The sequence below is a fragment of the Cuculus canorus genome, chromosome 13, assembly GCF_017976375.1.
Source record: "Cuculus canorus isolate bCucCan1 chromosome 13, bCucCan1.pri, whole genome shotgun sequence".
Taxonomy (NCBI): domain Eukaryota; kingdom Metazoa; phylum Chordata; class Aves; order Cuculiformes; family Cuculidae; genus Cuculus; species Cuculus canorus.
Genome location: NC_071413.1, coordinates 17,075,532 through 17,218,969, shown reverse-complemented (window position 1 = coordinate 17,218,969; position 143,438 = coordinate 17,075,532). Strand labels below are relative to the sequence as shown.

Below are 143,438 nucleotides of genomic sequence, written 5' to 3'. Positions count from 1 at the left end.
CATAGTCTGAAACCAGCAGCTCCAGCTGACGAGTAAAGAGCAGAACAGTAGCCATCACACCAGAGCACCTTCCCAGTGAGGGGACATGGTTACACATGCCCTAAGCAGGACAGCAGGTAAGTCCTGTGATCTGCAGAGCTCACGTGTTCAGAAACCACTTCCAAATCATGTACGCTGCTCCCACAGCCTCAGTCCCGGTGGAAAGGCCGGTGGCTGCCCTGTTCTCGGCTGCCTCAGCAGGCTGAGGGAACGCTGCTGAAGCGACTGCAGTGCTCCCTGTTTGGGTTGGCAGGGAGTGCGACCAGCCCACAGCTGGGTCTGCCTCCACTTTTGTGGTGTTTTTGCATGAATTTCACTTTGTGTTTCTTCTCTAAATGGTAGAATGAAGACTCAGCATAAGCTTGTCTCCTCTAGCATTGCTTATTCTGAGCAAAGAAGAGCTCTATTTCTGTACTGTCTGCACAGATTCAGGCTTAAGAGTGATTTATCCCATGGAACTGCTACGACCCACGTCTAAACCGAGCCATTAGGCTCAAGGATAACCATGTAGTGAATGTTGACGCGCTGTTGTTTGCAATGACATCAAATTTTGATGAATGCTGCAATGCCAATTCACTCCCGAATGCTAAGGACAAATGCTCAAAGCACACATGCTGCTGTTGCAATTTGACATTTACATGGACTGGTTAAGCCTCAGTTCCACTGGAGTCAAGCAGCCTTGCCACTGATTTCAGCAGAACCAGATTTTTATGCATAACTATGGTAGTTCTTATTATCCTAACACAGACACTTTATTTGCTGTAGGAAATAAAACCATCCTGTAAAAATGCAGCTGAACATTTATTGTAATGCTGCAGATGAAAGTAAGACCACTCTCTATAAAGAACTGTGTGTTTTTCATCCCTAACATTGACATTAGAGATTCTCATCCCGTTGCAGTGGCTTGGCTGCTCACCATCTGCTGCGGAACCATGGTTAAGAGCTCGAGGGGTCTGACACTCCAGGGAAGAAAACGCTTCCAATGAAGACATTTTTATCCCATTACTCGTTCCTCCAAACGAGTCAAACATTTTATGCCGACAATACAATGACCTTTGGGGCATAGAGACCAGCATAAATGCCGCACTACAAGCCCAGTTTGTAGTTAATTTTATTGGAAGAATGATAAAATTGTATTGTTTTACATTAATTATGGCAATGAGTTCCTCAGTGGTGGAATCTACAGACTAGACATCTTGTACTGGGGCTTGTCACACAGCCAGCAAAAGCATTAGCATCTACTTAACCAGACTTCATTACCAACATTATTTTAGGATATTTTTTTCCCTGTGCTAACTAACTTAATTCACAGTTATACCACTACAAAATACTGCTTAATTTATACTGCTTATTTTTCTTCTTCTCTAAGCATTGCAAACAAGAAAAAAGTAGTATATGCACAAAGGAGCTTCCATACTTTTTCCTGATAGTTAGACAATAATTTTTTTTTGCTTTTGAGTTGTAGCTTTTGTGGGACTTTTATCATCAGCTGTTTGCATTGTGACATTAGATCACCTTACATTAAGGTCATCTACTCACTAGCCAAAGACTGTACCCATCCTGAGAAGTTCACTGACATGTGAGAAGAGGGAAAAGTAGTTTTCAATAACGAGTAAAGCACAAGAAGATAAATTCAGAAATGTCAGTCTTGTACCAGCTGACCCAAAAGCTGTCAGCCTACTGTCCCTAGACTGAGTCTATCTCTTCTGCCTCTCTTCGTGCTGGGATTTAGTAAGTCAGCCATCACCTGTTTTGATGTCATTGTGCTGCCTTATTGCTGGCTTTTCTGAAGCAGTTTGAGAGGACAGAAAATGAGACGTTGACCTCCTGCCCAACAATATGAAGCTCTTTCTAAATTTGAGCCTCGGGCAATGCAGAGCGTGCAGTCTAGGTATGTAGAGGAGGAACAGAACAAACTGGGAAAGGAGTAGAAATGTCACTGTATGCTAAGAAGCCGAGCTTCCTGGGCCCATAGGGAAAAGCAAACATCCGAAAGTTGATCAAAAAAATACTTGCTTCCTTTTGCTTTTGGAACATGAGGAGAACTTGCTCTGCCTTTGGCACACATCTAACACTATTGTGCAGTCACAGATTGCTCCTCAGATAGGATTCTCAGTCTATCTTACAAGATCAGACATTGAGCCAGCATATAAACATCACTACACAGGCAGACTGACTCCTTATTTAGTGAGAGACATGTTAAGAAAGCTGTAGCTACCCGTAGTGTCAGTTAAATAAAGATACTGGAACATGGCCCAAAGGCATCACTATCTATGACTAAGAGGGATCAGGACAGTCCCTGTATTACAGCACAGGTCTGTCAGAGACAGTCTGTAGCACCCGGAGCCTTCTCTTTGGACAGCAGTAAGGCCGTTTGTCCAGAGCTGTTCAATACAACACACAGCATCTGTGCACAAAACCTGAGAACCAGACACATGATTCTAAAATAAAGAAAAATCTTTTATTACCTTCAAATCACCACTGATTTCAAAAGGAAGCACCAATGGAAAGGAAATAAAAACTTAATGCCATACAATGTGACAAGTTACATTTAGAACAAATAGAAAAATTGGTCACCATATAAATTATTTGCTGGATATTCTTTTTTATTCCTGTTACTTAGTTACCAGTTTGGAAATTCTACATAATCTCACATTTCTCAGAAGTTGCTACACACAGTTTCTCTCACGGGACTGTTTCAATTCTGAACGCTGCGCTGTTGTCACAGGAGCCACTGGAAAGCTGCCCACCTGCCAGCCCCCAGCTGCAGGGCTTCCCATAACTGGGCATTTTCCTGCATGGCTGTGTCTGGGCTGGCAATACAGCACATGGGAAAGGATTGTCTGTATGTTTCTGGACTCTGGGTCTGAGCTAGTAAGAGCCTTCAGAAGTGGGGATACACTGGGTGAAGGCTCCCCAAGAGGCTGCGTGTAGCCTGTTCCTAACAGGGTCCCTGCTGAGCTGCACCAAAACTGAACTGAATGCACAGAGTTCCTGGGAAAGCTCACATCTCACAGTACCTGCAGGATGTCTGTTTTCCATTACCCGACCTATCCCAGTTGGCCATTATTCTGAATAATACACCTGACTGCGCATATATGACAGATTACTCCATCACACAAATAAAAATGGAAAAGTAAATTATTCCCCCTAAATTCTTCATAAGGGTTGTTGCACCCAGATGCAAGAATTCATATAAGAGACTGTCATACTCAAAGTTCAGACTACAGCAGGGAAAATCTATATTAATGAATGTTTAAACTGATCTTTTTAATATTCTTTCTAAATAATGATAAAAGAAAAACAAGGGGATAGGAATATAAATGACATCTCTGAGAATGCTTGGGAGGTACGTGGTTCACTAGATACTTGAGTTATATATATAGTTGAGTTCTCTTAACCTTATGATGATGGACTGCCTGAGCAGCAAGAATTCTTTTCTCCCTTCCCCTGAAGATGAATCCCTGTGGAAGCATTTGATGGAAAAAAATTAGATCCTTGTTAACCAATTCAAAGCCTCAGACCCGGACAGTTTATGTCATGTGTGAGTTTTTGGAAATGACTCTTTCCTCTCTGATTTGAACAGATTTAGTGTAATCTCATAACTCTCTTGCTAGATTTAATAAAAATTCTTTTTTGCTCTTCTTTTGCAGTCTTTCAGATACCTATTTAAAACATGCACGGGTAGCATACCAAAAACTACCGAAGGTAGGTTTTATTTGTGGTTTTCTCTTCTGGCTAACTCTAAGCATGGCTTTTCTGGGCTTCTTTTTTTAAAGAGAAAACCTCCCACAGTTCGGGCTCCACTGACATGCGGCCCTGTGTACACCATTGGCCAATCTCACCTGGGGCCTCACAAACACCCATTGGCCATGAGCCCAGGGCTACACTGAAGCTCAGAACTAGGCTTCCAGTGCTTGTCAGTGCTATATCATAGGTGTACCTATCTCCAGTTGGCTGGATCTGGTTTGTTGCTGTGGACTTGCCTGTTTTTTACTGGACATGATGCATAGATTGACATTCCAACGTGGTCATGGATCTGCTGTGTGGCCACAATCTTCTCTGGTGATCTGGACTCCTAGTTGACCCCATCCCCATCCCTGTCTTGTTCACTTCAGGCAGGTTTGTGGGACTAAGTCCTGAGCTGCCTGCTATGTCGCCATGCTTGGCTCCTTGTCCTTCAGGCAGCAGTTGGCCCTTGCTGCTCCCTGGCAGCCTATTCCTCAACCCCTCAACCTTTTCTAGCTTCCAGACAGAGAACACAGCTTGAGATGATGGATTTTTAAAAAATACACCTAAGCATAATAACATACTGTGTGTTTTATTTCAACACAGAAGCCTTTGCTTCAAGCCCACAGCCCAGCATGAGAGCACTATTATACCCTGCCCCAAACTTATTTTTCTTTTAAGAGCTTGTCATGTTTTCCCTGGGTGGACTCACTGTTCACACCATGTTATCCATACCAAACCTTTGCTATTATAGCCTCTTACTGACAGTGACTTTGTGGAATTTTTCTAACTGAAAACAAGAAGATGTTAATGTCTTGGTTTCTGCCTCTGACATCTCTACAACTCTCCCTTTTGCCACTCCATGATATGATGAAGATGAGGGGCTGCAAAGCTGCGTATGAGAGTTTTCTTCAGTTCCTTTTTACTCTGTGCCTAAATCACTTTAACTTCTTTGGTTCCATAACTGGACCCAGATGGAAGCCTTAGGACATGCCTGAAGAGAAGAATGATTTTAGCCATTGCCTTCTATAAGGACAGTCCTTAATGCAAACTTTTTTGCTTTCCTAAATTAGATCCCTACTCATCAAACTGAATTTTTGAAAGGCCAGTCCTGGTGGGTAATGTTTTACAACAGAAGGTGTTTAAGAAGATAATTAAAAGAATAATTGCTATAATGAAAATTTAACATGTCTGGAAATGACCGAAATTATCACAGCTGTCTTCCATGAAACTAACTTTTTTTCTGTTTTCTACTGCATTTCTAGAGTTGTGATGAGACTGAGTGATCTTCCGCCAGCATATGAGACCACAGTCTCACATTCTGGTTTCTCTTCATCACCACTGCTTCCTATCTTCTACAAAGTCATCTTTTTTCAGTCAGTGCTGGATGGCACTTTTTGAAATGCATGTTAGCGGCAACAAAGCAAAAAAAAAAGTAATTTGTCATGTCAGGCGAGGGCATCACACAATGCGACACGAGATGGCTCCCTCTTGGTTATCAGTTGTGTGTCAGCTTTGGCATATGCTCAAAGGAAACACCAGCTAAGGTGTGAAGAATGTATGCTGTTTGCTTTCATTGATATTCAGCCGTGGCTTTCAGATTCATCATGACATAGTCTTGTGAATGGCTGAATAGAGCAAAAAACAGATGCTCTGTCCACCACGCCACAAAAATTTGCCTGCTCCTCCTTATCACTAGGCTTGGAAGACCCTTCTGATGACATACAAGCTTCCTGCTCTGAGCCACGGTGCTTCTAGGAGGGCTGAAATCAAACCTGACTTGCTCTTATTGAATAAGAGTTCCCTGTCATTATGAGAACGAATAGGGAATTAACTTCCCTGAGTTTCAGGCACATAAGAGCAGTGCCAGGCTGGCAATATGCCAGACCTGGATCAAGAGTTTTAGATTAAACAAGACTGTTCATAAATGAAAAATTCGGATTTTATCAATTGCTTTCAATCAAAACAATTTGATACAAATAAGCACAAGCCTTAACTGTTACATTTTAAATATCAGTACAATTTGAGGGTTAAACTTCAGGTAACATTAATTCCACTCTTCAGACTATGGCATAGGTTTAATTATCAGTGAATACATATGTTAAAATAGATGTAAATTAACTACAGTAGTACTGCATTCATTTTTAACAATTTGGATTCTGGTTTTCTTACTTTTCTCACAGACCAAAGCCATTATAATAACATTAGGAAACTGTGAAGCAATGTGTTTCATTAAAAATCTTCTGTATATCATACTAATTTCTGCGTAGTCATATAACTCCATTCTCATTTTCCAAAGTCTGGTCAGAGTAAAGGTGACACACAAGTAATTCAAATAGCTTGGCTTGAAAACCTGAGGCATAAGGAACTGGGAATAGCAGCTGGCTGTCAGTGGAGGGATAGTATTTTCAGTATATCTAACTTGCTTAAATCCCTTACAAACCTCTCTGATTGCAATGAGATGCCTTCTACCAAATATTCTAGATTTGGTCTTACGTAAAATGTATGGTTTTACATAGAATAAATCAATATTTCACTTTGTATGACAGGAGATGTAACCTGTAACTCTTCACACATAAACATAACTTGGCCTTGCACGTGGTTAGAATGATAGCTTCAAAAGGAAAGCAGAGATGAAGACACTCCTCACAATGATGATTGTTTTCTTCCACCCATTCTAAATACTAGCAAAAGATTTTTGAAAAGGCAAATAAATCAATTTCAGAAATATCAGTGCTGACAACTTATCCTTTTTTTCAGAATTGCTGTTTTTAAAAACAATTACTTAAGGGGACTTCATGAGAAATCTGAATTACTTTATTAACACTGAAGGATTTACTTGAGAGTGATCCAAAACTAAGCATAAGAAGCCTGCAGCAGAACATCTTTCCAGCTTCCTGTCTTGTTTCAGCAGCAATTTTCAAGTGCCACAAATCAGTCACATCTAGTTTTAGCCTGGCAAAATATATGTATTCAATAAATATAAAATCTGGGATATAGGTTGTACAAGACTGAAGAAAAAGCGATTACCTGAATTAGTGCATATGTGCAGGACAGAGATGTGGTGAACTACTCTGAATCTCTGGAGGCTTTTCCTGCAGAGGACTCTGGTAGAAATAACTGAACAGAATCATTACAACAACAGAATAATTCACACCATCCATTGAGCACCAAATAAAAAACCTGAAAAGTAATATATCAAATTATATAAACTCAGTGTGATGTGCATTGAGGGCATAATCCATTCATTTGAACTAAGGAAGGATGTTTTATTATCTCTGATGTGGATAAAAGTAAATTATGTTGAATCTTGTTTATTTTTGTGTTATAGCTTACCCTCATAAAAGAGAACATGAGCAAAATAAACTATGCTAGATGACATCAGAGACTGTTGAGTGGAAGAAGAGAAAAAGATCAAAGGCAAAACAAAGGAAAGCATTCAAGGAAGAAGACGTTAACCAGGTCAAATGCTTCCATGAGTGCAGAATTAATAAATGAGAGACCTAACATTTGCCCATGCAGATAATGGAGAGAAACCAGAGGTTATGTACGATAGGAGAATAGAATGATGGTACCTGATTATGAGAGTGAGATTATGAGAGTGAGATTATGCAGGTGGGAAAGAGTTCAGTGAATAAGATGACAGGACGTCAGGGCAAGGACAGTTCCTCTCTCATTGCCAGAATAAAAGGAAACCTGCAAGGAGAGTGAAGGCATGGAACCCAAGTGCTGGAAGTAGAATATCAAGCTGTATGAAAAAAACATAACAGACTGGAGAAGGTCCAAAGGAGGGCCAGGAAGATGATCCAAGGGCTGCAGAACTTGCCCTGTGAGGAAAGATTTAAGGAGTTAAGGCCATTCTCCCTGGAGAAGCTCAGGGAGGACCTCATCACAGTATTCCAGTATTTAAACTGGCTACACAGAGGATGGAGGCTCTCTCTTCACAAGGTGCTCTTCACATGGAGAAAAAAAAGAGGAAATGGATAGAGGAGAGGTTTCATAAGAAAGAAATTTTTTACATGGAGAAAAATCAATCACTGGAACAACTTCCCCAGGGATGTGGCAGAGTTCCCATCACTAGATGTTTTCAAGATGCATTTGGATGGGGTGCTAGACAATCTCATCCAGTTTTACCTTCCTACAAAAGGTTGGACCAGATGATCTTTAATGGTCTCTCCCAAGCTGGGCTGTTCTAGGATTCTATGAACATCTTTACTAGCGTAAATTCCCTGTGGAATTCAGATGCTCAACTGTGTAAACAGATTCCAGAAAGTCACCTATGGCAGCAGATGCAGCTGGCAGTAACTGGAGTGCTTTGAATGAGACCTGATGAACTGAAAATAAGCTTCCTATTGGTTCCTTCCATTATCTTACAGAACTGTACTGACCAGCTCTGAATCCCCTTTTCCGACTGTGGGCAGTCTGCACAGCTAACGCACACGGGCAGTGGGTTTCACCACAAGCTGCCAACCCCTGGCATTGCCTGTAAGTAATCACAAGTAGCAGCAGAAAAATCTTTCTAAGCAAGCTCAGACAAAAGTGTCATCTTCATTATTGAAGTTCTCAACAAAACATGCTGGCAACAGCAGAATAGCTGGTTTTACGGAACTGAGATTTATTAATAAACTGTCTTTATCCGAATGCAGTAATTGCCTGGTCCTTTAAAGAGCGGTTTTTTTTCATTTTACCAAAATGCAGTCCACATTTTTCTTATGCACTGTTATGCAAAGATGGCACTTGGCTTTTCTAAGAGACAGACATGGTTCTGCAGAACAGAACATCATTAACAACAAAAATGGTGATTAGAAAAAAATGGAGGGAATAACATTAGAATATTTTAAAATGTGGCCTCTCCATGGTATGTATTTTTATACAATGTTTTAAGGGGTCAAGTAATAGGAAAATCACACAAAGGTAATACAAGCAATCTGAAATCTACTACATGAAGTTCTATTTTAACTCAGCAATTCACACCAAATTCTTTCACCACACTAAGAATGAATTCAGGAAAATAAATATCCAAGGAGGAATATGGATTTAATTGTTATTGCTGTTACATTGCTAAAATAAAACAGCTGTGATCACACAATCAGATACAGCCATTGTTCAACAAATATTTTTATTAAACATCTCTGTAGAGAAGATGAGCCCAGCTCCCCAAGAGCAGAGCCGACCGCTTCCCAGACCACCCATTGCTCCCTAGGTAAAACAACTCATCCAGCTGCTGGGGGTGGGTGGAACTTGATCGGACACACTGGACACTACAGCTGTTAGAGAGCAACTTGTGTTTGCTTGCTGACAAACCTTAACAACTGTATCTTAACAGTCAAGCAAACAGACCACAATCTTTTTTTCCAAATCATTAATTTGAGCAATAGTTAATGACAGCAATTGTGTTTTTTTGAATGGCACCTTCCCAAAACTAACAATGACCTGCGTAGCCAACTGGAGAGAAGCCTCAGAAACTAAGGTCGGCTGATTACAACAGGCATTGGGCTGCAGGCACACAGGAAAGCAGGCACACAGGGAAGGTCAGAGGTACAACAGGAGCAGTCAGGAAAATAAATTGGCCATGGCCATACAGCAAATAAACTGTGTCAGAGCTGGGAATAAAATCCAGAAGCCCTAACTCCTTGTCTCTCTTCTCTACTGGCCTAGTCCTAACCAGATCCTCTCCCAACATGACTTTCAAATATAGACTTCCAGGAGACCCAAACATTTTTCCTATCTACAAAACAAATACAGCAAAAGGAACATAAAGGTTTCCTTCACACAGTCACTCCACCACTTACAGTATGGTCAGAAAGATTTGGTTAATTAACAGTGTACATTTCCTCCAGGTCAGCAATCAGAATGTCTGATTCTGAGCTGTCATTTGACCAGTTAAGAACAGAGGTCAGGGTATTCTCAAGAGTTATTCAAACCTAAACCTGAGTCACCTTTTACAGGGGTGTTTTCCAGTTCTGCCATCACTGTTTGCCAGGTGCTGGGACTACCAGAGGAGCTGGAAAAGCAGGAGACCTTTTCAAGCACAAAATTTTTATATTTCAGTAAAAGAATAGAAATCTCACATTCAGACCAGAGAGAAAATAGCCAGGGAAGGTACAAAGGCTCATACACATGAAATTTTCTACAAAAGAGCTATTTAATCTACCAGAGTAGATATGATAAAGGCTTAAAATTGTGAGATTGTTTCTCATTGTAAACATGCACTGTTTACTATGGGATGCGTGATCAGCTTATTCCAAACAGCTTTTTAGCAAACCAGTTAAGCACATGGTCTCATCTAAGGCTCAGAAGTACCAAACAAAAAGCAGATTTAAGGTGGGCTCCAAATTACTGAAGTCAAGCCATGTGACAGTGTTTTATAATCAGGTTTCCTAAAAAACGCATTAGTTGCTGAATAAAAGTGCTCAGTTTTAATTTAAGGCTTTGGACCATGGTGCCCATGGGTCAAGCCTTCAGTGGTGCAAATCAGAGCGGTTTTCCTATAATCCACAATTACAGAAGTTCAGAACTGCTCTACATATTTAAGATGCCTGATTCAAATTACCTGATCCCATTTTTACTACAGTGAGATAGCTCTATACTTATTAATTGAACACTGTGTTTCTCAGTCTAGAAAGTTAGCTCCATAAACTCTTCCACGGTGGAGGCTTCCCTCTAGTGGACACTGCCTCTGATGTGTTAGTTGTGAGGTTATCGTGATTTAATGGATCAGTTGTACTGTGTACAGTGTAATGGATCACCCAGTATCCTGCATTTGCTTTCTGATTTAAAATAATTAAAAGGAAATGCAGAACTTCATTAGTGCCTATGCAATGTTTCTTGATGAGCTTTAAAATTAATGCAGCAGTCTCAAGATCAGTTACGGCAATACAACGTAAAACTGTTTAACAAACTTAGGTGTGAAAACAGGTACACAAACAGAAATGTCATGGCCTGAAAATGCTGATTAGAGGTTCAGTGGTTCAGGGAAGAGATGCAAAGACAGGAGCAGTGTTGTTCTGTACCGACTGGCTGCTGTTTTGCCCAGCTATCAGTGTGGATTGCCTCCAGTCTGTAAGGGCGACACTTACTGCCCTTCCAGTATCCTTCTTTAGAGGAAACCACTGATACCCGACTTGCTGGGTGCACTGGTTTCCTCAAAACACTTCACTTCAAAAAGATACTCTTGGGGTTCTTATATGGAACAAATACATACACACTTAAACGTTTGTTCTTTCCTGTGGGAGTATGATCACAAAATTTACAACTAAGAAACCATCTGAGGATTCTCTACTGGCTGCATTCTGTTTCCACTATTCAGCAATGGCAAAGGGCTGTCTTAGCATGAACCTTTCACCTGTGAATTTCTCTGTCTTGAGAATGTGACAGTACAAACACTCCTGCAGCAGTAACTTCCATAAGGCAAACCTCAGCCCACCAGTGACAGAGACCACTAACACATCTATTGGGTTTTCAGGCACTTGCCAGGTGACAGCAGTGTGTAGCTACTACTACAGATCTATGGAATCTCCGGAGAATCCTAAATCCATTCAAACAAATATGATCCAGGCAGTAGTTTTCTGAGTTTCAGATGGAGTAAGCAGAGGCATCTTGAACCAGCTTAAAGTTTAATGAGAGTGGATGTTTTTCCCAACCTCAAACTTTTCTTCCCAAGTCTTCCAGAGTTACAAAATCTACTTTTTTTGCCCATGTGGGCTCTCTACCTATGACTATTTCTCATGAATCCTTTCAGAAAATCTTGGAGGCCACATGAAAGCCTGCCTGACATTTTTTATCTCTGGGGATTTTAGTACAATACACCTATTTCCCAGTTCAATTAGAGGAATCTCATTCCAGTTGAACAGATGCCCACATCACGAAGCCATGTCACAACACTCCTTTTTGCTGTCAGTTTCTCTAGAAAGAAACCAGTACTTGTTAAGAAAATATAATAATCATACATGCATAAATAAGCATGTGCCTCTTCTGCTCTTTCGTGGACTCTAGTCAAAAAGTCACTGCTTATTTGTAGCTCAGATAATCCTCCAAATGCATTAAAAACTCAGAAATAAAGTCAGTGGGAGGGATTGTCTGCAATTACTTTCTGAAAGAGAATTTAGCAGGACTTTAGAACTGGGCCCAGTTCATACCGGATTAAATGGAATGGTGCTTAAAGGAGACACAAAGATCTGCAAGGTCCAGTGTATAACTGATAAAAACGTTAGTCATGTGGAACCAAATTTGCATCGAGTAATGACTTCAGGGACTGCTAAAAGTAATTTACATAACAGAGGAGGTCTTCTATAGACAGAACCACAGTGTATGAGAAAATATTTGAGAATATTTTAAGGTGGCCCATTCAGAGGGAAGGCTGCCTCGTAGGTACGAGCTGCAGTCAAGGTTTCCTTGTACAGAAATTAACGACATAATATAAAGAAGAACTGAGCATTTACAAAAGGAGCAGAACTAAGCTGAGTGCTACAAATCATATCAGATATACACACAATATTTATTTCCTCACTGTAATTTGTATAAGTATGCTCGGTGACACTACTGGAAATTGTAAACAGAGATAGTGTCAGTAATTAGTCCCCTCATTTGAATGAGGTTTAAAAGAAGTAGTCTCAGCCATACTGTTGACTTTAAGAAAACAAGACTAAATTCTGTTTCAATGTGGAAACAAGCAAGGCTTTTGACAAGACAGGGAGCTCAAATACATAAGGTAGGGAATGCGATAGGGAATCACAGAATCACAGAATCACAGAATCACAAGGTTGGAAAGGACCCATTGGATCATCGAGTCCAACCGTTCCTAACACTCCCTAAACCATGTCCCTAAGTACTTCATCCACCCGTTCCTTAAACACCTCCAGGGAAGGCGACTCGACCACCTCCCTGGGCAGCCTGTTCCAGTAGCCAATGACTCTTACTGTGAAGAATTTTTTTCTGATATCCAACCTGAACCTCCCCTGACGGAGCTTCAGGCCATTCCCTCTAGTCCTGTCCCCTGTCACTTGGGAGAAGAGGCCACCTCCCTCCTCTCCACAACCTCCTTTCAGGTAGTTGTAGAGAGTAATAAGGTCTCCCCTCAGCCTCCTCTTCTCAAGGCTAAACAACCCCAGCTCTCTCAGCCGCTCCTCATAAGACTTGTTCTCCAGCCCCCTCACCAGCTTTGTTGCTCTTCTCTGGACACGCTCCAGAGCCTCAACATCCTTCTTGTGGTGAGGGGCCCAGAACTGAACACAGTATTCGAGGTGCGGTCTCACCAGTGCCGAGTACAGAGGGAGAATAACCTCCCTGGACCTGCTGGTGACCCCATTTCTGATACAAGCCAAGATGCCATTGGCCTTCTTGGCCACCTGGGCACACTGCTGGCTCATGTTCAGCATGAATTCATAGAGAGAAGGTACTGCTAACTGCATAAAGTAGGGGCCAAGTAGCCTCAGGCATTAATAATTCCCAAACAGCGCTACTATTTAACATATCACTGAAAGTTGTGGATATGCTCATTAATCTACTTCGAAGATCATTTCTGCACTATCCCAAGTGTCACCAGCCACATCTGAAAAGCATCTGTAAAGTTACAAAGAAACAAGAACACTCTTCCTTCCTTTATGTGCCCTCTCCACAGGAGAACAGTAAACTGGTTGAATTAATAGAATGCACTGGATCTGGTGAGAACACTCTGTAACATGTTGTGTGGGAGACGGCTTTAGCTCATTTTGTTAGTAGGATTAATTTTCAGAAATCTAAGTCTTTCATGTTAATCCCAGATAATAGTGCAGTTTGGTACACTAAAATAATCAGATTACAGTGAATGTCAATGCGATTTGATTTTAAATGATGCGGAGCATATTACTGGAACTGCCACCCCCTCCTTTTACGAAAAGATGACCTGGAAGCATGTCAGGCAGAGTTCACCACGGCTCCACAGTTGCAGACCTCTGCTTCCAGTCATCTTTACAAACACGGCTCTGTTTATTTGAATGCTGATTTGTTACAGCAGCTTAGCACAAGAATTTTAAAAGGATGTGGACTTTCTCACAATGGATGTGCAGATATTGTTTAAGAAACTGGTATAAAAACTTACCTTCTACACATGTAGCACTGAATTACCACCTGCTAAAACCAAATACCTGGATGTGTTTTCCATAAAATCCCACTACTCTACCCAGTCCTTCCCACTAATTTGACTGATGTGCTTCCTTTTTGCATCTCCCTCGTTCCCCATATCTTCACTCCGATTGGCTGCAGCAGGCTAATGCCTGTTTTATTTCTGGTTGATCTGATTAAGTAAGAACCTGGGATTGTGATGTCAGTGCATTAGTAGAAGGAAGTAATGCTTCCTGTAGGAAGGATGGCAATTTTGACCTTTTAGAAGCAGGTCACTATCTGACTGCAAGATGAAAATAGAGCAAGACAACCTGCAGTAATAATACCAACTCTTTCTCTGCTAGCATAGTCCAAAGGAAGATCATGGCTCATGGACTGCAGGTAGGAAAGCACAATGCACTTATGTTTGATTATTTGACTGAGGGGAGCTTTGGCTATGGGAGAGGTTAGCGTCATCAAATCTGGTAGAACGTTAGAAATACTGACTAATGAAAGGCCCTGTTTCTTGTGCTGAGGAGAAAAACTGGCTTCCAAAACAGCAGAATCAAAATAGGCTCCTCTTTTTATGAAGTTATGATATTATTATTATTATTGTTATTATTTTATTGGACTTTAATATACCTGTATTCACTTTCTTTCACTCTATGTGGATGAAACAATACTTATATATGAATCTCATCATCGTACATAATTGCTGTAGTTAATATTGTTGGTTTTCCCTCTTAAACCCAAAAACCTAGGCCAGGAAATGAACAACAGATGAGACCGAATCTAAACTAAACAGCAAATTCCTCAAGTTATAAGCTCATGATTTTAAAATGCAATGACTGTGTGATGTTTTAGTAGATTGCTTTATTCTAATGGGATGCTGCTGTATTATTTAGCATGTGCCACAATACAAATGCTTTTACGAGCCTGTAAGGTACACACAGCATGTTGCTATGGTGATGTTCTCAAACTGATGTAATCAGTCAAGGTTCTGCTCATGAACCTTTCAGCAGACCTTATAAAATGCTTCACATGTAGCAACAATCAAGATATTAATGTAGTAGGTATTGTTTGCACGAAACAGTCTCCATGCACATGGTTGTTAACCAAATACAAGGTATTAAACAACACCGTTGGAGTGCCTATAAGCTGTAATCACCATGCACACCTGTATGCTTCCAGATTATCTTTATACAGTAGTTCCAGGAACATGGACAGAGCTCATCCCTCACCTGAGCTGAACTAGTTGTGACGCCTCTCATCAACTGCAGCAGGAAGATAACTTCATTGGCAACAGGGCTGAACTTTAACTCGCTGTGCAGATGAAAGCCCCAATTCTGACTGCAAAGCAAACTGTAATGCTGAGCCCATTAAAAACGGCAGCCGGTTTGGTGACAGGGCAGAAGGGACGCTGCTCAAGTTGCAGGTAGCATAGTCATTGCAGTTAAGGTGCAGTTGTGCAGAACACGATAGAGATGGAAATTTTGGGGGATGTGGGGAGGAAAGAATCAAACGAAAAAACAAACAAGCTACCCTACAGCACTTTGTAAACTGTTTATCGTGTCGGTGACTCTCCTTAGAAGCGCTTTTTCTGTACTCTGAACGCAAATGATTCTTCTATGTTCTGGTAGTCTCAACGAAACCCTGTCTTTTAACTTTAGCCAATGCTTGCAATCATGTCCTATCGTCACTGCTTCTTTGCTGACAGAATCCCAGATCCTGTACATACATTCGGTCTGCCACCACTAGCAACCTCTTACAGGCAGAAATCAGCCGATTTCAAACCAGCCAGCCAGGTTAATTGAGCACTCCAACAATAAGCAGCTCTGCACTGCATTGCAGTCTGCTCAGAGATGTCACCGTCTGGCCTCATTACAGCTGATACCAGGGCAGTCACCAGCCAACTCTTCCAAGATTAATAAATCACAAACAAACTTAATTTGAAAACAGTCTCCACCTCAGCTTTCATTTTTACCTCAGCCATGAGGAAAACAGCAACTAACCAGGCAAACAGGACTGCTGACACGCCAACCAATGCTCAACCCCCGGCTGTTCTGGAAGTCTAACTTGGAACATCAATGCCTATCAATGCTGAGAACTTGCAGAACATAGTTAGTTCAGCCAGGATGAGATTCCATGCACATTGCCCTGAACTACGATGATCTGTTCTTTCAAATTCGTGTTAACACCGGTCTCACTAGTTTTGCCTTTAAATTAAGGGGGGCTTTGTGGCCAATTTAAAATAAACGGCAGGAATTGGTTATCTCATTTCTGTGGCTGCTATGAGTTTTTCGAGTAATCTTCTGGTCCCTACAGTCCATTTTCTTTCTCCCTAAGCACTCATCATCATGCCAAAAAAGAAGAATTAAACCAAATTCCTCTGAAGAGTCTGCAGGTGTTGACTTGTTATCAATGCTTTATGCTGTATTGCTTAGTTCATAGCTCCATGCAAGCTATCAAATCCTTGGGTTTGAGGCCTGCTTAGTAAAATCAAAGGATGTCTCATAGCTGGTACAGGGATCTGAGGGGGGGAAAATATAGAATCTCAACAAGAGTACTGAGTAAAACCAGTCCTTTAAAACCTTGCCCTCTGCTGAAATAGCTGGTTAATTTGTTCCTCGATGAACAAGCTATTTGCTATTAGAAACACGTGCCACACCAAAGAAATGCCCACAAGGCAGCAATCTATTTTGAGTTATACTGCACCGAGTTCTGTTGAATGGCACTGGTGTGCAGTGAACCTAGTTTGCACTAGTGAAGCTTTGAGCCAGATTTACATTTTTCCTTCAATGAGTTCTGTATTTTTAACAATAACTGGGCAACATTAGAGGTGACAATTTCACTAATTTGAGTTTTTTCTTATTTCTCCTACTTACATACGAGCCCACAACTGTTTCTATCTCATACTTTTCTCTTGCCTGCTTTTGCGCCTCCACTTCATAAGTGAACAAAGACCAAAGCATCCATTTTGGTCTTGAAGGGTGGTAGAACCCAATTGCACTGATCTGTCTGGGGTCAAGAGACTAGTCAGAAGAGAAGCCCAAATGGAGTATATGTAACTTCCAGATACCTCTGGGTGCAACTGTCTGGAGCCAACACATTGAAAAAAAGAGCTGTGAATCTAAAGCCTGATGGCAAAAGGGTGAAGGAAGCAGCTAGGGCCTCTCCCAAGCCATGCTGAGGAGAAACCTGCTAGCAGGGCAAACAGCACGAGAAGCTGAGCCACAGCAGATCTATGGCTCCACCTTGGGCACCCTCTGCAGCTTCTCCTCACTACCATCTCAAAGCTTCTCCTTTGGGGTAAGTCACCTCCTCTGTCCTCTGAGGCTGCTGATGGCTGGTGTGTGCATAACCTTTGCCTAATGTTGTTATGATACGCACTGAGGAGACAGCTTGCTTTCTTACACAATGGAAAATGATGGCCAAGGTAGTTCAGCATCCTAAAGTCACCTGCTGACTGGAGTTCAACCTGTAATCACAACCTATTTGCCTTTAATTTTACTTTTTTCTTGTCTACCACATGAGCAAGCTCCTGTGCTCTGCAGAGGGGGAAATGGAGAATGCAACTGGTTTTTTATCATTGTTTTGGGCCGGGGGGGACGGGGGGAAGGCTGAGTTGATGGCTGAGAATTTTTCTTGTAACGACTAGGACGAAGTAGTCACCTACCCATTCACATCTCAGACAAGCATACTAGTTCCTGAATTATCAGACAAATTGTGAAATGATCTATTAGAAGATTCCAAAACTCTCAGATATACATTTATTTTGCCACATTATTGGGGTGTGTGGGTGTAGAGAGAGGATGCTTTCTCTGCATCATCTGAGATGGGAAGGTTTCTTCCCATGTGGATCTGTCTTAACTCTTACAGCAATTTCCCTTCCACTTGCAGATAAGAGATGAAGAAAGTGGCTACAATAAAAATCTATTTTGCATTCCTAAGCATTATGAAGAAGATTTAGAAACAGTCTTCATTCCCCATGGACTCATCCTGGACAGGTATGAGACTAAACAACTAAGAGTAGCAATAAGGATGCCAATAACCACTTTCCCTCTCAAATGACACCCTACCCTGCACAGCCCATGAGAAACATGGAAACTCTACAGCTATAACACTTGTGCTCTGGAGTTTGATACAAGAGGAGTTTTACGCAGAGGATTCCTCTACAAGCTCAGTTAAATTTCCATGTTATCTCAACTATATCTTTAAGCTTTCCTACCTGGCATTGTTCAGGTACACAGATGAAACCATCAGTGTGTCAAGTGGAGTGGGCATCACTTTGTGAACTGGAAATATGTAACTGTCCTATGTCTGAACGTGGTCGCAATTTGCTAGTTAAAAAAAATTAACAGCAAGATCAGAATTGTAATACTTAAAATATGGACAACTAAATATGATGAGCTTAAAAAGACTTCTTGTTTTCCTTCCAGGACAGAACGTCTGGCTAAAGATATCATGCAAGATATGGGAAGCCATCACATTGTTGCGCTCTGTGTCCTTAAAGGAGGCTATAAATTCTTTGCTGATTTGCTGGACCATATAAAAGCACTAAATCAAAACGGTGACAGATCTGTGCCTATTACTGTGGATTTTGTTAGAATAAAAAGCTACAGTGTAAGCAGCTTTCTTTTCCTTGGAAAACTGGCTCTCCTCACAGACCCACATTCTGAATACGGGTAGTTTAGATGAAAACTCAAAAGAAAAAAACCAGCCTTTATGCATACACCCTGTTCAGGTTCAGAGCAACTTGATTTAGTACACACTGAAAAGCAACTGCTGTACCAATCTGTCCCAACGATAAGATAGATATTGCATGTGCGCTGGAATGAATGTATGGCAGAACTCTTAACATGGCAAAGCCAGGGCCAGGTCTCCAATGTCCTCCACTCCAGCCCAAAGCTCCCATAAAGGTCCTACTCTGTCCTTACCATGGCACCCTTTGGTGGGAAGGAGTATGGAGAGGAGCTCAGCATCACAGACCTGGCTATTGTCTACCTCTGCAGTGTTTTTGTTATTCTGACAGGTAACACTGGAGACACCTGTTTTCACAATGTGTGTTGTGGAACAGGTATCACTTGCCTGAACCACTCATAGCTGGCCTCAGCCAACTGCTGTAAAGAATGACTTAGGCGATTTCTTCTGTTTCACCTTCTCCCCTTTGAAGGCTCAAGCTCTGTGCAATGATCAAAACTTACTCCACAACAAAAACAACAGTTTGCACTATCCTATAAATGTTTCATGGAACTCTAAAATATATCTGCAGTAATGAAATAGCTAAAAGCAATGATGGCTGTGTATGAATATGGATGTACTCTGGTTCCCTGCACACATCCTCACTTTATCCTCTTGCTCTCAGCTGCTTAAAAGCTGTTTCACTGAAGGCACGCTGTGTAAAGATTGCAAGTGTCCTTTGGCAGGCAAGAAGTGAGAGCAGCACATCATTCATACACATAATACTTCTGAGCACATTTTATGTGACTTCCCCCTTCTTTCTCCTTCTAGAATGATTCACCTACAGAAAAAATCAGTGTTGTTGGAGAGGAACTGTCTACACTAAGAGGGAAGGTATGGATTGGCATCTTTAGCTTTTAAAGGGAAAGAACAGTTGTTCTGTATCTTCCAGAAAGCCCATCTTTATTAAGGTTTTGATGCCGCATATTTACAGCTGCTTAATACTGGCTTAAAGTGCTGTGCTTTGAAACAGTGAGTAATTATCCCTGATCTCAGTGGAAACTTAAAGTGATCAGAACTGACTGCTTCTAAAAATCCTGCTCCATTTTTTATCTCACATCCCCCAGAAATGAACCATCTTAAACTGACTCATGCAGTATGCTTTTAGAGTGTACTGCTTTATACGGAATAATATATAAAACCTGACACAGGTGGTTTCCTCACAGTATTTTATGTTCCTATAAATACTTACAGACAGGCTCTTGAGACAGCACTAAAATAATGTAAGTAGTTAAGTGACAAGCTCCTTTGAAAATCAGCTGCAATGTAGTTGTAAGTGAAGTTTGTGGTACAAACTCTTCCTGGCTGAATGGCTCACTGAATGCTGCCATGTTAACATGTTCTTTTCTTTCTTTCTTTCCCTACATGATCTTTTCCAGAACGTGTTAGTAGTGGAGGTAAGTAAAGATTAGGGGCCAGGAGAGGAATTATATGGACTTTTTTCTCCCCATATTGCAAGTTAATACCTATTGCATAGGTGTTATTAATTACACCACTGCGCTGCCAAGGGTTCTGACTGGTTTTACACTTTAAATTAATCCAATAGCAATTGTTTTTTTCTTTCAGACTCGAAGAATAACTTACTTTTTTTATCTCTTTCAGGACATTATTGAGACTGGAAGAACAATGAAAGCACTACTTTCCAAACTAAAAGATAACGAACCAAAGATGGTAAAAGTTGTAAGGTACAACGATATGGCCGTTTACTAATGTGTTGTAACAAGATGATATCACAGGAATATTTAGGTGAATAGTCACTGCATGCCTGTGGGTGTTTGGTTTTGTCTGGTTTGAAGTTTGGGGAAAGAGGAATTAAAAGCAGGAAGTAATCCTCATCCAGCCAGTGAATTACTAAGTATTTACTAAACAGGGAAATTTATTACAACCTTCACTGTTAAAACGAATAAAAAAGATTCCCTTTTGCATAGCCCATGAGGTCTCATGAATTCCCCGTTTCTCACCTTCATCTCACCTGAGGGAAAGTCAGTTCTTTCCATAGGTTTCCTAACACCTCCTCAGTTGCCTCAATACTAGAATGACAACACTCCAAGTCCATCTTAACATCCTCAGTCAGACAGGTTTTCAGAACCTTGGGGTTCATCAGCACTTGCAAGACGATTCCAAGTGCCATTCCACATGATCTCTAAAAGGAATTTTTGGGGAATGTCTCTATCAAGTGATCATGATGCTTTGAAGAAACACTTCCTGGTTTATGTACCAGTTGCGCTCCTCCTAGTGAATTTCCGGGAGGTTCTCTGTTTCTTCAGAAGTGCACCAGGAAAGCAACAATGGATATGACTTTGTGGAAGAAATCATAGTGACACATTGCACAGCTTGTCCTCTTCTCCCTCCGCCCCAGCTAAAATCTTTGCACGCTGCTTGAACTTGCTTACCTGCCTGTGCTGTTCTAGTTTGCTTATGCGTCGCTACATGACAAAATAATTATTTGGGGGACAGAACTAGTGAGAACTAAACATCAAACGATGACATCATTTGGACCTCCATAATGAACCTAGATAAGAGCTATAGCTTCCTCCTCAATTACAAGGCTTCCTTCTGTTACAAAAATCTAGTTTTAATTTAACTGCATGACCATAGAATCATAGAATAGTTTGGGTTGGAAGGGACCTTAACGATCATGTAGTTCTAACCCCTCTGCCATGGGCAGGGACACCTCCCACTAGACCCGGCTGCCCAAGGCCCATCCAACCTGGCCTTGAATACCTCCAGGGATGGGGCAGCCACAAGTTCCCTGCACAACCTGTTTCCAGTGCCTCACCACCCTCACAGTGAAGAAATTCTCCCTTATGCCCAATCTAAATCTGCACCTCTCCAGTTTATACCCATGTCCCTAGTCCTATCACTGCAACCCTTTGTGAACACTCCCTTTCCAGCTTTCTTGTAGCCCTTTCAGGTACTGGAAGGTCGCTATAAGGTCTCCTCTGAGCCTTCTCTTCTCCAGGGTGAACAAGCCCAACTCTCTCAGCCTGTCCTTGTGTGGGAGGTGCTCCAGCCCTCTGGTGCTCCAACCTCATCCATGTAGCCTTCCTCCGGACCTGTTCCAACAGCTCCATATCCTTCTTATGTTGAGGATTCCAGAACTGCACACAGTATTCCAGATGAGGTCTCACAAGAGGGGAATAGAGGGGCAGTATCACTTCCCTTGACCTGCTGGCCATGCTTCTTTTGATGCAGCCCAGGATATGGTTGGCCTTCTGGGCTGAAGAAGCTTATGGAGAAGGATGGGAGAAGCGAAGTTTACAACTTAGAGCAAGACATGCTTTAAAAAACATAACCCCCTCTGCTCTGCCTTGCAGCCTGCTCGTTAAAAGGGCACACCGAAGTCCAGGTTACAGACCAGACTGTAAGTATTGCATTCTTCTGGTTGTCTGTGATGTTTCACTTCATGCACTAAGTCTGAAAACTGGCACATGAGTTTCAGGAAGGCCAAGAGAAATTGGGAGAAAACACACCAAAATTTGCACACTGACGACAAGCTACCCCAGCTGAAACCTCAGGACCTTTTTAATCTCCCTTGGTCTGAGTGCAAGTTTGGCTACTTGCTACCAGATAGCAGAAACAGAACCAAACTGTAACCTTATACTGTTTCAATCCCAAAAGGCATTTGTTTTCATTCTGCATTAAACTTGCCTTGTTTTCCAACTGAAAATCCTTACTGAGTTGCAGTGCATCTGCTTTTACACAAGTAAAATCTTGCTCCTTATCTCCCTCTCCCAGGACTACCTCATAAGTAAGGTTTTAAATAATTATTTTGTTCTTAAAATGCATTTTCTTAACATTTCAATTGCTAACTGACAGGGATGTCACAGATTCTGACCTCTGCCATCAATTTATGGCTCTGACTCTTAAAGAAGGAGGCAGAGTACCTCGGAAGCAAGAGGATGTATTTGTAGCTACTACTGTTAAACAGCTGAAGCACGTGCTGGATACAAACTGTGCACTTCAAAGCTATTTACACTGCCCTAGTATAACAAGAATTGTATTTTGTTACAGATATAGGCTTTGAAATTCCAGATAAATTTGTGGTTGGATATGCTCTTGATTATAATGAATACTTCAGAGATCTAAATGTAAGTATGCACATGCGTGCCTTGACTGTTGCATATGATTGAACACATTGACCAGCATGAGTATTGTCTTACACTGCGCGCTTCTCAACAACTAACAAAACTTTGAATCTCACTAGAAACTTGTATTACAAGGGCAAAACTATTATTAACGTTCCAAGCTGATAATTCAGTATAAACGCGTAAGAACGTATTTATGCCTCATCTTGTCATGAATCTCCTCGAGTCTCACGGCCCAGTCACAGTACGCCGAATCCTCCAGGGTGGCTGGCAGCTACATCCGCTGCCCCATCTGAAAAGAAAGTAACATGTAATTTGGCTTTGATTTCATGTTTGTCTGCCTAAGTGAAATCCTGCATTGCTCTTTTCTAGCCACGTCTTCAGGGTGGCTGTGTGTGCACTGCGTGTTAAGTTTTTTCCTACACTCTATATAACATGTCCATTAAGATCTCTTTTTCCTTTGCTCCATTACAGCCTCTTTGGGGTGCACTGAGTAGTAGACTTAGAAAGAGCATAACGGATAGAAAGAGATATCTCCCCCCCTGCCCCCCAGTTTTCAAAAGCACTTTCTTAAATCTGGTTAAGTGGAAAATATTTTCCCTTAAAACAAACAGACAAAACAGTTCTGTTGAAGACACATAATGTATCTATGCTACTACAAAGCAATACAAAGGATAAAATAACTGAACAAACCTGGCCTCTTCAGAATATACAAATCTATAAATTACAGATGACCTTGGAGCAATATTAACATCTCAGTTTTACTGCAAGCAGTAAACTTGCAGCCAGACTCACAAAGATTACTGTTCTGGTGTGTTTTCCTTTCAATGTTAGGAATACAGCTGAGAATGATTCTTGCATCTTTTTTGAAGGTAAAGACTGGCTAAAGTTGTACTACTTTTTTTTTTTTCTTTTTTTTTTTAGCATATCTGCATTCTGAAAGAGAAAGCCAAAGAGAAATACAGGACCTGATAGCATCAATCTGCTGGAGCAGCAGTTCAGGGGCACGTACAGCTGGACGAACAAGTAGTAATCTAGTACTAATTGTACTCTTCACTGAAGAACTGCAACATTTTCTAAAGATATTCTTCTATATATTCTCCTATAATGATTATGTAAAGCAGCTTAAAGGTGAATGAGTCCTGTTCAAGTTTCAGTGAAATCTGGAGGGAACCCTAGCTGTAAAATGGGTATTCTGTCCTGCTGGAGTCTCGGGAGCACAGCCAGGTGTAGGCAACACACATACAGGTGTATGTAATGGTGTCTGGGTTTCAATTTACTACATGAAATAACACATTTGGTTGTACATAAACTGCAGTTATTCTTACATGTGAGCTTGTGTAAATACATACATGTGTACTTTATGTAACAAACAAACTGATTAAGCAGTTAAGGACTTGAGCTTAATTCAGTAACCTGTACAAAGTGCACACCACATGGAAAGTGCATTTGGTTCTTTGGCTTAATGCAATGAAAAGTAAACAGTAACGTAACTACACTAAGGCCAGTTCTTACACGTTCCGCGTAACGTGAGTAATGTGTCTTGTTTCCTGAGGGAAGGGAGTGCATGCTCTTCATGTGGTGTTAGTGGAAATGCAGGTAACACAGATTATTGGCTAGCAAGAGCGGGTGATAAACCGCTGCAGGAGGGAATTCCTTCTGCAAGCTCTCTGTCCCTGATGCCAGCTGGAATCTACGTGCTACTGCCCAGAAATTGCACCAAGCTTGAAACACCCCTTTTCTACCTGTACTGAATCACTAAAATGACAGAATGGTTTGGGTCAGAAGGGACCTCAAAGTCCATGCAGTCCTACCCCCTGCCATGGGCAGGGACACCTCCCACTGGATCCGGCTGCTCTAAGCCCCATCCAACCTGGCCTTGAATACCTCCAGGGATGAGGCAGCCACCACTGCTCTGGGCAACCTCCTCCCCTCCCCATTCCACCCCATCCTACCCTCCACCCCTGCACAAAGCCCCTCCCCACCTTCACAGAATCATAGAATCACCAGGTTGGAAAAGACCTCTTGGATCACTGAGTCCAAACATTCCTATCTGCCACTAAACCATGTCCCTGAGCACTTTGTCTACCCGTCTTTTAAATACTTCCAGGGATGGGGACTCCACCCCCTCCCTGGGCAGCCTCTGCCACTGCCCAATGACCCTTTCTGTGAATTTTTTTTCCTGATATCCAGCCTGAACCTCCCCTGTCGCAGTTTGAGGCCATTCGCCCTTGTCCTGTCCCCTGTCACTTGGGAAAAGAGCCCAGCTCCCTCCTCTCCACAACCTCCTTTCAGGTAGTTGTAGAGAGCAATAAGGTCTCCCCTCAGCCTCCTCTTCTCCAGACTAAACAACCCCAGCTCTCTCAGCTGCTCCTCCTAAACTTGTTCTCCAACCCCCTCACCAGCTTTGTTGCTCTCCTCTGGACACGCTCCAGAGCCTCAATATCCTTCTTGGAGCGAGGGGCCAGAACTGAACACAGGATTTGAGGTGTGGTCTCACCAGTGCCAAAAACAGGGGCAGAATCACCTCCCTGGACCTGCTTCCCAGCAGCTCCTCCCTGCACTGGAGCCGCTGTCATGTCTGCCTGGGGCCATCAAGCTCGGGGAGCTTGTTTCCCATAGCATCATAGAATAGTTTGGGTTGGAAGGGACATTAAAATTCATCTAGTTCCACCCCCCTGCCATGGGCAGGGACACCTCCCACTGGCTTAGGCTGCCCAAGGCCCATCCAACCTGGCCTTGAAGACCACCAGAGATGGGGCAGCCACAGCTTCCCTGGGAAACCTGGGCCAGGGCCTCACCACTCTCACGGTGAAGAAATTCCTCCTAATGTCTAGTCTAAATCTGCCCCTCTCCATATACCCATATATTATACCCATTCCCGCTCATCCTGTCACTGCAAACCTTTGTGAACAGCCCCCCTCCAGCTTTCCTGTAGCCCCTTCAGGTACTGGAAGGTCACTATAAGGTCTCCTCAGAGCCTTCTCCAGGCTGAACAACCCCCACTCTCTCAGCCTGTCCTCACATGAGAGGTGCTCCACATCTCTGATCGTCATTGCAGCCTCCTCTGGACCCGTTCCAAGACCTCCATATCCTCCTTATGCAGAGGATTCCACAGCTGTACACAATACTCCAGATGAGGTCTCACAAGAGAGGAAGAGAGGGGCGGAATCCCCTCCCTCGCACCGCCGGTGACGCCGCTTTTGGCCTCCTGTGCTGCGAGCGCACACTGCCGGCTCCTGTCGAGCTCCTCATCGAGCAGCACCCCGAGCCCTTCTCCTCAGGGCTGCTCTCAATCACATCATCCCCCACCGTGTGCTGAAATCGGGGATGGCCCCGTTTCCCCACCCCGCCGCCTCGCTGCCCCCCCGCTCGCAGCTCCCCGGGGCTGCGGGGCCCGGACGGCACCGGCGGCTGCGCAGAGCGCGGGGCGCAGCCCGCACCGCCCCCACCCGCCTCCCGGGGCGGGACGGGACATGGCGGAGAGGGGGACGGCGGGGACGGCGGGCGGCAGGGCTGAGGCTGTCGCGCTTTGCCCCCCCGGGGATGGCGTCAAGGAGCGGGCGCGGCGGCGGCTACGGGCGTTCGACGTTGGAGCGCGTTTCTCGCGGCTGCCGCCGCCCCGGGCCGCCGTGCTGCTGCCGCTGCTGCTGCGGGGCGGCGCGCTGCACCTGCTGCTCACCGTGCGCTCCCCGCAGGTGCGCACCCCGACACCCGCCCCGGGATCCCGGGATCCCTCCCGCATCCCCGAACGCCATGGTCCCATCCCTCCTGCCCACCCCCCCACCCCCCCCCCCCCGAACCCCACGATCCCCATCCCTCCCGCGGTTCTTGTCCCCCCCCCCGCACGCTTGGTCCCGTCCCTCCCCATCCATCCCCCACCCCGCAGTCCCATCCCTCCCGCACCCTGTGGTCCCTGTCCTTCTCGCACCCCATGGTCCCATTTCTCCCACGCCCCGCAGTCCCTGTACCCCCAGCACCCCACAATCCCCATCCCTCCCACACCCCCAGTCCTGTGGTCCCTGTCCCTCCCACACCCCCTATCCCCATCTCCCCCAGTGCCCACGATCCCTTTCCTCCTGCACCATCTCTGTACCCCCACACCCCACAATCCTTGTCCCTTCTGCACCCCCATTCCCCGTGATCCCTGTCATGCCTGCACCCCACAATCCCATCCCTCCCGCACCTCGCAGTCCCTGTCCCTCTCACACCCCACCGTCCCTGTACCCCCGCACCCTGCAATCCCCATTCCTCCCATCCCCCCCGCACCTCCGGTCCCCATCCCTCCCACACCCCGCGGTGCCTTTAACCCCAAGTCCTGCAATTCCGCTCTCCACCCCAGGTCCCCGCGATCCCTGTCACTCCTGCACCCCACAATCCCATCCCTCCCCTACCCCTGCACCCTGCGGTCCCTGTCCCCCCCATACCCCTGCACCCTGTGGTCCCTGTATCCCTGCACCCCACAATCCACATCCCTCCTGCAGTTCCTGTTGCCCCTGCAATCCCATCCCTCCTGCACCCCTGGTCCCCGCGGTCCCTCTCCCCCCCTGCACCTCCTGATCCCATCTCTCCCACACTCCGCAGTCCCATTCCCTCTGCAATCCCTGCCCCCCCCCCCAACACCCCACAGTCCCTCTCCCCCTCGCACCCCACAGTCCCGTCCCTCCTACACCCCACAATCCCAGTACCCCCGCTCCCTGTGGTCCCAGTCCCTGCCACAGCACCATCCCAATCCCTCCGCCCCCCCGGAGCCTGGGGTCCCAAGGGAATGCCGGCAGGTCCCGCTGTGCCCCAGGGACCCTGGTGCTCCCAGCTGGGAAAATGGGGGATTCCCAGAAACCTGTGACAGGAAGAGATGCTGGGATCACAACAGGGAATGCTGACTGTTTGCTGTGGCTTGAATAAGAAACCGACAACGCAGTGCAGCATCTGTCAGCGTGACCCTTCAGTCTGTCTGATAGCACTGTCCCCCCCGTTACTGTACTTGGCCCCACCCCAGGCCCCCAGAACGCTTCTGCCACCACTGTGTCTTCTTTCACAACTCATTTTCCATCTCTCCCCACCTCGATCAGTGCCTGTATGCAGAGATTATCTACTCGTCTGTTTTTCTGTTGCTGAAAAATCAAAGTTTTTTTGGTGTCTTTCTTAGAAATTTTAAGAGCCTGATAACTCCAGTGATGTAGCTGATAAACTGATTGCAAAGGGGTTTCCTACTGATCTTAGATGTGCGAGCCTGTAACTGTCACTAAGTAAGTTACTTAGATGTTTGCACATCTAAGATCAGTAACTTAAAAGTATGTTATTTCAATGCATGCTTTAGAAGTTCTTGCTCGTACCTTGAGTATTTTAACCTCAGTACTCAGGTTCTCTGTCTGGGCTCGTCTTTCAGTTTCTTAGGCAAACAAGATGATTTAAAAAGTAAATTTTGAAGTATCGGAACAGAATATCTAGTCTGAATTGCACAGTGCTGTACCAGTGATGTGTTTGTTCCTGATAGTGAGGGTTTATGGACTAGTCAGGTATAGGCCCAGCTTTTTGGCATGTAGCTCTTGATAAGGTACATTTCTTCTGATCCACAAATACCTCTTAGCCACCAGTTCGAGCTTTGACTGGAAAGATAAATCAAAATGATTCTGCAACTGAACGAATGTCTGTGTGTATCCAAAGAGAAGCATAAAACATGTATTTAACAGCAGCACTCCTTTAAATCCTAGCTGAGAAGGTCACCAGGGGAAGTGTGTTTTCCAGGAGGTAAAAGTGAAGAAACTGATAAAGATGAAATCGATACTGCGCTCCGAGAAGCTAAAGAAGAAGTGGGACTCGAGCCAGAGAAGGTGGAAGTCATCTGTAGACTTATGCCTGGAATTGATAAAGTAAGCAATAAACAGAGTAAGTCAGTGTATTGTTAGAAAACAGGCATGGGACATGTTCTTTTCAAGTTGGTAATGACCTTTTCAAACCTGTAACTCTGAATAAGCACCGCTTCATAAGGTGTGCAGCCTGTGCTGCCAGCAGAGCGAAGGGAAGAGGTTCTTGTTCTGCATTTGGTACGCGTGAGACCACGTCGGATGTACCCTGTCCAGTTACGAACACTGCAGTACCAGGGAAACGGTGCTAGACTGGCAGGAGTTTAGCAGAGAGCCACAAAAATTGTTAAGGAGGCTGGAGCACATGAATTAGAAGAAGAGAGTGAGAAGGGCGGTTTGCTCCCCTGAAGATAGCAAAGCTTGCAGCAGGTTTAGTTGCTTTCTTCAGGTACCTGCTGGGTGGTTATAGAGGAGGTAATACCAGATTCTTCTTGAGGCAATGGACACAAGCAGCAACAAATGAAATTTAATGAGACGCAAAGAAAATTCTCTTTACGGTGAGGTTAGCCAAGCAGTGGAACTGATTTTCCTGACAGGCTGTGTAATCTCCACCCTTGGAGATACTCAGAGCTCATCCAGACAAGGCTCCCGGCAGCCTCATGTAACCTCAGACATTTTCTCATTCTGTATCCCACTGAAAGCTGGGCTAATTCAGGCCCACAGGTGTCTCTGGAGGTTGTGTGGGTGGTGATTCCATATGGAACTCTAGCGAGGAGGCTTCTCTTCTGGAGGTGTCTTTAGAGTGTAAGTCACTGTGAATTAACAGGCTGACAACTTCAATAACAATATTCAGTGTTACGTAGGATTGGTTTTCCCAGAGTACAGAGGGATTACTCTTTCAAAAGACTTTGGTTTTGTTGTTCGGGTCACACTTCTCTTTATGAATACCCCTGCTGTTGGGATTTGTATCTGTTAGCCACTTAGTGTTAGCAGTACCCTTCCCCATTAAAAGAACAAAAGTACTAGTTTTAAAACTGTATTCCAGAATGCTTGATTTAACTTCTTAGAGTTCCTGTTCAGAGAACGTCAAAGCCACAGAGTTCAGAGGCTGTGTGTAAAAAAGATCAGGTTAGGTTTTGTAACTCTTCACTGTTTTCCGGCAAGTTGCCTCAGTCAGTAGAAAAGCTCATGTCGGTTTGGACCACAAAGGTTTTACTTGTTGGGTTCTGCTTTGCCTTCTCTGTGTGTACGTTCAGGTGATGCTAACTTGGATGGAGTCTCTCCAGACTTGCATTAAATAGCACAAACATTGAGTTTTGCTTTCTGTTGACAATGGTGCTTTGTAGGTAGAGACACAGAAGCAGCAATCTATCCAAAGATATGTGCTCTTTATGCAAGCTGCTATTTCAACAGATTTTGCCTCCCTATGAAAGAAGGGATTATATTTAAAACAGAAATGTCCGTAAATGAGCAGTTCCTAAAAGTGTATCTATGTTATAGATAAATATACTTCTATCATATTTCTGTATCTGTAGGAAAATATTTTGGTATCCTTGGAAAATAGATACAGAGGTGTGATAAAGCATAAATGATTTGGGAAACTTAATTAAAATCAGAACTCACCTAAGTAAATAAAGGAAGACTTGCGTGAGAGCGTGCATGGGGTTTATGTGTGTAGTGCATTGACAGATCTCTTAACTGCTCTATGAGTAGATGGATGAGCAGAATATTAGTTAAACCATAACAAATATAAAAAGAAAAAGTAAAATTGATTAAAATATATGTAAAATCAAATATAAGTGAACTGCCATTAGAGAGACTAAATTGCAGTAAAATAAGGAATATTTTGTAGGTTTCTTGTACTCATTTTGTAACAACTGAAATGTTTTGTAAAATAAAGAACATTATTTTATTTGATACAAACTTAGTGATTAGAGTCTTGTTGTTTTTGGTTTTTTTTTCCCTTTTAGATGAATTACTTGGTTACACCGGTCGTAGGATTTATAGAGGATACATTCCAGGCCGTTCCTAATCCAGACGAAGTGAGCACTGTTTTTCTGGTGCCATTGGAGTACTTTGTCAAGCCCTTAAATCACAGCACCTTGCCGTACACGACCTCATCTGGCCACTCCAGCTGGATGCACTGCTTTATTTACGATGACCAGGAACATAAAACATCATTCAAGATCTGGGGGCTTACTGCCCACTTTGCTTTATTTCTTGCTCTTGCAGTTTTTGGAGAGAAACCTTCCTTTGAAGTGGATTATGATCTTGAAAACTTAGCTTCATCCTCTGAGAATAACTTCATGAATTTATATGCATCTATATTTGAAAGAAAGAAGAGTAATCTGTGACAAACTGGTCTGGTAATTAAGTTATTTAGAAAGAGGAAAAATGTTTCTGTTTATTGCCTTTGTGCCTATTATTTGTTTGAATGTCACTATTGAAATTCTTCTGAAGTGGGAACTTACTAAAATATATTTTTAAATGATAAGTATATATATTTTATCTTTTTAACAATATTTTTAAGAGTGCAAGACTGAACTAGATTAGTAGAATTTTTAATCTGTTTTAGAGTTGCCAAAAGCACGTGGTATTTTTGATGGATTTAATATACAAATTTGGAAGATTTATTTCAGTTTCTGCCATTGTTTTGTGTGATTTAATACACTTTCTGTGGTTTGGTTTCTGTATAACGAGGTAACACTATTTTATCTATTTTTTGTCTGTTTGAATTAGAACATGAAATTTTGGGGATGCATCCATCTGTGTGGCGAACTACATACGCACAACGTGATCCATATGGTTTGGGGTGGTATCTTCAAGCACTTACGAAATGCACAATAAAATGATGAAAGGTGGCAAGTACTTTCAGAATCTTGTTTTGTTTTGGTTGGGCTTGTGGAGGGAAGAGGGAGGAATGGGTTTGATTACTTTTGCTCAAGTTGACGTTTCTCACAAGGGAATTCTTTAGGCTATGGAAAATGTGTGTAGGGAACAGTACTGAACTTTGCACCTCAACATCTCGGTAGCGTCACTCAGCTCCTAGAGGGAGTCATCTTAAGGAAGAAAAAAGGGGAGTTGAGAGTTCACAAGGATTAAGATGCTCATCAGCAGTTGAACATTTACCAGTAGACCTGGTGATGTCATATCCAAGGTGTCTGTGCTGCGAGTTTGTGTTTCCTCACTGCTCGTAACCCAGAAGCTTCTTCATAGCAGTCATTATCTCAAGGCCACATGGAGAAGCTGTTAAAAGCACAGTCTGAGGTGTATCTGGCGAGTAAGCAAGGTACCAGTCCTTAAAGAGCTGGTGTCTGAGTAACAAGTATGTGCTGAAAGCATCCAGAGTCCCTCAGGATCCCGTGCCCCAGTGCTAGGCTGGAATGAGGTGAAGGAATACGCTGGGGTGTCCTGGGTGTTGGGAGTTAACTCCATTGACCACCACTCTCTGGGCCCGGCCATCCAACCAGTTTTCAACCCAGAAGAGTGTGCACCTGTCCAGGCCAGAGGCTGACAGTTTCTGAAGCAGAATGCTGTGAGAAACTGTGTCAAAGGCTTTACTGAAGTCCAAGAAGACTACATCCACAGTCTTTCCCCCATCCAGTAGTGGAGTCACTTTGTCATAGAAGGTGATCAGGTTAGTTTGGCAAGATCTGCCTTTCTTAAACCCATGTTGACTGGGCCTGATCACCCGGTTCTCTTGCATGTGCTTCATGATAGCACTCAAGATCACCTGTTCCATCACTTTCCCCAGCACTGAGGTCAGACTGACAGGCCTGTGGTTCCCTGGATCCTCCCTCCGACCCTTTTTGTAGATGGTATAACATAAGCCTGCCTTCAGTCATGTGGAATGTCCTCAGTTAGCCAGGACTGTTGGAAGATGATGGAAAGAGGTTTGGTAAGGCAGTCACATTTTCTGTACATCTCTTGTCATTTTTGTTCATTCCAGAATATTCAGTGATCCTTCCTTGCCCATTTCCCCACCCCTATTCAAATCGATGGTAATCCAACCTGGCCACAGCATTCCAGTTACCCAGTTGTTTCAGTCAGGCAGGACAGGATTACTTCGCAGCTGCTTTTTGTATGTCCCCTTGTGACTGCTGTTTGTCAAGCAACATTCTAATACTGACTCATATTCCACTTTTTCCACTGAAATTGCCTCATCCGCTTCTGAAAGCGCTGCCAGTTGTTCCTGTATTTGTATTTACTGCATTCTGTATTGGAACAGTTAATTATTCCTACCAAATATAGTGTTTTGCATTTGTCTTTGTTGTACTACATCCTGATTTTTCTAAAACAAATTGTAACGATCTACTACTCCATTTTTCATACATTTACATTTTGCTGTTATCCTCATGTTTAATGAATTTTCTGTTTCATTTACACCTCAGGGTAAGCGTGCTCAGACCAAGCCTCTGTGGGACCCCAGTAATTGCTGCTGTGACAACGAACTACTAACTTCTGCGTGGGGTTTCCTGCCCAGCTGGGTCGCACACTACTACTGGTTTCATGTGGATTTAACCCTCCTTAGGTTGCACACACAAATATTAGGCGGGGCTAAATCCACAACTCGAGGACTGAGAGTTCTCCCTACACACCAAGCCCATTATTAGCCCTGCAGCAGAAGTAAAAACATTGGTCAAAAACGGTTCGTAGGAAAAAGAAAGCGGTTGCTACAACATCCTTATTACTTGAAGTACCTACATAAAGGTTATTTGTTCTGACGTCTTTCCAGGAATTGGAACAACTGGTATGATTCCTCCTGTTCCTGCACAGGGCGCTGTTTGCCTTTTCCCTGCTTCTGTTAGGGAAGAAGATAAAGATCCCTGACTTCCAAAGATAATTGCTAATCTTGTTCAGACTGGTTTGTTAGAGAATGGCTGTCGCACTGGGACGTTTCAGAAGATTCAGCCAGCTTGAACATTTTAGCATATCTAAATATTATCAAACCCTGCATATTCCGACACGAGCTCTTTTGGCACTGTATTATGTAGAGTTGATATCACTTGACTTTTTAAGTTAAAAGAAAAAAGGACTCTCTTTGGCTAGGATTAAATCCTTGGAGAACTGCTGGCCACTTTCATGGAGAACAGCTTCATTTTTCATTATTAAACTCTTGTGAAACTGTTAAAACGTTTTTAAAAGCTTAACTTTAAACTCTTCATTGTATTATTCATATCCTCAGTGGTTTTTCTCAATGCTAACGGATGCAGTTAAAGTAACTAATTAAAATAAGAACATTGTTAATTAAAATAGAGCAAAGCAATTAGACCTTTGATTAGTAAACAAAGCAGGTACCAAGAGACATAATTACTACCTTGCCATCCTCTGTTCCCAGCAGACTTCTTCATCTCCCAATCAGATCTGGCACAGAAATTGTACAAATTGTACAAATTCAAACATTATTTTGTTTTTATTTCTCTTTTTGAACATTATTGTGTGGACCTGTAAGGACAGCAACAACTGTTACAGCTGTGGCTCCCTCCAGCAAGTGCAAATCCTGTAGAGTTTTGAATCAAACCAATCATTTGAACAAAACTTATGGCAGTCCAACTAACAATCCTTGAGTGATTTGCAGTAAAAACTGGGGCTTCGTGCTTCACAGTATCCATCCTACATAATTTAGGGACATTAGTTTTGAAATTAGAGAAATACTTTCTTAACTGAGAAGACTCATTCTTTATTTAGATATCCATCTGGGAGCCCAAAAAACTCCTTTGAGCAAAAAACGAATAGAAGGAAATTTAAGTGCTTGTTACTAAAACTGCAGATCTGCAAGTCCCACATTTACTAATGGGAAACGGTTGCCTTGGGCACAACAAACTCGCAACAAGCTGGATCCTCCAAAGAGATGAGTTTTCCTCTGGGCCATCCTCTGTGGCAAAGCGGTGTAAGCTTCAAAGTGAAAGGATCGAGCAAATGTGCTGTTGGGAGAATTTCCTATTGGAAAATCATAGTATCATAGAATCACCAGGTTGGAAAAGACCTCTTGGATCACCGAGTCCAAACATTCTTATCTGCCACTAAACCATGTCCCTGAGCACCTCTTCTACCCGTCTTTTAAATACCTCCAGGGATGGGGACTCCACCCCTTCCCTGGGCAGCCTCTGCCACTGCCCAATGACCCTTTCTGTGAAGAATTTTTTTCCTGATGTCCAGCCTGAACCTCCCCTGTCGCAGCTTGAGGCCATTCCCCCTTGTCCTGTCCCCTGTCACCTGGGAGAAGAGGGCAGCTCCCTCCTCTCTACCACCTCTTTTCAGGTAGTTGTAGAGAGCAGTAACATCTCCCCTCAGCCTCCTCTTCCCCAGGCTAAACTGCCCCAGGTCCCTCAGCCGCTCCTCTTAAGACTTGTTCTCCAGCCACCAGCTTCGTTGCTCTTCTCTGGACACACTCCAGAGCCTCAACATCCTTCTTGGAGCGAGGGGCCCAGAACTGGGCATAGGATTTGAGGTGTGGTCTCACCAGTGCTGAGTCCAGGGGCAGAATCACATCCCTGGACCTGCTGGTCACGCTGTTTCTGATACAAGCCAAGATGCCATTGGCCTTCTTGGCCACCTGGGCCACTGCTGGCTCATGTTCAGTCAGTTATCAATCAACACCCCCAGGTCCTTCTCCTCCGTGCAGCTCTCCAGCCACTCTTCCCCTGGTCTGTAGCACTGCATCAGGTTGTTGTGCCCCAAGTGCAGGACGCTGCATTTGGCCTTATTAAACCTCATGCCATTGGTCTCAGCCCACTGGTCCAGGCTGCTTGGATCCCTTTGAAGAGCCTCCCTACCCTCCAGCAGATCAACATTTCCACCCAGCTTAGTGTCATCCGCAAACTTACTTCGGGTGCATTTGATCCCCTCATCCAGGTCATTGATAAAGACATCAAACAGGGCTGGACCCAGTACTGAGCCCTGGGGGACACCACTTGTGACTGGCCTCCAGCTGGAGTTAACTCCATTGACCACAACGCTTCGGGCCCGGCCACCCAACCGGTTTTCCACCCAGGAGAGTGTGTGCCTGCCCAGGCCAGAGGCAGACAGTTTCCTAAGCAGAAATGCCATCTTTGGTCCTAAGCTCAGGGTGTAGGACAACTGGCCCTCCCGAGTGTCATACAGAACAGTTTAAACACCTAGAAAAGGCTCTAGTTTTTGTTCCATGGGCACTTTGCAGGGTGACACCATGGTGTTATGACGCCTCAGTTCCCTTTCACATCTGTCCTTACAGTCCTGTAACAAAGCACTTGTCCAGACCCAGTTCTCTCTACTGGTGCTGTGCTACACCTGATGATGTTTAAAATAGGTTCGTACCTGCTCTTATGTCGAATAGGGTGATTTAAAAGGACTTCTTTACTTTGAATTATCAATTGCAAATGCATTTATGCCCTGTTTTAGGTATGGTATGTTAATACCGCTTCCAATCTAAAAAGGTTTTCTGCAAAGACATATTTTCTCTCTGCACTTTTTCATGCAAGAAAATCACCAAGGCCAGTGCTCAATTGAAAAAAGGTATTAAAAATATGTTCCAGATTAAATGACAGTAAAATGAGTGCAAAGGCTTGTTTCAGATCAAGACAATTACTAATGTGAAATAAAATTAACTAAAAATAAGTGGCATACAGTTTAATGTGAGTTGTTAGTCATTCTTTTAGTTAACGTGCAGTGATTCAGCATTTAACATTTCTATATTTTTGAGTGCTCGAATAATCCGGCTTTTGATATTCAACATCTATGTGAACATTTAACATTTCTATATATTTGATATGTAAATTGGGATTTAACAATTATAACCAGATTGGAAAAAAATAATGAAAATTCCTTTTGAAAGAGTATAGTACCTATACGAGTTTACAGCACTTCTTTGCAGGGAAAAATATAACAAGTTGGTTTCTTTTCAAGAAGTTCAGTGCTCAGTGCCTGTCACTCACATAGTGAGAGTCCGTGCAGGGTTAGGGCAGTTATAGCTAGATGAGGATGCAAACATTCAAGAGAGATGATTTATATTCAGCCTATGCCTAAATCATATAGAAAAAAATAGAAAATCTGGAGGTGTTTTTGTCTTTCAAGAAAAACCTCACGTGCGTGTGTCCATGTCAATCTGTGTGTGAGGGACCTGCAGGGATCCTCTTCTTTTCAGTAGGTTGCCATAGCAATGCAGCTTTCACAACAGTACATGTTAAACCATCCTCAGTTAAAAAAAGAAATCATTATAGTAACAGGGGCCATTCTGCCACCCCTCTGCCCCTCTACCCCTCTAACTTGCTCTCTTCCCAAAATATAATCACAGAAATCAGGAAGACAGGAAAAGGAATTGCATTAGTTTCCAATTCCTTGCAGAAGCTGTAATTCTGCAGGTGGAACACTCACTCGGTGCATGGAATTCCGTGTTTCACCATACATTTCATTATGGTTTATGATGTTAATTAAATTTGCTGTACAGGATGGTTGCCTGTTCCTTAGTGCTTCAGATTTGGGGTAGGATTTGTTTGGGTTTTTTTCCCAATGAGAAGTGCCCGCACTAGGAAGGAAAACAGCCAGTTAACAATGAAATGTTCATGAAGAAGCAGCATCCTGTTTGTCGGGACATGATGCAGGGGAAAGGTTGGTCACTGCTTACCAACAGACTCACTATTTTGGGCACATTGACCTCTTCTCATTCTGAATTCTTTAATCCTTCAGACAGTCCAGTTGTGACCATTTATTGACCTGTGTCTGTCTTGATCTCCACTGTTATAAATGGTGTTTAGACACATATCGCACAAAAGGTATACCCCTATCATTCACCCTGCAGCTGCTGGAGCCCCTGACCGCTGGCACAGCTGCTTTAAAAGGCTGTTCTCCCTGAAGCGCTGCCATCCCCTTCTATGCCCATAGTAAAATCCAGAACTACCAACAACAAAGAGGACCTGCTCCCCACAGGAAAGACAAACCTGTCTTTGAGCCCTGGGGTAGATTGTTACACTCCTTCTGATCATAACACTCCTTCTGAGCCCCAGCAAGAGTCAGTTGTGGAAATAAATAGGAACAATTCCAGGCCAAGAGCTCTATATAAGTTTAAAGGATTAAGGACGTAACAACGTCAATCTGTATTCAGATCGATCTGTACGTCAAAACAAACACCTGTAGAAAAGAGGCTGACAAACAGGACATTTAAATAGTGTTTATTTTATTGTCTATTTTAGGGAAAATTAATGAAACTTTTATTTTTCTAATAATTTAATTGCTGCAGATCTGTAGTTGGCATAAATCATAATTTCATTGACCTAACAGCACATGCTCTGAGGCTGTAGTTTATGCCACATGCTTACATGCGCACTTTAACTCATATATTATCCCAATTATATTTTATCTTATATCTTTCAATTCATTATTTTATTTCTTAGCATTTGCATAACAGATGCTACCAGTGGTTCTACTTAATAAATGAGTACTTTTAAAGGAGCCTAGGTTTGTTTAGAATATATTGTTACTTGGTTTTTAAATATTAGTGCAATTCTAAATCTAAAAGCAACACCTTTTTAGATCATCTGCAGAACCAATTGGGAGATATTTATGGGAAACAAACGGAATGAAATAGAGTGCTATAGTTCACTGCCAGGCTTCATCGCTAAAAATGGAAGTCATACAGAATGCGTTATTTGTGGATTTCAGCTATTAACTATTAAATTAGAAATGCAGAAACTGATGAATTAATAACAGATGTAAATAAAGGCCCAGCAATGCTTTGGAAACTTGGAATACTGTAAACAGAAAGGAAGCTGATGTTATTGCACACCTAGCATGGATTTGTTCTTCATCGGAGAAAAAGAGCAAAGGTGCGTGCAGAGGATGGAGCACTATCATCCAGCTGTAAAGGGCTAAAAGGCAGTGGGCTGATTGACAGCTTTGTGTCTGAGAGTCTGTTAACTGGGACAGAGCTCTAGAAGGCTGCAAAAAAAAAGAGAGATGGTTTGGCTGTAAGAGCACACGAGCACTGTGATCAAGAAACAACTCTTATCTGGTGAAGGGCAATAGCGAGGGGCTGTTCTAGCGGAGGCTGTGGTTAGATCTCCCTGAACAGGAGAAAAGAATTACAAAAGAGACTAACGCCAAGGAAGGGATGTGTGTCTAAAGAAGGGATCAGCAGCCAGCATCCTGCCACGAGAGGGGGCCTGCTCCCAGGTGTTCCCGAGCAAGCCTGGGCTCTGAGCCTGCACAGGCAACCCGCAGGTGGAGCCTGGTTAGAAACAGCCTGGCTGTGTCCTGGGGCAGGCAGGCGTGCAGGTAGGCAAACAGCGGCATTTGTCACTACCGAGAATGGGACTCTCTTTGTATCTCTCCCCACCATCACATGACTGACCACATCCAACTTTCTGGTTTGATCACATCAGGACGTCTGGAATGGTAGGTTTACTAAATAATTCTCCTGGAATTTGTTCTAGCATTCTAGAAATAATGATATTCTTCGTGGTCATTCAGATTGGCTGTACATCAACGGCTGAGCGACACAAAGATCACTATAGGCCTGTACTCATGCTTTTCTTCAAGGCCAAATGAATAGAAGATCCATAGCCTGCCCTGTTCCCTCTGATGTGTCCATCCTGGCTGTTCATGAAGCCACACAAATCAATGGATGCTTTTCTTAAGCCCTAGAAACAAACAAGAAAGAGCACTCTGCTAGGAAAAATATTTCTCTCAAAGGAGAGTAATCTTGGTCTGAGAATTGTCTTCTGAATACATCTCTGCAATTTAAACTATAATACTGATTTTAATCATTAGAATTTGCTGTACTACTTGCTCTAGCTTTGACCAAAGATAACTGATTACCACACTAATTTACATACTACATAAAACATTGCCCTGAGTTTAAGAGCGTCAGTCAAAATAAAAGCTCTAGTAAAATGTTAGTGAACAGTGTTGTTAGTTAGATACTTCCCAGAGAGCTAAGATGGGGGCTGGTATCCAATATTGCTAATATCCCGTATTTAGATACATCCTTGGATCTTCACTGTCAGTAAGGAAGCTCTTTTGCCATCCTCCAGGTTGTATCTTCTATGACTGAACTTCTTATTCATAGATGTCCATGCTGAAAAGTTTAAGGTGAGTATTTTTACCAGTTTATGTCATGAATGTAACATGAAGAAAAAGAATTTAATTTAGAATTCAAAGAGAGAAGCAAGGAAGGATGCAGGATGGCAAATGGGAAAAAAAAAAAAAGCAAGAAGGAAAAACGTTCTTAGTTGCTTGAAGCATTGATTCTATTTATTAATACCTGCATTTGTGTCCAGAGGCCCTGCTTAAGATGTGTGTCCTTCTGCTGAACAAACACATCAGAAAATCTTCTGCTCTGAAAGTTGCTCATTAAGGAAATGTTGATTTCAGAGACTGTCTGGCATTGGAGGATTTCCTCAGCTCCATTCACAGAGGCAGAAATGCAGCTGTGTACATGCTGTTGGCCATTTTGCACTTGGCAGCTGCGCACCTTGCAGCCTGCTTTGTGTAAATATTAAATATTGCATTTACTTATTAAACATTAAGGCTTATTAAGCAGGACAGACAGATGGTTCACAGTTCCATGTGGTGGGCAGTCATATGGCTCCTGGAGATGTATTGCAGAGCTCGGGCTACGAAGACATTTCAGTCGCATTTAGGCACTGTGAGTCAGCTGCAGCTGGTGGAAATTAGTGCAGTTCCAGAGATGCTGATGAGTCGTCTGCTATGTGGAGTTGCCCCTTAGAAAATTAGGCATGGTAAATTGTAGCTTTACTCAGTACGAAAAAAACCATGCTTTGTTCAAAAGCTTGAAGAAGTTTTCCTTGCTTTCAGTGAGACAGGTCAGATCAGTAAGATCTGAGCTCTTACTGAACTGGAAATCCCAATTTTCTCTCAGGTGCACATCAGCATGAGTCCTTTTACACCCATATGGGAGTAAGTGTCTTCCAGCCCTCAGGGACTTGGAGTCCTGGGCTATCCTGCACAGGTAGGCAAAGCAGAGCAACACCCAGAGCCCTCACACCAGCCTGGGCAGCAAAACCAATCCTTTTCACAATTGGTCATAACATTTCTGAAATTCCTCAGAATAATCATTAGTCTTTTATTTCCACTTTATGCAATTCATCCTTCTCTGGACCCAATTCTTTCAGTTTGGCACTTTCTATTGACTTTCAGGTATATGTGCCTGAGAACAACAGACTGAATTCTCAGGCTTCAAGCTTTCACAGTAGTACAATGGGACGATGCACCTCAAAAATAGATATAACACGTGTCTGTTCTCCTAAAGTGAGTGGTGTATCTTAAGTAAATGCTGCCTTAGTTCATCCATCATTCTCTGTTTGAGTCTGACAGCCCAGAAATGTGATACTGAAATGTTATCTTCGGAGAATATACTATTTAAGCTTGATGGGGGGTTTTGGAGATGATTGTTGCTGGGGTTTTGAAGAAGAAGTTGGCACTGATTCTCTATCTATGTGTTTTTAAAGCAGGAAAAATATTAAAGGTAGAATTACTTCCTTTTTCTAATTGCTTTAAAAATTACAACTAAAACGATGCCAGGTAAACTAACAGAGTCAGCCTGACCAAAACTTTACTGGTTGAATCAATAGGGACTTGAGAGAAAAAATATTTCTATGGAAAAAAATACTGCTTCATTTTAGGCATGAACTTCTGTCCCATTAGAGAAACACCAACACCAAGAATGACAAAAGTAAGTGGCTTAAATGCCTTCCTGAATGAGATCCTATATTATATTTCCACTACGCTATCCGTATTGTCAGGACTGGATAAAATTCACCTCAGTGTGAACTGCTCTGTACAGAATAATGCAAAATTCAAATGTGGTTTCACTGAACATTTCCCTGGGCTAAGTAGGACTTTTTCATAGATGTGATTCTTCTTTTGGGATCAGAAATCAGTCTGGGCAGTCCCAGGATGTGACAGGTATGAAAATTATGATAGTGCTAGCAGTTAAAGTCTATCAGATGCTCCGTTCAGACTATGGCATCTCCCTTGGAGCTTTGTTTTGTTATTTCTCATCCATTTTCCTTCTAGTTTATGCCTTACTTACCTTGGCTCTGTTTACGGTTATTGTTAAGTCTCTCCCAATAATATTTCCTGACAGATAAATATACAGTAGATAGACAATGGAACATGAAAATAGATGTTCTCAAACATAATGAAAGCCACTGGTGTTAGATGATTGCAGGTGGATATTATCTGTTCTTTTTATTGCATTTACGGCCTCAACCTGATGTAACCTCAACAGCTTCCTAATAAGGAACCTTTCTTTTTTTATCTATTCTTTTCATTGGTCATTTGTGTTTTGAAGGAGATATTGGAACAGCTATTCCTTTTGTAGTGCAGGCAATTAAACTTTAGTTGTGACCTGAGCATTCACGTAGATATGTCAGTTATTGAGGATCTTCAGTGAGTGGAGCTACCTCAGTACTTTAAGTTGCTATGCTATGTATTTCTGAAAGAGCATGCACTACCAAACCCTGCTGATCCACAGACAACCTCAGGCTGGCAGTGCCAGTTCTTTATATAAAACCAGGTTTTATCGGCAAGCAGGTAGTTTATTGTGTATTTATCCACAAACTGCCCTTTTCACCCCCTTTAATTATAGTTGAACTAGCAGTCAGTTCTCTAAAGATGACCTAATTAGCCAACTTCAAAGGAAGAATGGAAAGAGGTGGGAGGAAGAGGAAGGGGTCTAGGACAACTATCTGTGGCCAACTCTCCACGGGACAACTTGACACAGAGAAAAGTCAATGCAGGGCACGTAAGCCTGACCCTAACTCTAACCCTGATGGCTCCCCATGGACGGTTGTCCCCATGGAAAGTTGTCCCCATGGAAAGTTGTCCCCACAGAGAGTTGTCCCCACAGAGAGTTGTAGTGTGAAGAGTTGGCCACGGAGAGTTGTCCCTTCCTGAAGTGGAAGATAGCAATGAATTGATGTGGATTTCTGGCCTGTCAGAAGCAGCTACACTGGTGTAACTGTTCCGGTTGAGGTGCTCAGGAGCAGTAAGCAGTGCTGCGTGGTGCCTTGTTTTCATCATTGCCTGGCTGGGAGGGGAGGAGGACAGGCAAAGGGGCTGGGATAGATTCATTTGCACAGATAGTCATAATGCTTTGTGCTAAGGTGAGGATGATGCAGAGGACATCATAAACTGCTGCTGCATACAGATATGTTTGTTTAGTTAATTGAGTTGTCATGACAACTGCTTCATCTGAACTGCTACAGTGTACAGGTTGTCATTAGCACCTTATGACTCTATACAAATGATTATACTTTCCAACAAAACTGGCAACTTTGGTTCAATCTGCATAAAACTAGTGCTAAAGAATGTAAAGAATGGCAAAAAAAAAAAAAAAAGATAAAAATAGGAGGACTTACTTCTTCAGAGTAGATCACTGCAGCTTATTTTTAGCAAGTGCAGCTTAAGGCTGGAAGCTCTTTTCTAGCTCGTCCAGAAGAGCTGGCATTTCATCTTGTACCCTACAGAATGTGAAACAATAGAGAGTTGTTCACAATCTACAAAATAAGACAATAAAGAATTGTAAGAGACTGATGGTGCTTAGAAGAGCCTGAGTAGATAATGCAGATGGCTGACTGCTCAGTGTTAAATATGCTGTAACCTGAAGAAAAGACAGAACGGTTTAAATTTGAGTCAAGATATAAAATACTATCATTTTTCACATGGAGTGAGTGTTGTTTCATTTACAGGGAGCTAGGATTCGTTGTGATAGTGCTTAGAACTGAACAAAGTGCAACTGGAATATCCCTGCCCTAGTACAATCTGGCAAGCACTCACAGCTAGAAGCCCCTGTACCTTGGCACAGCTTGCACATCTGCAGTCAGAGCTCAGAGCATGCAAAAATGGATGCTTGTGGGGATGCTCCTCTTGTTACGCTCAGAAGCAAAGTGGCACAAGTTAGGGCAGTGATTTTTTCACTTTATAGTATCTTTGCCTTCGGGAGTGCATATCTCTGAGGCTTCTCTCCTCAAGTTTGAAATCTTGGTATTGATGGATGGGCGTCTGGCAGGCAGCGGAAGAGCTGCAGCATCAGGCCTGAACTTGGCTGAAGGGCACCTTTGTAACTGCAGGAACCCCATGCCTTTGCTTGTCCTCAGCTTGGTACATAATAAATATTTTATGGAAGAGGGACTGTGGTACTGCATTGGAATGAAAAGGTCTGTGAAAGAGTCCATCAAGTGAGAAAGTATGGAAACTGTTCCTCTAAGCTCTTGTTGCACAGACGTTTATTTTCCCATAGCTGACCCTCTGGGACATTTTAAGCCCCAGCAGTTCCCTGGCGTGGCCATGTAAGTGACTGAGCCAGCGCAGCTGAGGAGACACCACATTGCAGCAGGCTGTGGGAATGAGCAGCAAGCAGCTGAGCAAGGACTCCTAAACTGCTGGAACCTTTGTCTTCATGAACTGCAGCTTGATTTATAGCTAGTTCCTGAGAGCTAATCTTCTGTAACTCTTTGTGGACTAATAATATGCTCTTTTTCAACCCAGCTGTCAGGTACGATGCGTCAGGGTGAAAAAGAGACCTCACGGGCCAGGCAGTCTCTGGATGTGCAAAACCCATTACAGCAGCTCAGATGATAGGAAGTAACTCAGCAAGGCACAATATCGATCACAGGTGTAAATCAATCAGAGGAGGTCTGGAAGTTGTGACTTAGGGCTTGTTTTAAGTGCTGCCAGTGTTTGGCAGCATATGGATTTCATATAGGTTGTGATACTGGTGTCTTGAACACGCTGGATGGTGTATTACAAGATCTACTGCACAAGCACTTCCTTCTTAGATGGCACAATTCAAAGGAGAGATCAAGGATAAAGAGGAGTTCCTATCAGGATACAACACTAAGCATATCCTTTCGTCTGTCAGGGAGCACGCACATTCAGGATGAAGATATGCTCCCATTCAACTGGACTAATCCTTGCAGAATGGCTTTTTCCTGATGAAGCAATGTCCTGCTCTCTATTCTCACAAAGAAACCCAGCTCCCGGCTGAGGTGCTCTAGCAGAAAGATCAGAGCCTTTCAGGAACCTACTCCTTCTGGGGCCATTCTGCTTTTTGTGCAGTGATACTGTACGATGGGGCTAAGGTACTGTTCCTGTTTGTGACACTGTGTATGTCCCAGTTCCCCAATTAAAGGCCTCTTAATTTCCTTTTATTTAAATGATTAAAATGGTCTCTTCCCTTTTATCTTCAAATGTTCAATTTTTGCTGCTGCTTACCAGCAGCATTGGCTGTGATCACTGTAACCACCAGTCAGAATCTTCGCTAAAACTCCGTGTGGTTCCCTCTGAAATCTAACAAGACTCAGCTCCAGACTTTCGTTTGAGGATGGCTTTGGTCACAAAACCCACAGCTGCCTGCTCATGCAGGAAAATTGCTGATGTTTCTGTCCAGTTGTTTCTGTACAGCTTTCGAAGCCTCCTGCAGAGGTCAGCCTTGGTAGCTGTGATGCTGGAGCATCGCTAAGGGAAGTGGTGTTCTGTGTCCCTGAGGATTCTCCTCGCAGTGCTTCAGCCCTCTCTGAACACTCAGCCTGGTGTTGAAAACATTTCTTGCCTGTTGTAAAGGAATGCTTTATTTGTATGGAGCATGAATTTTCAAAAGTTGATGCTCTTGCTTCCCATGAAACACCACCAGATTCCTTTGCCTAGGTGTGTCTGTAGGGCACTCCCTTCTCTCCTCATTCCTTCATGCTCCTACCCACACTTCTCTATCAAAATATAGCAAGTTCGCGTCCCCTCCCTCCTTGTTAAAATTTATTGCAGTAAGAGAAAAATCCTATGATGTTGACTTTCTGGAGAACTTTTCATCTTTTCTGAACATAGCTAATAATTCTGGGTGTGTTCTTGCTCCTCTTATAACTTGAGTAACTCAACAGTAGCTTTATTTTTGCTAAACTGGAGAAATTAAACCCTTCACTTAGAGACTTGAAAGCAGTTCAGGCCTTTTCCATCTTCCTGCTAAGAAGGTGACTACAAGGTGACCAGAGGTCCGGACTCTTATTGGAAAAATTCCCGTTTTCATAGTCTTTTGGGACTACTTGTGTCTGACAACCCTGCTGATTTCAAGGTCTCTGAGGAAACTTGGGTGACATTCAGCAGCAATAACTCTGATGCTGCAGCTGAACCGGGATAATATTGGGATTTGGATCTGATTTAGTAACGTGATGCCCCTTCTCCTCTACCAGAGGAGGATTCCAGATACTAGTCAGCATCTCCACATTTAAAGACAGATGCTGGCTGGTTACCTACCATGAAAGGACATTGCTTAGCTCATGGGTAAAATACCAAGCAAAACAGTTTCTGTTTGTTTTTCTTAAGTAACAAAAAGAATTAAGAAGTTTTTTATTTGTTTAGTGCAGAGTGCCCATTTCCCTAGAAATCTTTCTTTCCTTTTTCCTGACTTTACTCTCCATGTTAGCCCTTCCTGACTTTTAACTGTATATGTAGGCTTAATTTTGAATTATTGCTTTTAAGACTGCAGAAAATGCCAGCACTTGCGCTGTCCAGTTTGTACTGTGATTTCACAGAGTGACTCTTGGCTGCATCCCTAACTCTTGCCTAAAACGGATTCCATTTTTTAATTTAAATCAACTGATAAATCAATCAGCTGGACTGTAGATATAAAATTATCTCAAAGTGAAGGGGAATCACACTGCATGCTCAGGAAGTAGTTGTGGCCCTTCCATTTTACTCTGAAAGAAAAAGATTTATCCAGAGCACCTAGTTTTTCTTGCAGTATTTCTTAGACTGGACAAAAGATCAAACAAATGACTGTTTACATGGATATCTAAATGTGTTAGGTCATAGGAGGAGGAAGGTAGTATAGTCTAAAGCTTCAATATAAAAGATCATTTTGTCAGGACTTTGAAGCCCTTTCACAATGTCTCAAAAAATTTTTGAAATGCACAGTGATCACAATCATGCAATGCAATTATATCGTAGTAGTACGCAGTCCCCACTTTGACCTCTTATTTGGGACTGCAAGGTCTGATGTCCACTGCAGCCAAGTTCTACGACTCATGTTTAAACACCTTCTCTGAATACTTATTCCTGATAGCTCACAAGCTGTCAACATTAGAATCCACCTGCACAGTTTCTAGAGAGCACAAAATGTGAATGCTTGCCTCGGGCAACAAGACACGTTGTCTACCTAGAGTCTACAATCACGTACTACCCTGATGCTAAGATGTCTCTTACCACACAGACTTAGTGTCACTGAAAGAACTGTGAGAAACCTGCCTGGGCTCTCGACTCCAGATTTGGAGTCCCCCAGAAGCTGACTTCCCCCAGAAGTCCTAAATGCAGTTATAAACCATGGTGTCATTTGGACTAGATCTGACTTCTCAAAAGGATGGAGCGCTGAAGAATCATTCATCTTGGTTGCAATGATAAAGGTTTGCTTCAAAAAGTTTGCATTAATTTTTCCTCCAGAAATCACTTTTATCTAACATTTAGCTGATTATTATTGAAAAGCACATTGGAAATGAGGCCGGTACTTCTTCAAAGCCCCTAGGAAACAGAATGGCACAGTCAGTCTATTTTCTGTAGTAATCCTGATGTCAGCAAATGGGCCCTGTTTCAGACCACAATACTTGTTTTTCAGTTATTTTCCAGTACTGTGAAATACAGCTACAGATGCAATAAACTCATAAAACCAGAACACTTATTCTAGTGCTATTATAAATATCAGGTGTCATGCTGTTATCGATAGCATCATCTCACTTAAAGTACTTTTGCTACTAGGCTTAACTGCAGTCCAGGGCACTACTTATCCAGGCAGAAGAAGCATTGAGATTTTTCAGGCCTGTTTCCTACCTAATTTATCTGCTTCCCTGATAAAATGTCTATAAAAAGAAGACAGCTGTCTTTCTGGTTGTGTTGTAGCTTAACTCTGACAAGCAGATAAGCCCCACTCAGCTGCAGTGGGACAGGGGAAGAGAATCAGAAGGACAAACGTGAGAAAACATGTTGGTCAAGATAAAGAGAGATTAAGAAGCGAAGCAAAGCTTCACATGCGAGCAAAGCAAAACAGAACATTTATTCATTCCTTCCCAGGCAAGAGGATGTTTAACCATTCCCAAGAAAGTAGGGCCTCGGGAATAATCTCCTATGTCTCCCTTCCCTCCTTCATTAACCCAGCTTTTATTGTTCAGCACTGTATCATACAGCATAGGATTCCCCTTCCATCATCTGGGGTCAGCTCTCCAGCAGAGTCCCCTCGCTGCTGGGGTCAGCTCTCTGGCTATGATTCCTCCCAACACCTCATGCACCCCTGGACCACTTGCTGCTGGGGTCAGCTCTCTGTTTGTGTCCCCTCCCAATGCCTCATGCACTCCAGGACCACAGGCTGCTGGGATCAGCCCTCCAGCTGTGTTTCCTTCCAATGCCTCCTGCACTCCTGGACCACTTGCTGCTGGGGTCAGCTCTCTGTTTGTATCCCCTGCCAGCTCCTCCTGCACTCGAAGCTCGCTCGCTGCTGCAGCAGTATGAGAAACAGGCAGCCTTGACGCTGTGTAAGCACCGCTCAGCAATAGCTGTAACATTGGGGTGTTATCAGCATAGTTGTGGTCACAAATACAAAACAGCATCACATGAGCTGCTGTGAAGAAACTTAACTCCATCCGAGCAAGAAACAATGCAGCTTCTAAACTTTACCTGCCAACTCCTCTGCTTTTATTCAGTGAAAATGCTTGTTTCTGCCAGCTCAGGTGAGATCTCACCCAGCACCTTTGTAAAGAACAGTTCCATTAGCATCTTCAGAGCACTCGGAGTAAACCAATCTCTTCATAAGCTGGCAGTTATGATTTTTGTTATGGGTTGGGTTTTTTCCGTTGGAGGGAGAGAAGAGAATACAGCAGCATACTCAGTTGGTTTATTAAAATCAACGCGTTAGAAAGCAGTAACTAGCTATAGAACCAAGCAAAAGGCCATTAACTGGCCATAATAAAGCACTCCACAGAAAACACAATTATGCTGAAGAGCATCCTGTTTCTTTCTTCAAAAGGCCCATAACAGAAGGCACAACCGAAGCGGTACCGAGATCTGCTGTAGAGAAAAAGGAGAGTTCTTTGTATTGTAAACCCTATCAAAATTCTGTGCTGTGAAAGAGCTCTCACAAGGGCTGTGCATCAGTATAACGCCTTTGAGTTTAAATTCAAGGTAGAACCAGCATTGCTCCTTGGACTGCAGCTTCAGAAACAGGTAAAACAGAGCTCATCTTGGTAACCCAAAATGCTCACTTTCATTTTCTTAAGCAAATTCAGGAGCTACCTGTATTATATGCATAAATACTTAACAGGAAAAAAACAAGGTCCACTCAAGATAAAATAGCTTAGTAATGTAGACAGTGACATTGATAAAAAATGCAGCACATTATTGGATGTAATCAGTCAAGAGGATAACATTCATGGACGCATGTTGTGCACTGCATTGGATAACAACTGGATATAACCACTATAACTGGACATATCCAGTACAACAACTGGAGATGCCTTTCTAACTTATTCTCGGTATTGGCTGAATTCTCCTGCTCAGCTGTAAAGTTCAGAGACATTTTTTCACAAGCTTCTAACAAGTTACTCTGGATCCGTAATTACTGAGACCAAATTGAGTCAAAATGCCAAGTGGGATTAGTGCCTGGAGTCACACAGAATGAATAAGTACATAAAGCATTGTGTGCATCTCCAAGTATAGAACAGCCCACTTACTGACCACGGTACTTTCAGCAGGAAATTTAGTGAGTGAGGTTTTTTACTTCTGCTATGAATGACCTTAAAGAACAAGGTATGAGTAAAGCCTCAAACCTGTTGGAATTCAGGGGTAGCACCGTAATAGCCTAAACAAGTCTAAGAGTGCTTAGCACTTGCACAGCACTGCCAGTGAACTGTGTTTTACCAGTTATTGTTCACACGAGGTAAACACAATTCACCTCAGCTTTACAAAGAGAAAAACAAGTCATAAAGAATTGAAATTATTGAATCAAGACAGTATAGCCAGTCTGCCTGTCTTGAGTGATGCTTTTAAGCATGTAACTTTGCTCGTTGTGATGTACTATCCATCTCCATAATTGTTGTCTGACCTTTTTTTTTTTGCCTCATTTCTCAAAGCTGGGTCCAATAAGAGAACATACAGCTCCAATTTTACTACCAAAACTAATATAACCATATTTTTTTTCAGTGTAAAAATTACTCAGAGCTCTCAGGAAACACAAAATCGTTAGAGTGTACAGACAGCAGGTGCAGATACCGATCAGTATTTTTTTCATTATGCCATGTATTCAGTTAGCCAAATAAACTGATAGTATAGCTCTAAAAAGAAATACATCAATGAAGCTTTGTTAAAGGGGCTTATTTTGGTCTGTCTGTGTTTACTGATGACTGTCATCACCACGACACAAAGATTTCATGATTCATTTACATTTCCTTGTATTGTATTCTTTCTTGATCAATGATAATGCGATCCATTTATTTTATTTCTATTATACCCATCACTGAATTATCTGAGCACAATCTCTGGACAAGACAAATGGTGAAGTAACAAAGGAATACAATAACTGAGCAGTCAACAGGATAAGTCATATTGGCATATATTGGTCTTGCCAGACCCTGTGTGAATACTCTGATTTCTTTTCCCCTTTAATTTAAAACACAACACATTTTCATCACTGCTGATGATTTTGAGGAGCTTTAAACTGCTACTGTCTACTGTGGGGAAATGTACAGTTCTTTTCAGTGACTATAAACAGAACTGCTTCATTGCTTCTATGACTCGTATGTAGCTCAGCCAGTGAGAGAGCACCCCTGGCTAAGATAAAACAAAATAAAACAATTATCTCAGTGGGAATTAACCTTAGCAAATACAGGTCTCCTTTGCTTTTAAAAAGCACAAACAAATAAATCTAGCATCCTATGGTCCTTTGGAAATATCTTTCTTTGTTAATACATTCTATACATGGATACGGGGGACGGGGAAGAATGTCACTAAAACCATTTTCTTATTGATAAGAGATGTTATGGACTATGGGTTATAACAATATCTGAAATAGGTATTCCGAACATGCTCTCAAATAGTACAGAAGATGCATCGTCTGTCGAGCAATATGGATGTTTCATAGCACACAAAGCTGTAGGGGGAAGATGTTGAGTAAGACTGAAAAGTTAAGAGAGTCCTGAGGATTTGTTTTATGCCCCTGCACTAAACTGAATTTTATAACAGCAGAGGGTAAAGAAAACAATGTTCTGGAATGCAACATATGAAAAACTGCCCTGTTTATGCATTAAAATATCCAGAACATATATCAATGTGATTTTACTAACGATATTGTAACTATGAGAAAAATGCATCATTTAGCTGAAGAAGATTTTTAATATTTTATTCTCTGAGGCAAAATGTGATTTATGCCTCAGAGAAAGCTACCGAGATTAAAAATGCAATATTATTCATTCTAACTCCCTTATACACGTGACCTTGTTCAAGCAAAGGGATCAGCCATTGCTCAGGGTCTCAACTGTTGTTCCTGCTGAGAAGGGAAACCAATACAGTAACATCAAGCCCCTCTTGAACACAAACCTGGTAGTCGTTCTTCCAAAAACCCTGACACAAAGTACACCAGAGGTATCTAACACAGAATAGCTCTTTTCCACAAAGGTCCAGGGGTTGCTTGGTTTGGTTTGGTTTTCTTCATCTCCACACAGAATCAAACCTTGAATTTAATCCATTTACTTTAGTTTTTTATTCACTTTCCATGTGATCTGTGTTTCCAGTAACACCTTCTATTTCTTAGCTATCTTACTCCAAAGCATGGTAGCACTACCGTTAGATTGGTCCTGAATGGCTGCTCCCCTCCATTAAATTCAGGCGCCAACCCTCAGAACAACTTCTGTAAAGGCAATTTTGTCCTTAATACTATCATACACAAGTCATTTTCCGAATAAATTATTATCTTCTGAAAATAAAGGACCTGAATGGAGAGGAGATGTTGGCTGTAGCTGCCAGCCACAAGTACACTGTTCTGTTTTCCCTTAATTTCTGAAAGTGCTTTTTAAAATCACCATTGCACAGAACAGCAGCTGAACAGATCGCACCAAGCAGCAGCTAAAGATGATGATCAAAATAGCTCTTAAGTCCCTTTTGTTCAGGTTCTCACAAAGTGAATACACCCATGGGATATATGGGAGTGAATACACCCATGAATCAAGTCCTGTATTTTCACTTGTACAGGTCTCATCCACCAGCCATGGGAGTCAAAGGAAAGCCACCATCGGAATTCCCTATTCCTGAAGTTCTAAGTGATACGAATGGCCACTCCACAGCCCACTTTCAGAGTGGCAGAACTTAAAGTCAGCTCTCAGAATAAACCCTGAGTTTACATCTTAGTGTAAGCTTCTGTACTGCATCATCTATTCTTAAAGAAGGGGTTATGAATTAAATCAAAATAATGGAATCAGGATCATGCAAAAATACCTGCTGTTACCTCAGCTGCCACAATGGATGTGTGCAAGCACTGGTGCTACCGCAAGCAGGACATGGTGTTTCTATGAAATGGCCATCCTTTCATCACTTTGACTTGCAAGCAGTACATGGTTAAATCATTTAGGATAAATTACTTACGGTTCAGGATCAAGGAGGAACAGAGACAGCTTCAAATCATTATGGTTAGGGTCAATCAAAGAAACAGGACTACATCAAAAGACAAACCAATAAAAGAAAAAAACCACAAAAATAAAACAGTCTCAAGGTCCAGATCCCCTCCTTTGGATGTTTCAGACCACTGGAGTGATGTGAGTGAGCCTGCCCCATGGCCTCTTCATCATTCTGGCTGTCACCTAGTTGACATACGCTCTCTGCTTTACTTTTCCCAGTCATTCTGCACTGTACCATTCATTTGAATTACAGCTGCAATAAGATGCCAGTTGAGTGACTCATTTGGTCCCAAATGCGTGTTATTCTTTATTCAGCTGCTGCCCGCTTGGTCATGCATTCAAATGACCAGATCTAAAGTGACAGAACTCTGTATTCCCTATTACAGCACTGAATCAGCCATGTAGAGGGAACAGGGAAGAGAGTATTCATAGTATTACCAGGGGAGTAAGAGAGGAAAAAAGCTTCCTGACCTTTATAATGGCTAGATCCCTCCTCAAGCTGTTATATAGAGCAAAGCCGATGGCGTTACTTTAATGCGTCACACGGAAAATTCTCGACAGTGTTAATGAGCTGGTTTTGAATCCTTGTCCAAAACATATCTTAAGGACAATGTAAGAGGTGCTGGAGGCATCCAACTTCACATATAATAAAATCTGTTTCAACTTCTTGTGATAACAAATTCAGTGAAGCTTCTCTTTGGCTAGCACTCCTTCCCTTTTGCTCCCAACATGTACTGGACTGGTTTCCTTCTTCATTTATGGCAGGTGTAGATGACAAATTTCCAGAAATGGGCTTTAAAAAATATTTTGTGTACAAACTTTTTGCAGATTAGACAGAAACTCCCTCTTCCTCCCCCAACTGTTACATACGCAGAAAGAAATATGAAAACCCTCTCCATTCCTACACTATCTCATTTGTTATTTAATGCGAATGAAAAGGTTTTACCTCATTACTCATTACAGCTAAGACATTTCCAAGGTTGTTTTGCTCCCTCTAAATACAATACACTGAGTGCATAGCCTAAGATGAAATAAATGTGTTGTAAAATTACGGACTATTGAGGAACTCTGACTGCAATACACCCACAGCCCTCAGAGATGGTGGTACTAACACCGACCGTGAGCCAGCAAGGTCTTGAAACTTCCCAGGATGAACTGTTGCTGCAGAGGGGTTGATGGAAGAACCGTGTCCACAAAAAGCTCCACAGGAACGCTCACTATACTCTCAGCAGTACCCAGTTAAACCACCTAGGATAAATTACTCACAGTTCAGGATCAAGGAGGAACAGGGACAGCTTCAAATCATTATGGGTAGGGTCAACCAGAAAAACAGGACTATAGCGATGACTTTTGAAGCTCCGTATATACATGCATGACTTTAGGCACCGAAGCAGCGGGTGTATTCAAACTGAGAGGCCATCAACAAACTGAGCACAGACACCTATGGAGCCACAACCAGCAATCCCCCCAACAACACCTTCAGCTGTCCCAGGGGAAGCTGCCCACACTGACCCTCATTAACAGCATGAACGTGCTCCAGGGGGCTCCTGAACGTATCAGGAGGGTTCGCCTCATGGAGCTGTGGAATCATAGAATTGGTTGGTGGGAAAAGACCTTTAAGATCACAGAGTCCAGCTGTACCTGACCACTACTAAACCAGATCCCTGAGCACCTCACCCACCTGTCTTTTAAACCTCTGCAGGGATGGGGTCTCCACCACCTCCCTGGGCAGCCTCTGCCAGGGCCTGAGAACCCTTTCATGGAAGGAATTTTTCCTGATATCCAATCTAAACCTCCTTTGGTGCAGTTTGAGGACATTTCCTCTCATCCTATCGCTTTTTACTTGGGAGAACAGACCAACACCCACCTCACCAAAACCTCCTTTCCTGATGCAGAGAGCACTAAGGTCTCCCCTCAGCCTCCTCTTCTCCAGACTGAACGGCCCTGGGTCCCTCAGCTCCTCCCCATCATCCTTGTTCCCCAGACTCTTCCCCATCTCTGTTACCTTTCTCTGGACATGCTCAAGCCCCTCAACGTCTTTCTTGGAGCGAAGGGCCCAAAACTCAACCCAGGATTCGAGGCGCGGCCTTCAGGCACAGGATTCCCCTGTGCAGCCCCTCATGGTGGGTCAAACGTGGGAGCCCTGTGCAGCCTCTCACGGCGAGGTGAGCGCAGGGCTCACTGAGGGGAGTGTGGGACCCCCTGTGCAGCCCCTCACGGCAGGGTGAGCGCAGGGCTCACTGAGGGGAGTGTGGGACCCCCTGTGCAGCCCCTCATGGCGGGGTGAGCGCAGGGCTCACTGGGGGGAGTGTGGGACCCCCTGTGCAGCCCCTCACGGCGGGAGTGGACTGAAGCTGCCTGCACAGCGTGGGTTCCATCAGGGCGCACGTCGCCCCCACAGCGCTCCCGTCACGGTGGCCCCAGCGCGGGGCTGGGTGCGGGCTCTGCCTGGGGTGGCGCGGGGGCTCAGCTCGGACTCGGGCGGGGCAGAGCTTGGGGCTGTGCGGGTCAGTGAGAGATTGAGCGCGGAGCTCTGCGCGGGGCCGGGTGCGGGATTGAGGGCGGTGCTGAGCTCGGGGCTGTGCGCGGAGCAGCGCGGGGCTGGGTGCAAGCTCTGCGCGGGGCGGCGCGGGCTCGGCTCGGGGCGGGCTCAGCTCGGCTCGGGGCGGTGCCAGCAGAGCCGCCCCTGCCCGCGCTCGCAGCGGCGCCGCCCGCCGGTGCAGTGCGGTGCGGAGGAGCCGCCGGTCGCCGCGGCCACTGCAGGCGGCCCCGCGCCGCCCCGAGCCGCCGGCCATGGCCAAGGAGGGCGCGCAGCGCGGCGAGGAGACCGAGCAGATGATCGAGAGGGAGGGCGGCCCGGAGGGCGCCGAGGGCTCGCGGGCCGGCGGCGACAAGGAGATGCGGGCCGTGGTGCTGTCGGGCTTCGGCGGGCTCAACAAGCTCCGCGTGTGCCGCAGAGCCATGCCCGAGCCGCGGGACGGCGAGGCCAAGATCCGCGTCAAAGCCTGGTCTGTAGCGCCCCTTCCCTGCCCCGATGCGCGACCCGGCGGGGTCCGGGGCTCAGCCCGCGGGGACGGGGGGCGAGGGGCGGGGTGCAGGGTGCGGGGCAGCACGGGATGCAGGGGGCAAGGGGTGGGATGCAGAGTGCGGGGCAGGACGGGATGCAGCGGGCGAGGTGTAGGATGCAGGGTGCGGGGCAGGACGGGATGCAGCGGGCGAGGTGTAGGATGCAGAGTGCGGGGCAGCAACGGGATGCAGGGGGCGAGGTGTAGGATGCAGAGTGCGGGGCAGCGCGGGATGCAGCGGGCGAGGTGTAGGATGCAGAGTGCGGGGCAGCACGGGATGCAGCGGGCGAGGTGTAGGATGCAGAGTGCGGGGCAGCACGGGATGCAGCGGGCGAGGTGCAGGATGCAGAGTGCGGGGCAGCACGGGATGCAGCGGGCGAGGTGCGGGATGCAGAGTGCGGGGCAGCACGGGATGCAGCGGGCGAGGTGTAGGATGCAGAGTGCGGGGCAGCACGGGATGCAGCGGGCGAGGTGCAGGATGCAGGGTGCGGGGCAGCACGGGATGCAGCGGGCGAGGGGCGGGGTGCAGGGTGCGGGGCAGCACGGGATGCAGCGGGCGAGGTGCAGGATGCAGGGTGCGGGGCAGCACGGGATGCAGCGGGCGAGGTGCAGGATGCAGAGTGCGGGGCAGCGCGGGATGCAGGGGGCGAGGTGAAGGATGCAGAGTGCGGGGCAGCACGGGCTGTGGAGTGCGGGGAGCAAGCGTGGGGCAGTGCAGGGTTGTGTGGGGAGAGGGGTGCGGGGCTGCGAGGGCTGCGAGGTACAGAGTGTGGAGTGCGGGGTGCAGGCAGTGCGGGAGCAGCTTGGGGTGCAGGGTGTGAGCTGTGGGGCGCAGTGTGCGGGATGCAGGGTGCGGGTGGTGTGGGGTGCTGGGCATCACGGAGTGAGGGGTGCAGGGTGCAGATGCGGAGCAGGGTGTGGGGGTGAGGGGTGCGGGGCAGCACGGGGTGCGGAGTATGGGGTGAGATACGCAGGCTGTGAGGTAGCATGGAGTGGGGGATGCAGGGCAGCGCAGGGTGTCAGGTACTAGGTGTGGGGTGCGGGATGCAGGGCAGTGCAGGGTGGGGGGTGCGGAGTGTGGGGCGGCTCTGTGCTCTGCGATTGAAGGTGGTGCAGGGCAGGGGGTTTACACGTGTGGGAGGATGTGGTCCCTGGTGCCAGCAGGGAGTTGGGGACACCTGCCCAGCGGTGTGGGGCTCAGCTGTTCCCTCTCTGATGACACGGGTGCCAACCCGTGGACGCCACTCAGCACCCGACCCTTCCTGCGGGAATGACTCCCCTTGGCACTGCATCTGCTCCCTGGAGCAGGTGTGCGGTGCCACTGGGTCACCAAGCAGCACTCCATCCCTGTGCCAGGGTGCTCTGGTCGCATCCCAAAACGAGCTTTCCTAGAAGACTCATGCTTTCCCTGGCAATCGGAACAGACAATTCTCCCTGGATAGCTGGTGCTCAGCATACATGTCCCCTTGGGAAATGACCTCAAGTTGCACCAGGGGACGTTCAGATGGGACATTCAGAAAAAAATTCTTCCCCAGAAGGGTCCTTGGGCACTGGCAGAGGCTGCCCAAAGAGATGGTGGGGTCCCCGTCCCTGGGGGGGGTTTAAAAGACAGCTAGGCGAGGTGCTTAGGGTCTGGTTTAGTAGTGGTCAGGTACGGTTGGACTCAATGATGTCAAACGTCTTTTCCAACCAAGCGATTCTATGATTCAGGTAAACAGGATGATGTTTTTCTGTTACAACAGCAATATTAGCATTTCATTGCACTGCTTGGTCTGCATCGAAGACCAAATTAATTTTGCCTAGGCAGGGATTTATCTTGTGTTGTCGTCTTCTGCTGTGTAAAAACACAGTGCTTCCAGAAGATAAACTCCAAGGTGAAGGCCAGATTGTTTATTTCAGAAGTAACTTGCATTAAAAATTGTACTGGCGTGGGGCAGTGAGCTTGTTTTGAGCAGTGATGCCGTGGATGTGCCTCAGATCTCGCGACATCCTGTCAGGTTAATGGAGCTGAGTGTCTCAGCCTGTTCAGACACTGGGCTTCTCGCCCTGGATGTGATGAGGACCGTGAAGTTTGTGACCTATGTGAGTATTTCCCCCTTTCCCAAGGTGTTGCCGCTGAAAAACAGTGATATCCACCAACCTGAGTGAAAACTGATAAATGAAGGGCTGAGTTTTTTTGCCTTCTCATTTGTTTTGGGTAGTTTTTTCTTTCTTTTTTTTTCCTACTAGACTCAATAGGAAATGCAAGAAATTCCATGCTAGGTGCATATAAGAGACAGTGGCAGCATAGTAGCTGTCGGGTACCTCATTTTGCTATCAGGCAAGGCTGTTTTTCCATTTAAGAATAGGCTGTGGTGTTTGCAGAGCCATCTTTTTTCGCAGCCATTGAGTTAACAAAAGTAACCATGCAAAACTTTAAATGTTCTGAGCATGTGGATGTATTCCTTTAAATACCTGGGGGTGTTACAGCACTCTGCAGTGCCTCTGTGAATTCTGCTTTCAGCAAAGCAGTAGATATGTGTTTATCACAGATAGCAATTGCCTGCAAAAGAACACTTGGCTGTAAAATAGAAATAATGCAGCTGTGCTCCAGCCACAGTTCCTTCCCAGGGTTGCGTTATCACCAGCGAGCTGTGTGAGTTGCAGGCTTGCTGTCTGACATCCGTAGACCCGCTCAGCTGCTCAGTAGTTACTGCCAGGTTGCACAATATGATGTGTGTCTTGGAAGCTTCCCCTCGTGCCAGAGGAGCCCATTGGCTGTGTAGGGTCAGCCTGTCACAGCCATCAGGCTGAAATGTGAGTAGGTCACCAAAGTGTGCTTCCAAGCCAGGCAAAATCAATTTTCCCGTCTTCTTGACCCGAGTCTGTAAATACGGAAGATTGATCAGGGTGGTGATGGACTTGTGATGTAGTCCGGGAGATGGAGTGAGGGAAACACCTGCTGGCTCTGCCCGGTGTGGGGTGTGTGTGTGTTACTGTGTGCAGTGCGGGACACGCCAGAGGTGGGCTGCTCTGGGAAGTGATGATGACAAATGGTGGTTTCAATTGAATCAGTTTTGCCGTCGACCGTCATTATAGATAATAGGATTATTTTTATCCGTTAACTTGTGGAGAAAAATAATCTTTAAGAAGAACACGTGCATGCAGGATAAATAGTATATATCATAAAAAGTGCAGGTTCTGTGTGGCCTCAGCATTCATTAGGGGATGAAACCAGTTGAATTGCATGTATATCCCAGTTAAATCATATCTATACCTTTAGTAGTATGGCACTATAAATGGAGGAGACAGAGGATATGTTGCTATTAGCACTGAGCCAGATGAATAATCCTTTTGAAGGTCTGGAATATCAATGATCTAATTGAAAATGTGTCAGCTGAGATGAGTCATGTGTTAGCCTCATTCAGTGACTAAGAAATGGAACAGCCATCGATGTCCGAACTGAGTCACGGCTTCAGCATATTTCCTGAAGTAATTTTTGATTGAGAATGATGGAGCAGTTGAAATGGCTGTGTTTGTGTGGTAATTTGCAGTCTGCAGAACACTAGTGTACGTAGTGGTTAAAAGATGAGATGAGTAGTGAGAACAAACTGAAGCAGTATTTCAAATGGGGAGTGTGAGTAAGGAATGGTGTCCTGTAATTACCTCTCTTTATTTTTCTTCTCTCTGCTATAAATTATTTCTTCCTTAGGCCGCTATACTTCTGCGTCATGAGGAATGAGGCAGAAGTGACCCTTCTGACTCTGTGACTGCGAGATAACAGCACTTTAAAAAGGCGGCAGCAGATAAAAGAAGTCCTAAGTATAGCAGAGTAGTGGACAGTGTATCACTTTTGTTCTGAAAGGCAGTCTTGTTCATACACTGTGGGTGTCTCTAGATTAGAAGCGTTTAATCCGATCACTTTAAACCTTCCTACTTTGTTTTTTTTTTAAGGATTGTCAGGCAATTTGCTGGCCAGGGTAAGAGGAAGGATTTTAAGAATGTAAAACTCAATGATCCTCTTATTTGCTCTGTTGTACTTCATTAACTTCAGTAGTTGATTTCAGTGGAGTCTTACAGTGAAATAAGAAAGAGCCAAAGCAGCCCCTCTCCCAAGCAAAGAGTGACGGGTGCTCTGCATGATTTGGTGTTTTGCAGAGGAAGGTACTGGGCATCCTTGAGTGCCTGGGACAGAGCAAGGAGAACCAAGCAGACCATTGCTGGTCTGATGGTGAGGGAAGTCCTGAACCCAGCTTTCTATCCACAGGACTTCCCACACTTGAGAAAAAAAAGATAATAGAAATGCAGCAAAGCTAAATCACAAGTATAGAAAATAATATTCAATGTGCTCAAAATTGGTGTTATAGGAGAGCATTGCAGATTGAGCAGATCATACTCAGGTGTGCTTCCATGTTTGATTCCTCTCCAGCGATTCCAGGTAATTTGGTCTGCGTGGCTCACACCAGTATCCCTGCTCTTTCGCAGAAAGGGTCTTCCAGCACCCCTGTGTCAATGTATTGATCTTGGCAATATGTGCCCTTCCCTATCTTCATTTGCTTCCAGCTCTTGATCTTGGATTAAAAGCACATGACTGCAAGAAACTGTGTACTTTTTGTCACTGGATCACTTTGTGTTTGCATTTCTCCCTCTGTGTATGCCCTGGCTTAAAGCTGAGAAGTCACTTTCTCTGGCTGCCCACCACAGGCTGTGCTGGTGTGCACCGGTACAAGAAATAAATTGTGCTTATTCTCTAAAACCATCCCTCTTCATGAGACACATTTTCTTGGCATGTTCTGTGCAACCAAACTTCCCTTTTCCTGTGGCTGCTGCGAATCTTAACGAAGGACTTGACAAGATTGGATGTCCTGGAGGCGGTTACTGAACAAACCATTTATCTGTGGACCCTCCAGGTTATTCGCAGGAGCACACACTGCTGGTTTTACCGTGTAACATAATTGTGCTTTCAGGTTGTTGTTGATGAGGCTTGTTCACATGTGGCAGGTAAAATAAAACAACTTTTTTATGTCCTTATTTGAAAGTGGAGCAGAATGGAAACAAATGGCTGAGAGTAACAGGGATGTGATAACATGTAGACTTATGGGAGATTAAAGATGAAGTGGATGAAGAAGAAGGTGACCAGAAGTTATTAGAAATGCTGATGAACACTCTCTGTTCCACGAGTCATTAACATGATAAAAACATGGGTCTTGGGTATTACGTAGCTAGTGTTCTTTCTCTCCTTAGCACCCCTCTTCTAGTATCAGGTCTTGTAAGTGCATTGTAATAGAGATGAACCCTGTATTTTATTTAATATTGCTGCCTTCTACTGAGGGTAAAGGCAGATGAAAGAGAAATGGAACTCAAACAGAACTGAATTGCTAGTGTTCTGTCGTTAGATGCAAAACTGGATATGTAGCCTTTCGAAAATTGCCTGACAATTTGTTCCGTGAGAATGGATGTTTCTAGAAAGAGCTGCAGTAATGCATTTGTAATCTGTGTTATTATCAAATAGCTGTGGTCTCTGCCACATCCATCTGTCTGCTTGTTGCCGTGCTATATGACATCATGGTGCATGTCCCTGCACAGGTTTCCGCATCACGGTTCAGCCTCCAGCTGCCCTTCCTTGCAGGAATGCAGGAGAAGTTAGCTTTTTCAGAATGCCCACAGTGTGGACAGATGTGTTCAGCGGGTCCTTGCTGAAACGGCTGCACACAGATCGTGCTGCCCGTGAATGGGGGGGGGGGGGTTAGTTTTGTGGTGGTTTTCTTTTTCTTTTCCTCAAATGACGACTGCCGTGTATTTTGTTATTTGGAATTTCTCTTTCATGATCAACATCACAGTGGCAATGGAGGAGGTGGCCTTAGCCACTGGATAAGGAATGGCCTTTCTGGAATAATTTCAAAGCTCCCAACTTAACTGTGCCGTCCCCCACTAACCTTCTGTGTGTTTAATGCTATGAGCAGGGTGTGGGAGCATGCTAGGGTGATTTGTTTGTTTTCAATAATGGATGGGCCTTGGGCAGCCTGATCCAGTGGGAGGTGTCCCTGCCCATCGCAGTGGGGTTGGAACTGGATGATCTTTAGGGTCCCTTCCAACCCAAACTGTTCTATGATTCTGTGATTCTATGACTGAAAGTTCACTTTCTCTCCTGAGTTTGTCAAGCTAGATTGTCAAAGTCGTCTGTTTAAGAAAGAATGTATAATCTTGTTTTTACAGAGCTAAGAGTTGTGGGTTAAGGTTGCTCTAAACACTCACCATCACCACCCATTACAATTATCTACATGTGGCGTGATTACCTTCCCCCCCTCCCCAGTGACCTACATCTCCTGAATACTGTCTTGTCTCCCTGCTTACTCTGCGTGCCTGCTCTACCTCTTTGTTTGTTGGGTCTGTTCAATCTGTTCATGTCTTGATTAGTATCCCACTAAAGCACTGTCTTACAAAGATGGGTGCACATTATGTGTCCAAGTGGTCGCTGGTGTCATGTGCAGGAGCAGGACTGGCAGTGTGCATCACTTCGTAGAGTTGGGGGCAGTCGGCATGCAGCATTTTTTGTGAACAATACACACAGGGCTGTGCTGTGGAACACTGGATTAGTACTGAAGTGTATTTTAGCTAGTGAGGAGTTTTGGAAGTCTTAACTATGTTTGTGCCAGTAGTCAATACCTGCATGTGGTAGATAGCCAGTACCTTTTTTAGCTGTGTTTTTTGTGGCCGGCTGGAAAGCCACAACATTTGACGTAACAAAATTGGATAGCATATGAAAGACAAAGCAAAGATGCTTCGAGAGTTTAGCTAAAACAGAAGAAGACCTGTATTTTTTCAGAGCAGCAGCCCCGAGAGCTCCAAAGAACAAAATGACCTTTGGAAAAGTGTATGAAAGTGGTGCAGGATGAACAGTTTTAAAACAACAGCCAGTCTGTTACTTGGGAAGTTCGTGTAGAAGTTTGGACTCCTGCTTGAGATGAACACAAGATTTGTTCCTGGAGTCACATTAGAGGCTGGGACAGTTCCGTCCGGTTGCTCTTGGCCCAAAACATCTATAATGTGTGAGGTTTGGGCTTCTCTTCTTAAATTGAACTGGGTTTACTTGCCAGCTGGTAATGTGTTCACAGAAATCATGATGTTTTGCTGTATTGAGATTTCAAATGCCCTTTGTGAATCTCTTCATGTGACTCCCAGACAGATTGTAGGCTTCGGGGCTGCTGACAGATGTGGTTGCCCTGCATGTGGACCATTCTGCCCGAGGGCTGTACAGCACAGTGTAAAGTCAGTCTGCTTCATGTGACTGGCTGCTGGGTCCCTCTTATGCTGCTCTGCAGTTTTCTGGCATTCTTTGGGTCAAATTTTCCTCCTCTGCTTTGATCTGTTGCAATAGTCTTGGTCATCCCTGGAGGTGTTCAAGGCCAGGTTGGATGGGGCCTTGGGCAGCCTGAGCCAGTGGGATGTCCCTGACCATGACACAGGGGTTGGAACTCGATGATATTTAAGGTCCCTTCCAAACCTAACTGTTCTATGATTCTATGTTTTTCTTTTTTCCTGTGTTTTACAGTGGTTTGAACTTCATTGATTTGATGGTGCGACAGGGGAATATCGACAACCCTCCCAAGACGCCCCTTGTTCCTGGATTTGAATGCTCTGGAATTGTAGAAGCTCTTGGAGACAGTGTGAAAGGATTTGAGGTAATATTTTATTTTCAGAGCATGACTAGATAAACACTAGTTCACTGACTACCTTGTCCCTCATCCCTTTTTGTCTACCAGCAGCAGCAGCCTTCGCTACCCTGTTGAGATTTGAAAGGGCAATTTTTCCTTGCAGCTTCCCAAGCATGAGAATGACTTCCTGACTTAGTTGCTGAAGTCACTACTGTCATCTCCTTCAAATCCTTCCTGAAAAGTCACTTGTGCCATGTGCGTATCCTGATGGGTAAATAGGAACTGGAAAGCGTGACTGATGTGCTTTAAGAAAGTAAAAGAAATGGAGTTAACTTGTCAAGTTTCTTTTCTTGGCCATGATTGCTGTCGTGGTTGCTCTGTTTCTCAAAGCCCATGCACTGCTGATTCTAGTTCCAGCTTGTGATCTTGAGTTGACAAGACCCTCATCTGCAATAAGGATTGCTTTATACAGCCATGTGCACTCATGAGGCACAGACAAAATTGGAGCCCTGCTTCTGGATGTATGACTGATTCTGATCACTCAGGAAAGGAGTCTATTTCATCTAACAGAATAGTGATAATAACAAGTGGTTAATGTATGTGATAAAACTTTCATCACGGGTTGGCATTATGTAATCTTCGCTATCTCTTATTACATAGAAACAGCGTTCTGTCCTACCTCCTGTTCCATGTTAAACATATATATTCCCTTCAATCTTGCACTTTGTTTCCCAAATAGATGGGAAAATTTTGAAGTAAAAACTGAGTTAGCACACGAGTCCTATCTTAGCTATTTGCTGTGTCAGTCATATCATTAAGTATTTGCACATTCTGAATTCTTATTGTATCTTGGTCTAAGGAAAGCAGTTACCTAAAATATTTTATTTAAAGGTAACACTTTTGCTCTTGTAGAAAAGCTGTAGAATTTCTCATTTGAGTGAAGATAATGACCAGTTTAGTTCCCAGTAGGGTCTCAGTGGTGAGCTCTTCAGGGCATTTCTCCTACCCTGTCTCTGCCTGGAAATAATTCACAATCTCATGAGGATTTTTGTGATGAACAGTAACTGTGCTGTTTGAAAAACTCTGCTGCTTCAGTTGTTCCGTGCGAGTATCTGTGTTTTATAAGTATGCTCCGCATCAAAGAGTATTCTATAAAAGGATCATAGAAAGTCGCTGCTGTAGGGCAGTATTCTTGGTTTAAAAGTTCTTGTTGTTTTAAAGGCATCATGAGGCTACAGCATATGGTGCTTGTTTGAATAACGTTAGACCTGACTGAATATACTGGGTCTCTTAAAGTTGGGTCTTTGTTCTGACTGTAGAACATTTTTGTGCCCTGGAATTCAAACAAGCTGTGGGATTTTATTTTTTGCATATAATCTGCATAGCCAGTGTGTGAGTGATGCAGGAGAAGGGGTGACAGTCAGAGTAACTTCTGTGCACTTCTCCAGCTCAAGACATGTTAAAGCTGTGGGCATTTCATGCTCTGGAAAAATGTGTTTTGCTGGCCCTTAGTCTGTACCGTCTGTGCTACTACACGTGAGAGATTTCTAGCTATTTTTTGTCCTCAGTTGCTGTGGTTGCATCATCCATCATATGACTAACGACAGCCTTGAGTGGCAGTCCATTTTGATAGCACTGTCATACTTTACACTGAAATAAAGTCTTTTTATGAAATAATGATGTAATGCCTATTCCTTCTCCCATTAAAAGAAAAAGCTGATTTCTTCTGAGCTGAAATCCATCCGGGCTGGTCCCTCTCCAATTTTGGGGATGATTCTCAGGAGCTGAGGCTTAATCTGATGTGGTGACTGGGCTCTGTGTTTATGGTAAAAAAATGTTATTTATTATTGCTAAGGATCACTTGGGGATCAGCAAGAGAGACTTCTCTGCATTCCTTTTAGTAATCAATTATGTTTGTTTGCAAGGATATAGGTCATATTAACATCTTCACTAATTAAGCCTAGCAGGCCTTAGATTTTTGATGCTTCTTTAGCAGCAAAATGAACCACAGAGTGGTTACCAGTGAGGCATTGTTAATGTGAATGTGTTTTCAAAAGGAGGAGGCATTTCAGTGAAATTGGAATGACAGTTCTGTTTCGACATCCTCATTCTAGGAGACAAACCCTTCAGAACTGTTAGCAGCACCTTAGCTTTTAGCAAACCCACAATATCCCAGAGCCAAAGTGATGTCAAGCACTTGGGAGATGAAAAACTGCTTGTGCTGGAAACATTTGTTGGAAGGGAAAGGTGTTGTGATGCACTCCACTGCTGCTTTCATGTAGATGAAATAGCCCAAGAGCAATCTGTAGTGTTTCTAAAGCATTAGTGGACAGCAGTAGAACGTAAGAAAACATCGGGCAGATAAGCAAAGATATTTTAGAGGGACAGCTGCTGTTAGTGTTAGTTAAAACGTGAAGTCCTGAAGTTTGATGCTGTTCCTGCTGTACTACTTACACTCCTTTCAAAAAGCTCCTTTTGTGGCTGAGGATGCTGGGTTTGTTGGTGTGTTATAGCAAAGCAAAGAGATCTAGGATGAAGTAGAAGGTGCGTAGGGGCTGCTGCTGACATGCTGTTATCAAGAGTTTGTAAGAGTTGTGCCTGTGAAGCTTTTAATAAGTATTGGCCAAGTGTTTGCTCTCTGCAGCTCTTCCCAGTAACCCCAGCAGACCAACTTCTGCTTTATCTGAGTGTTGCTTTCTCAGCCTGATTGTGCCCCTGCAGGAGCCACAGAGCTCCAGTTGCCTTATTATTGTTCTTGCCCATCTAAGGGGAGTCGCTCTCCTTTGTAAAACCTGGAGCTGCAGCGAAGGCCATTGTAGAAACATATGAATTTGGTATGCCTTTACCCCTGAATGGTCCTAGGAACAACCAGCTCTGTCTAATAGTAACATAAAATCTTTGTCTCCCTAGTGAAATGCCCTTTCACTACTGTGTATTTTCCAAAGACGTTGAGTAGGGAAATGCTGCATTCAAAGAGAATATGTCCATGCTCCTTTAAATCCTGTCAAATTCACCTTGTAGACTTAGTAGTGCCTTGTAATCCAGAGTATATTTAAGGTTGCAGGATCAAATTCTGCTCTGACACGTATGTAGAAATGAAAATCATGGAAATGTATTGGTACAATCAGTAATTAGGATAACAAAAATAGAGGGTGATTGCAGACAGTGTTATCTTCTAACTGGGTGGGTTCTGAACCCTTTCATGTGCTCTGCCTGCCAGTGTACAAGGCCTCCCCTTCTCGATCCACCAAGAGGAAAAGTAGCTCTAAACTGGTGTGAAGACAGAGAAAGCAAAGGGAAAATTATCTCAGATGTAATTTTGCTTATTGCATGCATCTCATCAATAGCATTATAATATTTTTTTTTGTTTTTCCTTTTTTTTTCTGTTAGCAGATTTCCTAGTTATTAGTAAGAGTGCTGGGTTTGTTTTTTACAGCCCCATTTGTACTGTAGGAGCTCTGCTAGCAGTGATGATCTGTATTAGTGAAGATGGAAGCTCCATCAGAGAAGCAACAGAGCAAAAAAGAAAAGCTGGCTTTAACTTTGTTTGGATGTTTTTGTTACATTCAACTTTTTAGATAATTACAATTAAAGAAAGGTAAAAGCCCAAAGCTGAGCAACATCACTACTATTTCCCCAAAGATACGGAGCACCATTTTCCTCATGGTCAGTCAGTGACCCACAGTTTGAACAGCAGAGCTGCAGGCCTTACAATTTGCTCTCTGTAGTCTCAATCCTTACTGTTGTTTTCTTCCTTGTTTGCAGATTGGAGACCGAGTCATGGCTTTTGTAAACTACAACGCATGGGCTGAAGTAGTGTGCACGCCAGTGGAGTTTGTCTACAAGATCCCAGATGACATGAGTTTTTCTGAAGCTGCTGCGTTTCCCATGAACTTTGTAACTGCCTACATGATGCTCTTTGAAGTTGCCAACCTGAGAGAAGGCATGTCTGTGCTGGTTCACTCGGCAGGAGGTGGAGTGGTAAGTTGGAACTTCTCTTGCTTCCCTGTCACCACGTAGCTGAAACAGTCTGGTGCATCCCGATTTCTGGAATGAGCCAGACCCTGCAGTTCTATTCGGTATCGGACTTCCTTTGTGAGGGGCTGTGGTGGGAGGAAATGCGTCTGTTTTCCTATCAAAAGGCTGATGTGAATGGTTGGAAGCAGCTTTAGATGGAATAAAATTTTCTGACAATAAGCTTTACCCAAAACCCTCCAGTTAGTTGCCAGAGGTCAAGGAGCAAGTGTTGTCTCAAACATTGCATTCTTGAACTTATGCACCTTGTACTTCTATGGAAAAGACGGACACAATGAAAGGAATAAATGAATCAACTCCCTGCACAAGGCATTTGTAAGTAACCGTAATCCTCCTTGCAGTAAATGACCCTCTTGGAGCCCTCCTGCAGATGCCATCTGTGAGAGTGTGTGGTGCTTTCTCTGTGAAAGACTTCCTTTTTATTTCTTTGTTGTAGAGGGACTGAAAGTGGTGAAAAGTGCTGTCGTGCCAGCCCTGAGGAGAATGTGCAAATGCTGCTGCATGTCGTAGTTTGTATCATTAGTAAGGAGGTGTGTTGCTTGGGCAAAGCAACAGTAGGATGGATTCAGTGGAATACCAGGCCACAGAATGAAATAACAGTCAGTATTTTGTGTTACCAGCTCCTCAAACTGTCTTTTAGGAAAAAACTCTCTCCTCTGGAAAGTATTTAAGCCTGTATAAAATACTAGGATACTGACAGGGGAGGTTGCTTATATTTGAAGTTATTCAGTCCTTTTCGATAAGAAAGACCTTACCACCTGAGAACAGTAGCAGATCTCAGCCTTTCAAACTAAAGTACCTCTTCTGTGTTCCTGTTACTTCTTATTTATGCTAAATTAGTATTCTGTTGCCTACTGAGGTCTGGTGGGCAGCCCCAGACACCTTAGTTCTGTGCCCTTAGACCTTCTTCCAGAGTCTCATATAAAAGAAGGCTGTATTCAAAGGAATAAATTCATGAGTTCCCTGCACAAATTATTTTTAGCTAACGCTAATCCTGCTTGCAGTAAACGGTCCTCTTGGAATACTTCTGTAAATGAACGGAATTTATAATCGTATTATGCTTCGGCACTGGACAAGCTAGAGCTTTATGGCTGACTTTATTGTTCTTTGATATTAAATCTTTTCCTGTGGAATTTCGGGCTGTTAATGCAGCACAAGGCCATACATTTAGGGTACTGTGTATCCTACAGGAATCGAAAGCTCAGAGGTTGCTGTGCGGCCCCTTGCCCAGCTGATGCTGTACAGACCTGGGCTAAGTGTACAGAGTTGGCAAAACATCCAAAGCAATCCTTGCACATATGCATGGATCCAGGGAAAGTGAATGCCTCGTCCTTCTTAAGATGAAGCATTCTTGTAACATTTCTTTCTTTCTCTCTCTTCCTCTTTCTAACCCAGTGGTTATTTCTTCCTTCTCTTCCTGAAGCACTGTCGATGCCCTGCCAGCTCTCCCGTAGCTGCTTTCACTGGTGCCCAGCTTCTGCGCGGGGCCGTTCCTGGGAGGAGCTGCTGCCTTCCTCTCTCTTACTGCAGATTTTCTCTGAACAGCTTCTGACTGGACCTCTGCTGTGGCCACTCGTGGACCTTTTCTGAGAGAAGCCAAAGGAAGGATGGGTCCTGGTTAACTGCCAGAAGAACAGGGAGAAACCAGATCCATCGACTGCTGAGGAGTTAAATAAAATAGAGTTTCCAAGTGGAAGGCCAGAAGTGCAGGAAGGGCAGTGAAGTTGGCCAAGAGCTGCTGTAGGTCTGTATGTGATCCAGGGGGCCTGTACGGAAGAGGGAGATGGGGATCGCTGGTCTTCAAGAAAGGATGCTGATCGCCACCCCACAGGGGAGAGTGCCTCATGCAGCCTTGTGTTCTGTGAAAGTGCAGGACGTGTACAGCTAGGATTGGAAAGGGAAGACTTCCCGTTGCTTGATAGGTCTTACAGGTAAAATACCACTCTGGAGATGCGTGGTATAAAGGTGACGTAACGGGGTCGGAGGGGTCTGTGTTCCTCCTTTAATCACTGCAATAATCTGTCTATTAATCCTTTGAAGAATTTAACAGCCTCAATCAAACCAATCATTCTCACAAAGTTCTTAGCTAATAAAACAAAAAACTGGCACTGGAATCACTGTGGGGAGAAGTATTTTTTGTGCAGTTGCTTTAATAAATAGAAAGCCCATTCCTGCTTCCAGCAAATGGGAAACCTGTCCCATTTGTTTCTAAATGTCATAGAAATTCCTGAGCACTTTAATGAGACAGTAGGTTCCCTGTGGGACTAGAAATTTGTAGTTGTTCTTTTCTCGTTATGCAAGATGGTTATTTTAGCTGATTCAGGCAGTTTATGAAAAACAACTTGTTGCTTCAGAAATGTGCGGTTCTTTGTTCTGGCTCCCTAGTCCCCTCTAGGAGGACCCTGCAGCTTTTTCAATGAAGTGAGTCAGGGAACGTTCTCTGGGACCTTTACTTATAACTGCCTCAGTTTATTTATGTGATCTTGCTTTTGTTTAAAGATATTTTCGGTACTGAGGTGGCCATAGCAATTGTGTCCCCATCTGTGCCTGGGGTATGATTAGCCTGTGATGGTATCTTCTAATGTCTGACAGGATGCTTCAGACAAGTCGATTCACTTATTTCCAGATCTTCCAAGGGACATTAAAAGATGGTGTGAAGAAAAAGGAAACGTACCAAGATAATGTCTTGAAAAAAGTCTCACATACCTGTCTCTGTTACAGAGACTTACGTCCTGTCTCACATACCAAATGAGCACCCTCTTTGCTGCTTGTTCAGCAGAAAGGTCAGGGCATTGTGTGGTCTCCACTGTTCATGGCAGGAAACTGGCTCGTCATAGGAAACACCTTTCCTCTCCGAACCAGGAGGAGAGTGGTGGACATTCACCGTCCCTGCTTGATTGTATTGTAGCTTCCCATCTGAAGAGCAGGACCTACTGCAGTGCTTAGAAAGGGCGTTTGAACAGAGAGATTGTATTGGGTTTGTTTCCTAGGGCTGGCTTGTTGGGTTTGTTTGGAGAGGGGGCTGTGCTGGGGTACGTTTGGCTTTGCTGTCTCTTCTCCTCCTGAGACGGGGTGGTGAAGGGCGACTGGCTCGGTGCTCTGCCCGGCCAGACAAGCAGGCTGGAGGAACTCTAGAGCTCTTGTAGGAAAGTGTGGTGCAGGCTCTCAGTTGTGTTGCATGATTCCGTCAGACTTTGATGAGAAATTAATGCCTTGCACAATATTCTGTTACTCGAGCTGCTGCTGGCTGAGATCTAACAAGGACAGTTGTCGTAGGCTCAGGCCTCTGCTTGGCAGGATGCTTGACGCTCTGCTTAAACCCTCAGAGTGAGTAGCAGGGCAGTTCGATAATTAACAAAGATATAATTTTGTAATACAAACAGAGTTTAAATCCTTAAAGCTACGGAAATATTTAAGTGCCCGTCTGAACTAAAGAGAAAGTCAGCTGACGGTGAACTTCAAAACCTTCCCATTATGCATATGTAGACATCAGTGCTCAGAAATGGAGCTTGCAAGAACATATGACTTGCTGTAGGACATATATTGGCCTTTCTTAACTGAGAAGTGCTGTAATTAATGTTTGAAATGTCAGTAAGACAATGGTAGAGTAGCTCCCTTCACAAATACACTCCCACGCCTCTTTTCAAGTGAAGCAAAGGGGCGATTGAATAAAATGTGCCGAGAAAACTGAGCAGCAGCGTGCACCCCGCTGGGCTGGTCTGCTGTGGGAAGCAATTAGTTCTGTAAAATGAAGGCTGAGCGTTCAGTGCAAGTCACAGCGCAAGCTTGTATGAGATTATAAAGTTGCTCCTGAAATTATTGATGTGAACTTGTAAACTGTTTCCTGGATTAGTTGAAATAGTATGAATGCAGCACTGTTGAGTTAAAAAACTAGAAACACACAAAAAAAAGGCAAACCAAAAAAAACCAAAAAGCAAAACACCTTTGGCTCTTCAATTCTAGCTTTAATAAATCCAACCTCTCTCTCTGATAACTACCTGGAAAATAACTTCTTTCAGGGATTTGGATTGATGAGAGACAGCCCTTACACCCGTTTAGTTAATTGTTTTCTCATTAAGTGCTTTCCTCTTCTGAGGAAAGGGCACAAGACTTGGGTCATTTACAAAGATTGTGTAAACCACTCAATTTCATCACTTAACCCCTCAGACACAAGACAGTGTTATTGGCCAATTCTTCAGCGTTTCGATCTTGCAGATGGTGAAGTTAAGCTGCCTTTCATGCAGGAGCATTGATTGCCGTCCTGAAGCTGTGATCTGACCTTCCCTCCCAGGCTCAGCAGCAGAGAAGGTGCAAGCAGAGTGAGTTACCAATGCAGTGTTCGTGTTTGGATTTGAAGGGTAAATCTGACTTGGCAACAGATCTAGGTCATCTTGGCAGGATTGGTTGCACCTTGGCAGGAACCCTCCTTTTTATTGTGTCTCCCCTGCATAAATGGCAAATATTGGAGGATTTCTTCCAAACTGAATTACTGACATAGTGATATTTTGACTGAGAAGGACCTGGCACTCCTCAGTCCATCTTGTCACCTGCTGTCCCAGGCAGCAGATAGGAACCCTTTCAAGAGAATTATCATGTTTCTCCTTAAAAAAATATCTGTATGGTTATCCCTTCAGATTCTCTCTGCTCTGTCTTACTCAGTAAGATAGCTTTCTCCATTTTCAGACTTGCGACCACTTAATGCATCTTTGTTCTTCTGCTGGAGTTGTTCATTAATTAAAATTAGCTTTTCTTTCCTCTTGGGTACCTCTTTCAGATTTTTTTGGTAGGATGTATATGTGTTTATGGCTAGAGCAAGCTTAGAATTGAATGCTTTTCTTGGCCTGTATTTTTCAGGCAGAAAGCATGTTGGTTTGTTCATACTTCTTTTTCCCAAGGTCAGTTGTTTGTATCCTACAGACACTGGTCCAGGCAGATACAGACACATTTCCTGGGCTCCGAGCTGGTTGGCAGCAAAGCAGCAATAAGCTGGTATGAAAGCCAGACCCTTTTAAAATAGGTCTCACAGCACCTGATCTTTTTAAACATTGTGTGGGTAGGCTGAATATAGGGCTGTCTGCACCTGGCAGGTAGGAGTACATTAAACAGCACTCTTGTGTTTGAGTCAGCCTTCCTTGAATATGAATAATTGGAACGTACTCTGCCCTTCTCCTGGCCCTGGCCAGCACACCGTACAATGGCACCAATACTTCCCACTCTGCTGAAATCTTTACTCGCTGCCTCCCAGGGCTGCGCTTGCTATTTTCATATTCACAGTTCATAGCCTCTCTGCATTTGATGAATACACCCCAAGTGCTTCCCTCTTATTTCATCTCCAGCAGCCGAGGAAGGGAATAAATCAGCTCACAGAGAGCTCTGTGTAACCGAGTCTGGGCAGTGTTAAGTACCAAGCTGTCTCACTTGAAGCCAGACAGGATGTCTCTCTGCCGAGCTGCCTTGTGCCACTGAGTGCCTCTGCAGAAGGATGTGCTCCCTCAGCAGCTCAGGAGAGTCCCAGTGCCATTCCTCGGTCTCTTTCCAGTCGCTGCCTCACAGCATCATCTGTTGATCAAACACAAAAGCCCGGTGAGCTGCACATGAAAAGCAGTGTCCCTGACCGAAGCAGTGACAGCCTCTGAAGGCCCTTCTTTTTGCCTCTCCAGCCCTGCACTCTCCAAAGGACTCTCCTTTCCCTGAACCCCCTGCCGAGTCATGTCACAGACAGACAGTGCTTAACTCTTCCTTGGCTCTTTCACCTTTGCAGAGAGCTCACATCCTCTGGGCAAGGACCTCGGCTCGGGTACATTGTCACAGCCCCTCTAAACTGAAGAGGGTTTGTACTAGATGGTAATTCAGCCTTGAGTTTTGGATGCCAATTAGCTGCATAGGTGTGCGAGGGGGTAGGGAAAAACCACACCCGGCTAATTGTTGTGAAAAATAAGAGATTCTGAGGGTAAAAGAGGTCTCATGGTGACTCTTCCTCTCCTTCTGCCCCCAGACTTATTTGTGGTGCATTGGGTGTAGCAGGTGCTGCCGTATGCTTGTTCAAGAGTCACATCTCATTTTGTCCACTCTGCAATGTTCACCTTTGTGTTTGGTTTCCAGTTTCCTTTGCTGTAATTGGAAAAATGACGCCTTCAGGAGATGGAGTGTTGTGTATCTGACTTCTGATGCTGGAGAAAAGTTTTCCTTGATGCCGGGAGATCAGTAAATGTGTTCTTTTGCAGCTTCCTTGCTACGTTGTGTACTTTGAGCTATGGTTATGTGGCATCAAAGTGTTTTGGAAATCTGATTCTCCTCACGTTCAGTTCCAGACAGGTTTCTTGTGCAAGATTCCATCTGAATGATTTTTTTTTTTAAATGCTGTAGTACCTCTGGGCTGCTGAAATCTATCATAGAAGCATTAATCTCTTACTGATGCGGTTGGCTCCAATAGATGTAGTTTTGCAGGGTGGAATTCTTTTAGCAGGTTTGTTCTGTCTTGCTGTAAAGCTGGGCTCAGTTTAAGTTTTCATGATAGTAGAAAAGATGCTTTCTGGAAAATGCGCTGCTCTGTAACTGCTGTAACTCAGTGCATCAGACTGAGGTCTGGCTCGTGCTCTTAGGTCAGAACCTTTCAGAAATCCATTGATTTATACACTTTATTTATATTTCAGCCAGTGAAATTAGAAAGTATTAATAAGCTAATTAGATTACTAAGTTTTCTTCTGTTCGTGCTTTCTGTGTTGACTTTTAAGTGTCAATGACTTTTTTTCCTACTTTGGAATTGTTTAAATACATAGAATGCTCTATTTCATTTTTACTTCCCAAAAATCTGCTTTTCTCATCTTTTATGTGATTATCTCAGTGTGAGAAGTTTCCAATCCTACAGGTTTAAAAGCGACTGGATCTAAAACTACAATAAGCGTATCTGTTTACAATTAATTCCGTAATAATCATATATGTAACACTCTGGTTTTATAAATAGCCAAGATACCTTGAAAAGGAATCCATCAAACAAGCTTTGAAGGTAGAGACATGAGACTGCGATGCCAAATCCAGTATTAGGAACATGCTTGATTTCCACAGAATGCTTTAATCCAATTATTAGTTTCTTTGAGGACTCACCACATGGAGTGCTGTACAATAAGTAGTCTATAAAATAGATATAGATTTTAAAGGAGATTTATTCCATGTTAAGGGAATATTTTGTAACTGTGTCTATCCCTTCAGTGAAGCAATCGATCTTTCTTTTCAAAGACTGCTAAATCCTGTTAAAGGTAAAATTAATTGTCCAAACGAGAATTATTCATTACCACTTATTAATTTTCCCAGGTTCAGGAGGTGAGAATTGGATAGGATTCTGTGCTCGGATAGGAATTTGCGCTGTATATGAAAAACCAGACGAGTGCAGAGTTTTATTTTCATTTTTCAAATCATGCTTATCTTATCAGACACCCTTGTGGGAGGTTTGAGACTTCATACGTTATTTCTCATAACGTGGTGTCTGCTTCCATGTCCACGTGATCTCTTTGGTGGAAGCTGCAGCAGAATTGGTGTGGTTTTGTCTGGGCAGGGAGGGGGCAGAGAGCTCTCTCGTCTCTGTGCACCACAAAGCAGTTTCTAGGAGAGGAATGGCTTTGGAATCCAAAGGATACGACAGAGCTTGTGTGTCCTTGTGATCAGAGGGTTCTTCCTGGTGAGAGTGTGCGGTTGAACTGGAGCTGGCATGGAAACCTTGCCTGCCAGGCCACAGCCTTGGGAAGATGATGTTCCTCCTTCCAGCGGCAGACGCTGTGGTGCATACTTCCGTGGCCATCCCGAAGACCGGGGCCTCACATACTCGCAATTAAACTGTGTAGCTCTCTGGACACTGGCAGCTAATCCTGAGGCAGCTATGGCTTAAAGGATTAGAAAGGAGACTTAGGAGTGACTTGTGTGGCCACAGTGCTGGTTTGGAGCTTAGTCAGATTCCACAGAAATTAGAGGAGCGGTGGAGTTCATAGGGTGAGTTCAGTTCTCCTGCTCTGGTGGGGAAAGCATGAAAGCTCTGGTATCAGGGTTCATTCCAAGGTTTCTGTCAGGCAAATACTGAGAATCCTTTGCACAAAACCAACTAGGAGTCAACGTCGAATTCAGATCTTCAGAAAGAAGAATGTTATGTGAAATTGCCTCAAACTGCTTCGGTGGTGTTCATTCATTTGTAAAAGTACTGGTCAGATGAGTCAGCTTTAGGCTTTAAACATCTCCAGAAAGCTGGAAGATGTTTTGATCGGGGTTTTTAGATAAGCTTATCTCTACAGGGTAAGGGAGGGGCGTGCTACCGAATTTGAGTCAGGAAGAAAACAGGTTATGCGCATCCTGGGGGGTTGTGCATTTCTCCTCTTCATCCGACTGCAAGTTTCTTAAATGTTAATCGCCTGCTGCAGGATAAACATCAACGTGTTTTCTGGTCTAATACGTGACCTTTGAAACATTCAGTGGTTTTGATTCAGGATATGCTCATTATCCCTTGTCTTCCCAAGTTAGATTGAAAATGCAGAAAACTAATTAGAGAAGAGATCAATAATGTCAGAATCTCGCTCCAGTAGCATATATCATAAAATATCGGCTTGCCTAAATCGCTGTGGGTGGTGGTTTGCTGGGACACAGAGAAAGTGAGAAAAGAAGATTGCTGGTGAAAATGGGGAAGAAAAAGAGACACAAAATCCAGATTAATTTTTTTTTTTTTTTGTAATTTTATACTACAAGATTTGATGAGGCTCAAACCTGGGCTTGGCGTGAGAGGGTAAGTAGTAGAGAAATGAAGTATGAGGGTAGTGAAATAATTTCTGCTCCACAAGATGTTACATCTTGTGAGGTGAGGCCCTTCAAGAATGGATTTTCCTATGATTTCTAAGAAACTGGGTATTCCAGCCCATGAAAGTGGTGGATGATTATGAAAAGAAAAAGTCATTTATGTGTGATATAGGATTACTGTGCTATGAACCAACAGTCATTCTGGCATCCTGCTGTAGGTTTCTCTGAGATGGTGGACAAGTTGTTTAATTTGCTGCGCTATTCTATTTCTTGTCTGCAAAGTAAGAATGAGGATGTATCCCTTCCCTATGTTTACTGGTATCTGTCCTCAGAATCACATAAACTATGCCTTGCTGCGTAGCTGCTTACTGATTAATGCAGTAGGAAATCAATCTGAAACTCCTGGACGCCACCATATAGAAATGATAACATTGTCCTCCTGTGATGTGCAGCTCAGAGGATCACCGCTAGCAATTACAGCATTATATGTGAGGATGCCAAGCCCTGGGGGGTGCGGGGTTATTGAATTATTGTACTGTGGATAAAGGCCAAGTACTGATTACTGGTATTTACATACTAATATCCAGGGTTTCTGATTGGAATGAACAGAAATGCATTTATCCATGGATGATTTTACTGGTCATGCATACATTTGCAATTGCAATCTTTAGACTGTAAATGTAAGTAAGAATCTGCTGAATTCCATCAGTACTTTTAGAATGGCAGTGGACTTCTTGCTTCTGGACATGTCTGTGTAACCATACTTGCTCCAGTGGAATTATGTGGCTGCAGCCAGAGGCAGAACCCTGTCCCTACCTTTGTCTCCGTGCCTCCAGCCAGCAAATATACTCCCACTCAGAATTTTACCCTGATCAGCTGGAAACTGTAAGGAACAGCGGCACAAATCTGGGCAAACACTGAAGTGGTGCAAAAGCAAGCTTTGGTGAAAATGTTTTGCACAGCTTCTCTTCTAGATTGACCAGTTTTTACTCTTGTTCCAGCTGTTCTATCTCGGAAGCAGTTGTGCTGTTAGAATACCCGTGTGTGCGTGCATGGGTGCATACGTGTGTTTGTGCCAGTGGGAGGAGGCTGGGCCCTGCCGAGCCAGGTGACTTCTCTTTTTCAGTGTTGTCATTTTCATCACAGCATTAGAAAGAAGCCATGGTTCTGTGTCAAAGCCCAGAAATTAAAAGTAGGACATGAAATTTGCATGTTACATGCTGCAAAAACTTCCTCCAAACTCGTTTAAACATCAGCAGAGAGAAAAATAAGCTGTCAGGGTGGAAGTTGTGGAAGCTGGAAGGATCTGCTAGGAGAAGGGTGTCCCTGCACCTGCTCTGGGCCACTTCCCCTCCTTTGGTTTTGGATCTTGCTGTGTCATGGGTGAATTGGCAGTTAGGAAGTCTGTCAACCGCTTCTTGTGTCGGAGAACTAACACAATAATGTGTTCGCAGGGTCAAGCTGTTGCTCAGCTCTGCTCGACTGTTCCCAACGTTACGGTTTTTGGAACAGCTTCATCTTTCAAACACGAAGCAATCAAAGACTCGGTAACACACCTGTTTGACAGAAATGCAGACTATGTTCAAGAAGTAAAAAGGTAATCTTTTATTTTCTTGAATAAGGGTTGTGTAGTATCTGTCAAAATGCTGTGAATGACTCTGGGCTGATTGTATTTACGAAAAGAGATTGCTTTTGTGAGTTGTGGAATTGTACTATTCTAGATATTCCGTCTGTCAATTACAAAGGACAAGTTAGTAGGCATCTTGCTGTTTCTCTAGAAGCAACACAAACTTTGTTAGTTCATATTCATACTTCGACATCTGTTGCCAGCAAAGTAAATTCAGTGGGAGGGTATCAAGGCTGTACTTTGCCGTTATGTCCATATGTAGCAGCTCACTGCCATGCACTGAGTAAGACATTTTCAGTGGACCTGTAAGTTGTCCAGATTTTGGAGTTCTCTGGGGTGTTTCCATCTGCCTGGGTTCTTATCCTCTGCCAGGGACTGATATCAGAGCAAGTGATGTCTGCTTTAATTCCAGATGCTGAGATTTTGTTTGTTTGCATTTAGATTGGAATCATCCTGTTGCTTTTTGAAGTCATCGTGTGTGTTTGTATTTACATGCTTTCCAATACCTTGTTTTCCAGTTTGTCTGGGTTTAGATACCGATGTTGATTCAGGTGGCAAAACTTTAGAATTTATAAGAAAATCTTAATAAAAAATGTCCCTTTGTTTTTAGTTGTCAGACAGATAAGGATAACGTTACCTTTCATCTTGTATCTGTCAAAACAGTGGATGATGTGGCTGGGTGTGAACCACAACATTTCTCAGCGGGGCACCCCGAGGCAGTGCAGTGGAGAGGCTCCTCGGAGACGTGCTGAGCCTCAGAAGCTCTCCTCGAACAAGATTTCCCAGCCCCCAAAGCGGGTCTGTGGTGCAGAGCAGGCTGTTGTGTGAGCTGCTACCAATCCAGGCTGGTGGCTGCAAGGAAAGGGGTGTCTTCCTGCCGCCTTGGGAGCACTCCCACAGGCTTAAGAGAACATTTGAAATGGTGCATAACAAAGGATGTTTTATATCAAAGGAAGATTCTTCTGGATGGGAAGTTTCACCAAAAAGACAGGCCTTGTCCAGCAGGTGACACCCTGCTGTTGTCTTACAGCTCAGAAGAATCACAGCCTGTCTCTTCAGCCCTTTGGTGGCCTTTCCCTTGTGGACGTGTGCCTACCGAAGGGCTTTGCTGGCCCTGGAAAACTGCTGTAGGGAGGTGAAGACTGGAATCCATCAGTCCCCACTTTACTGACATTATTCAGCAACAAAGAACTCTTGAAAACACTAATCAGAGTTCAGCACCAACTTTATTTCTAGTTCTTGGCAGGGGCAGCTGCTGATCTGGTCTAAGTGAGTCTTGTTGTGGGAGCAGATACAATGGAAACCAATGCTTAAAAAAAGGAGTAAAGCCCCTTTAACTCTGATAACTTTGTGATGGCAGGTAACCTTGTCTGCTTCTGGCCTTCATCAGTGTAGTTCTTTTGAGGGTAATTCCCTGACTCTGTGTAACAGACCGTAGCTGACAAAATAAGAGGGAGACCTGGTCACAAAGGGATGGAATTCTGCTCTGTTAAAGTCAGTTTTGGTGATCCTGCATTTTCCGTTACTTTTCCACCCCTCAATAGACCAATGCAGCAGAGAACCAGATACGAAAGATAAAGTATACGTGTGAAAAGCCACGTGGTGGTTCTTGGCCACAAGAAATGGCCTCAAGTTGTGCCAGGGCAGGTTTAGATTGTATATTAGGAAAATGTTTGTACTGACAGAGTGGTGAAGCCCTGGCAGAGGCTGCCCAGGGCAGTGGTGGAGTCTCCATCCCTGGAGGGGTTCAAAAGGCATGTGGATGTGGTGCTCAGGGACATGGTTTAGTTGGCACAGTGGGGTTGAGCTGGAGATTGGACTGATGAGCTTAGAGGTCTTTTCCAACCTCAATAACTCTTGATTCTTTCCTTGTATCCAAGTGTGTAGCATTAGCAGACTTCATAGTCCTGATTAAAAGTCAGAATTAGCACCCTGCAAACATAGCGATACCCCGGCTTGTTGCTCAGCTTCATGTAGTTTCCTTTTCATTGAAACAAAAATATGTTAAAAAGTACAATGCTGGTTCTGAGAATGCTATAAAGGCAAACTGAATGACTCTTTTTTTCCTTTGGAAGAGGCAGAGGGATGCACAGTGTAGCTGTTTGGTTTGCTGGACGTTAGCTGTCTACTATGTTCTGCTTAAAGTATCTGGCTGGCAGCAGGGCAGACTGTCAGCCCGCCTTTGCCTGCCTGCTGTATGCTGTGTCTACGAGAGCCCTGAGGGATGGGGAAGGTTTCTTCTTCGTTGACAGTCTGTGATTAGGACAGGGTGGGCCCGGGGCTGGGAAAGGACAGTGGTAGGAACCTGCTGTATGGCAGGTGCCTGGGCTTCTCAAGGGAAGAGCATTCCTCAGGGAGCCCAGTCCAAAAAACACCCCCAACACCCTGAATAAATGAGCAAACAAAAAAGCCCACAGAGGTGATGTAGCCCTGAAATGTTCCTGAGGCTGAGGAGTCAGTTCAACCAGGGGAGCCACCAGAAGCTGTTCTGTTGCAAGGTCATCATTCATTTACAGCAAAAGCTCATTACAGCCTGAATATATACTGTTACCCCACATATGCAGCAGTACCAAAGAGTGAACCTGCCAGGTTTTGCTGCTGTCTGTAACTGGGTTGTAAGGAAACAGAAAGATGCACTCCAAGCCATGAATCTTCATCTCTGTCCTTCTTTCTGATTGCAGCGGTGCCGCTGCAGAAGGCACAGTCCTCTGGAGCCAGTGGATGCTCTTAGGTACTATTGACTGCCCCTTAAACCATCGGCAGCCTCCAGGTTGCAGATTTCTCCTAGATTCTGCACCAGTTATTTGCATAATTGTTTAAGAGTATTGATCAAGAATTTACTGTTGCTTGGGCTGTTTTATTGGTTGGTATGTAGGATATTAGATTCAGATCAAACTGGTGGCACGATTTTGCAGGCTGGTGTTTTGTCAGAAAAAAGAACTAAATCGGGATATTCAGATTCATGTTTTTTCTTCAGCATCACGTTGACATTGTGTTAACAAAGCTCTTTAATGGAAAATTATAAATATGCAAGCTATTCATTGAAGCGGTATAAGTAGTTACTGATTTCTATAATATGGCCTGATTGAGTCCTTTGGGCTGGGTTTGTAGCTCTTTGTGACTTCTCCTCATGCTTGATTTAACTCCTTGCTAACATCTAATTGATACAAAGCCTGATACAGAAGACTTTAAATGATGTCCTTGTGAAGTTATTTAATCTGAGAAGAAGTGAGATAAGATGTTTCCTTATGAATTCAGAAAAAGGACGTAAGAAGATGCAAATAACAAAACTGTCCTTGTTCTCTATGACATTCACTGACAAAAGAAAAAGACTCTCTAGTGTTCTCATTCACTCAGAGCTTTGTATCTGTCACCCAGGTTTTGATAATATAATTTTACTGAAAGCCCTCTAAAAGGGGGAGTGAGATGGTTTCCCACTCTTCTAAGCCTGGAAGGTGTGGATTGGGCAGCCCAACAGCCTCGTGTTCCAGCACTGAATGAGTTAGAGCTGCCTTTTGATGAAGAGAAGGCTCCCATGCAGTCAAAGCCTCAGCCTTAGAATCCTTTCTGCCATACCTGGAAAATGTTAGGAGCACATTAACAGTCAGCCTGCATTATGCTGACTGATGGGTCCTGTTGCAAAGTGAGATTTCTTTCTTGCCTTTCAGAATCTCAGCAGATGGAGTTGATATTGTTTTGGACTGCCTGTGTGGAGAAAATACTGGAAAAGGCCTCAGTCTCCTCAAACCACTTGGGACATACATTTTATATGGTGAGTAGAAAAAGCTTTGCAAAACTCAAAATCACCCGTGCCACTTCTGGAACTGGAGGGTGCTGTGTTATACTTTCTCAGTTTGACCATTTCCAATCAAGGATTTTAGTGAAGCTGAGCAGGGACTGAATGATTGAGGAACAGTAGGAAATAAAAAGCAACTCCTAAAATAATGTAAAAAAAGTCCCGAAGTGAAACTGCACATCTGTTTTGTATTGTTAAGCGTGATTGGGTGATACAGGAGAAGTGCAGGAGAAAGCTTGGATCCCTCAATCTCCACTCCGTAGGAATCAGTGCAGCCAAGGAAGCTGTAATGTAGTTCTTGTGGGAGGACAGCTGGGAGGAAGGTTTCAGGAAGAATACTATTGTTGTTATTTGACGTGACTTTGAGGAATGCAAGCTCAGGCTTCTGTTCACAGATTTCCATTGATGTACATGGACTGCTCCACACCCCAAGTAAACACGTCTTCCCTGCGGCTCTGCCTGTTGCAAATTGTGTGTAGATAAAGCAGTCCAAGCTTCTGTGAGAGGGCAGCCGCAGGGACTTTAGAAATGAAGAATCACAGTGGAAGCAGGTCCAGGGAGGTTATTCTCCCTCTGTACTCGGCACTGGTGAGACCGCACCTCGAATACTGTGTTCAGTTCTGGGCCCCTCACCACAAGAAGGATGTTGAGGCTCTGGAGTGTGTCCAGAGAAGAGCAACAAAGCTGGTGAGGGGCTGGAGAACAAGTCTTATGAGGAGCGGCTGAGAGAGCTGGGGTTGTTTAGCCTGGAGAAGAGGAGGCTGAGGGGAGACCTTATTACTCTCTACAACTACCTGAAAGGAGGTGGTAGAGAGGAGGGAGCTGGCCTCTTCTCCCAAGTGACAGGGGACAGGACAAGGGGGAATGGCCTCAAGCTCTGCCAGGGGAGGTTCAGGTTGGATATCAGAAAAAAATTCTTCACAGAAAGAGTTATTGGGTACTGGAACAGCTGCCCAGGGAGGGGGTCGAGTCGCCTTCCCTGGAGGTGTATAAGGAACGGGTGGATGAAGTGCTTAGGGACATGGTTTAGGGAGTGTTAGGAATGGTTGGACTCGATGATCCAGCGGGTCCTTTCCAACCTGGTGATTCTGTGAAGGTGCAGTGGCACCGTGAATAAACACGCCTACCTCCTTGGGCTTTTGCCTAGCTCACAGGGTGGCAATAATGAAGATGGCGTCACTCGAATTTCCTCTTGGACTGCACAGGCCAGCCTGGTCGCTTGCTCGTAGCGCAGTCCCTGCTAGTGAGTTGTCATTACCGGGCTGTGCGCATAGTGCTCACACACATGGTGGTCAGACAGACGTACCTTTACAGGTACATAGGACAAACACCCTGTTGTGATCACTGCTGAAAAACGGTGTGTGAGAGACAGCTGGCATTTCACTGCGGAGGGAGAGAGCACCTGTAGAAGAGCTTTGGTGTCAATAGACCTGGTAGTGCTTAACCTGTTCCTGGGTCTGGAAGATCTGATAGATTGCTTTGGTCATTTCAGAGTGCCTATAAACGTGCAGGGCTCTGTCACCTTGGCCTCTTACTTATTTATTCCCAAAGAATAAGGATGTCTACTATTCCCTTTCAAAGCTGGGGAGAATTTTTCTTCTTAAGTATGGATCAATGCAATCATTGTAGACAGTAAATGCCATGCTTGTCAGTATGTATAAAGTTGTGTGTGACTGTACTCATCTCTTCCAGGTTCGTCTAACATGGTTACTGGAGAGACAAAAAGCTTCTTCAGTTTTGCAAAATCCGTAAGTGTCCCAGTGCTGTGATTGTGCTCTGCCCTCTCCCTTTGGTCCTTTTCGTACCATTCTTGTCTTTGTCATTCCCATTTATCTTTACCGAGTTGTTACTTCTGATGTTGCTAAAGAGACCATTTTTCTGACTGCACTGCAGTCTGATGTGTTTTCCTCTGATACGACAGTTGCACAGGAATGGGACCTGTGTGCAGTGCCCATTTAGATGGTTAACCGTCAGACAAGTATCTCTCATCTGGCTAAGCTTGAAGTTAGACCGCATTGTTTATTTACTTAGGGCAGAATATCATATCCATGGATACGGATAACTCCTATCTGAAAACACTGTCAAGACAGCACAATGAATTAAAGGAAATCTTAAAGGGGATGTATCTTGAAGGATGGGGCTTGTGTCCAGTCGTTTCTAGCTTTTCATGAGTTAATTCCACATAGTAATGCATTTTTTAGTTTTCCCCATTCATTTCAAATGACATCAAAGAGACAATGATGCTGCATTTATTTCCTAATTGATGATGTCATCAAATAAAAAATTCAAACAGTAAATGCTTTTCTTCAGCTTACAACAAAATCTGCCCATAAATCCATGACATCGAAACAGGGACACATACATCAAATAAACTGCTAATGAGAAAGTTGTTAAATGAGAGTGAAAATAATTCCTTCAGACAAGGAAAAGAGGGAGAGGTCTCCACTGAAGATCTATCATATGATCTTTCTGCCAAGAGCTCATTTACAGCTTCCAGGACACCCCCTTCTCCAGAGAAGAGCTTCAGAGATCTCTGTTTAGTTGAGAACAAGACAAGTCAAAGACTGCAGCAAGAATCCATTCGTTGCCTCCTGAATTTTCTTAATGGTTTTAGTGGCAGAGGATCTTCATTAATATCATGCCTTTGTGAAGTAAAATAAGATAATCTTTACTCTGAAGTCTTTTTACTGCTAATATAAAACTTTCCAGATGCTTACAAGTTATAGGGAAGGTTGGCCCCATGAAATCAATTCCAACTGAAATGTTTTTCAGATAGTGCTGGTACTTATTGACTGAATAAATATGAATAAATTTAATTTAATTTAAAAAGAAGCTATCAAATTTTATATAAAAGTATAACTAGTTTTTTGTAATTATACTGTAAAATTAACTCATCAGACTTGTATGGAAATTTTAATTAAAAATTGACTCATTTGTATAAAACTTGCTAGGAAGTGGGATCTCAGTCTCAGGGATGCTCTTGGGGTAAATGAGATAAAATAGTTTCATGAGATGTTACGAGGCTTGCTCAAATGTTGCAAACATAATAACGGATGTAAAGTAAATGGAAGCTGATAAGTAGTGCATGGTTTTCTTGTTTGGGGAAGAAGAGTGATGGCCAAGCCTTGCTTGTGAATGTTTGGGAGACTTGTGTGGCTCTCCTGGGATAACAGAGGAGGAGCAGGAGTCAGGAGGGAGGTCCAGTTCCTGAGGGAGCAGGGGTAAGATGGGAGGTCCAATTTCTTAGCTCCAGACCCCTGTCCTAGAACTGGGGCCGTTCACTGTTCTGCTAACACCCCAGTCTCATCTAAGACACGTCTATGTTTTATTTTCACAGGTCAGTCAGCTCAGTACTTTTTTGCCTCTTCCTCAAATAAAATCCCCACTGCTTCTGGCCGTTGCTTCAGATCTGATGGATGAGTCCTGCATCACATCTGCACAGAGAGTTTTCCTGTGAAATTCTCTGTACGTTTCTTGAGAAGTGTCTTTCTAACCTTGCTGGTTTTTTATTCCTTTCCAGTGGTGGCAGGTTGAGAAAGTGAACCCTATCAAACTGTACGAGGAGAACAAAGTGATTGCTGGATTTTCTCTGTTGAATCTACTCTTCAAACAGAACCGAGGTGGCCTGATCAAGAGTGTGATGGACAAACTTCTCAATCTATATAACAGTAAGAAGATCAAGCCTGTGGTTGATTCATTGTGGGCTCTGGAAGAGGTAGGAGCAATATTTCTTTCTCCATTTTAAAACTTCTGAAATATATGCACTTTTAGATGTAGAATCAGGTTTAAGTATGTTTTCTACTTATCAATGTGTTTTGCTTCTCAGTTTGCACACATGTTGTGTCCAAAGGCTCTGCTATTAAGAAACTCCACAATTCAGAGTTATTCACTCATTTCTCCTCATAAATATTTCTGGAGTTCCAAATGCTCTGTGCAAAGTCCTTACCACATTAGCTGATACCGCCATGCATCCGTGAGAAACCATCACACTTAATACAGTAATAATAGTGTGTTTTCTTGAGATGTTGAAAATGCTTCTGGAGCTGGGTGGCAGGACTGCACAGCCTGTGATAGTTCTCTTGGAGCAGGACGTGATGGGTGCATGGGTCAGGTGATTGTTTACGAAGGCTTGTAGTGATAGGATGAGAGGCAATGGATATAAACTGGAGAGGGGCAGATTTAGAATAGACATTAGGAAGAATTTCTTCACCATGAGAGTGGTGAGGCAGCGGAACAGATTGCCCAGGGAAGCTGTGGCTGCCCCATCCCTGGAGGTGTTCAAGGCCAGGTTGGATGGGCCTTGGGCAGCCTGAGCCAGTGGGAGGTGTCCCTGCCCATGGCAGGGGGGGTTGGAACTGGATGAGCTTTAAGGTCCCTTCCAATCCAAACTATTCTGTGATTCTATGAGTCTATGTGACCGGATCAGTGCTGCCTCAGCTCTGCTAATGGGGGAGCTACAGCTCTGTGTGCTATCGCTGCATCTGCCCAACGCACCCCAACACGCTGCTTTGTCTTGCTCAGCAGATGCAAATGGTCCAGCATGATGCAGGCTCCATTTGTTCCTCTCCAGTAAATTAGAGGGTGATGGTGGCTCCTCCAGGAATCTCTTCGTGTTTCTCTAATGTGTCTACCTGAGGCCAAGCTGTCACCAAGAGCAGCTCAGGAGAGGCTTTACCAGCCGGTGACATGGGAGAGGCTGTCAGCTCTCACTGGCTCTCAACACTGAACTCTTTACAGGGTGTGTTGGGGTACAGAGCAGTACTCTGCTGTTTTCTGGAAGGGAGAGCATTTTGAAGAGTGTTGTAAAATAGAAATGGGATCAGACTTAGGGTTTTTATATGTTTTTTAAAATTTAATTATAAAATAAGCTTCTGAAGGATTTTTAAAACTTGAAGTGGCATAAGTCTCTAGATAGACGTCCTGCAATTTATTTGTTCCTGTAAATACGTACTTTTCATGTATTGGTGGAATAGAAAAGGGTAATTAAAATAGTAACAATAGCTTCAAAAATCTTGATTGAGGCCTGCACATGAAAAATAGCACATGGCAGGCTGATCTTAATAGTCAGTGTAATGGAATATGTTGGGAGACTTCTGTTTGATAACATTTCATCTAGCGTTTGGCAGTAACATGCACCATCCCCACTGCTAGATTGTGAAATGTGTAAATACATCTGTTAAAAAGTACGGTCTAGAAAACTACAGCTCATTTATCATGCCTGTTCACTCTCCATGAGCTATCTGGTAATCTGCTGAGGAAATGGCTGGCTGGGATCTCTGGGGACATAACCGTGCTGGCGGTGCTCTTCATCGATTGTGAAGTTTTCCTGAGATGTTACTCCTTCAGGGCATTATCATTTGGGACATACTTATGGGGATAAAAATAACTTTGGGCAGAGTCTTAATGTGGTAGATGGCAAAATGTGTCACAGCTGAGGACTGAACAGCACAGGGTGGAGGTAGGTTGGTATGTGATTTCATTCTAGTTTAGGTTTCTTTTTCTAACTCCATAGCTCTAGCATCTTCCCACTTCAGACCTTGACGGTTGATTGCTTTTCATTTCCTGTCAAGTAAGCCTGGTTTTCTTGAAATGTCCACTTTCTTTTGACCATTCTCAGCATTTTTCATTAGGGACTGAGCCAATATGACCAGGCTTTGCCATTGATGTCTTACCTTTGCAGTCTTAGAAGAGGATGAGTTATATCTACAGTATTGTTCCCCTTTGCTGCCTAAGTCTGGTTGCTGAAGGACCACTTATAGTACCACTGAATCTTAAAGGTTGGAAAAGACCTCATTCCAACCCCACCGTTCTTACTGAACCATGTCCCAAAGTGACATTTGTTTAACCCCTCCAGGGATGGGGACTCCACCGCTGCCTCGGACAGCCTCTGCCAGTGCTTCACCACTCTTTTGATAAAGAAATTTTCCCTAATAATCCAATCTAAACCTCCCTTGGTGCAAGTTGAGGCCATTTCCTCTTGTCCTATCACTTGTTTCCTGGGAGAAGAGACCAACACCCACCTCGATACAACCTGTTTTCAGGGAGCTGCAGAGAGCAAAGAGGTCTCCCCTCAGTCTCCTTTTTTCCAGGCTAACCAATCACCGTTCCTTCAGCCACTCCCCATAACCCTTGTGCTCTAGTCCCTTTGCCAGCTCGGTTGCCCTCTCTGGACACACTCCAGAAACTCAAAACTGAACCTGAAATTCAAGATGCGGCCTCACCAGTGTGTAGCACAGGGTGAAAATCCCTTCCCTGCTCCTGCTGGCCACACCATGGCTGATCCAAGCAAGGATGCTGTTGGTCTTCTTGGCCACCTGGGCCACTGCTGGCTCATGTTCATCTGCTGTTGACCAGAACCACCAGGTCCTTTTCTGCCAGGCAGCTTTCCAGCCACTCTGCCCCAAGCCTGGAGCGATGCATGGGGTTGTTGTGACGCAGGTGCAGGACGTGGCACATGGCCTTGTTGAACTCCACCCCGTTGACCTCAGCCCATGGACCCACCCTGTTCAGATCCCGCTACAGAGCCTTCCTGCCCTCCAGTAGATCAACACTCCCACTTAGTGTCATCTGCAAACTGAAGGAGCACTTGATCTCCTTGTCCAGGTCATGGATAAAAATATTGAACAGAACCAGACCCAACATGGAGCCCTGGAACACCGCTTGTGACCAGCTGCCAACAGGATTTAGCTCCGTTCACCACAACTCTCTGAGCTCGGCCAGCCAGCCAGTTTGTTACCCGGCAAAGAGTACACCCATCTCACAGCTTGTGAGAGCAGCCAGAGAAAGGGTTTATGGCTGTTCCTGTAGTTCCCCATGAATTGTGTCAAAAAACCCTAAACATTTCCTTGCTTGAAAAGCCTGGTATAGTTCCTGGAACAGCGTCTATTTCTTAATGCTTTCTGCAGGAGTGCACAGTTTGAATCTAGACGAATATACTGATTAGAGAGTATTGTAATTGCAACAAGGCTTTGCATTTTAAAGTGTTTTAAGTGACCGTATTACAGGGTTTAGAGAAAGTTATTAGGTCCCCATTCGTCTGTCGTGTCATAGAGTATGGTAAGTGATGTCTGGCTGATTGTTAAATAACAGTGCAGGTAGCAGTGGTCAGCAGTTGTTGTACAGGTTTGCCTTGGTGCAATCTCTGTTGAGCAGTGGGGGTTTACTGGGTGTCGGTGACATCCTTCTAATTAGGATATAATCCCTGCCAGTGTTTAGATTTCTCTGGGTTTGAGCCTCCAAAGGCCGTGGAAGTCAGTGGAAGGATTCCTGGTTTCACTGGCCCTTTGTGGATGGTTTCCCTGCCTCTTCAATGCAGTCTGCTGAAATGAATTCACCAATTGACTGAAGAAAAAGCGGGACAGAATTTATTCTGGATGGAAACTTAGAAGTGACTTTGTTTCCTTCAGTGCATCAGATTATTGCTGATAGAAGGGAGATCGGGATCTAGGCTATTGACTGCTGTTGCAGAACAAAACTATTTGTATTGCTGTGTTATCTCTTGGTGTTGGCTTGGGAAGGGTACTTTTTATCTCAAATTTACATCCACAAAAACTCCTAAATTCATGTCTGATCTCAAGCAGGCCATCAGAGCCATACTATGATGTTAGTGCAAGAGGGGTTTGACTGAGACGGCAACAAAATCCATATATATTTTAAAATGGAAGTGTAACTGTGGAATTAATCATCATGTGATGAGCAAAGCCATGTGATAAATTAGCTGCTGTTGAGATGTCTTGCTATTTTTCAGCTATTTCTTTATGCCTTCGAGTATTTATAAGATGAGATAATTTGTAGGTGGTGCATACATAAAATACTGTTCTGTAGTAAAAAGCTGATTGTCTGGTAAGATTGCATTTCATTACAAATAGTAGACTTTAAAGCAGAATTAGTATTCAGTGAGTATGTGAGCATTGTAGTTGTTTCTTGATTAGTAACTGCTTATCTAATCCTTAATTTGCAGTTACTCTCTCCTCTTTGTTCCGATTAATGTGTAGTGTGTGTTTATGCCTTAGTGTTCTCCTGAGGATCTGTAAGGCTTTTGCTTCACACAGACAATTCTAGATTATTAAGCAGAATGAAAAGTGAACAATCCAGTGTGTTGACTAAAATGATACATATTGCGCTTCAAGATTCTGTTTTCTTCAGCTTTTTATAACTGGAAAAGGAAATCCATTCTCCAGGTAGATGGGTTACTGACAGAGGCCCTTCTTCAGCTGATTTGCAGCTATTAAAATTAGCACTGCTGGTGTGTAAAACAGAACTCAGCATTCTTGCACGTGCACTGCCAGTCAGGAAGGCGACAGTGCAAAATCTGTTCCCTGCCATCAGAATACGGGCAGGCACTTTTCCCTCGCGCTGGCTGCCTGTTCAGGAAGGACTCCCAGTGGGTCAGAAAGCTTTCAGAGCGAAGGTGTTTTGGCCCGTATGGGTGGCCAGTGAGATTATGGAGTGAACACCCTGGCTGCATTCCTAGGTTGTGTAGCAAAGAGTTTGTTGCATTCTTGTCTCTCACCTGATTTAAGGGAGTGGACTGTTAGGATGTCAAAGACCTGTACTGCCTCAGGGCCAGGGAGAATGATGACGATACTGACACGCAGAAAAGAGAACAGCTGCTCACGGGTGAAAAGGGTGAGAGTAACCTGGTAGTGGCACAAGACAAGGCTGGCACTTTGTAGTGGGCACTGAGCATCACCCCGTGTCACTGCCTTCTAGTGATCTGGTCATGTCTTTAGCAACCCTGTCCTTAGCAAACAGTGACACAAGTGTAGCCCAGCCCCAGGAATCATAGAATCATAAAATCATAGAATTAATAGTTTGGGTTGGAAGGGACCTTAAAGATCATCTAGTCCCAACCCCCCTGCCATGTGCAGGGACACCTCCCACTGGCTCAGGCTGCCCAAGGCCCATACAACCTGGCCTTGAACATCTCCAGGGATGGGGCAGCCGCAGCTTCCCTGGGCAACCTGTTCCAGTGCCTCACCACTTTCACAGTGAAGAAATTCTTCCTTATGTCTAGTCTAAATCTGCCCCTCTCCAGTTTATACCCATTGTCCCTCGTCCTATCAGTACAAGCCTTTGTAAAAAGTCTCTTCCCAGCTTTCTTGTACCCCCTTCAAGTACTGGAATGTCGCTTCCAATAAGCTGTGGTTGAAATCTGTAGAATCAAGGAAATTCGGTTACGGACCAAGCCCTGTGAATCTGGATATGAACTTTGGAGGACTCCAGTGACCTGCTCTGTGGTCAGTGCATAGCATGTTTCTGTCTGGAAAGAGCCCTGCACCTCAGTTTAGTTTATAAGGATCGCTGCACTATCGGTTGCAGGATGGTTTTGGCTGAGTAATTAAGAGAGATGTTGCAGGTCTAGCTGTAAATATAATTTTTACATAAGTGAGATTCCCTTGCCTCGAAACCAGAGCTTTTCTCTAAAATAAATTGCTAAGGAAATATCCAGCTGTGTTTAAGAACCTAACGGAGCGCAGAGCAACCAATCACATTACAGCTTCATCATAGCATACCTGCTGATGCCATAATTCCCTTTAAAAGAAACGTGTTTTCATACCTTGCTGTTCTTCATGCTATCTGCTCTCTGCGTAGCTCTCGGTGCGATTAGCATGCAAAGGAAAGCAGCAGAAACCTTGCATCTGAGCTCACAGCCTTATTGAGTCCCAGGGCAGTGATGAGAATGGGACAAAGGAACGCTTTCTGTACAATTCATAGCGTGTTTGGGGAGGGAAGAGCCATCACAATCTGTTTTAGCACCGTTGTGTGGCTTCAAAGGATTCAGGTGCTGTAAACCTGTTATTTTCCCTCTGAACTCATCCTCCGTATAAATGACCATCTTGGTGCAAGCTTCTACATATCAGCAGTATGAGGGTTATACGGGACAGGGGATGGGAAATCTCAACCCCACAGTAGCAGAATAATAACAGTGCAGCCCCTGAAGCAGAGATAAATTTCATCAAAAGCCATTCATGCCTTTCACTGATCGCAGCTTTAGGGCAAAGAGCCTTTCCTGTATCACTGTAGTCAGACAGAGGAAAATTGGCCCATCAGTTACATCCAACATAGCAAGAGGGCAACCAGGTGATACCAGTGCAGGCTGGTGCTTTGCTATCAATAACTAATGCCATCTGGTATCAATTTTTTTTTTAAGTGACAATATAATAATGGCATGCACAGGTTTTTCTCTTTTCTGCTTGATGAAAACAGATTTTTCAGCTGAGCAAATGACACCTGTTTTGAAGTCGGATGACTTCTATAGCATTTAGAACCTCTGTGTGTTCTTCAAGGTAGGCAGAATGTGAAATAATGTGATAATGGTGGAAGTTCATTTATAACCACCCTGAAATACAAAGGAGAATATTTTTGTCGTAACTATATTATCCAGACGGACTTGGACAGGCTGGAGAAATGGGCCTGCGTGAACCTCATGAGGTTCAACAAGGCCAAGTGCGAGGTCCTGCACCTGGATCGGGGCAATACCCAATTTCAGTACACGATGGGACATGATGTGATTGAGAGCTGCCCTGCAGAAAAGGACTTGCGGGTGCTGGTCAATGAGAAGCTCAACATCAGCTGGCAATGTGCGCTCGTAGCCCAGAAGGCCAACTGTGTCCTGGGCTGCATCAAAAGAAGCGTGGCCAACAGGGAGGGAGGGGATTCTGCCCCTCTATTCCTCTCTTGTGAGACCTCACCTGGTGTGTTGGGTCCAGTTCTGGAATCCTCTGCATAAGAAGGATATGGACCTGTTGGAACAGGTCCAGAAGAGGCCATAAAGATGATCGGAGAGCTGGAGCACCTTCCATATGAGGACAGGCTGAGAGAGTTGGGCCTTCAGCCTGGAGAAAAGAAGGCTTCGATGAGATCTTATAGTGACCTTCCAGTACCTGAAGGGGGCCTACAGGAAAGCCAGAGAGGGGCTGTTCATAAAGGCTTGTGGTGATAGGATGAGGGGGAACGGGTATAAACTGAATAGGGGCAGGTTTAGGCTTGATATAAGGAAGAATGTCTTCACCATGAGAGTAGTGAGACACTGGCACAGGTTGCCCAGGGAAGCTGTGGCTGCCCCATCCCTGGAGGTGTTCAAGGCCAGCTTGGATGGACCTTGGGCAGCCTGAGCCAGTGGGATGTCCCTGCTGGAACTGAATGATCTTTAAGGTCCCTTCCAACCCAAACTATTCTATGACTCTATGATTCTATAAAGCAGTTTACTTGGCAGTGTGATATTGTAGAAGAGAGAAACGTCACTCGTTCTGTCAGGCTCCCATCGCTGCGATTGCTCCAGTGCAGAGCCTGCGTGTTTCAATCTTGCCAGTATTGCTCTGACAGCCCTGCCTTTGCAGCTGCTCCTGAGCTGCTCTCCTGGTTCACAGGTGCTGCCTCTGCATATGTCCTGTCCTGTGACACTGCCGCAGAACTCTGCTCTTCCCGAGTGTGACACTGATCCCTTGACTGGACAAAATAAACATCTGTAGTTCAAAGTAGGCTTAAAGGTTTTATCTGTAGATTGCCATTGTTTCTTTGTATACAAACAAGTCTATCTGAAGTTTAAGACAAGCTTCGTGCCAGTATCAAAGCTTACAAAAGTGCAAGGAGCTGTGTCTGCTGCTGTAACGAGTTTTAGACGAGACATGGGGAATGTAGACTGAGAAGAATAACACAGGATGAGACTGAATAATTCACGGTAGCTTCTGTGTTCACCACCAGATCACACACAGTTACAGGGCAAAATACCTTCCAGATTTTGGGAAGAGTAAGGGGAAAGCTGTTCCACTTAGAATTCACTAACATTTGATGTAATGAACAAAACTTTGAGCGAGGATTGAGCCAAGAGTAAGGGGACTTTTTATAAAGACTTTGCAAAGAATTTTTCCCTGTGTGCTTATCTGAAATTAACTGAAACTCCAAATAAATTGTTACATGCTGACAAGAATAAACCCTACCTTGAAAGTACAAGACACTAATTAGCTGTTGCGGGTTTTTCCGCTCTAAAATACTATGCATACCTGGTTATGGGACCCTCGCTGCTCTTACATGAAACGTAAGCTCAAATGAATCCCCCTAAATGCCTATGTCATTTCATTTGCATTTCTTCCCTGTTCAATGCTGTTTAACAGGACTTCATATTACTTTATAGTTTATTCTGCCCTTCATACCTGTACAGCAAGGAGTGGCTTACCCCAGTGTTTTCTTTGGCTTCACATGCTGTTGATGGTGGTATAACATGAGGATGATTTTATTAACAGAGTGAGATGGAAAAAAAAGCAAGAGGATGTACATAGACACTGTGGCTCTGTAATAAGGCCTTGGATACATGACGTCAGCTATGATTGCCATGAAAAGAGATTGGGTAAATGAGCAGGTTTAGGAAAATCAGACGTCTCTTGCTCAGCCTGTTAAGTACGTCAGCAGAAGCCAGTTGTTTTCAATTACTATATATTCATAAACGCTGCATGAAACTCAGGCTGCACAAATGGAATTTAACTAAACAAGTAATTTATTCCAGCTATGCTTTCTTTTATTTTGATTTTCTTTACAGCTTCTGAAATTTAGCTTGCTTTGTCTAGGCTGCCAGTTGAATACCTGTGTGTTAAACGCTTTTGCTATCTAGAGTCTCCAGAATGTTCCTTTGTCCATGCTGTAATACTCATTTCATAGAATTGTAGAATCACAGAATAGTTTGGGTTGGAAGGGATCTTAAAGATCATCCAGTCCCAACCCCCCTGCCATGGGCAGGGATACCTCCCACTAGATCAGGCTGCCCAAGGCCCATCCAACCTGGCCTGTTCAAGGTGTTCAGCCTCCAGGGATGAAGCAGTCACAACTTCCCTGGGCAACCTTTTCCAGTGTCTCACCACTCTCATGGTGAAGAAATTCTTCCTAATGTCTAGCCTAAATTTGCCCAGCTCCAGTTTATACCCATTGCCCCTCGTCCTATCAGTACAAGCCTTTGTAAACAGTCCCTCCCCAGCTTTCTCGTAGCCCCTTTCGGATACTGGAATGTTGCTCTAAGGTCTTCTCGGAGCCTTCTCTTCTCCAGGCTGAACAATCCCAACTCTCTCAGCCTGTCCTCATATGGCAGGTGTTCCAGCCCTCCGATCATCTTAGTAGCCCTCCTCTGGACCCAATTTAATAGATAAATAACAAAAGCAACAATGTCTGTCCTTTCTTGCCTGATGCCATGCAGTGCGTTATTAAACAGATCGTGGGTCAGCCTGAAAAACACTAATTCCCAGTTCTGGTTGTTAACAACCGAGGCCCTGGGCTATGTCTCAGCATCTCTCGCCCTGCATCATCTGGTGCGTTTGCTGGGGGCTCCCATCTCCAGGCAGGGTGTTTTGTCACCTTTCAGCAAGTTGCTTCATCTCTGAGGATTGGTATCTTAGTGTTTTGGGATGAAGTGGCAGACACGGGAAAGTGTTTTGGCAATATTTCTGATGAACATTGATGCCGCGTTCAAAATGTTGCTGTTGCAGAGGTTAGAAGCTGACTTGTGTGAGATGAAACCTCTCTCAATTAACATAAACACAGCCTGCAGCTACAGCACTTTTCTAATCTACTTAGCAAGCACTCTGCTAAGAATTAATTAGTTATGGAGACACGCAGGCAGAAAGTACTTTTCTAGACGGTCTGAGAGAGTGGAAGTGGTAAGTGCAGCGGTGAGTCATGGTGCGTGTTTGTGGGTCAGGACAGACTGTCGCTCTCTGTGCCCCTGTGTGCCAGGGAGATAATGGTATTCTGTAACTGCCAGCCAAAGGAAACAGCGTGTCGGCTTGGTTCCTGCTGGGTAGCGTCAGAGCCGGGAGAAGCGGGCAGGAAAATCATATAGGAAGCATTGATAGGTTCCACTCAATCACGTGTGCGCTGCTAAAGACAAACTAGTCACATGCTTCCAGTTAATTAAATTAGCAACAGGAGATTGTATGTGGGAAAAGCTAGTCTGTCATTTATTAGAAAAAAAATTAGATCAAACCTGTTCCGTGAAGCAAGCTGCTGAAGTGATGGGAAGAAGCAGTGTTTTCCAGCAGTATGCTCACTGGAACACATCGGCTGGCTTTTTAGTAATAACTGGGCACATGCTCCTTAGCTGTGGAACTGCGCTGGGGATGCTGTGCCTATGCGGAAGGTAATGGTTGGTCTGGCTGGGGAAAGCTTTGCCGGAGCTGAGGGGGTAGACAGACATCAAGGGCACCTTTACAAAAACCGACGTGTGTGCTTAACTCTGGGAGACAGAGAGTATTTCATCTCTTTTTGTCTTGAATGTTTAAGGAGTCTGGTTTAGACTTCACTTTGTGTCATAGAATTTAAGCTGTTCTCAAGAGTCAGGAAAACAGTTTCATGGACTCATTTCCCTATGCAAAAACAATTTCTAGACTCATCAAGTATTAGAGAATAAAAGCTACTCGATTTTATATCCTTGATCCAAATATGCTTCAATTGCTTTTCATTCCTTTTTCTTTTTACCTGATAGTGCAATGAAACATCTGCCTGTCTTCTCCCAGTCCTGCGGGCAGGTGAATTCAATTACATCCACTGCAGTAATTGTAAGTGGATTCTAACAGAAAGTTTCCTTTATCTCGATTCCACAGAGTTGGTTGTACCACTGGCTGGCAAGGAATTCTTAAGGTTTGGAACAGTGAGTGTTTTCTGTCACTCAGAGAACTATTGATTGGATGTGTTATAAATGAACAACAGTAGATAAATAGCAGGTGCTAAAGGGAAAATGTGAGAAACTGAGTTTTCAAAGACACATTTAGATGCTGTTTCATTCTTGTGCTCTGTGCTATTCGTGTGTGTAGTTCAAGCCACAGAACCTGTGAATGGAACCCAGGATTTTCCCTATGTCAAAGAATTCTGCTCATGCTCTGTTGTTAATTAGTTGACTAGTTTGGAAAGAAAGCTCTTGGTTGTTCAGGGTAGCTGGCAGGGACTGGGGATGTGAGAAATTCTCTCCTGAACCAGGGTATTGGGAAGAAAGCGGAGGTTTGTGTTGACATTTCCTAGCAATTGTTTTTATTCTGTCAGAAACTTTTTTCAGTCTCAGTTCAAATTTTAAAAGACTTGTTTTCCCAGGATTTTAAAAAGCTGAGATAGAAGTAATGAAGTCTCCTTGGTGATGCTGAGAGAGTGGAGAGGTGTCATCCATGTACGTCTGGCACAATACAGGATACAAATAATTCAGACTCGTAGGGTCATAGAACAGTTTGGGTTGGTTGAAAGGCACTTGTAAAGGTCATCTAGAGCCACCCCCTGCAGTGAGCAGAGACACCACCAGGATCTCCTGCCTTTGAAACTTCCCCATTTTCAGACTGGAAAGAGATCCTTGATTATTTTGGATGAGGGTTTTGCCTCTGATTTGCAAAAAAAAGTCAGACTAGTTATTTATGGGGGTTTTCCTGGCTATAATTCGTGAGTCTAATACTTCATTAATCCGTGAATGCCTAGAAAGCCATCTGAGGAGTCACTGAAAAGAATCAAAAGGGAGTGGGAGGAAAGAATAAGGAAAACCTCTGTGTGTTTAAAGGTCTGTTTTGCCCAGAAGATGCTGCATTGGCAGCATTGGTCCCTGTGGCATCTCCTGTGACTGACAGTGAGCAGAAAGGTTAGTGGAGCAGAAGGGAACGAGACTGCAAAGTTACTGTGGTGAGAAACATCAGTAGATACTCTGCCTTCTGCATTTCTGCTGTGCTCTAGCTCACATTTCTCTGCTTTGCGAGATTTTGGGTGTTTGGCCTATGAAGAGAGAATGTGGCATAAGCTTCTGGCTATAGCAGAAAGATTAGTGTAGTTGTCACTAGACACAGAGCTCTGGTCAATGACATTAATCAAGCCTTTTTGGCTTTAGAAACGCCTTTCTAAAATGAACATTACAGCTTTTCTGCTGGGATCTGCTTATCAGTGTATCTGTGTAACAATAGCCAAAGAAAAAGTACATCATTAGTTCCATCAGCAAAACCAAGCCTGTCTCTCAGCAGCTGCTGGCGCTGGTGACTGGTTTGGCAGGCTGGTAGAATTTGTGGAATCTCATGAGCAGTAGCACAAAATTCATCTCTTGGGTTGTTTTCAATGTTTTATTTCCATACTAACAAAGTAATTGAGTTACTAGACTCTTTATTGCAAAGACAGCACAAGTTTTGTGTTCCATTTCATGCAACTTTGTCAGTATCATAAACCAAAGGAATTATTACTGCCTTATCTGCCAGACTGTAATTCTGTAGTAATTCTGTAGTTTTATGTAAATGATCCTCTACATGTTGACCAGACGATCCATTGCTGGTATTGATTGTCATTAGGAAGGGCAGTTGAATATTAAACTTCATGAGTCAACGTATTCCAGGGTTTGTGTCCTGCCTTACACCCCCTGAGATGCATTACTGGCCCATCACAACACAGGCCAATTCCTTACCCTGGAGAGGAAGAGACTCAATATCCCAGTCCGTGGCAATCAGCATCTTCCAGGCTCTGTGTAAAGCCCTGGGTGTGCCAGGAGACTCGTGTGGTCCTTGCAGGCTGCAGAAGTTGGTTATGGGCACCTTCTCAGCAGCAGCACTTTCTATGGACAACTCTGTCCTGGTGGCACCTGATGTTCTGATCTAGACATTTCTGTACTATCCAATATTTCCTGTCATGTGATTTTTAAAGACTTAAAGCTTTGAGATTTTGTAACATTTTACAACATAATGCATACTATGATTAAAGTCCCCTTTCCTAAGTGCAGGGGGAACTGTAGTTGGAAGTTTGCTTTTCTGGTTTACATAATGTTACCCTCATCAAAATACAATGGTTGTATCCAAAATAACACTTTATTTTAGTGCATAACAATCATTAATCAAGATAAATGTTCTCACCTAATGAAAATGGTTCATAGATCCTTTTAAATTGTGTTAAACATAAGTGAGTTTTAAAAGCAAAATTACTCTTGGGCATAAAGACATCTCTTAGCATAATATAATCCAAATTTAATGGGATAATTGAGTTTTATATGGTATTGCAGTTTAGTAATGATATTATAGCTTATTACAGATAAAGAAATAAATTAACAGAGAGGCAGCAAAGCAGGCATACTGCCCATACTAAAAGTTTCCTATCTATACGAGCCTGCTGTGAATAGTGAACGTACAGGTATTTGGTAGGTAAATCTGAATGTTACAGTCACTGACTTAGAGAAAAATTATCCTGAAAGGAAGCAATGTAATTTAACATTTTCAAAGGAGCAGCTCATTTTCTACTGTTTTGATATTACTGAATGTTAGTTTGAATATCAAAGTTCAGGCTTTGAATGTGGTATTAACATGCACGTATCTGAAAATGCAGGCTGTATCAATAAGAAATAAAGCATTGCATATTGCAGGCAACTCCATGCCTTTTAAATGCATTCAGTTCAGTAAATATTGCGTCAAAGTGAGTTCCCTACTGTCACCAAATCCCAAAAACCTGGGGAAGAACCTGAGGTGTTTTCTTTTATATGCTACGGTTATTTCCTGGGTAAAACATGTTAAAGATCTTAAACCTTCCTGAGGGAAAAGAGCACAACCTTTGAATCCTTCAGCAGAAGGAACGCAATGCTCTGTCTTTTCCTCCAGGTTGTTTCTTCTTCCTGCAGTGTTCTTCTTCTCAGAGTTCCTGCCATTAAGCCTACGCTCCCCTAGAGCTGCAAAGCGTCTGTTAATAAAGCTGTGCCTCTTCTGATTCCTTGTAGCCAGTAGATATGCTGTTTGCTTTTTCTGGTGCATCTACGCATGCAAGTTTAATTGAATTAGATTAGAAACTGTCTCGGCTGAATCGGTGACGTTTTATCACATGAACACTTCTCCTTTGGCCCTGCTACCAATTACACAGCAATTTGATTTCAGTTGATAAAGTGTGATGCTCAGCTGAATGAAGATTCACGTAGGAGCATTAAATTTCTTGTAAACTAAATCAATTTTTATAGCAATCACGTTGGTACAACTTATTTGGAGTTAAGATCTTTAATATAGGCTTAACATTTTTAACAGTGGCAGGAGAAATATTAAGTAATAAAGGAAATAGGATGGCAAAATATATTGTAAAACTGTCAGGTAGTGAACAAGATAAATTCAAATACCTTTCATCTAACCTAGATGAACGATTTCAACTTGACTGAAAACTGAGGTAGCTCCAACTGAGCATGAATCGTGTTCTCTAACATTACAAGTGTAATTATTACATCTAATGTATCCATGGTCTTCGTTTTAAGTATAATTGTAATGAAGTTATGGCATGGCACCGATTGGTAGGATCTGACTTAAAGAGCTCCTTGAATAATCAAAAAATATGATGATGAGTTATGAACAATTAGATTAGAAGCCCTCGTGGTACTACTTTCTGAAACACAAAGAAATCTAAGGAGAAATATTTTTTCATTTGGAACTTTAGAGACATTTGGGATTTACCTTGATGAGTTTCAAGAATTTATTATAATTGGTTTACTGATTAGGGATGGATTTTAATGGAGGGAATCCATTGTTATGAAAGAGCAGAGATTTTTTTCAAAGACACAATATTAATTTGCTCATGTAGTCTGATCCCGGTTGGATTTGTGTATATAACTTCTCCAACTTTGGAAATTATGGTGCCAAGAGTTTTTAATGATTACATCTTAACAATCTGGAAGGCTGAATGTTTACTGTGTTTTGTAACTGGTAGGAATGAGGTTTTTGTAAAGATCCAGTTATTGAGTGATGGTTCTGCTGGATCAGAGACCTGGAACAAGCCTGGAATACAAATGAGGTGGGAGTAATACAGGCCTGCAGCTTGGAGTGCTGGGCAATGAACCTGCCTTCTGGAAGCCTTTCTGGAGTTTTGCAGCTTCCTAAAACAAAGCAAATGCTCTCCAGTGAGGTGCACTCAAAGAAATAGCTCCTTTCTATAAAATAAACTGGCTTATGACCAATAAATGGAGATTTTAATAAAGAGGTACCGGCAAAAGCCTGGGAAGGACCAGGGAAGGAGCCACATGTGGGATTTGGGGTTTGTTCTATCTAGAAGATACTTGGAAGGGCTCTTTGTCTAAACAAACAGCTGTAAAAAAAGCATAGCTGTGTTTTCACCATAGTGGCAAAGAAGTGATAGTACAAATTATCCTTTGCACATGCACACAAGCCCAAATGGTCTGTGTAGGTCTGTGTCCTGGAATGAGACAGAGTAACCAGCACAAATCACACATAGGAGTTAAACGTCCATCGTTATTCATGCCTCAAACTTCCCTGTACCTAAGTGAACTCAGAATGCAGTATCCCTAATTTCATTGCACTTAGGGCAAGGTCAGAACAGGTTTCCATCTATGCTGATATCCATCTGCTGCCACAAGGACTATGGGGTAGAGAGACAATAAAAGCAGCATCATATAGAACAGGCACGCTGGGCTTTCTGGAGTGATTTTCTTATAATAACTGACTCGGAACACTAAGAACTGTAATAGCCCATCCACTAAAGCTGTGGTATGTCAAAAGGGCCACCTGGCTGCTGTGCTGGTGCACAGCGCATTCTTGTGGTCTATGTAAATACCATAAAGACAAGGAAGCCACGGCATGTAATTCAAGTGTATTCACACAGTCGTACAGTGGAGTGGTGGTAAATCCACAAACAATACCCACAGGTGCTGTCATTGTGAAGGCTTAATACTGTAATTAATGTAGAGTCTGCTGTGCCTGGAAACCTCAGGAATCGGGGCCCTCCAGTCCTGGGTGTTGCTGAAATGCACCGAGTTCCTGCAGAAAGTCTTTGGGGTTTCATTTATAGCCTGGTGTAACTGTGTGTGTGTACAACATGGTGGGAGAATGGGCATTGATTCTTGATAGATGTGAGCTCAAGAATCACAGAATGCTTTGCAGGCTGGTTTGTTGGGTCCATGTCCCCACTCCAGAGGCAGAGTTAAGACATGGATTGACTTGGTGGAATACCATCCTGCTAGTTCGATCAGCAGCAGTTTGGAATTTGGTGTCAAAGAAGAGACTGTCTCTCTCAGTAGCGTCTATGAGTGTTTCCCGTGTGCAGGTTCTGGTGTGGCTGTGGTGCTATCATTCCAGAAAGGCTGGCTGATCTTTCACTTGTGTGGGAAGAGGGATCTCTATCTGCTAGATTCCCACAGGGGAGTAACCAGGCAGAGCTGCTGGAGCTGCAGGCGTGCACAGAGGGAATCAACAGCAGTCACTCTCTGTAGTCAGGGCACTGGAATTGGAAAGGGAGCAATACCCCCGCTACGCAAAGCAGTGTGCTTGTAATTCAGTCTGTGTTCAGGGGGGGACAGTTCACTGACAATCAAAATGTTAGTGTGTGCTTCTGTGGAGGAGAACAACTGAGACAGACTTGTGGGGTGGTGCAGTTCTTCTCCACGTGTTTGTGTCAGAGATCGCAAGGTGACTTTACTGAGGCAAGAGGTTTCAAAACTGATGTCATGGAGCTTGATAGTCAATAACAAGATAAAATGTTAGGGTTTTTTTTTTTTCAGCTGCATAATGAGGAATGTCATAAATTTTATTTCCTACCATAAATTGTTACAGCAGATTGTGATGGAATACAGGAATGCACCAAACTGAACATTACTTTTGCATTCAGTTTCAGCAGGAGACTGCTGCATCTTCACCAAATACAGTGGCCGGTTCCTTTTGCCTGTGACTGCCAAAACTCCTTTGCAGGTGGAGGAGCTTTCCCAGTGTAGGAGCTGCTGCTGCACAGGCTCACTGGATTGGAGCCTGGACCACTGCACTGCTGAATGCTCAGGAACACTGGGGCATCCCTGGCTGCAACTGGCTGTAAGATGCAGTATTGCTCAGGGTGGAGAAAGGGATCATAAACTTGACCAGTTCTCGGCTTCTCTGCTCGTGCTTTTCTTGTGCTTAAAGCCATCTTCCTAGTATTTGTCATAATTTCCACCAATGATCCCAAAGACATGGGCAGCAGCTGGGAGCCCGCGGCACATGAGGATGCAGTGGCCACCAGAAGTGTGATGTGAGAGGGATCCCCCTTTGGTCAGCGGGTTTGAGGGACTTCTAAGCTTTATCACAGTACTTCTCTCTCCCTTCCACACAACACCATACTGCTCTTCAGACTGGTAATCTCAGTGCAGAGTCAATATGGTTGTATTGTGCTTCCAACTAGGCGGACCACTTTGGAGGATTTGAGCCAAGGAGTTCTGGCTTCATTGCTGTTCCAAAAGAAATTCCAGCACGAGATCCTTAACACTTCATCCGGATTCACAAGATGTGGCTTTTCTGCTCAAGGTGTTCCAGGGGATTCTTCCCCATGTCTCTACCCTTCAGAAACACCTCTTGACTTTGGAAGCAAGAAGATAATTGTTTCCTGTATTAATGCATTAATAATTCCTTTTTTCTTCAAGCTGATGTTAATAACAAGTGATAATGAGAAAAGCTGCACCGTGCCATCTTCCCTCAAAAACAGCTTTCCTGCTCCCTCTGTGCAGATTTTTCCAAGGTAATACACAGGTCTCACTGTGATGTTCTTTTTGTAGCATTCTGCTTGCAACCAAAATGCCCATCTTTTTCTGTCAAAGTGCTGGATACCCCTGTCTGAACTTGCTGGATGTCTCTGTGTTGATGGATCAAATTTCAAGGTCCTTTCTCCTGCTTCACTGTGTAGGAAAGCTCCCACCAAACTGATCACCCAGGCACTGCTGTTCAGTACTTCTAAATATTTCATTTGATGTTGGTTCTTCCTTTTTTTTTTTGGCTTTATCCCTGTTGACTCCGCAAGTCAAAGCTGGCAAGATTTAGCTCAGTTATTCTGTAATTATAGGGCCTTAAATCTCTTTTTCTTTGAATTTTACTGAGGCAAAACAAGTACTCACTGCCATCAGCAGGAGCTTATAGTAATAAGGAACAAGTGAGAAAAGTACAGTTTGCAGCTGTAGCTCTCCATTTAAAACATGTATAACTTAATAGATATCTTCAGTAGCCGAGGGAGGACCTGGAGTCAGAATTTGCCTGTAGCGCCAGTTTTTATTGCTTTGACATTTTTCTCATCTTGGGTCTGGTTTTAGTCTTGCTGCCATGGCAACATGCAGTGAGGCTAAAAGGTATTCTGGAGAAAAGGTCTCTCCCAGCTGACAGGCAGCAGAAGGGATAGAGGTCAGAGCCACTGTTCGTGGCTGTGAATAGCAATGGAGGAACAAAATGGATTTTAAAAGTATTTTGTATTTGCATGTATGCAAGCAAACCTATTTGTGCAGAAGTTCAGTGTAGCAGAGTGTAAATGAGTGAGTCAGATCAAATCATTCTGGATTTCAGGTGGATCCTGGCAGGATGACACAACATGTCAGCTTCACAGAATGGAAATAGGCTCTATGGCCCAAGTTATTTTCTTACTTCTGCATCTAAAATACTGTAATCAGCTCCAAATCATTACCAGGAGAGCAAAGAGAGTTGGAGAGGTCTCATTAGAGTTAATGGTGTGGGTAAGAGAGGAGAATCATCCTGGGAAAGGGGGGATGGTCCAGGGCAATTGCAGGTATGGGTGTCCCAGCCTCCCATCTATCCATCTCCCGTGCCCCCAGACAGCTGGAGGGTTTTGTCCCAGCAGCCAGGGCAGTTAAATACCGGTAAGCACTTCTCTGTAGCTACTGTGCTACAGCGCAAGGAAAACAGTCCTATCATGAGCGCAGATCATTGCCCTGGAGGTGTGCTCTATGGTCAGTGCAGGTTATTCTGTTCACTCCAAAGGGAAATGATCTGTGTCAGCAAAAGGATGGTTTTGTCCTAATAACTGTTCCTGTGGTGGAGTATTTGTCAGGGAACACACCTGGGCAAACAGGTTTGCTGCAAAGGCTTGTACAGAAGACCTGGCCTGAGAAAGGAACGTATTGCACGCTCATTGGAAAACAACATCTTAGAAAAAGTCAACATGTTTCCCAGTGAGATGTTACTCCACTAAACCCTGGTGTATAAACAGAAGAGATACAGCTCAGGATTAGTGAGGAGGAGGAAATACAGCAGCAAAACAGTAGGACTGAATTTTGACAGATGTCACTTTTGAGAGTAGGATGCAGTCAGTGCAGAGGAGCCCAGGGACTGCTCACCGTGTGGCCCAAGACATCCAGGGAGTCCCTGTCCTGGCTCTTCCCTTACCCTGAGCCGCATTACCAGGGCTGGGCAAGTGTAGCCTGAAAGGGAGATGTTCTTGGCTCTGTGCTTCCCGTGCTGTAATGCCCTGGCAAAACCTGCCTGGAGCAATGTGCCGGTTCACTTCCCTCTGAGCTGCTGGCAAGCTGGGAAACTCTTGGCCTTGTTTCTGGAGTTCCTTCCCTTCCACAGACCAGAGCTAAATAGACATCGTCTAGAAGACAGAGACTACGTGGTTTGTCTTTGTGTGGAGCGCTGTGTTAAGCTTTACGAGCCATATATGCCAATGACGTGAAAGAGAAGTCTTCTCCTGGTCAGCCAAGAGCACCTGCAGTTATAATGCAGTGCACAATTCATGTTAAAGACAACATAGCTTTGTAACAGACCGCAGCAGTGCTTCTCATGATAAATATCACATTGCCTCATGACACTAATGAAAGCTATACTATTACAGCTCTGATTATGCGGTATTTCAGCTAGAATAGACTGCTGTATGCATCTTTTTCTTCATTACTGCAATCAAATGATACTTAAATAAATATTATTGATATTGTTGTTTGTAATGCTAATGGGGATAGCTCAAGGCTCTTGGAAATAGCAGCTGTTACGAACGGTAACAGCACAGAACCAGCCCTAGAATGAAAACAGGCAAGGTTTTAATTCAGATTATTCTTTCATAAAGATTTGGATCGTTACCTGTGACACTTGGGTTGCCAGAGTAACCTTGGCTAGCCCGCTGCTGTTTGCGTACTGCAGTCACCATGGAGATCTCTCCATGTGATTTTGCAGACGTGATGCAGTCGCAGGCTTCTCAGCCACACGACAGTGAGCAAGAGAGGAATTAACTGTTGGTGAGGAATACTCGTGCAGTCCGCCCTCCTCTCTGTCAGAGAGCGCCTGCACAGAAGCAATGCAAATGCTGAACTTGTGCTTGTTGTTTTAGCTGCATGTAGAGGACAAGGGCAAAGCGGGGAAGCATTCTTGGCTTTCATAAGGAAAGTACTGAGTGGTCTGAAAGAGAAGTTCGTGCTCTGCCCAGACTGGAGGACTAGTCAGAAACTGCTGTCCTGTGTGAAAACCATGTATGAAGTGTAATGTGTATTTACAGACTGGTTTTTAGTGTTTTACAACCCATTTCTGAACTGAGGCTTATAGAATCATGGAATCATAGAAGGGTTTGGGCAGAAGCTCATCCAGTTCCACACCCTACCAGGGGCAGAGACACCTCCCACTGCATCAGAGGCTCCAAGCCCCATCCAGCCTGGCCTTGAACACCTCCAGGGATGGGGTGGCCACCAGTGCTCTGGGCAACCTGGGCCAAGGCCTCTCTACCCTCACAGGAAAACATTTCTTCCTAACATGTAATATGAATCTCCCCTCTTTCAGCTGAAAACCATTCCCCCTCGTCCTATCCCTGCATCCCCTGATCAAGAGCCCCTCCCTAGCTTTCCTGGAGCCCCTTTTAATACTGGAAACTGCTCTCCTAGGAGCCTTCCCCAGACTGAACAATCCCAACTCTCTCAGCCTGTCCTTGTACAGGAGGTGCTCCAGCCCTCGGATCATCTTCATGTCCTTCTCTGGACTCATTTCTAACTTTAAGTTCTACAATACACTTAAAGCAAACAAACAAACACAACTTCTGAGAAGGGACATGAATGTTTCCGGTGGTTAAGCAGGCTGAGTGCTCCCTCCTTTCTCTCCACGTTCTTTGAAGAACAGAAATAAGAGAGCCTCAAGATAAAGGTCTTTTTGCTGTTGCCTTTTCAAGTTAGGTCTTCACTTTTAGTGTGAAGGATCAGTTTAAGGATTAAAGAGGAAGCATAGCTCGAAAAGCAAGATGTTGGGGCGATCTTTGCAGCACACGTTTCAGCGGCTGGGGGCATTATTTTGTGGCTAGAGGAGAACAGCCTTCTCATGCTGGAAGGTTTTGAAGTTTTTGATGTGTAAATGGAGGACAAATGGTGATTCTTTGAGATGAGGTGTGAAAGTAATCAGCACTATTGAACCTAAGGGTGTGGAACTAATGAGAAGGGAAAATGAGGGTTGTAGATCATGAACTAAATTGATGCTGTGCTCATCTGAAGGTGAGGAAAATGGCTTTTGGGTGCTGATCACCTTTTTGACAGCTCGTGATGATCCAGGGTTAGAAGGATTGGTGAGTGGACAGATTACACTGAGTTGACTGATCTAATTTCACATCTGGCTCGGATTAAATTTGTTACCTTGGTGTAAGATTCTTCATCCTTTCATGCTTCAGCCTAATTTACCAAAGGGGGATGAAAGATTCTTTCACTGTGAGCAGAAATGCTTTCATGTATCTCAGAGAACCCCCTGTCACCAGCAGGGCCCAAGGCAAGACAGCACACAGTAACCCTGCCTGAGCGCAGAGCGAGGAGGTGAAGCACTCGTCTACACAAATAAAACTCTTGTCTGTAGCTGTCACTTGGTGGAACAAACTGTATCAGCCTCATGGAGTTAGAAAAAAATCCACTCTTCTACTGCAGCGGTTCATCAATTCTTTTATTTTTTTTTTCTTTTGTGATGTGAATGTGTGAGTGTACTAAAAAAAAAAAAGATAAAATTCATTGTACTACTGAGCTGAACAGCCTCACGTACGATGAGGAAAGCAGCATTTTTCCACTAGGAAGTTTTTCCATGGAGTGCTGCCTTTGTTATTTCTCTCTACTGACAGGCCTGAAGCCCCGATGTGGTGTTATACTGGCAGAGTGAGCGGTTTAGTGTTCCAGCTTTGCAGTGTCTCTTATTTTACTCCTGAGATGGGTCAGAGCCAAATACAGAAATGGATCGTTGTGGTTAAAATAAGATCCAAAGGCTTGAAAATAGCATCCGTTCCTTAGGCAGGCTGCATTTATCTTTCACACCATGAAATGGTGCAACAGATAATTAGGAATACATTTCCCGTTTAACTTTTCTGTATTTATAAAGCAGCAGACTGCTTTTGCTGTGTTCTACCAACAAAATGAAGTTCTAGTGAACATTTATGAATACCTCAGTGGAGGCTACTCTTGGCTCCTGGTTTCAAACGCAGAACAGCCAACAAATTAGTTTAAAGGAAAATGGGTAAATTAGCTTGATTATAGCAATACAAAGTGAAGCATAATTGTTTGTTTCGGGCATGTATTATATATAACAGGTCAGACTTACATCTGTCCTCTCTTTAGGAACTTCCAAAGTAATCGCAGCCTCAATAGAGTTTGCGAGTTTGTTCTGTAGTGGGGAACCAAGGTGAAATCATAGATCTCTTCTGTAGGGCACTGCGCTCCTCGCTTCATCTCCCTGCAGCTGCAGCGCACCGCAAAGGGAAGGCTAGGCGCTCAGGACAGGAGGGATGGAGACCTGAAATGAGGGACTGCAGGTGAAAAGCCAGGCAAGAAATTGGTTTTACTCATTTCTGAGGGCTGGAAGCACCTCTCATACAAGGCAAGGCTGAGAGAGTTGGGATTGTTCAGTGTGGAGAAGAGAAGGCTCCAAGGAGATCTTATAGCAACCTTCCAGTACCTGAAGGGGCTACAAGAAAGCTGGAGAGGGACTGTTTACAAAGGATTGCAGTGATAGGATGAGGGGCAATGGGCGTTAACTGGAGAGGTGCAGATTTAGACTAGACATTAGGAAGAATTTCTTCATTATGAGAGTGGTGAGGCCCTGGCCCAGGTTGCCCAGGGAAGCTGTGGCTGCCCCATCCCTGGAGGTGTTCAAGGCCAGGTTGGATGGGGCTTGGAGCCCCTGATCCAGTGGGAGGTGTCCCTGCCCATGGCAGGGAGTAGAACTGGATGGGCTTTAAGGTCCCTTCCAACCCAAACTATCCTATGATTCTATGATTTCATCTAGGGAAAACACAGAAACAGACAAGAAAATTCCAAGGAGAACACAGGAACAAAACCAAGGCAGGTGTACAAGGCGCGTTTCAGGAAGACATGTCTTTGAATTGAAAATGGGCTGATTTTTTACCTATTCCCATCCAAAGGTATGGAAAACTGATGCAATGAGGAGCTAGCTGCAAATACCCAAACTGAATGGCATACTCTGATGACATCCTGTGATACTTGCTCTGTTTGGCATATTCTTTAGGTTTCATGATTTACAATTTCAGAAGTTATTTGAGTGAAAACGATGTGTTGAGGCGCTATTTTTAATTTCAGTATAAAGATCTTTCTTCCAGTCTGAGTGGTTACTGGTAAGAACATGGTGACTTGTGTGGTTTTTTTACCTGCATTTCTCCCATAGTGCAGATCAGCGAGGAGTGCTGGCAGCACCCGGTTAAACCGATGTGATCTGTGGGTATCTGATGCCTAAAGGAGCTGCTTTCTTAGTTGCAGTGTTAGTGCTTTGCTGTTAATTCTCTGCTATTATTAGTACTTCGCTATTTTAGATATGCTGGTAAGAAACCAAAATAATTTTTGGTCTGTTTTTTGGTTTGTTTTTTTTTTAGTGCAAACATGTACTTTATTTTAGATTAGGATTGCTTTCAGCTCACTAATGACAGACGGCTACGCTGAAGTCAGCCTGTGTTCCCAGCACATACACCTTGTTGTATTCAGGAGAGGAAAATAATTTATGGGTGTTGTTATAGTGTAGTCTCTTTGGCTTTTTAGTGAAATAAAAACTCTGCAGGTCCCATGGTCTGGCATGAGGAATTAGCTAAAGAACTATGGAAATCTGTCTTTCTTTTTCTTGTGGAGAGGAGGGAGCTGGCCTTTTCTCCCAACTGACAGGGAACAGGACAAGGGGGAATGGCCTCAAGCTCTGCCAGGGGAGGTTCAGGCTGAACATCAGGCAAAAATTTTTCACGGGAAGGGTCATTGGGCACTGGCAGAGGCTGCCCAGGGAGGGGGTGGAGTCATCATCCCTGGAGGTGTTTAAGGGATAGGTGGACGAGGTCCTGCGGAGCATGGTTTAGGGAGTGTTAGGAATGGTTGGGCTCGATGACCCAGTGGGTCCCTTCCAACCTAGTGATTCTATGATTCTTTTAGAAATACAACAGCAATTTAGCACACCATTGCTACAAGGAACTGGAAATCTTTTGTATTTGTAATACCGCGCCATTTCTCTTCAACAGTCCCTAGTGCTGATGTGATGCTACTAAAGTAGCTGGTTTGTAACATTGAAACTATAGAGGCATCTCTGGGAATTAGCTGAAAACATTCCTTTTGCCACAGTGACAACTTTTTTTTTTTTTTTTACACAAAAAGATATCATTTTATAATTGCACTGAGGAACTTTAAAAATGACTTAATTTTTGTGGTTTCTACTTTGACTTATTTGGGTAATAGGTAACATCAAGACCCCAGCATCAGTAAGTGTCAAGGTACATAATCAGTCTCTATAAAATGACAGAAGATTGCCCAACTCCACTAGAATCAGCAACATCAAATGAGTCATTTTTGCAGCCTACTCCATGTGAAAGGTATCTTTAAGACCCCCTCCCAGAGCAGGTTGATCTTTTCCCCATCGCAAGGCTCAGAGATGAACGCTCACGCAGACCCACAAACAGAACACACACGCCTGTCCGTGAAGCATTGGCCTGAGATGTGCTCAGATGTTCCTGCTGGGTTCTTCGTGTTGCTCTGGTAGGAACTGGTCAGGACTATAATACTCAGTAATTTTAGGTTTTAATCAGTGAAGGAAGGCTGAGCAGGATGTTGCTGGTCCCCTGGGGGTGGCAGCATTTCTGAATCTGTACAATCAGGTGCTGCCAGAGTTCTCCTGGGGAGGAACAAATGTTGCGCTTTCTCAGATCAGGTTTTAAAAGTCTGTTAGACCCACATGGAATTCCAGACTTATGCTGTTTTTCACTATATATCGTTATCTGCATTGCCTTTGAAAGCCCATAGTGCTCAGACGTTTGAAAGTAGAAAATTAGGGCAGATGCCTGTCCCGAGAACCCAGCGTGCCTGTTGAACCTGCCTTTGCCCTGCTTTTCTGGTTTAGTTTGTATGCAGAATTTTAAAAACACTAACTTTTTGCAGTACTTCTTTGTATAAAAATCGTTAGGGTGTGGGTCGCCGTTACAGCTTGGTTTTGAAGACAGAGAAGACCTGGTCTGGCAGAGGATGGAAGTATTCAGCTGTGTTCTGAAAACTACTGCTGTTGGGGAAGAGAAGTGCCTCGGCTCGATTCTGAACAGATTGGAACCCGGGAAAGATGAGCTTGTTTGAAGCTGAATAAGAAATTGTAAAGAGCAGACCATATCCAAAGTTCTTGATACTTTTGAGGAGTACATTACTGGAATGAGGATATGAGATAACGTATTAGTGACCTCTACCATTTGTTGAGCTAAAAGGGATGTGAGAAATGCACTTGCTCAGAATTGGTTTTCCAATTACAAAAACATATTCCCTAAAGCAAATGCAGATTGGGTCAGAAAGGTCCTTATCCTGTGTTTGTTCTCGTTTTCCACCAGACTGGGCAAACAGGGGAAAGAGAGCTACTCTACTGGCCTAGAGTAGCTCGAAAGCAGTACGTCAAACATCAGTATGAAGTAATGCGACAGTGTGCTTGAGGGAAAAGGCAGGATTCCTTCTATTTCTCCTTTGCTGTGAATTGTTTTCCTCAGCTGCTGCCTAGACGTGCCGTGTGGATTGCCTGGACAGCTGTGCAGCATTCTGGCTTGGTGTTCAGGAACTGATTTGCCAGCTTTCCTTACCTAAATAACGTGGGAAGGGGAAGCGTTCTCCACGTGTCCACTAATGTATAAGACCAGTTGTGATTCCAGTGCAAGAATCTGCGGTACAGACAGCGTCAGTCTGAGGGCTCTCCAGGCTGAAACCTGTAGTTCAGCATGAATTCAGATGCAAATTCCCTGAGGGCTGAGCTACACTGGAACACAGGCCCAGACACTTTGGTCGTTTATTCAGATGGAAACTCTCTGTATGAGTGAATGCTCCCTTGCACGGTTTCCAATCCCCAATCCCTCCACTGATGCTCCTGCACCAGGAGGAAGTCAGTTCCTCACCCGTGTGAACAGAAGCGTGTCAGATACGTTCAGTGGGATGTGAGATGGGAAATGCAAATAGCGATCCTTACAGAATAATTGGTGAGAAGGAATTTAGGGGCACAGTTCTGAAAGAAGAGGTAAACCCTTGTGATCCTCACTGCTGGAAGGACAGTTGATTTTGAATCAAACTTCAACCACGTTAGAGAGCCTCCAGTAAATGCTGGGATTTGCAGATGCCTTGCTGTACTCCTGGTGGAGCCTGGGTCTGCCTTTAACCAAGCGCGGGGTGGTTCATCTGGTGCTCTCAGGCACACACTGGGCCTGAGCTCCGTCCCACACTCTGTGAAAGACAGAGGGCCCCCAGTGCCTGAATGCACTCATCAAACAGTCAGTGCTTTCATACAGTCTGCGCAGAATAACTGAAGCCTTAACCTTGCGGAGCAAAGAAGGTTTTAATGCTCTCTGCCCTCTGTAGTGTAAGAGGGACCGGTTTTACTATTCAGGCACCTTAGGAAACAAACGGTTGTAGTCTGGGTTGGATAAGTGGGCTGTTAGCAGCCATAAACATAAAAATTACTGATTTGTGAAATAGCTCATGGTCTGCATTCAGACACAGCGTACTGGATGCATCACACTAGTATGGAATGTGACCGACTGGGTAGGTGGGTTGAAATAGCACTGCAATACACAGATGTAATATCAGCTCTTCAAACCGTTTTCAGTTTTATTATATATCTTAATAGCTCCATCTGGATCCCATAGCCACCATTACTGTTATGAATTTTATTAGTCCCTCTGCCTCTGTCTGCTGTTTGCATTCGCAGGCTGCTTACAAGTGTCCTGGAAACAACTCCTGACCCTTTCTCCAGAGCCCTCAGTTTGATCCGGTGCATGTGAAAAATGCAGGCACAGCACAATTTCTCCAATTTGCCTTGCTGAAGATGAGATGGTACAAATGAAAATAAACATTACATGCCTTGCTTTCCACAAGATTTTCTGACAGTAAATTTCAATGGATGGGCGAGTGCGTGTGCTGATTTCTCCAGTTCTGTCCCATCCCACCAGTCCCATTTCGGCACTGGTGAGACCGCACCTCGAATACTGTGTTCAGTTCTGGACCCCTCACCACACGAAGGATGTTGAGGCTCTGGAGTGTGTCCAGAGAAGAGCAACAAAGCTGGTGAGGGGGCTGGAGAACAAGTCTTACGAGGAGCGGCTGAGAGAGCTGGGGTTGTTTAGCCTGGAGAAGAGGAGGCTGAGGGGAGACCTTATTACTCTCTACAACTACCTGAAAGGAGGTTGTGGAGAGGAGGGAGCTGGGCTCTTCTCCCAAGTGACAGGGGACAGGACAAGAGGGAATGGCCTCAAGCTCTGCCAGGGGAGGTTCAGGTTGGATATCAGAAAAAAATTCTTCACAGTAAGAGTCATTGGGTACTGGAACAGCTGCCCAGGGAGGTGGTCGAGTCGCCTTCCCTGGAGGTGTTTAAGGAACGGGTGGATGAAGTGCTTAGGGACATGGTTTAGGGAGTGTTAGGAATGGTTGGACTCGATGATCCAATGGGTCCTTTCCAACCTTGTGATTCTGTGATTCTGTGATCCCTGTGGGTTATTTATGCCCTCCTGAAAGCTTGGTTTGGCTAATAAGTTTCGTAAAATATAATATAGCTGCTGCCTCTTCAGAGTCTCTGCTGGGTACTCTTAAAGGAATATTGTTCAGGGTGCAGTCTTACAGGATGGTTAGGTATCATTTATGCTGTAAAGGAACTTCATAAAAGTTACTGTGATTTTGTGGACTACGATTTGAGGTCAGCCTTTGTTTTGTGTTTCCCAAGTTTAATTTGCAGTTCTGCCCTCAGTTAAGAAGTCACTGTGCTTTGTGGTGCCTTTTTTTCTTCTGTTCTAGTAGACTTTTTTCCTTAAGTCTGGTATTTACTAATTGAGGAAACGACTTGGCAAAATTAAGATTGTAATATTGAGTTCACTGCTCCCAGCTTTCAAAATAAGGCTGCCAGATGGCAAAGAGATTTTGTGCCCCGCATCCATTAACTTTAATTGGAAGTTGAAAGCTGTATTTGCTCGGTGCCTTTAAAACTCTCATCTCTTGTTCCATATTAGGCGTTCAGTAATGATTTGATGTACCTGGACCCCAATCCAGGCTTTTAAGTGTCCCATGGACTCACCTGTTCCCAAGGCAGCATATTGTCTCAAATGGCTGGGCCATCGTTCTTAAAACATGCGCTAAAACTATGTAACAGATGGTAGTTCCTATGAACATAAAACTCTTTCTTGTCTCAACATATCCTGTTCTGCTGGCAAAAAAATCGTGGGATGAGGATATGAAACAGCCTTTATATGTGCATTTTCAGTTCCTGATGTTTCCCACCATGGAAGTGAGCAAAGCCTTCCAGTTCTCAGTGATTTAATAGTGGTCTGCGTGCACGTTGAGCGTTTAGTGCAGCACACACGGTGTCAGTTCATCAGCACTGAGCTCTCACGAGCTCCGAAACATCACACATCAACATGTGCTCCTCTCCGGCGCGCGGATATGGAGGTTTGTGTTCCTCTCACGTGGGCTAACTGCCGTCAGCTGTTAAATGCCTGCTCCTGGGGCACCTGTAGGAACCAGTGGCTTAGAATCTAAAACAAAACAAAAAGGTGAAAAAGATGGGAAGCGACACTGGCTTGTGCAGTGAGAAGCACAGCACTGCATTAATCCCAGCCCTGCCTGCACACAGCATTCCCTCCACAGGGACAAAGGAGATGGACTGAAAAATATCACAGGGCAATTAGAAAAACATGTCGTACTTTCAATGAAAGTAGGGTTTCTTGATAAATATTGCACAAAGAGAAAAACCTAATGAAGAGCCTGTCAGGGTTAACCCCTCGAGCCTGTATTTCTCTCTGCATCTCAACTAACTGCTGTGTTCTACATTAGCATTTTGTATGTACTGCGCTATTCAGAAACTGCCATCACAACTCACATCCCATTTTGGCAAACAGAATGCAAAAATCAGTGTTACAAATCCACTGAACGTGCTTAACTATTGATTTTGTTTCAAGCAGCTGTTGGAATGACCTTGCGCATAGCACACCTTCAATATGTTGGTGGGTTTGGAAGGAGGGAAATCAAGCTTCTTTTAGTGTGTGCCTGAAAATCATCAAGAGGTTATCTTCCTTTCAGGTGAAGGAGGCCATGCAGAGAATCCATGACCGAGGAAATATTGGAAAACTAATCCTGGATGTGGAGAAAGCCCCCACTCCGCTGGTGAGTGCACATCGCCATGTGAGTGGTGTACCGTCACACAGGTTAAAAGATGGCACTGGCCTTGGGAGAAATTGCTCTTATTGGGTTGTTTTTTAGTCCTGTTTTTGTCTAAATCCATCACACTTAAAGACAACCGATAAGCATAATTTCTGTTTTTAACCCAAGGTGAAATGCAATTGTAATTCCCAGAGTCCCAGCAGTTAATTTTCTGTACTGAATGGTTATCTGCCTCTCCAAAAATGTGACTGCAAGTGTTAGATCAGGGTAAAACTGCTAAATCTGTTTCTGTCCCTGTGATGGAAAACAAATAAGACATTTCACATAATACAAAATTCCTGTATTAATAAATGGATTGGACAGAAAAAGACACAGTCAATATTACTTCAGCATAGACGCACAGGAGTGCTTTCTGGTTCCCATCCAATAGTTGGACTATGCCTTTGGCAGGAGTTTCTTCTACTTCTGTTATAATACATGAAGTATGATACCTAAATACTTCTTTCTAGAACTGTTCTGAGGGAAGGCAGTTGTGACAAAGCTCTGGTCCACTGGATGTGGAGCATTTAACCTGGTACTGAAACATTACAGAGAGCAGCAGTGAATGAAACTCAGAGTCAGGCCTAAGCGTTCACTGATGATGTAGGAATGAGCAGTAAAAAAGGTAATGAAACCCCAACTTCAGATCAATACTGCTGTGTGAAGTTTTCTTTCAGATCTGAGTTACCTCCTGATTTTAAAGAACAGAAAAGAACCTGAAAAGAGCCTGAATTACAGTTAAGCTCTTACTCTAAAATTGGCCCCAAATCTCAAACAAAAGCAGTACAAGGAGAAGGAAGGCTTTTGGGACCTCACACATGGAAGCTGGGCATTGTTTTGTTGCTGAATTGCATCTCAAAACTGTAAACAAGGACTCCTAACACAACATTAATAAATGTATTCCATCTCGTCTCTGGTTATTGTATATTCACAATAGCCATCGGTTAGAGAGTGAGAACAAATCTGGTACACTTCATGAAAGGGTGTTAATTTAAAAATGTGGGTACCTTCAGAGTATTGCTCTTCTCCATTAAATTCAGGTTGTATTGGAGATTTTTATTTCCAGCAGGGCTGCAATGTCACTGCATCTCTCTTTAATAAGTGAATGGGTCCCTTGCTCAGTTGATTTTGAAATAGTTATGTGCTGATATGAGAATCGTCGTGTGTCCTAATAGAAGTAGTGTTGGTGCATAAGAAAAATCTGTCACATTAATCTATGCTGTTGATCACTGCCGCCTGTCCAGTTCTGCAGGCTCTTCCTTAGCCTCCCGAGACAAGTCGCACTGACAGGGAAGTACCTGAGAGCCCTGAGCCTTACACAGCTCACAATAAATATTCCCATGAAAAAAACCACCATGTGCTCCTTAAATGCTGTCCTGAACAATAGATTTCTGCAATGGCCTACTGCCTGTACAGGCCTCTTAATAAAATATGGAAATGCCATTTCGCCCCACTCCCGTGTGATCCAAGACTTGCCCTGTCCTAGATATCTTCTGCCAGCATCTGCATATCCACTGCTCTGTGAAACTTCATTGTTTTCTTTACAAAACAGTTGTTCTCTGGGTTTCCACGAGACTGTGCCTTGCGAGGGACCAGATCCCACCCGTTAGCTGGCACTACAGGATAGTGTTACCTGTTCCTGGGAGAGCAGAGGCAGAAGGTGCTGGAAACCAGAGGGCTCAGACATTCTGTAAACTTCCCACACAGCTGTATCTCGTATCCCAGAGCCTTAATACCAGTTTGCTACAAGCGCACAGATCAGAGTCCTGTCCTACAAAGCAGCTTTGTGTCAGCTCATTCAGCTGTAAGCTGGGAGGGAGCAGTGACCATTCCAGCTGGAATGGTGCAGTGCCGGCAGAAGTTTTGTACAGACAGAGTGTTTATTTTTCATGTTGCAACCATGCCTTCTTTCATTTTTAAAGCCACTTTGTCAAATGAATCAAACTGAAATATTAATGCATAAGACAACGTGAAGGGTGCTTTGATGTCCCTCATCTCTCACCCTACAGATGGCCAACGACAGCACAGAGACGAGTGAGGCTGGGGAAGAGGAGGAAGACCACGAAGGGGACAATGAGAACAAAGAGCGCATGCCGTTCATCCAGTAACAGCCAGAAGTGGTGGAAGCAGAGATTGATGAAGCAGAAGGGAACGAGACTTGGAAATCTATTCTGTGCATCAGTGAACAAATGCTGTAGTACAGTGTGTGTTGTATTTGTCTGCAGTCAGCTGAGCTATGAGCTGTTGATCATTGTTGTTTTGAACTCCAGTGCCATCCTCATCCAGTGCAGTATTATGACATTCCTGTGTAACACCCAGTTTCCCTGTAGGAGTCCCATGGATTTTTCCGTTCCGGTTTAAAAGCCTTATTAATGTACTGTGTGATTTTAGATGGGCATCTTTCTCATGCAGATCCCAACATTTGGCATAAAGTTATTGGGGGGAGGGTGGCTTTTTTTTGCGAGTTGGAAGTAGTAACAAAAAAACTTCCCCACTTGCTGTCTGGAAGATTCTAGTAACTGGAGGGAGGACTTTATGGATTTTTGTGTTAAAGTTTGTGGATTTTCAGAGTTAAAATAGTTTTCCTTTTATGAAGCACAGATAAAAGTTGCAAAAAAGATGAGTTTTCATTTTCCTCAATCATGCCTCATCATTTTATAAGCAATCCTGACTTCATTTTCAAAAAGACCTCATTTAGAGTTCAGGAATCTGAAATTGTGCAAGAAATCATTAATTGGGAGACTTTGATTAGTATTGTATAATCACATTAGTCATCAGCACCAGTAATGAAACCCTTCATTCAGAGTGCAAACTGCCGTGCTTTCCTGTTGATCTGACTGCCAACCCGAATGTTACAGGCAAAGAAAAAGGTCCACGAGCCACTCTTTTTAGACCCAGAATTTTAACTGTCTGTAGCAATTATCAGTTATTGACAGATCGACATATTCTGCGAAGGACACGTGGGCACATCTGTGTCCGAAATCTAAAACAGGTTTAAATTTCATTTTTAAATCGTATTGGTAAGGCTCACGCATCAGCCTGTGGAAAGAAATCTGTTGGCAGAGAGCACTGCTGTGAAATCACTCATGCTGATCGACTGTCAAGCTGGAGCTGAACTCCTACTGAAGTTAACCCTGTTAAAAATTAGTTTTAGGCCTTAATCCCACCTGAGATTATGCACAGGGATAACTTTATCTAGGTGAGTAGTTCTACCAAAAGCTCTGCTCCATGTGTGCGATTCTGTTTGTAATTCTTTGCAGTTTGGAGTATTCCAAGACCAGCCAGTCCTATCTACCTCCCACTTGTGGATACTAGATCTAAACATGGCAAAGTCAGCAGTTTTGTCATGTCTCACCTATCCCAGCAGCAGCTACTCAGGTCCTTGATCGTCTTGTTAAAACAGTTATTCTGGAATGACTGCAATCACCTACAGTAGAAATGCTCAAGGAACGTCACAGACCTTGTATAGTGCCATGTATTTTTGAATTGTGTTATTTTCAACAGAAGGTATTTCCCCAGGCATGGCTGGTTGTTCATCTGAATCTACAAGTGCCCTGTAGTGACAGAAGTTAAAAACTAGAAGTGGAGAGGGAGGGCTTCTCAGGCTTTTCTCGGTGTGAAAGGACTTGTGGGGCCTGGATGACTTCTATGTGTGGGTTTAGAAGATTCTCTCTTGTTTTTTTCCGTTTGTTTCATCTTGCTGCCTGAGTATTAATGTCCATCTTTTTACGCTGTACTCATGAAGTTGCTGTTCTAATACCAGATAATTGTGCAGAATGTTCATTCTGAAGGAGTTTCCCTCAGGTTAAACGCATTCAAAAATAATGAGCAGAAATAACTGTAGAGAAAAATGCCAAAAAAGCTTTTGAAATATTAATCGGACCAGAACTACTTTTTCTCTAGATGTTGATGAGAACTTCACTACAGATTTTTCTTTCTAAGCTGAACCTGCCCACGCTTCCAGTGCCATATTGGGCCCAAACAGGGACTTTATCCACAGAAAAAAATAACTATTCAGTGAGAGTTTCCCATGTATTGGGTTTACCAGTTGGGCTTTTAGGAAAGGCCATTAAGTTTTCACGACTCATAAGCTGACAGCGGTAGGAAACATGCCCGATTTTGTTTTGCAGTTAGTGTAATGCTGTTGTCCTGCAACAAACCTTAACATAACTAGGAGTTTTGATTTGACGCCAAAGTGAGCAATATTGCTGGTGACCTTTGAGCTGGCAGTAAGTGGCATTCTCAAGGCCTTAAATTAGTAGGGCAAGCGGAATAGCAAACCCGTGCTTCTGTTATAAACCGCGGTATGGTTGGCTCTACCGTTAAATTACCCTTCGAGACAAATGAAGATGGGTGATCTTGGTTGAGGCCACAGACACCACAGGGACAACAATCAAATTAAATAATTCTGGCTAGTCCTTTCGGGTTTTGTTAGCAAGGCAAAAATACTCTTCATGCTTATTCATACCAGCTCTGGGGCCATTTTCTGATCAGCAGAGTATCCGGTAATTGCAGTGCGTACAAAGGAACACTGCTGGAGCGACCCAAGCATGACACGGAGGAGGATTGCCCTCAGCAAGCTCAGCTCTGCTCTGTGTTTTACTGGCATTAAAATGGCATATCTGAATGAAGGTCACTACTGAAATGAGTGGCAGTTTTTCAGGTGTCTGTTCTGGAAGCAGGATTTGTGTGAGCAGAATTTGGCCCATGAGCCCTAAGTACCTTTTAGAATCCCACGAACAGTAGTAGTGCGTCCGAAGTGGGAGAGGGCATGCTACACAAAATGATGATGCCAGGACTTGATACCGACCAAGTCTTTTTGTTGTAGAAGTGAAGGTTTGTGCTTACTACTGACAGTATTATTTAAACAACTCCAAGACAATTGGATAGTTTCTTCAAGTGAAACAAATCATTTCTCAATTTGCCTTAAAGGAACTGTGAAAGCTTCTCTTTAACTTAAGCCTGATTGAAGTGAACTGAAACACTGTTTAATTGTATTTGTTGCTTTAGAGCTTTTGTTATATTGTGCCTACAAAGCAAATTATGTTTACATAAAATATAAATAAAATATGGAGCATAGCATCATCCTTGTCTCACATGTTTTATTCTAATATTACGGTCACATTAGGGAACAGACTTGGAATTGGTTAAGAAGAAATTTTGAGGTCTTGTTTTCCATTTTGGTCACTGAGGAGTATACAAAGAATTCTTTTGTTATTACAGAGAACATCGTGGCTGTTAAAATGGCTGAGTGTGCTACTTTACAGAGCAGTAACAATTTGTATATGAAATGTTGAATGTTCAGTCTAAGCATTTCAAAGCATTCTATCGGCCTCATTCCTGAAGCTCAGGAAGACTTATTTTGATACAGATAGGAACAAGCTTCCAGCTTTTAGCATTCGGATTGCACTGGGAGCTGGGTTGACACACAAGTTATCCCCAGAGAGACGCTTCCTTTCAGAACTGGAGATACTCTACGGCAATAATCTTAAAATAGGATCCAAAACAGCCCCTGCCAAATTAGCTATAGAAAGCAGGAGGACATGATTGAATCTAAAATTCACCTCTCCCTGGGTCTTGCTCGTAACTGAGGACTGCAAGGAGGTGACTCAATTCAGATCTTAGATAACCTCTCCTGAAGGCAATTCTTACACCTTTCAGAGAACTGATTATGGTTACCAAACATTACAAGTCATCTCAAGCCTGTACTGAAGTACATGGCATTCAAGGTCTCCCTGCATGAAAAGAATGACGGTTTAAACTTCAGTTTATATCTAAGCAGAGAGGAGATGTTAGCTTTGATTCATTCCAGTCACGTAGAGCCTGTAATGTCCCTGGAAATCTCACTTCAGTAGTTACTGCATCTGCCCTGTAAGCTGAAAGCTCATACGAACACTTGCCGTTTGTGAGGAGGAACGGTAAGTTTCTGCTCTCTGTTTTTAAGACTTAATAAGCAAATAATGAGCAGTGCATCCCTAATGACAGGGTCAGGATAAGGCTGAAAGCAAACAGCCATAGCCTTTTGCAAACTGTGATTACTAATGAAGCTCTGCCTTTTTCCAGCTTTCCCACTGGGTCATCTCTACTCGACTGTCACACAGTCTAACGCAGGGAGGCTGCTAGCAGGGATGCCTTCGTGTGGCACCTGGCCAGGTAAAACACAAAAACCATCCCAGGATATTGAGTATCCCCAAGTCTTACTTCATCCTCCATTTTGGCTTTCCCTCTCGTTTTCTCTGAGCTTAGTGATTAATCCTGGCTGGATTTTGTCAGAAGAGATTCTCCTGGTATGGCCATGACTGCCAACACACGATACACTTAAATCCCCAGCTCCTGGGGAGCCGTGCTGTAGCTTCTCCCCCGGCAGCACTGAAGTCTCTCGGTGTGCACTAGTGTTCTGTTTCACTGCAGAAAGAGCCAAAGCAATCAACTCTCTAATTGCCATCTGCATCACGGCACCTTTGTTCCAAGCGATTTGTTACATCTAGGCAAACATCCTAGTGTTCTCCTTTGAGAGAACAGGTTGGAGCATAAATGCAAATGTAGCTTCACCTCCTCGGTCTGAGATGTTGCGCTGATTGATTGTGTTTGGCTGATCCTAACTAAGCTACTCCTTTCCTGTTTACTTGGCCCAGCTCTGCCAGCTGCGTCTGCAGCCATCGCCGTGGGGCTCCGACCGTTTTCTCGGTCTTTGCTGTGTGTAAGAGAGCGGTGCCGGGTACCTCACTGCCGGGGTGCTGTGTAGAGCTGGGGAGGTGCTGTGAGAACAGCGCGGAAGAGGAAGAGTTAGAGGATGCATGAATGAAAAGAAGTGAATCGTGTGTCTGCCCAAGAGTAACGAGTAGAGTTTGCAGTATGTTATCTGTTGCTCTGTCTGTGTGTTTGGTCGGGACATGGGTTTTAGTGACTGCCCAGGTTGTTGCACTCCTGTGTGGCTGCCTCGAAGCCTTTCTGGTCTTGCTCTGGTTTTTACGTCACTGGAATCTCGACTCACTTCAGGGGAAGTGTTCAGGGTTCATTTAGCTCCTGTCTCTCTGAACGAAGCCGTGTACGTTTACCAGGCTGCAGCGAAGCCCACCAACCCTGGGGGCTCCACCATCGCTTCCCGCTGCAGCCAGGCCTGCTCAATGCTGAAAAGGGGATGGTTCAGAAGGTGATGGGTTTTGCTGTAGGAAGGAGTGCCTGGCACAGACACTGCTGCTGCTGAAGCCAGAATCCTCCTTGATGCTGTTTTAACAGCCTCCCCCGCAACCTTCCACCAGGGCTGACATGGAGGGCCCAGCCTTTCTCTGCAGGTTTCTGGAGTCCCTGCAATACTCAATAATCATCGCTGTTCTCTGGCAGCACGTCAGGGAAATGAATTTGTTACCTCCTGAAGAATACTGGGTCATGTCCATTTCCATCCCCTACTGATGGTGACAGACAGACTCTGAGTTGACTTGACAAAGGTGGATTAACCCTTCACATGTAGGAGCCTCTCTTCTTTTCTGCAGGCATTTTGGGTAAGAGGAGAAGAAAAGGCCAGGAGCAAGCATCGACAGCCTCCATCAACTGGCCTGGCCCTGAAAAGCCCAGACACCCACCATCACATAAGATCAACGTTCAAGGAACAGTCTCACAGTTGTTGGTAAAAGCTTTAAAACCAACTGAACTAGAACATGTTCTAAAAAGACGAAGACTTTTTAATCATACAGCTTCTGAGCCCTCATGATGATTAACACTTAGTGCAGACACCACCAGCCAAAGCTTCAAGCCAGGTAGCCAGGGATTCACAGGGTGAGCTGAGGGATGCCCCTGGCACTTGTGAGATCAGGAAGGGCAGCTGCCAGCTCTAAAACCGGGGTGGATGGGGTCAGTGACGGCAGGAGGGCTGAGGGATGGAGGCCTGCTTGTTTTCCTTCTGAGATCAGGAGGGCTTTGATCTGTCTGGAAGAGCTTTATTTTTTCCTTTCTTAGTGACCATGCTGAGACGCTACAATTAGCCCAGAAGAACTGGGAAAAGGAGCAGAGGAAAAGCTGTTCCACTGTGAGGGCTGAGGAGCTGGAAAGCAGAGGGGAGTGCTTTTCTGGAGACAGGTTTGCTCGCAGAGCTGCAGCTGGGGGGTGTTCAGCCACCCATGCCCACAGCTCCGGAGAGCTGCTGTGCCCACCAGGCTCGCTGCCGCCCCAGGTCCAAGGCTGCCATCCATCAGCCGCTGCTACCTACAGCCCTGCTGGAAGCGGCTCTGCCTCTGCAGCTGCCAGGACTGGGAATGTGCTGCCTTCTGCCAGACATCGGCTGCGTCTCTGCCAAACATCATTTTCCTGATAAGCTGCAGGTTCCAGTACAAATCATTTTGTGCTCTTCTGCTGGGTAATCTTTGTAAACACATTTCCCTCGTGGAGAGATGTGTTTCACTGCATAGTGCAGCAGTAAACGATGCAGCTTCTTAGCTGCCCTAGGACAGAGTGAGATGGCAGCTACTCTAGATGCATTATTTGAGATAAGGGTTTCTGTTCTCTCCCTGAAAGCGCTAGCCTTCGGCTGCCAGGTGAGAACCTAAAAACCACACGGTGTTTTCAAAAGGCAGGTGGGTGATCGGGCTCTCTTCTGGCAATACATGCATCGTGTGGCCTGGAGGATGTGTCAGATCTGTGATGTTTTCCAGAGGCTTCTAGGAGAAAACATTTCTTTTGTGCAAGCACAGAAGTGAGATGATGACAAGTGAAGTGTTTTTCTTTTCTAAGTCAGTTTGCTTTGGCAGATTATATTTCTGTTCCTCTGCTGCTATTTTCTTCCTTCTAGTGTCTGCATTTTATATTAGGAATATTTTCCCACTGTAAAAAAAAAGAAAAAACAAACTCAACCAGGGCTCCTGTGACTCGCCAGATATCTCACTGGTTCTATAAAGCATCATTCTGAGTTCCTGGAACATTTCTATTGTAGACAGGAGAAATGAAATTTAGTGACTTGCACAATGCCATATTATTGCCATTTGGTTGAAGGACTTGTGGTCCTCTGGCATTTAATCCTTCACTTACTGAAGGAATCCTGATTAAACTTAACAGCTGAGCTGCAGTTTTGCCTCCATGGCTGAAAGCCATGTCTCAAATCATACCCTCTCCAAGGCAAAAGAGATGCACAGAGCCTTATGCTGAATACCCTCAGCTAAGACTCTGTCAGCAAAGCCCTAAGGAATTGTATGCAGCTAGGAGACAAGTCTAACTTTTCCTTGCTTTCTTATCAAATACAATAGCTCAGAGCTTGAGCCAACACCGACTATGGCCCTTATAATAATTTTCTAGTGTTTTTTTATCACCCTCTCCGTGTATATCTAGTTGCCTCCAGTAGGGCACGGCAGGGAAAGGAGCAATGCTGATCCCTGAACCCAGCCTTTTCTGACAAGCAGTGCCTGGATTGAGATGAGACTGCAGATCCTGCTGTTCTGGCTCATCCTCAGCTCACGGGTGGAACTGGGTTTGCTCTGTCTGAGGACGAGATAGGACACGGTCTTGTCTACTGGGCTGTAACAGTGAGTGCCATAAAAAAAGTCTGATTGCCAAGGACATCAGTGGTGTGTTTACGCAGTGTGTCACTTGAGAGAGAGAGATGGTGCTCGAACTCCGCACAGGCTGCGGCAGGGGATTTACAGAAGGAATTGTCTCAAGACCTCACCTAAATTATCAGTCTGCAACCACTCCCTTGAACATGTTAGCTGCCATGGCTGTGCTGCGTGACACCAGCCGTAGCCAGCTCGCACCGTTTACATATTAAATGTCAGCCTCATTTCAATATTGTCTTTCTTGCAGCACATTCCCTGGCACTGCAGGTTAATTTAATAAAGCGTACATAATAAGATTCATATGAGATTTTGATCTGCGCTTTGTTCAACATGTCGGTGTTGTATAAAGTTATTACACAGTGTTCTGTTTGCTAATCATCAAGCAAAACAGGATAATAAAAGGATAATTGTTGCAAGCTTCCTTCCTTATTCCCATTAAGATGGTAAATTCAACTCAAACTGGAATCTCACAGGAGTTTTAGCACTGGCTTTGATAGGGCAGCATCAAGTTGATTACTCCTCTAAATGAACCCAGGCATATCTGCTGTATTAAAAATTCAGGCAGGAATATTTATTTCCACATCATAACTTTTTTGGTGGGGGGAAATAAAGCAGGATTCTTTTTTTTCAATCCTGACCCAATTCTCCCTATTAAAATATGCTGCATACATTGCCAAACCAAATTATCTTCCTTGAGGATGCAGTATTGGTTTACACTGGTTTGATGGAGCCACTGGAGCAAGTAAATTAAGTACAAAATGGAAAATCCTTCAGCAGAGACCACAGCTGCTCCTCTGCATTTGCAGCTGTGCCGCTCCTGATGCTCCAGAGGACTCGTGGCTCTCTGCTCTACCAGAAGCAGCGTGCAGAGGCCGGCCAAGCTCCTGCATCAAGTGCCAGGCTGCGTAAGAAGCTTGGATATGTAAAGCAAGCCCCGAGTGACAGGTCCTGCACTGAGATGTGAATTTGTCAGCCGAGCTGTTTTGTTTCCTGGTCACGTTAGGTCCTTCGCAAAGGGACTGCCTCAACAGAGACAATTCATTCCTTGCAACCTGGGGAGCATCTACATCAAGCAGCAGCGTACGGTGCCAAGTTCCTCAAACTAGTTTAGACCCAAACTGCTGGGCCTACAGAGCAACATGCAGCTCTGTGCAAACCTGCCAGCTCATACCTGGAAGCACTCTTGCCATCTCAGCAGGCTGGGCTAGCTCACACCTAGTGTGGCACAAATATTACTGGCTCGCCATCTGGTACCACTGTTTCTCTGTGTGGGGAGATGGGCCCTGACTTATTTGCTACTAATTATCAGAGAAGGAGCAAAGGCTGCTGGTCTTGCGCAGGCAAAACTCTGTTGCCTTTAGTGAGAACTCAGCTCAGAGGAGCTTCCCCTTCCTCATTTCTGTGGGTTGAGAGCCTTCTAGTAAAGTGCAAGTCTGTTGAGCGAGGGAGACCATAAACCAGCCACTCTCCCTGCTAGCTGCGCGCATTCAGCAGGGAGGAGCTGTGGCACAGAGCTGCGACCTGAGCCCTGCGTGCCAGCACTGCACTGCAGCCGTGTGCAGCCGTGTGCAGCTGTGTGCAGCTCCTGGTGCTGCAAGAGGAGCACAGGGCAAGGAGCAAGGTAAAACATGAGGCTCGTCAGGTCCATGACAGCTGCAAGCCTCCAGGTCAGCAGAGAACCTGGCCCTGCGGGAAAGGGTGTGAGAGCTGCAAAACGGTCCTGTGAGGCGGCACAGGGAATCATAGACTAGTTAGAGTTGGAAGGGATCTTAAAGATCATCTAGTTCTAACTCCCCTCCCCAGGGACATCCCACTAAATTAGGCTGTTCAAGGCCCCATCCAACCTAGCCTTGAAAATGAACATGGGCAGTGAGTGTCTAAGCCAGGGAAACCTAATCTGTTCATTCTCCCACTGAACTGAACTGCTGTCAAGTACGTGTGATCCTGAGATTCAAAGATCTTAGGAACATTAATCAGCCAATTGAATCAGCCAGTTGGCCGTGTAACTCATGAAAGTGTCACCTTTTTATGTGAAGGGAATTCAACCTGGGCAGAGGCCACAGAACTGTTTTAATAAACAGTATTGACAAAAGCAGGACAAACAATCTGCATCCCTTCTGAAATCTCAAGTGTACGAGCGTATTTGACCTGATAGTTGTCTGTCTGCAATTGCTCTTCCTACAGTAAAGAAGCATCTAGAAACTGGATAACCATACTAAGCCTGATCCTCTCTTGGGTAATGCTGGTGAAGGAACATGCAACAGAATGTGTGTACCCTGAGCATTAAGCAGGCAGAGGAGAGCCTGGACTTTTCTCTTTTACTCTAATGGATGAGTGATATAAAATCAGAGCTCTCCTATCATTCCTAGGACACTTAAGACATCTGCTGGAAATGAGAACAAACTGCAGTAAGAAAGTACATGACAATGAATAAAGAAATAATGAAAAATTCTGTGAAGTTTACATTTTCATAGTGTCTAAATTACTTGGCAAATGCCAGAATATTTTCTGTTTGAAACACTATTTGAAAATATTTGAATAAATGCCTATTTATCCCTGCTGATCCTGTTGCCTCTGAGGAATCAAATTTCAGTCTCAAAAAACTTCAACTCTGAATGCAGTCTTTGAACTCCCTTCCTCCCTGGTGTATAAGGTCACGCAGCAGACATACAGGCACAACGTGTAGCACCACACACTGGGAAGAAGCTCTGACACTAAAGTACAGGCCAGCTTTCAGGCTTTGGATGGATGTAAGCATCAGCTGCCTTTGTAGTTTGAAGATAAATCTCTCTTTTCCCCTTTACTTACAAATCTTGCTTACAAATGTCTTGCTTGCAAATAATAACGTGACTCCAAGACCTTGTTAAAGAGCTTTCCAGAACATTGCATATGTTGTCAGGGCATGTAGCTTTTCCACTTGCACGTCTTCAGCCACTTAATCCCGTATTACGAACCCACAGCTCAGGTTCTCTGGCGGCACCTGGCTTGCGGGTCACAGCACAGGGAGACAGAATGCAGCACTAGACTGGAAATATCTGGGAGATGGACAATGATCTAGGAGTGTGACATGAGTCTCACACAGAGCCTAAGCAGTGCATGGAGGAATCTCATTTTACAGGAAGAAAAGAAGACGATGAGAAAGGATTTGCATCCCCCTTTTCTTGACCAACAGCCACTTTTACCTAGTAATGATGTTATAATGTGAATTCCTTCAGTGCTGAGTGCTATATGCAGATATGCAGAACATAGCCTCTGCCTCTGAAATCTCTCTGACGTGCAGAGGAGCACACGCTCTCAGGTTTGACTGCACTTCTTGCTTTTTGCTGATCCTTTCAGCTTTTTCCTTAAAAATTCTAGGGTTCTCCCAGAGATGTAGTGCAGGAACTGGAACATCCCACAATTCCCAAAAGAGACTAATTCTCCTGATTAAATATTGCCAGTATCTCAACCAATGTCTGCCTGCACAGACAGTGTCCACAGCGCAGGGTGTGGTTTATGTAGACATTAACAAGCGAGCTTTATAGCAGACACCTTGAGTGCTGTCAGCAAATGAGCTACAGAATATATCAGAAGATACAGGTAAATGTGTTTTGCTAGTTGGCCCTGGAGGCCACGCTAGCCTGGCTGTGATACCCACCCAAGACATGTACTGCGACTTCAAATCCTTAAAGGCAGCAACTAAGAGGAAAGGCGGATGCTGTGCTGCCTCAGCATGGTTCTTTCTGCCCAAGCTACAATTCAGCAGAGATAGATAACTATGACTCCAAAAAGCCGTCACAGATTTCTTTGCTGTAATCGGGAAAATTTTAGAGACAGATTTTGAAATGATGTCTAATACAGTAATGGCACATAACTCCTCTGTGTACCACGAAAAACAGCCTTATGGGCAGGAAGGTGGAGGGCTGAGAGTGGGAGGGGATGTTCTTCTGAAGACTTTTCACAGGAGGGCAGCATTCCAAGAAATGAATGGCATTTTTCCATGGACATATCGGGCTGTTAAAGAATATTGCACTGATCCAGGTTATTTTTTGTTTTCCACCCTCAGCATCCAATCTGTGATGTGAGATTCATCACGGGATCAGGGGCGTGTGTGGTGGCAGGGCTGGCTGAGTAGCTGGGTAGGCACTGCCCCGGCCACCCGTTTCCCAGCCTCCAGCAAGGCAGCCTCCAGCAAGGCAGCCTCCAGCAAGGCAGCGTCACTGACTATTTCTCATGGCTTGAGTTTGCTTTCAGAGGCAAGGAAATATCTCCCCAGCATTTACAGTTAGGTGTTATTTTTTCTTCCTGACCAGGAAGCTAAAATCTTTTAACTTCTACAGAAGGTCATTTTACTTGGACCAAATCATGTGTTTTCCAGTGCGTGAGCTGATTATGCCTGTGCATGGGGGTAGTGCTGCTTCTAAGACACAGTAAAGCAGGGTCAGCTGTTTGCAGGTCCTGTGACAGCCTCGAACTGCAGAGCCATAGTTTGGCTTCTTGCCCCGGGCCAGGCTGGCATCCCTCAGCTGAAGCATCTCCTTGGCAGTGGGCAGCCACCCTGACTGGGTGGGAGCAACAGCACTGGGAGGGTCTCTGAGAGCACCTCTGTGGTGCCACGGCGCAGGAGTGAGGGACCTCAAAGGTTGTACAGCTGTAGATGGAGCGGAAATTCGAGCTTCTGGGTTGGAAATGCAGAAGGCCTGAGCCCTTGAGCAGAACCTCTAAGTTCTCAGTGAAGTGCAGCCACCAAAGGGAGACATGATCACACTCCTGAGAAAGCCTGACTTTCCATCTGTTGAAGGAAAATCCTACAAACATCTACACAAGCCAAAACATGTCCTCACTCTGGCCCGCCCTTCTGGCAGTGCGCAAAGCTGCACTGTTGGTAACCTGCTGTGAACCTGTGAATGTGCAATTCAGGCTGTCTGGAGAGCTTCACAGTGCCTAAATAAAGGCTTTGTCCAAACCATTTGTCTGGCATGTGTAAGGACGAGCAGAGCCTAATAAGAGCATGTTAATGTGAAGCTGGTAAATCTCATATTAGGGAGACTGCGATGATCAAAAATAAAATATATAAAGGGAGAAATTAAATGCTCAGGATGTTTTCAGATCATTTCCAGAAAGGAAAAAAAAAAAGGCAGCACACATTACAGGAAAAAAATTAGCAAAACAGGTAATTTGTGTTTACAAATGGGAAGAGAGAGACATTCTCACATACATCCCGGGGGCTAAACAAGCTGAGCTGCTGCCAGTAATTCCCAACATGGAAACCTTGCCAAGTCTGCAGGAGAAGCATTTTCAAAGACCCCATTCAACTCCTATATTTGCACCTGGACTTTTAAAAAAAAACACTTTAAATTTTCTCCTGGAGTCCCTTATCTCTAGAGATGACACAGAATGAGCTGGTCTGTCAAAAAGCTCCTGTTCTGAGAGGGATGGTGGTTTGCTTTCTGCACGTTTCAAACAGCCAGCAAAGCATTTCTCTCTAAATAAATAGCTGTTTCTTCGGGGTCCTTCCTGCCTGAAGAGATGGGCAATGACAGCCAGTAAAACACTCAGGACCTACTTATTTTTGCAGCTAAAGGCCTGAAGTAGAAAGGATTTGGCAACAGTGCCATTCCTTTGAGACAGCTGAACCTTGTAAGAAGGCAACTTTACCAGAGGAGCATTGGATAGGTAACAAAAAGAGTGTGATGGCTTTGCTCACATTGTGTTCTGTAGGTTTGGTGAATCTCTTCTGATTGCCTTCTGGCTTTGATAAGCAGTATTTTCTCAGCTTTACAACCTATTCTCTATAATCACTGCCATTAGAAGAGAAGGGAAAGGAGTAGGTGAGATGGCTTGGTCACATAGACAAGGCAATGATATTTTGTTAAATTTTGTTATAGATGTAAGACAAGTCTTTTGGCTGCCTCTTGCAAATTGTCTACCCTGCTCTCTGCTTCCTAAGCTCCAGCTGGGAGATGTTCTTGTGACAAAGACACCAAAGAAGAGATACAAAAGACCTGTAAAACCTAGATTTAGAGTTGGAAAACATCACCCCAAGAAGCCTATTTATTGATCAGTCCTATCATCGGTGCCACAGTGCCAAGGTGAGGCATGCATTTGGGACACCAGCATCATACATCTGAAGAAGACCTGAACACCCAGTGACCTGCAGTAGGTCACTGGTGGGCAGCCTGGTTTTGCAAGAAACCTGGAACCTCTTTTAGTTTTAGTAGATAGAGCAGTTCTCTTGAAGACAGAAAATTTCCTTTTGAAAGAGCAAATTAGCATTATAGGAAAAAACTTGAACTGATTGCAAACCCCTAAAATATAATTAAGTTTCACAGAATCTCACATACCATAAGGTCAGCCAGTGCCTTTTCTAAACACACAGTTTGTTTGTCCCCAAATGTCCTCAAAATAACTTTGGTGCTGGGAAGTCAGCCATAATCCTGCCTTTTACCTGGTTGGGCTGAGGTCAAATCCTTAAGGAAGACTTTGCAAGATTTTTCCGGGCCAAAGAAACCAAGCACACAGTAATTTTCCAAGCACAACATAATCTGTGACTAGCAGAATTTACAAAAGTTTTTATATAAAATTGAAACAAATGAAAGTGGATCCCATTTACCACCCAAGACAGTCATAAAAACTGGTGTGTGGGAGTGATAGAGCTTTGATTAACCTTTGTATTATCTACTTTTATTGACTATACTGGCTCTTCGGATGACTCCACTGGAAACCCCTTAGCCTGACAACAGGTCTGATTAGTTTTAATTTTCTCTTTATACTGTAAGTAGAAGGGGCAAATAGTTACCTTCATACAAGTGTTTTTTCCAAACCCTATGCCGAGCTGAATTTTTCACAACTGAAATGCTGCCACCCCCATCACCTTTGCTATAATTTCAGTTTCAGACACAGCCCACCAGTTTCCAAACGTGCCACCACACAATTAGCTCTGAAGCATGGAGAGGAGTGTAGATCTCAGTAAAACACAGCCAGACAGGTTGCAATACGTGAGCAGTTCGCTTTTCAAGAGACAGAAGCATTAATTTTCTTTAAAGATACATTTTACAAGCAGTGTTTTATTTGTAGTTCTTCTGCCTCAGGAGACAGGAAAAGGACGTGATCTCCCTCCATAGGATCTTCCTCTACATGACAGGAAATGGCTGTTTGCAGCCAGAGCTATTTCAGAATCTCAGCCCAGCATCCAGTCCTCACCTCACACCGACTTCTCATAGTCTGTGCCCAATTGCATGTTCTTTCCACAAACCCAGGGATGGGTGAGAATGAAGAGGAAAAACAGCTGCATGAAGAGTTCTTCTGAGCCAGTTTACAGCAGCATATAAAGGTAGAACTGTCTCTGAGGGGAATAGACTTTTTACCTTCAAGAGTCTCTGTGGAGAAACTGAAATAAACCTTTTGCCAAAGGATTCATATGCTCTGAATGGCTTGGTTGTCTGAAAGCAAAGGCCATGAGGTGGGGAGATGGGAGCAATAGAACCAGGTGCCTATGCAGTTCAGCAGCTGTCGATTTTGCGTGATGTTTCTTGTCAAACAAAGCACTTCGAGTGCCTTAAAGTGAACGAAGCTCTTCAAGAAAAACTATTATTTTGTCTGTGTGCAGTTCTACTATCCTGGTGTAAATAATAAAGCGCAATCCCTTCCTAGTGTGGATACAGCTGTAAGGGTCTGAGGCTATTTATACTTGTACAGCACATTCTGATATGGAAAGAGGAATAATTTGTCCCAGGAAACATTACACCTCTATGTAGGTATATGGGGCTGCATTATTACTCTCTGGGCTATAATATAGTGCTACAACTATGCTAGTAAAAGAAAGACTGCAACTCTAAATGATGTTACAATGCTGGTTTCAAGACCTTACACAGATCAGATATTCACTTCAGTGAGGCTCTAGGCCTCCCGTGTGGTTCCATTTCCCGCTTCCTTACAGGAGTCCTGGGAGTTCACCTCTTCTCAGCAACAGATTTTGACTTTTCTCTGACTCTCCTGCCCACACACTGTATGCAAGAAGATAAACTTGCTTTCTCAGTTGCTATTGATCAGTCATAAGTGTGAAACCCGTTTCTCAGGTACTCCAGACAAACTCCAGACAGCCAAGCCCTCTTTCCCTTTTGGGCTCTTGCAGCAGATGCAAGGACAGCTTTGTGAGTCAGGCTTTAGGATTGAAGTCCAGCTGAGCTACTTGCAGCTGGTAAAATGCTTAAAGAGACTACAGAATAAAAAGGGTGAAGCTTTCACAACTGAATTTCAGTCTGTTCTTGAAAGGACATAACATGGCGTACTCCAAAAAGCACAGGTTTTTACTCAGGCTCTAGGCCAAGGACTCCCAAAATACCAAATCTGTGCTTTCTTTATGCCTTCATCACTAGTGGGTTGTGTGCTTGCCTCAGTAGAGTACAAATCTTTTTCTGTCAGACTCATTCCAGAGAAAGCAAAGAAAGTCTGTGTTAGAAAACTCGAGTTCGTAGAACAAATCCATTCTGGTACTGAGTCCTTAAACCCAGACAACAAATGCTCGCTGACCCCAGCTGTTGGTCCTCTCTCAGAGCCTGTGGGACTGCTAAGCCCCATGTGAAACGGCTCCAGGGCTTTACAGCTCCCTTACTGAGGTAACCCAAAGTTAGCACTCATTTAATACGTTAGGCCACAAGCTGCAGTCCCTCAGGATTAGCTTCTTGTGCAATTCGACAGCCTCTTTGAAGGGACCAAGTGAAAAATTAACTGGAGGCAGCTATTGATTCAGCTGTCCACCCTTAATTAACTTTTATTGATGCCCCAATGCTGCTGGCATGAAATATAGATCAACCCTAAACTTAGGGTTAGTTCTAAATGACAAATTAAATCTTGAACTAGACCCTTGCAAAGCTTCTCATTTTCCTCTCTGACAGCTCCCCTTTCAGTTCTGGGTGTGCTGTTTGGAGTGATGGCCTTTCCCACATTTGACTGCGTACTGAAACATGCAGCTATGTGAATGATTTGTTCAACAGGCCTGGGTGGCTGGGACCTTGGAATAACCATTGCTGAGTGTTTAGCAGGGCTTATTCAGAGGTTTCCCTACATGATGTAACAGGGCTCAATATTTGAGGCAGGCCACTGTAACTAAGTTTTATCATATCAGGGTGCATTTATGAAAATTTTATTAACTAATGATTATGAGATGCTTACTAGTTATAGGTTACCAGAATACAGCTAGTTGTTTCAATGCATCTGAAATGGATGGTGTAGGTGTGCTTTCCATTCTAGGTACTGACCGTACAGTCAGGTTGGGAAAAGCCAGTATGTATTCACATAGTATAACAGCATGTCCATAAACCTCAGCTTTCCTTTAATAAAGGGATAAGTCTCTTGCTGTTACAGTTCTCAAAAAGGGGGCAATGTGAGCAGAATATAACCAAGGCACAGATGGCAAAGAGATGTCTGGAACAGCAGCTCTGAGGGGCATGAGCTGCACCAGTCGGCACCCAGCAATGGCTTCAATGTCAATGTTTTAAACAAACTCTCTCTTACCAGGTGGGTGGGATGGGAGGAAAAAGGGAGAGTGTTTTTTGTTTCAATGTCAATAATATCACGACCACTGAAATGACTTTGCTGGCGGGGGTCAGAGCTGTGCTGGGGGAGCCTGTTGGATTTGTGGAGATCTTTTGGCTACCCCTCCTTGAGGCTAGCATTGCACAAGGTGGTTTTGAGTATCCACTGCCTTTTCCACACATTTTGGTTTCGAAGTTAAAATAGGAGCTGCGGCACTCATTAGTGGCATCCAGCGCAGTGTTCAGTGCTGGTCCAGCTTCTGTATAAGCAACCTGTCCCAGCTGAACTCAAAATGGAAACAGGAATTTCAGATGAGATGTGAGAACAAGGGGTTGCCTTATGCCACGGCCAGCCTAAGTATTGAGCACATTTCGTAAGCAAGGAGTCCAGCCAACCCTACCCCTTCACTTTTATAAAGTTGAGCTCAGCCCGTCCCTCCCAAGACGTGGCCGGGTGACTTGCTTCTAGAGCAGCTGGAGAGAATCTTCTGAAGCTTCTTAAGTTCTTTAAAAGAGACATGGCACAAACTGGACTTATGATTTTTCTGCTCATAAGCATACTGCTGCTGGATCAGACCATCAGTCAGGCGCCCAAATTCAAAGCCAGGAAACACAGCAAACGTAGAGTGAAAGGTACTGGGTTTTAACTGGGAGGGAGGAATAGAAGTTTATGGACTATGCAAATCTACTACGTACTGAAATAACATTGTACAAACCAGAAACTAACATTATACAGATGCTTATTAACAAAGGACAGTTGAGTCTATATTATGTCTGTCTTTAAAATACTATGTGAGTTAACAAAGCTAAAAATAGGGTGGCAGAATGAGTTATGGAAATAGAGCTGCACAACAGCTGTAAATAGATTGTTCTCTTATGCCCATTCACCTCTGTCGGCGTTATTTAGGACTTAGAGGTACAGCTGAGAGGGGCCTCTCGATGACCATTCTCAGTTATGTAGTTATACTGGCTAAGAGAGGAAGAATGGAAATTTGTGTGCATGTGATGGAAAAGAGCAGAATAAAATATTCAGTCTCCAGGGGTTACTGCTCAGATTTTTGAACCATTTCCTAATTTTAACAGAATGTCTAATATTTGTGGACTATTACTTTACCTGTGTGACAAGTACCGTGAAATGGCAAGTCAAACTAATGAAAAAGAATTAGCAGAAAAAGATAAAGCATAAATTCCCAGAGCAAAGCTTACAGAGCAAATAAAAAAAAAAAAATGCTGAATGTTGTTTGGAAATGTCTGCGTAATTAATTTAAAGACTTATTTCTAATAAATCTGGTATGATGAAGATTATACTATTGGCAAATATTTAAAGTGCCAGTCAACGAGGAAACCGCAGCTGAGATAAAGCCATCACAGCACAATGATGCGGTGCTGAAGCGATACAGTTACATATACTTCCTCCTTCTCCTTCTGAATGTCTATATAGCTTTTAGCTTGGTCTCCTAATGCCAGACTGCTTACACATCTGGTTTGCCAGCACATTTGCCTGTCATCCTTCCACTACTTTTGAACTTGCACCAATCTGGCAGAAGAATGGGGCTCCTGATGATGTTTCCCAATATTTTATGAAATTCAGAATGAGAGTGCCAAAAGAGAGAGACCTGCAGCAGTCTCCCACTGTAAGGCTGCACCGGGAGCTCAGCTTGTTCTGCTTTTTGCCTCTTTGGAAGCAGACGGGGGGCACGTAGAGGCTACTGTGAACCAGGAATCACAGGGAGGAGTCTGGACTGTGGAACCAGGAATCACACCTTAGGGAACCAGCGAGTCACAAAGCATGGCTGGGGTTATCCCTACAGGCAGCAGGTAATACAGAGAAGAGACGAGCTTTCTGGGGTGCGGCTGGAGGATTAGGTGACTTAACAGAGATCTATAAGAACTGTGGTTTTGTTAGTTCTGCTCTGTGTGGAAGAGCTTATTTATTCCTCATGTTCACCAGTGTGGCTTCCAGAAGGTCTCGTTACTGCCGCAATTAGTGTCATCTTGTGCAATGGAAACATGCCTGCCCATCGTTTGATGGTGGGAGACTATTAGAATGATTAAGAAAAAAGAATGAAAAAGAGGACATGAAAGTGGAGTTATGTGCAAATTAGCTTATTTTCTTGTCCCACTATCTTCTTGGTGCTTTTGTAAGTGCTATAAAGTGGTGATTCAGACTGAATTTGTGTGACTCGCATCACCAGGAAGGCTCCTCCTGGGGAGGGGACATTGCAGCCCAGCAAGCCTGGCTACACACATGCAGACTGCGAGGTGGGATTATATTAGTTGCTCCTCACTGTGCTAAAACAAGACTTGTGTGAAACTTTCATGCCCACAGAAACAACATTTTATTGGATAAACACAACTTGTGTCCTGCTCTAGTTTGTAGGTCATATATCTGTGGTGTACAGGTTCTAAAGCAAATAGGCAAATTTTGCTGTGAATTAAATCCTGGCACACTAAACAAACCATGGGCTGAAACAATCCATGGTTTTCAAACAGTTGCTGGGATACAGTCACACTAAAAGTGAGTTTTAAACCATGAAGATGAAAGGTAAAGGTGGATTCCTCCTGTTTTTTATAGGAAACCTACAGGAATCCTTTCATTAAGGAAAAATCTTTAAAAGAAATAAAAACATATCTCAGCAATGCAGAAACCCATGGTATTTGGAAACAGCTTTCAACAACTAATTTTTTAATTAGTCTTTTTTTGTGTTCACATCTGTTCATTTCTCTATATTTCTTTTCTTTTAGAAAAAGATGACCTGAAGACCCAGATTGACAAATTGTGGCGAGAAGTAAATGCTCTCAAAGAAATGCAAGCGCTTCAGACAGGTAAAGTCATTCCTGCCTTCTCTCTCCTTGACTCTCATCCTTCTTCCAGGTATAACCAAAGGCAACACTGCGAGGTTTGCTGGGTTTGAGAGTTCTAATGCTCAATGAGTTACGTCCCCAGCTTCAATATGATCATGGGCTAACGATCAAGGCAAAAACATTCACGGCAAAGATTGAAAACACCACCAAAAGGAGGCTAAAAGGACGGAGCCTTTTTAAAGTGAGCAGTGTGACATTCAAATGTGAATGTTGCTATAAAACTTCAAAGTAATATCCACTGTGAGTTCAGAAGTATCGTGTATCAATGCACAGAACCTTTAAGTACTTAAACAGCCAGATGGAAATTTCCAAACAAAATAAGAAGGGTAAATACACATGCACCTACCAGACAGTTGTACTTTTTCACAGCTGTTGACACAAAACTTGGCATTTAAACATGTACAAGAGGACACTACAGAGGAAATTACATCACTCACATGAAACAGAACATATTTTCCTCAGGGGATGGCAATATCTAGGTTGTCCTGGTTTACATCTTGGGTCACACAGAGCCTTTTGAGCTTTACAAAATATTTTTACTTCAAATTACTTATAAGAAGGCTTCAGAAGTTTCTTAAAAAAGGGAGCCTGTGCTAGACAAGTAACTCTTGTGTAAAAGTAGATCTTGTATAGTTTCCAGAAAGAGCTTGAGATCAAGCATGTGGTGGCTTGGAACTGAAACCAGAGCCAGATTTTCTATCCTCAAAACTTATTTTGAGCTCTATTCTAAATTCAGAACCCACTCCATTCAACTGGATTCCAAATTTAGCAAAAAGAGGTCTACCACCCCTCTAGCTATGGCTGTATTTATTAATGGCCTTATGATACTTGAAAAAGGAGCTGCTTTTTTACCTTATGGACATTTCCAAGACACAGATTAGAGTCTGATTTCTTCTTTTGCTTCAGTTTCCTAGGTCTCCTCCCTATGTATAATGAAATGTTGCCACATGCCATGTGGCAGCACGCACTTTCTCTCTAAAGAGAGCCATTGCCCACCATTACTGCAGCACAATTGAAGCAGATACAGTTTCTCCCATCTTTCCCATGAATATAGTTTTTTTAATGCGTTCAGCAATTAGTAAATTACTTTTCTTTGGCCATTAGAAGTCGGAAAGGATAACATCTGAAGGATAAGCCCTAACATAAAACAATGGCCTTGAAAATGCAGCTAAGTAATGCAATGAATACTACAACTGCAAATACTAAAATTCTGAGACATAGAGGAGACGATCCAAAGTGGATTTCCATATTCTGTTGATCAGATGCATAATTACTTTTTTACAAGAACAGATGACAAGAATTAGAGACAGATTATAAAAAACATCAGGACAGATGATGTTCATATTGTTTCATGACATATTTCTAATAAAAGCACAGGATGAGTTTAAGCAATAAATGAAATAATCTGGAAGTAGTCATATGCAGGATTCTAAAAATAATAGTTACAGGAGTTTATTTGAGGCCTTTGCTACCTTCCTCAGCTCAGAAAGAACACTCCTTGGAAGAGGGTTCTCTTCTGTATTTCTCTTGGAAGAATCAGTTATTCACGTATCTGCTTTAGGAGAGCTGGAAAGTAAAGTTGCAGGACTCGGTCCTGCGAGTCTGCCCAGACAGACCTCGGGCTGGAAGAGCTCTGACAGTGGTTCTGCAAGGCAACTCCAGTTACAGAGCATGTGCCAAATTAATGTTCTAGTACATTGGGGCTTCACATCAAGACTTCTCTGGTATGTTCCAGTAGAACTAAAAGCAAACAGATTTAAATGCAAGTGTTTAGATTATTTGGTTCAGATTGTCACGCAAGCTCGGTAATAAACGCATACTTTACAAAGTGTTTATAGATGTAAGTCACTTTATCTCGTTTGAATTTAGAGTTTGAAGGGACAGACTTTGCTGGAAGGAACAAAAATTAAGAACTAAAGAGGTAAATGTGTGTTTTTCTTCAGGTGGCAATGTATTTTTAGCAGCCATCACTGCTTTGGGTTTTTTTTACTCACTGTTCTGTCCCACTTGTGTTTGCTCAGAACCGGGCTTAGTTGATGCATAGCACTCTGGCACTTAAATATCATAAGTATGAAAAGACCTTTAAGTCTGATGCTTTACTATAAAGCCAAGTATAGATTTCCTGATGACAAACTCGCATCTGCCAACAATACAAACATCCATACCTCATCCATTTCATCATTTAAAGACTGATGAAATAAGGTAAAAATGTGTGAAAGCAGGACTATTTGCTAAAAGAAGACACAAGATATGCTGACAACAGGCCTGTGTTGTATTTTAGCATCCCAAACAAGCAAGATAAAAAAAGTGCTTGAGAGAATTACATTGCTGGAGATAATCTAGGCTTAATATCATACCTCAGATTTATCAGCATAAACAGTGGAAAGATACTTCAAATCACTTTGTAAAGTTAAGATCACAGCTATGTCTGTCCTTCCTCTTAAAGTGTCTCATCTCTGGAGCATGCTCTGCTCTTGGCCAGCCGTTGTAGCCCAAGGTGCTGTGCAGAATGCCCGTGAGCAGCCTGTTCACACTTCCCAAAGGCGTGCTAACATGCTGGCTGCATGTGAGGTCTTACATGAACAGGAAGAATAGCAGAAAAGTGATCTTACTGCTACTTTCAGGTCCCCTCTGTGGAGGCAAGAGGCTTTCACTTGATGAAGGACTTGTCTGCTTAATTCTCAGCATACCTGTCATTTTAGAAGACATTGTTCAAAGCTATAGCCCAAGCTTTTACTGAACATGCAAACCAATATCTATTCACAGTCTGTCTTCGTGGGACAAAGGCCCATAAGAAGTGCTACCTTGCATCAGAAGGCACTAAACATTTCCATGAAGCCAATGAAGATTGCATAGCCAAGGGAGGGACACTGGCTATCCCAAGGAATAATGATGAAACGAATGCTCTTCGAGATTATGGCAAGAAAAGTATGCCTAGAGTGTCTGAGTTCTGGCTGGGTGTCACTGACATGATAAATGAAGGGAAATTTGTTGATGTCAATGGCATGGTTCTACAATACTTCAACTGGGACCGTGCCCAACCAAATGGGGGGAAGCAGGAAAACTGTGTCTTTTTCTCTCAGTCCTCACAAGGCAAGTGGGTGGATGAGGTCTGCCGTACTGCCAAAAGATATATTTGTGAATTTCTGATTCCATAATTACATATACAAATGCCCATGACCATGTTTTGGGTTATAAACATGCAGTTTTGCTTGTTAGTAACCCTTTCCACTTAAACAGTGTCAAGATAAAAATATCCATCTCCTGCATTTTACTCACTCTTTCCTGAAACATAAGTTTTCTCTATTAATTTATTTTCTATTCAGATGCTAAAAATGTCTACTGAGTGCTCTTGTTATGTGCAAGAACATATATTATGTTTTGACCTAGATTGTATCATCTTTTGGCATATTATTTCAGCCTGATGTTTGGGTTGCTGGACTTCACCTCCTTTTTCTCTACTTTGCCTCTCCGTGTTGTGACAGCATTTACTTGAAGTCAGAGCTCTTGTGTATTTATGGAAAGTTTACAGAAGATCGCTGTATGGTGACGTGTGCCAACGTAAGGTGTAGGGATCCTTTCAGTTCCAGTGCTTAAAATGGACTTTGAGGTTATGTGAGCTCCTGTGAAAATGGCCATCATCCTCATGGAGTTTAATGGGACAGATTTGTTACCTAGAGTTTTACCTATGGGTTAAGAAAGCCGAGTGAAACACAACAATCTGATGTTAATTTTTAAACTACATGGAGTGAAAAGTGATACACTAGTAGAAAATGGGGGAAGTAGATGTTCTAAAATGTCAGTTAGTGTGAACATGTTTGCTTCTTAATGTCTCAATCATGGTTAAATACTAGATGTTGTTTGGAACATTTCTAAACAAGGAACCAGCCTGGGACTGGATGATAACTCTCCTTAATATGCCTTCATAAGACGTGTAAAAGCCTTCTCTCCTGCAGGACCAGAAAGAGGCTTTATAATTCTAACAGTAACACTGCCTGAAAGCACAAGCATGGTGGAAGAATCCCCTTTCTGGGCACAAAATGACCGTTCCTTCCCCTTGCTGCACGGCAGGCGGCATGCTTGATCGGCCCAAAGCAGTGGGGCCAAGCTGCAGCTCCTTTGGCCACATGCAAGATTTCCCAATTTAACACCTGACATTTTAAAATGAAGTAAAACGTGTTGGTGCTGTTCTTAACCCCACAACAGAGATTTGCCTTCATATTATAAATGACTGTTTCTTATGTAAAGGAGTGTCATTTCAATATTTAAACATATTGCTGCTTGGAGGCTAATTCCTACTTTTAATCTTTTACTTGTGCAATATTTTCTTAAATTATGCAATAAATTTGCTGTTACTGGTATTTCACTGTACTATGACCTTTGACAGTTTGTGCATCCATGTGAAGGCCATGCTTTCCTAGGATTTTCTTGATGATTCATGAGGGGCATTGTATTCGAGCACATGATACGATACCTTTTCTTCACATGCCAAAGGACAAAGTTTGGATCCCTGCTTGCCTAAGGGCTATGTGAGATGCAACTGTTAAATGCTGTAATGTATTGGGATTCACTTCATTTTCCAGCACTTAATATAGTTGTAAAATAGATCTGAATCAGCATTCTCTCACTTAGCTCCTGAGTTAAAATAAAGGTGCAAAGTGCTCCCAAATATCTCCAGTTTTCTGCCAGTCTACCAATCCTTGCTTAAGGTTGAGATAAAGACTCCTTTTAACCACATTTTAACACGACTGAAACTCTGCAGTACTTTTGTGTAGCTTCATTACCTCTGGCTTGCCTGAACTTAAGTGAAAATTCACCACAAGTTCCAGACCTTGTTTACCTTTGAGGAGTTTCTATATCTAGGTCCTATTCAATGTATTTCAGCCAAGCTTCTAAAGTTGTATTCGGGAGTTTAAAATGTTTATAGATATTATTTGCAATGTTTATCAGCCATTGGATACAGATGCCAGAGACAGAAACAACTGTTCGTTTAGTCAGGATTTACTGCACACAGATAAAATCCACCATGCAGAAATCAGTAATTGATTTGAAGATTCCCAGCAGAATGCTTTGTTAAGAAATGACAAAGGGACATAAAGTAGACAAGGAAAATGATGGAAGAAAACTTAGATGGATAGAGTTGGAGAGGAGATAGTAGGAATACTTGAAAAACCTCCAGAAATGTCTGCAATAGGAGCAAGGCAGAATGAAAATGAAGTAGAAACACAGCAGGGAGACAAGCTTTCTCCTGTCAATTAACTGTCATTGTCTTTTCTCTCAACGACTGAATGTGACCATGCCAAGTGAACTTAGAGTGAGGATGAGCGTCTGCTGCCTGGTGGGCCTGCTCTGACCTGCTGCTGCCCCAGTTCTTGTCCCCAGACCTTTGCTCCTGCCTCTCCTCTCTCCTGATAAGCACATGGTGTTGCCTGGCTTTAGGGTCCCTTCTCTACCCCTGGTTTTCCCATCTCTCCAGAAATCACACCAACCTGTGCATAGAAACCCTTGCTCGCCAGTGAGTGCAGGTACTCTTGGTGAAATGGTTGCAAGAGCCAGAGCTTCGCGTGCAGCTGGGATGTTCTGCTCTGCAGACGGGTGCTGTGCAGAGCACAGCCACTCAGTGCTTCCCTGTTTGCACACTGGAGAGTCATCATGGTTCAGATGGGAATTGCTTGGGGGACTGGGAGTTCAACAGCAGCTTTTACACACACAACAAGAGAAAAAGCTCCAACACTCACACCTAGCGGTAAAGCAGGAGAATGAGGAGTTTACCAAGTCTGAAGCATCACTTCAATGAGATGCCTGTAACAAACACTGCTTCTAGCTGCTTGCTCAAGGAAAATGGTCCAATCCAACATATTGAAACACTTACCAGCATCTTCGCAAGGAAATACATATTTTTTTAAATACTTCATACTAATTTTCAAAAGTGCCTAACATTCAGCTTAACACTCTTTTTATTTTTTTATGACAAATATTAGCAAATCTCCATTTTAAGGCAAAAAAAAATTTTCTTAAACTCAAAGTTTAAACTCAAATTGTTTCATGGACTCTCGACAGACCAAGCAGTTATTGTGATAAAACCCTCAGTAATATACAATACGACAACATAAAACCCCTTAAATCCACTGCTTGCATTGCAGAATCACAACAACTTAAATAATACGTCATTTTTCTCCCCACATATTTCATACTTATAACTGTCCTCCTACCTTGCATCTGACACGTCCATGGATTTGTCTCCTCCTTTGTCTCATCCCACAGGAGGTCTCATTCTTCCAACTCCCTTCCCTAGAGGAACGCAAAGCTGGCTGTGGGCACCTTATGGAGTGAGTTCCCTCACTCCTCAGCGTTTATCGCTTGACAACAGAAGATGTTCACAGTCAAATTACCACATAGGGTGGTACAGGACTAGGTCACCAATCTCTGCTTTGTCCCCAGACAACTCATCTCTTATTAGAGCAAAATGCTGTTCCTTGCAGCATTCACACCTCTTTCCTTCTGCTTTGGTATGCATTTTAGCAGCAATTTGTTTCTAGCATAGGAGCTGGCGGCTACAAGAGGCTGTCAGGAGGAGAAACACTCATCCTGCTCATTACACAGGAAATATACCCAGTATAGTTTGGTCTGGCTTCAGTTGTGCTACATCTCACAGGATATTCAACAACTTGGCTTCATTCTTTCCTCTCTCATTTGCCCTCCTCAGCCCTTCCTGTGTCAAACCAGGCTGGTCCTCATCCCAGTGAGCCTGCGGACACTGCCTGTCAGCAAGGGAAGAGCCCGAGGGGGAAGGGACCACAAGCCCCAGCATCGAGCTCAGAGCACAGCTGTCTGACAGACTGACCCCCTCAGCTTGTTCCTCAAGGGGAATTGCAGAGAGCAGCCGAGAGGTGCTCAGGCCATTTCCAGAGCTTTTCAAAGTGTGCAGCAGAGCCCACACGTTACTGATTTGCCCCGACCTTCCCTAGAGAGCTTAGTGGGGAGTATAAAGCTCAAAGTACAGCAGTCTGGAGGGAAGCAAGTTACAATTCAAAGCCAAGCCCAGAGCTGGCCTTACACACAAGAATGTAAGCACAGTAATTCTGTTACCTGGTATTTCCACCTTTTTCACCT

At 43.8% G+C, this 143,438-nt stretch overlaps 4 protein-coding genes across 7 annotated transcripts; all 4 read left to right on the top strand.

Annotated features, from left to right (window-relative positions):
• Positions 1 to 14,091: 14,091 nt before the first annotated feature.
• On the top strand, positions 14,092 to 24,303 carry LOC104067229 (hypoxanthine-guanine phosphoribosyltransferase). 4 transcript variants are annotated; one of them, XR_008452134.1, is made up of 9 exons: positions 14,092 to 14,250; positions 17,749 to 17,855; positions 18,288 to 18,471; positions 19,360 to 19,422; positions 19,968 to 19,985; positions 20,191 to 20,273; positions 21,784 to 21,952; positions 22,603 to 22,679; positions 23,601 to 23,620. XR_008452134.1 is itself a non-coding variant. In XM_009569939.2 (9 exons), exons 1-9 carry the CDS (start codon positions 14,233 to 14,235, stop codon positions 23,646 to 23,648), a joined length of 645 nt encoding a protein of 214 aa, XP_009568234.1. In that variant the 5' UTR covers positions 14,092 to 14,232; the 3' UTR covers positions 23,649 to 24,297. The 4 variants fall into 4 exon arrangements, 3 of the variants coding, with proteins under 3 accessions (XP_009568234.1, XP_053935125.1, XP_053935126.1); XM_009569939.2 differs by having other exon boundaries at positions 21,906 to 21,952; positions 23,601 to 24,297; XM_054079150.1 differs by lacking the exon at positions 19,968 to 19,985 and having other exon boundaries at positions 21,906 to 21,952; positions 23,601 to 24,303.
• Positions 24,304 to 26,152: 1,849 nt separating this feature from the next.
• Positions 26,153 to 31,341, top strand: NUDT7 (nudix hydrolase 7). Its single transcript, XM_054079082.1, has 3 exons — positions 26,153 to 26,374; positions 28,391 to 28,549; positions 30,454 to 31,341. Exons 1-3 carry the CDS (start codon positions 26,153 to 26,155, stop codon positions 30,835 to 30,837), a joined length of 765 nt encoding a protein of 254 aa, XP_053935057.1. The 3' UTR covers positions 30,838 to 31,341.
• Positions 31,342 to 54,802: 23,461 nt separating this feature from the next.
• Positions 54,803 to 119,488, top strand: VAT1L (vesicle amine transport 1 like). The gene is made up of 9 exons (XM_054079099.1): positions 54,803 to 55,127; positions 62,716 to 62,845; positions 66,584 to 66,799; positions 77,083 to 77,225; positions 80,924 to 81,027; positions 82,744 to 82,799; positions 84,572 to 84,766; positions 114,284 to 114,367; positions 116,413 to 119,488. Exons 1-9 carry the CDS (start codon positions 54,913 to 54,915, stop codon positions 116,509 to 116,511), a joined length of 1,242 nt encoding a protein of 413 aa, XP_053935074.1. The 5' UTR covers positions 54,803 to 54,912; the 3' UTR covers positions 116,512 to 119,488.
• A 14,429-nt stretch (positions 119,489 to 133,917) lies between these two features.
• On the top strand, positions 133,918 to 140,901 carry CLEC3A (C-type lectin domain family 3 member A). The gene is made up of 3 exons (XM_009569938.2): positions 133,918 to 134,093; positions 136,206 to 136,286; positions 139,092 to 140,901. Exons 1-3 carry the CDS (start codon positions 133,979 to 133,981, stop codon positions 139,481 to 139,483), a joined length of 588 nt encoding a protein of 195 aa, XP_009568233.1. The 5' UTR covers positions 133,918 to 133,978; the 3' UTR covers positions 139,484 to 140,901.
• Positions 140,902 to 143,438: the final 2,537 nt, after the last annotated feature.

Coding starts and splice junctions, on each gene's coding strand:
- NUDT7 (XM_054079082.1), top strand. CDS start 26,153: ATGGCGGAGAGGGGGACGGCGGGGACGGCGGGCGGCAGGGCTGAGGCT. Junction 26,375..28,390: donor TCACCGTGCGCTCCCCGCAG/GTGCGCACCCCG, acceptor TTTAAATCCTAG/CTGAGAAGGTCACCAGGGGA. Junction 28,550..30,453: donor TTATGCCTGGAATTGATAAA/GTAAGCAATAAA, acceptor TTTCCCTTTTAG/ATGAATTACTTGGTTACACC.
- LOC104067229 (XM_009569939.2), top strand. Junction 18,472..19,359: donor TTAGAATAAAAAGCTACAGT/GTAAGCAGCTTT, acceptor TTCTCCTTCTAG/AATGATTCACCTACAGAAAA. Junction 20,274..21,905: donor AAGATGGTAAAAGTTGTAAG/GTACAACGATAT, acceptor TCTGCCTTGCAG/CCTGCTCGTTAAAAGGGCAC.
- CLEC3A (XM_009569938.2), top strand. CDS start 133,979: ATGGCACAAACTGGACTTATGATTTTTCTGCTCATAAGCATACTGCTG. Junction 134,094..136,205: donor CAGCAAACGTAGAGTGAAAG/GTACTGGGTTTT, acceptor CTTTTCTTTTAG/AAAAAGATGACCTGAAGACC. Junction 136,287..139,091: donor AATGCAAGCGCTTCAGACAG/GTAAAGTCATTC, acceptor ATCTATTCACAG/TCTGTCTTCGTGGGACAAAG.
- VAT1L (XM_054079099.1), top strand. CDS start 54,913: ATGGCCAAGGAGGGCGCGCAGCGCGGCGAGGAGACCGAGCAGATGATC. Junction 55,128..62,715: donor AAGATCCGCGTCAAAGCCTG/GTCTGTAGCGCC, acceptor TGTGTTTTACAG/TGGTTTGAACTTCATTGATT. Junction 81,028..82,743: donor TGGGACATACATTTTATATG/GTGAGTAGAAAA, acceptor CATCTCTTCCAG/GTTCGTCTAACATGGTTACT.